The sequence below is a fragment of the Rosa rugosa genome, chromosome 5 (genome assembly GCF_958449725.1).
Source record: "Rosa rugosa chromosome 5, drRosRugo1.1, whole genome shotgun sequence".
In the NCBI taxonomy this organism is placed as follows: Eukaryota; Viridiplantae; Streptophyta; class Magnoliopsida; order Rosales; family Rosaceae; genus Rosa; species Rosa rugosa.
The window spans coordinates 28,344,899-28,488,061 of NC_084824.1; the positions used below are offsets into that span (position 1 = coordinate 28,344,899).

Below are 143,163 nucleotides of genomic sequence, written 5' to 3' on the forward strand. Positions count from 1 at the left end.
TAATCAAGAGCTGAGAAGAAGAAGAAAAGCTCTGAGAAGAAGAAGAGCTCTGAAAGGGGAAGGAGGGAGATTAGAGGGGTAGCTTGGGAATTTTGCATGTGGGAAGGTCCCACAAATCTGACACATCAGACGGCGTCCGGACACGTCAGCACCTAAACAGAGGAAATTGACGGAATTGTGAGGAAATGGATCGATTTGATGAAATTGGAGAGTGCAAGGACTTTTTTGATTAAATTAGAAGTGTAGGGACTAAACTGACGAACCCTTGAAAGTACATGGTAGTAAACAGAATTTAATCCTTAACTTAATCCTCTGCGGGAGACCCTTATTTCTCTATACTACGATTGACATATTTGCAGGAGAATACGGAAAATCAATAGCTTTTAATTTAGCTATCATCTGCCGACGTCGCACCCGTGGCAACGGATTCCTCTCAACGACACCGTCATTCCTGCGGCTTTGGTTTTCACAGACGAGCTCCGGTGACAAAGAATAGAAGCCCGAAAGATTCTAGGGTTCGCCGGCGGATTTTTTGATTCCGACCACGTTGTGGTGTCGGACCTATATCAGAAACTTCCTCTCGATGTCAGCAACGTTTCTATGGTGTTGGTTTACTGAGATGATGAGCCAAGAGAGAGAATCGAATGAAAGAAGGTTTTGGATTTTCTGGCGACCTTTGATTTCGATTCAGGTATAAAGGTTGGTCTATTTGATGAGCTCTACACGATTGGGTATTTGATTTCCAGTTTTAATTGGGTTTGCGAGAATTGGAATTCTGAGGTGCAGAGGCTGCTTTGCAGCGGTGGTTTTAGTTTTCTCCGGTCAATTTCCGACCTTAATACCACCCCTTGAATATTACTTGATCTTTGTTATACTCCAGTTCAGGTTTTGGTTAACATTGAACAAAATGGAATTTTGGGGTTTTCTGGCTGTCGCGTGTTCACTGTGCTTTCGTGAAGTACGATGGTTTTGAGGTTCTTTTGCCACTTTCCGATCAATTATCTCGGAATAGAGACTGCTGTTGTTCTTTGGTACAGTGAGTCTCGCTGAGGAAAACGAGATTGACATGATGCTTTTGGATAAGCATCCTCAACGCATGTCGAGTCTTTCTATTAACAATCCCCTGACAATTCCAGATCAAAATATTCATAGTGAAGACAAAACAAGGTGGTCGGAACACCCGCTGTAGCCGCTCGACGGCCCTGCAGAAAACCGGAAAACGCTAGGGCAAACCCTAAGCTCCGAGGTTTTCGCTTTAGTGTATAGGTTTGATTTAAACTTTGAAAGTTACTTAAAGACTTGATCGTATTGATTTGGGATAATATGGAAGAATTGGGAAGTAATGATTGATTAATTTCTGTTTTGGAATGTGGATTGGTGTTTGAAAGCTTTGAAATAGAATCAAATTGGTGGAAAGGCGTTTTGGGTGTCCTTAACAATTATGAAGATTAGAGTGATTTCTATTTCAGAATTGATCGAGTGGATTTGGAGTTCTTCAGTGATTGTTATTGAACAAGGAGACGAGGATTGAATCTGTGCGGGCAATCCCAGAGACAGAAGGATACGGATTTCAGAATGCAAGTCGCTGTGTTACTAGTTTGAGCAGCATTGGAGCCAAAGCTTGGATTTCCAGGTAGGGTCTCTCGGGAAACCTTTTGTTAAATTCATAAATAGAATTATTATTGAAATCAGTGATTGCTCGTCATTGATTGACATTGCTTGTTTTAAATCTTGAATGTTATTGCTTTGTACAAAAGCATGTGTAGTTGATGAGTTATTTGTTGAAATGTTATTGCTTTCTTTAAAAGAATGTGTTGGTGTTGATACCCAAAAAATCAATATTCATGCCCAATAGTTGATCGAGGCCCAAATACAAATATAAATGCCCAAAACTACAAATTATGGGCTTTAATAGCTTAAAGCCCATTATGCTAGAAAGAACTCTTGATCTTGCAAGTCACTTTCGATTCTGCCTTATTAAGTGTCATGCCACGCACGTGGACCCAAGCCACAATCATGCTCTTAGGGCTTACAAGATTGGGTGTGGTGTGGAAGGTAATGGAAATACATGAGGCCCGTTCTTGATTTTCGATTGTCGGTGGTTTTGAACTTGGGACCAAAATCTAGGCCCGACAATCTAAATCATTACATGGATATGCAAAGATGAGAAAATCCAAACCCATAAGCTTAAACACAATAATCTACCCAAAAGTCTTTCCAACAACCCAAGTTTCAATACTTTCTTTTATCCTGCAGTAGTTATCATATTCTACACCAGATTATGAGAATCATCAATCTGTCCATTCTTGCTTTGCTAAGGACCTTAACCCCATAGACCTTAAGTCTCTTCCCCAAACACACACTATATTTCCCTTCACATGGCTTTGAAACTAACATCACTGTGGTGGTCTTTATCACTGCAGTAAAGATCACATCATTGCAGTGGAAGTACACGATACAAACATAATTCCACGTTTTAAGCCTTGCTGCAAGGACATGACACGCAAACCTAGTCTCGTTCTTAGTGATATCACTACAAAAAAGAATTTATTTGGCTTAACCAGTTAGCAACGGCGTGAGAATGCCGTCGCCATTGATCTAAAATTTGCTACGGCAAATGTGGCGTCGCATAGAAAAAAATTATTTGCCACGGCATGACGTCGCCGTCGCATAAATATGCTCTCAATGGCTACGGCATATTCTTTCAGTCGCCAAATTTCTTTAATTTTAGCTACGGTAATACGTGCCGTCGTGTATTTTCATTTTATACATTGTCTTTTGTTTTATTTTTTGACATTTGGGTGGATATAGGTGCCAAAATTAAACATGTTTGCAAGTTTTTAGGTTTTTGGGTTCAGAAACTTTGTTCTTGTTCCCGCTCCCTCCATCTGCTATTTCCCGCTCGCTCCACCCAGTCCCGACAACGAAGTCGACTATAGCAATCTCTCAAACTCTCAGAATCCCATCCCTCTCTCTCCGACTCTCAGACTCACTCTCCCCCAATCTCCTCCGCGGATGATGGTCAACGGCATGGGCACAGTGGTCCGACGACACCTCAATCTTCTCTCAATCTATCCTCGAATCTGATTCCGGTCCGACCCTCTCTTCGAACCCAATCTGGCCGGTAGTGACTTGTCTGCTCTCTCTCTCTCTCTCTAAAAACTTAGATCTGTTTGAAAATCTGAAATCTGAAACCCAGTTCTTGGTTTCTCAATTTCCCCTGTTATGTGTTTATTTTACTTTAATCAAAATTGAAGTAGTGTAGGCTGTGTTCTATACTTCTGTGTAGAAATAGTGGTGTTTGTCATGTTCTTGGTTTGATGGGGTTTAGCGGAAATGCTTTAGTGTTGTTTATTATGTACTTGGAGAATCAATGTTCTTGGTTACTGATGTATTGTTCTAGTAAAACCTTTCAACTCCGATTCCTGAAAATTGGAAGTCAGATTAGCTTGATTCATAGCTTTATTATGAGGGAGTAGGCATAATTGGAATCTTGGACTTTGTAGTTGTGAAAATACGACTTTCAGTTTCCTGCCTTTAGAAAGCAATAGAGGTGGGAATAATTTGTGAGATTTGTGTACTCTTGCCAAAAACTTACTGTTTCCTTTGTACTGGAAATTTAGGCTGAACAAGAAACAAATGAGGTTTATGCGCATATGAGTACACTTAATTATTAGGACAAGTTCAAATGAGGTTTATGCGCATTTGAACACACTTGTCGCTGTCAACTTATTCATGTCTTTTATCTCAGAAAACTACCTGGGTTTCAACATTCTACATGTGCATAGTACTTGGATTTGCACTTGGTTTTGTTTGCGTTGGCTTGGTAAGTTTATATTCCTTCATAATTTATACATATGATTTGTTGGAACAACAGTTATATACTAATGCATTTGAGACTTAATTAATAGGACAAGTTCAAATGCTCAATCGGATTCATTGTGCCATGAACGCAAGCTGCTTAAATAGGATAAACTCGGCTTCTCCTTTAGCATGAAGCTTCGAATTTGAGGTACAACTAATGTTTTTTATTTTTTGTCAAATGCAAATGTATTTTCTAATCAAATTTTTTTCATGCTTATAGTAACCAAGAACTCTCTGTGAATCTAGAGTTTCTCTTTTTCTATTATTACTAGGGAGGCAAGGAGTATAGAAACATATGTAATGCCTATCTTCTGAACATGTTTAGAAGATGGAAAAAAAAACTAGTTTTTGCATTTACAGTTCATAGTTATATATGTCTGCATGATAATGTGGACAAGGAACACAATCAGAATTGAACTTTGCTTGAGTTGAACTTTAACGTTTATGAATTGCATCAAAAATTAGCTATGGTTTGAATACTTTCATTGACTGTGTTGTTCTTGATATAGGCTCAGTCTGCAACAAAAGTCCTTAGAGAAGTCATGCTATCGGAACAGACAGCAATCAGCACCTCTAGTTATACTGGGAACCCCAAATTAATTCCCCTCTGCAAGTGTAAGCTTGCCATGTCCACCAATCTCATCTGGACGGCTCACCGCTCATCGCCGGTCATCCAAGACTCATCTCATCCTCGAGCAGCTAGCGCGCCTCACCAAGAACCAGCGCTAGGCAGAAGTTCATTAACTCCTCAAATTCTCTTGTACAGTTCACCAGCAATTGCAGCGGTTACCTGCGCAAAGCATCCACAATCCAAATTTTATTTGGACACCCAACTGACCGCACATCCTCCCGCATCCGGTCACCTGTCACACCCAAGGTTCCGCTCCGCTGGCCAAAGACTCCAACACCTCTGGATCCTACACTGGGCAATAAGCTAAGCTTTCTATACTCTTGGCCTGTTTCTTCAGTGATCAAGAATCGTGTCAGAACTAAACGTGATATTCATCATATACACTCATGCCCCATATTTGATAGGACGACATGTCTAATTAATGCTATGTACGTATATGTTCAGCTGACCGCTCATGCATGCTAGCTGTGATATACATGATTACACCTAACGTTGGGTATCTATATTGGCTGCATGCACCGCTTTTATCAGCTATAGACACATACTCATCTAGTATTGAGCTAATTATCAAATGAAGGCACATGTCTAATTCCTTTGCCAATTATGCTTACGTATGAACTGTGCATATATGCCACCACTTGATAACTATTGTGTCATAAGTCCAAAATTGCATGTGATAATTAATATGCATGATTCAATTTGGTTAACAGAGCATGCTTACATGTGAACTAGCTATAAAGGTCAACTTTGCATATTTGGCCAAGTCCAAATGAACTGATGTGCATTATATATCATACCCATCTTCAATTAATGGGTCTATCTCAAAGCTCAGGTGTATGCATATACCGTGATGGAATTAGAATACCCTGTCTTGCATACTTCCGGAGTCCTATCTCTCACTGCAGGTCAGATTATACATTTTGCCATTCAAAATGGCAACGACTATTGATCCAAACCCAATTTAGTCATTCTAGACCAATGTTTATCCTATGCAAAATGATTAGATACACGTAACTCTATGTATATGCTCCTGCGTCTAGTAGATGCATAGTGGCTTATTGAACATGCCTCTTTAACATTTCATGGCCACTTTGAAATTCACATCAGAGACCCAATCAAATATGTCATTTGTTGTCAACTACAATTTTTTATATACATTTTGCTTAAAATTTTATCAAAATACATATGCAAAATACTAGTGTTGATTTTACATACTCGTGTACTAATCACCTATTTTTTTTTAAGGAGACATAATCACCGATCACTTCTCCAAATAGCGAAATCATCACCTTTCTACTAGGGAACTTCACCGGAGCAATGGAGCGTCATGCTTGGAACAACTCCAACATGATTTGGGTACTTACATTGATTTCAACTCAAACCCACTTCAATCGGCATGAGATAAGTAACTATATCTCAATACACGCTCGTGCAATTCGAGCTATTGCCATGCCTTTACATGCTTTTACTACTTCTAAGCATGCATACAATACATCACACTTGATATGCATTTACATGTCTTCATGATCCTTAGGCATGTTTACAAAATACAAAAATATTATTAGCAACTTCGCTACAAGTACATGCTACACATGCCACGCTTCTATTTAATTGTAAAATTAAATAAACATGTGACACTCAAACAAACTATGCCACATCTAGAAGCTTGTGACACTTATGACTTAATTAAACATGCTCGGATAACGACTTGCATGGATTACGACTCGCTTGGGTATCGAGCATGGCCACGACTTGCTTGGGCCACGCCCCGCATGCTCGCACAGCACCTACCCGCTCAACTACACCCAACTTACTCGAACACAACCTAACTTGCCCAAACACATCCAACATGCTTTAATTAAGTTCCAAGTTCACAATGCTTCATACTATTCACCGGGAGCTACTCCCAAAATTTAATATGGACACCCATGACACTTGCCACTATCTATTGTGCATGTTACATGGCCATAAGATATGCATAAAATTACTTGCTATGCTTATTTGTTCTTCATACAATTGAGCAAGATTTACATGTACACTATATGTAAACACATTGTCTAGCCTCCGGGCACCATACTTTGTCAAATCTCCCTACGGAAAAAATAAACCTAAACGGGTCTAGACTCCACGAGTCTGTGGTCCACTACCAACCGCCATGCGGTAAGGCAACGCCTCATAATGACAATGACCGCTACGCGGCATTGCAGTCAAGCTTTTCTCCTCCGGGAAAGAGTAAAGGGACCGGTTAACACATCCCACGGCAGCCATTGATCCGGCGGTTAACCCCCGACGCTTAGGTATCAAAGATTAGGTTCGCTACCTAACACTTACTGCTCATACGCAGCTCCCCTCATCAAACAATTTTCCGACCATACGGAGGTCTATAGCCAGGAGTTGGGGACTCCTCGGAGGGCCTAGCAGGAGGCCCACCCGAAAGGGCATAAGCGTTCGCTCCGACAAAATTCTAGATGGACGACGCACTTGCACTAATTATGCTCGTTATACGGCACAAAGCTACGCTTTGGTGTCAACCCCGCAAGAAAACCCTCATTCACTAGGGACTCGGGGACTTGTACATACAACCCAGCATAATTAGCGACGGTTACACTCATGCCTTCATGGCATCCCCGAGCTTCCCGCTCCCGAGCTCTCACACTCACGCCTCCGCGGCACCCTCGAGCTTCCCGCTCACGAGCTCTAACGCTCATGCCTCAGGTCATCACATCTGAGCTCCACCGCTCACGCCTTCCCGGCACCCTCGAGCTTCCCGCTCACGAGCTTTGACGCTCACGCCTTTACGACACCCCCGAGCTTCCCGCTCACGCCTTCTCGGCACCCCCGAGCTCCACCGCTCACTCCTTCCCGGCACCCTCGAGCTTCCCGCTCACGAGGTCTGACGCTCACGCCTTTACGGCACCCCCGAGCTTCCCGCTCACGCCTTCCCGGCACCCCCGAGCTTCCCGCTCACTCCTTCCCGGCACCTCCGAGCTTCACGCTCACAACTTCCTGGCTCCCCCGAGCTTCAAGCTCACGCCTTCCCGGCTCCCCCGAGCTTCACGCTCACGCCTTCCCGACATCCCCGAGCTTTCACGCTCACGCCTTCCCGGCATTTCCGAGCTTTCACGCTCACACCTTCACGGCACCCTCGAGCTTCCCTCTCACGCCTTCCCTGCAACCCTGAGTTTTATGCTCACGCCTTCCCAGCATTCTCGAGCTTTACACTCATATCCCCTCGAAATAGTACACGTTAATGGAACATTGAATTCTTCTACCATTTGTTGTTTGCAACAAATCGAATTCTTTTCGCGTTCCATTAATACGAGCAAAAACCAAACAAACATAAGCGTTCGCGTAGCCATCGTTCATGAGTTACAAACGCTTGCCTTCATGGCACTCATGCAACTTACACCGAGAGTAACCTCGTCAACTCGACCTCGTTCGTTCTCTTGCCAGCACCACGCGCATCATATGCAATTCATATGCTTATTCGTGATATGTTCACAAAACTAAACACGTTCTTGAGTTTATACGTCATAATCGATCGTACTCGACGCCATTCACATGTACAGTGTTCTAAAACTCGGCCGCCCAGGCCGCCTAGGCGCTGGGCGGCAGTAGACCGAGGCGAGTTATGGCAAATCGGAAGCTTTAGGCGGATAGGATTTGGGCGGCCGCTTAGGCAGCCTGATCGTCCGCCTGGACGCTCTGGGCGGTTTCCTCCTCCTTCTGCTTCTTCTTCTTTTCTTTTTTTTTTTTCCCTCTCGAAACCCAAACTCGACAGCAGCAAAACCCAAAACCCATTCGACCCCAAAACTGGAAAAATAGACCGCACCTTTATTCGCTCTCCCCACCAAGCCATCGTGCCTCTGCTCCACACGTCCACCGGAGCTCCCCCCAGCCCCTCCAGCCACCGCAGCTCCACGCCTCTATTCTTGGTAAATGATTAATGCATTCTGTTAATGAAAAAATGGATGAAGAGAGAAGGTGGATATGGTGGCTAACTGGCTACTGGTTTCGCAAAGGGGAGAGAGAGAGAGAAGGGAGTGAAGGTAGAGATGGTGGCTACTGGTTTCGCAGAGGAGAGAAAGAGAGAAGGGAGGGGGTGGTTAATTATGGAGAGAGAGTACAATTGTGGCAGAGAGAAGGAGGATAAGATGGGCACGTGCAGGCCATCAAGAAGTATAATTGATTAATTGAATACTGCTTCTTTTTTTGTTGGATAATTGATTGATTTAACTATTTAATTAAATAAATAGTTAATTAAATAAATATTTAGTTTTTTTTTTGTTGAGTAGGATAAATATTTAGTTTATTACTCTTTATAAATTTTAGTTTATTACTCTTGGAGTCTTTATAAATTTATATATTTTTAATTACATAAATAAAAGTTATAAAAATAAAATAAAAATTAAAAAAATATAAAACCGCCTAGGCGCCGCCTAGACGCCTGGGCGCTCCTCCCTAGCCCACCGCCCGACTAGCGCCTAGCGATTTTTCGAACCTTGCACATGTATACATCAACATGTATCATGCACCTCGTACATTCGTATATGCCAACGCATATCAATGCAACTCACATTTGTTGCCCAATACAACAAGCATTCTACATATGCATGCTTTTGTCTTTGTTGTGCAGGTTAACGAGTCCCTTCTTGCTTACAGAGTTCAGGGACTTGTAGGGGCTAGGCGCCTCTCGGACGTTACTTATGCTTGATGACATCATGTGTATAACTCCCCAACCAATAAGCTCCTCTTACTTGGGGACTTCAGGGACTTGTACATACCTCCACTATTATGGAGGATTTGCTTTGTCACCAAGCATGTGTAACACCCTCTTTGGGGGGGCCCAGAAGCCATGGTGGGACCCAACCGCGACATGCATCCCGTAGCCCGATGTCCAAGCTACGTCACGGTAGTCGGAAGCGGCCAATACCTAGCCGGAAAGCCACCTTCCCGACCTTGCTAAGTTGCCTCCATAATGAGCCTTTATGCACTAGAATAGTGGATTTTGCATCCCACATTGAAGACAATGTAAAGGAAGGAGCCTCCCTTCTCTATAAAAGGAGACTCCTTCCCACTTACTCTACATCCCATTACATCTCTTGTAATCCCTTTGGGCCGCAAGGCCCAAACACACTAGTTAAGCTTTCAAGTGGACGTAGTCTCCCGCTAAGGTGGGAGACGAACCACTATACTTCTTGTGTTTCAATTACTCTCTCTCTCTCTCTCCCTTTCTTTAACGTTATATAAACCCTTCAGTCACATACATTAACAGTAATAAAGGTACAAGCACGCCTCTTACACAATATGCAAGCACTCTTTTACACAACAGTCATATACGTGACTCTAAAATGTCAATCTTGCAACAATAGAAAGGCACATGCTCAGCAAACCAGACCTACCCTAGCATGCTAAGCTTTATCGTCTTAGAAGCTTAAAACGAAAATTTTAGCCAAGCACACAAATTCCAACACCATACTTTAACCCAACATTTCACATGTATATCCATACCCACCAAATCAAGCTGATACCTCTCATAAGCACATTGTGAGCTGCAGTGGACTTTTCTTAACTTACTGTAATACAAGTTTCCGTTCAAGCCTCCAAGTCAAAAAGAAAAATCCAAGCTTAAGGATAAAGAGCTAGCCAAGCCATTCGTGCTCTTTCCCAAAACTCACTACTTCAACCATGCTGATTTGAAACACTAAACACATTCCGAAGGAAATGACTAAAGCATGCAAACAATACTCAGTTAAACCAAGACCATTAGGATATGCCAAAAATATACTCAATCAAGCAACAAGCAATATTCAATCAAGCAGTAAGCAATACTCAATCAAGCCAAAATCATTACAGCAAGAAATCAATACTCAATCAAGCCAATTCCAAGCAAGAGGCAGTCTTCATCATCACTCCCAAAACAAAGCAACCAGTATCTCAAATGATATGCTATGACACTTGGGTCTGAGTTGAAGTTGTGGTCACTAACTCATTCATGAGACCAGCCTATATTGTAGTTCAAGCATATATCTTTCAAAATGCCGTCAACAAGCCATTATCTCCCTCAAGTTTTTAGCCAGAATTATGGGCATGCCATGGTCAAGTATTTTCCACCGTGGCCATGTGATCCTAATGTCAAGATGACATTTGCATTCCAAGTATTTCTTCAAGCCAAAGAGTCAATGCTAGTCTTAATACTATGATTTGTATTCTGGATTATTCTTTCTCCCCGCAGCTCCTAGTCATGTTTCACACTTTCACTACCACAATAGAAAGTTTCTTGCCGTAGCCAAAACTTCCACTGCAGTAACTATTCTACTCCAGAACCTAAACCCTGACATTCATCACAACACTCAACTCTATACCTAACCAGGCCTGATGTCAAACCAAGATCATTATTACAAGTCTTTCTCAAACTAAAATAATTAGTACCATATCCAAAGTTTTACTCCTGCAGCATGCAAAACCCTCTATACAGTAATCATAAATTCCTTTATTATACTAGAGTCTTATGCTTGTAGTCATGCAAATACACTTACCAACAGTCTAGTTCATGCATGGCATTCACAATTTTCAGTAACTTGTGTCTCTACCATGAAGAAATCACAACTTCAAGCAACAAAAAGTTGAGATCCACAAATTCAATCCTTTAGACACAGTACTTTTCAACAGCAAACCCTATCAACTCAAACCCAAAACTCACATTTAAACCTTTCCTTGAACCAAGGCTTTTTACCATGTTTACTGCGGTAGTGAACACTCGTATTTATCATCAAAACCAGCTTCAAAAACTTAACTTTTCCTAAATCCATATCCAAACTCCAGAATTTAAGAGTTTTAACTCTATCCTAGATCCTTTTTCTGCAGCTTTCCACAACTATTACCTTAGACCTATGTTTTGTGGTCAACTACCACCCACAGCAAAATTGCAGATATTGTCATTGCTCTTGGACCAAGTGTTCACGCAGTAAATTAGTCAGGCAAGAATCTATGCTCATATGCTAACCATCAAGCAAAAATCTTTTTCATACTCAAGGCATTCATTTATGCACTCGTAGAGTTACAAGTCTACAAGTCACTGTTGGAATTAACTACATTCTATTGCAAAAGCATGGTTCTTGCAATCAAGTCATGAGTAGAACGAAGTCAAGCAACTAGTCACAAACTAGCTCATAGAGAGATATTGAGACCACCTCATGAGTCATGCCATATGCGCAATTAACAAAAGCAGTCCCTGAACTTATTCAATACAATCGATAGATGCAAGTAAGCGTATTTACATAGGCTACCCAGGAGCTGTACTGATACGATGAATCTCAAACAAGGGATCGACTTGCAACACCAAAGCATAGTCTGATCTTGTATTCCAATTCCTCCTCAATTTTGTATCTGGGGGCTTTGCGATTAAGGTCCAATTCATGGCCAAGTGTTGCGGTGATCACCGCAGTCAATGAAGATTCATGCCTACATTGAAACTGCTTGCTCGCCAATTGAAATTTACATGCCTCAGTTATGCTCATAATTGAGTCGTGCTTTATGAATGTAAATTTATATACAATCCTAAAATAAAATCCAATGGAGGTTATAAATGTGAGCAATCTGTTTAAAATTCTATGATGCAACAAGCAATTACTCAAAATTCAAGCCCTCACTTACCATGAGTTCATAAACCAAGTCTAACCATCCTAGATATCAAGCTCTAATTGTAGTTTTCAAACATTTGAAGCCTACCCATTCAAAAGCCAGAGAAAAATTGCCACTGCAATACTCATCTTACCTCATGGAGCTCAGCCCACGAAGAAGAATTTCCCTTGATTTATCAGCCTTGGTACTGAATTAGAAAAGCATATATCCCTCAGAATATCTCTTAGTCTTGAACCTATGATTTGGTGAGAAAATGGGGGAAATTGGCCTTACCTCTTCATTTATCCTGCAGCAATGTTAGAAAAGACCATTTGTATCAAAAGACTCGAGCCAAGTTTTTTCTACCTGTTAGTCTTGTTGCTTTGATAAGCAAGGTAGCCCAAACAAAATGGGCCAAGCAGAATTCTTTCACAAGCCCATGGCCACAAAGTACTCTATTTTACTCGTTCAATATAGTGATATACTTAAGAGAACTCTTATCATCATTCATGCATATTACCAATGCATATGGTAAATCATAAATGCAATAAGCCAATGCATACTTCGGGCCCGCACCGAGCTAAACACAACGCCAAGCGGATTCACGACCAAAAGAGACACACCGAGCCTTATTCAAGCTCATGCCAAGCACATACAAATTAACAATGCCGAGCACCTCTTTGTCAAGGTCGTGCATCTATCGGAGCCCATGTGAGAGTCATGCCAAGCTTATTCTCTTAAGCATATACATTTCAAATTCCACGCACTCTTCCTTGGTCTGCTAAATAATTAAGGCAACCTTAAGCTAAAACTATCAATGCACACGCCTAACACATGCCTAGGCATAGTTACCACAAGCTCAATGCACACACCTAAAACAAACTCTCATTCTACACATGCCAAACACATAATCAAGCATGTATAAGCCAGACAAAGAAAATATATCTTTTACACATCATGCGAAGAAAACTATCAAGCATATCCATAAGCCAAATGCAAATGCCCATGCTATCTACTAAATACTTTACATGCTCTCTATTTTCATCTTCCACACCATTTACTATGACCAAGTATCATATTTCACTCATATACTTATATACTTTGTTTCAACTTTCTTTTCATTTGCCAATTGTTTTGCAAATAATCGCATCATTACGCACGTTGTCATCAACTTTAAAGTTAAAAAACGGTTCTACCCTTCTTTAGTTTATTATTCTTTCCACTTGCCAAATTACTCACTCATCTGCTAATACTCATGTTTTTCTTTTTTAAAAAGAAACTTACTTCGTAATTCCCATGATTATCTTCATTTGCTCATTTACTTATTTCCCACAAACTATGTCCAATCCTTCATGCATTTTTCATTATGTTAAAAATTTGTTCATTTTCTTTTGTTCGCGCGCAGCTATTCTACTAACTTTTACCATATTTTTCTCACACTTCGTTCAATCGCAGACATGCTTTACTTTCAAATTCACTCTTATTTTACTTGTTTCATTATCAATTTTACTTTTGTTTAGCTCATTTTCATTATCTTATGCTTACTTATTTTCTTCATTGTCCTCGTAAACACATGCACTCTTCCGTAAAGCAAATCATGCGAATACTTCAAGTTCTCATGCGACTAATTCTTTCAAATTTCATGCTTCTATACACTTGGTTTTCATGCTTACCTTGGGTTACTTTCTTATTGATTATATAGTCTATTTCATAGTCATTGCATAGCCTACATAATCAAGGGGGCTAATGTTGATATCCAAAAAATCAATATTCATGCCCAATAGTTGATCTAGGCCCAAATACAAATATAAATGCGCAAAACTACAAACTATGGGCTTTAATAGCTTAAAGCCCATTATGCTAGAAAGAACTCTTGATCTTGCAATTCACTTTCGATTCTGGCTTATTAAGTGTCATGCCACGCACGTGGACCCAAGCCACAATCATGCTCTTGGGGCTTACAAGATTGGGTGTGGTGTGGAAGGTAACGGAAGTACATGAGACCCGTTCTTGATTTTCGATTTTCGGTGGTTTTGGACTTGGGACCAAAATCCAGGCCCGACAATCTAAATCATTACATGGATATGCAAAGATGAGAAAATCCAAACCCATAAGCTTAAACACAATCATCTACCTAAAAGTCTTTCCAACAACCCAAGTTTCAATACTTTCTTTTATCCAGCAGTAGTTATCCTATTCTACACCAGATTATGAGAATCATCAATCTGTCCATTCTTGCTTTGCTAAGGACCTTAACCCCATAGACCTTAAGTCTCTTCCCCAAACACACACTATATTTCCCTTCACATGGCTTTGAAACTAACATCACTGTGGTGATCTTTATCACTGCAGTAAAGATCATATCGTTGCAGTGGAAGTACATGATACAAACATAATTCCACGTTTTAAGCCTTGCTGCGAGGACATGACACGCAAACCTAGTCTCGTTCTTAGTGATATAGTTTTCACCTTATCATTGTAAGTTTACTCAAGTTCCTGTAGTTTTCCACTTTCCTTTTGCCTATAAATTAAGGCTTCTTGTTCCTGCAATGGGGCACAACCTCTAAGCCATAGACATCAAACTTGAGATCGAAATGAAAAAGAAATGAATTCTTTTGTGTAGTTGAGTTTGGCGTCGTGAGGCGTTGATGATCTATGTTCAGCCCACAAGTGCACATTGAGGGAAAGTATGCCCTTTCAACAAAAGAGTGTTGATAAAACGATCTCATCGGGTTTCGGGTGATCATGAGCAAACAAGATGACTAACAAAAGGGATATGTGGATTGAGTTCTTATGGGTTGTTAGATCATATATTCGAAACATCTAGGGCCACCCCCGGTTGGTAAAATACACGGTATGGGACGTGTAGGCTCTCTTGTTTTTGATATATGGACTAATGGGTACTTAAGTGAAGTTCATTTGGCATACATGCATCATTTATTATTGTTTATAAAGCATTGGTTGATAACTTGTTTGTGTAACATAGTTAAGATTAACTTAAAGAGGTTCGGGCCTACTGAGCGAAAGCTCACCCCTATAGATTCTTGTTCAGGTACGTTACAAGGTACGACACGTTTATCGAGAGAACTAAGCGAGACGTTAGTACTGTTTACGGGACTCATAAAAGATTACAGAAGACGAGAGCGAGTTAGATTCGAAGAGTGAGATGTAATTTCTCTTTATTTGAGTCTTGTTAGTTCAAATGTTTTATTTTCGACGATTTCTGAAAATGTATTTGGTATTGTTTTTAATTTCATTTTACTTTTCTATCGATGACACCTCGGATTGGGCGTGGGATACCAAATCTTACCTTCACCTGGTTCGGGGTGTCACAAAGTGATATCAGAGCTAACCGGGGATTAGAAAACCTAGATCTGTGGAAGCAGTATAGAACTTTTAAGAACTAAGTTTGGATCGTTAAAAGGTATTAAGTGGTCGAGCGACTCTAGATTTCGTAAGAGGATTGTGCAACGACCATTTTGTTACAAATTGATTCTTATATTTTTAAAGAATGTTTTTGAGATATTTTCTTTGAATACAAAAGTGATAAAAGATCAATGTAGTTCTTAGCTGCACCTAAGAGCTCGTTTCTTGTATCTTAGGATAAGATCTTCACCTATGCAGTTGGGTGGGAATCTTTTATGAAGATGTCGCTTTTGTCTGTTTTAAATCTATTATGTTTCGTTGGTCAAAAGAATTTCAGTCTTTATTTTCAACCATTTTACCGAGTTTGAGAGACTTGCGTATCTTGAGGATCTTTAAAATCATTTTCCTCAGTTACATTTGTCACACCCCGAATTTTGAATAAAGAAAATTCAAATCCGAAACGCGATAACATAACAAGCACAAGGAAAACACGTAGAAAATTTTTCATTAAAATTAAGCAACAAACAAACTGAACTCACAATGTCAACACCGACTCGTTCTCTAGAGTCAAATATCACATCACCAAGTGTTTACAAATTAAACCGAATAATAATTCAATAAGTAAACGCACCCACCACAACTCACTACCCAGCGGAAGACTTAAAACTAAGAGCACCCTTCCACGTCCACGCCATCGAACGTACACCTCAGCTTTGATAATGATCACTCGATATTCACTACAAAAAAGAATTCAATTAGCTTCACCAATTTGCGTCGGCGTGCAATTGCCGTCGCCAAAGCCTACTTTTTTGCGACGGCAAAACTTGACCGTCGCAATTGTGTAAAAGTTATGCAACCGTATTAATTTCCGTCGCCACTTGTGGTCGCCAACCCCTACGATTTACTTCGGCAAGAATTTGCCGTCGCAAGGTATTAACAATTGGCGACTGCAAAAAACTTGCCGTCGCGTTATCCTAATTAACTCTGCTCCGCCCTCTTTCGTCTTTCAGTTCTTTGAGCCCGTAACTCCATCTCGATCTGATACCCCGATGATTACCCAGATCTCCTCCTCGTCTCCTCCTCTTTCCATCTCCTCCTTGAGCTATTTTCCTCTCTAGATCTACCAAATTCTGCAGAATACAATCGACGACTAAATGAACCGATTTAGGTCAACTCCATCGAGTTTATCAGGAGATCTACCAACCAGTCGTTCCTCTCAATGTCAAAAGCCTAATCTAATACATTTCACCTCACCCACCTGCAGCCCCAATCGGCTGCAACGATCCCGAGTTCACCTATCTCTTCAAGGTATCATCTTCATGCTTCTACCTCTAATATATGGCATTTTGTTTACAATTTGCGTTAACAAATTGCTCAAAATAGACATAGCTAGCTGCTCTTCATCCTGTCATAATAGAGGAAAAGAGGAGATAGAAGAGAAAAGAAAGACGAACAGAATAGACTAATAGAGGAAAAGAGGAGATCTCGGCGACAAGGTATTTCTGAGAATTGGATTTGTGGTTTTCATTTCAATGATAGCTATCGATTGTTCAGAAAGTGGGTTGTTTTGTGTGCGAATTTCAAATCCAAAGATTCGTTATTTCAAAACAGATCTGAGGTAACAATGTTTAGAAAGAATTTGCTTTTGTTTGTCAATTGATCTGTTTTTTTATTTGTATGTTTTTGCAGAGGAAGGTTGAAAAAGGGATTGAAATCGGTAAGCTTCCAAAGTTTGAAGCTTTCACTTTGGTTAGATTTTACAGGTTGTTTTTTTTTTTGGCTGGAATTGGGTTTTGGATTTGATTTGTTCTTTGGTTTTCTTTCATACAATTTGAAACTTTAATTTGATAATTTTGTGAGTTCTTTCTTTTTTCAATTTCTATCTCTGAATTTGTGATTAATTTATTTCTGAATTTGTGATTAATTTCTGTTTCTGTTTCTGTTTCTAATTGTATTAAAACAAAGAGTATGGTTGTTTCAAATGCTGTAGAAACTGATAGATTTGATAGATTTTATGTTTAGATGTTTCAAACTGTTTTGGGTTTAAGACTTTGGGATCAGTTTGTACAGATTTGATCTCTTTCTTGGTTTTTTTTTTCAAAATAAATACAACATCCAGCATGTTCTTGAAATGGAAATCATATGAAAAATATGGTGATGATTGAATGAGATTATCATCCCAGGTCCAAATAGAATAAAAATAAAGATTTTGATTCTAAGACTGACCCCTGCATCTTTAAACGAATGATGGTATGGGAAGACCAAGTCTGTCCTTCTAATTTGCTTTCTTTCTTGGATTTTCTTCTCTCATTATCCCAGTGAGCTCACGACTCGATCTTCAATCATCTTTTCATTTGTTGGACCTCCATGGATAGCTTCACTCTGTTGTTATTCTTTTGGCCCAGGTGAGTACTCTGAACAGTGGTCATACTGTCATAGTCAAAATAGCTTTTGCTTTTTAACTTGACTGAATTAGCTTTATTGTTGTTTGAATTAGCCATTGTATAAATCTGAGATCTTTTTAAAAAAGAAAACAGTTAGATATGATATGTTTGAAGAAAAAGGCCAGGGGCGTCCAAAAAGTTTGGTTTTTAAATGTGGTTCTGACTAACTTTCATTTTCATTTCGGGTATTTTTGTCAGTCAAATTGCAGTGTTATTGATAGAGCATTCACAATATGCATAAATAGTTGGAAGATTTAGCTATTTCTCATTTCTTTTGTGTGGAGGATTTGAATAGGGTATTTTTTTTTCTCTGTAAATTTTCAATTCAGTTATGATTTATCGGTTGTGATACAAGCTTTGAAGAATTCATGTCAGTGAATTAACTATTCACTTACTATATAACTGTCTCATTCTCCAGTTGCACTATCTTGGGCTTAACAGAGAGTGGCAGTAGTGTGGTTTTTTTGCTGTTGGTTTTCTTGGGTGAACAAACTATTCTGCATTTCAATATTAGAGAAAAGTTAGAAGCAGAAGAGAGAATATATAAAAGCCAACAGGATCATGTACATATACCCTTGACCATGTGCGGGTGGCAGCACTATCTTGGGTTTGTTTTTCCTTCTAGCAACCGGATCATTTAGTATATGCATAAGGGTATATGTATATGATTTAATTATTGGTTCTCTATTCTTACCTGTTTCGTATGCTTAACTTTTTTATGCTGATTCTCTCAATCTTATAAATACTTTCCTTTTTTCATATGTTTCTCTTAATGGTACATCCCACTATAAAAAAGCTTTCATTGACAGTCACCTATAGTAGAACAAGTGATCCACAATTTGACTTTCTTATATTGAGGAGTAATCACTTGGAAGATCCTTCAAACTGATCTTACAGCAACTCATACTTGCTAAGCTTGGCTGTCAAGAGCGAGGAAGATAGCTGCCTTAAGAGCTAAGACATTTAGGACAAAAGCAGTTAGATGATGAACCCAGGAATTGGATCTAGAGCATAATTATGAATTTAACAGTTGACTTGGAGAGGACTAAAGTGTAAAATTCCCTAATAATGCAACTTTGTTTGTGTGCCTGCAATTTAACTAAGTTAAATGTCATTTTGCATATCAATTTGGATAGGCAATCTTAGTATGAATTCTTATCTTTTGTAAGCAATCATTGCAGGCTGTTATGAATTCGAAACTTAGTATGAATTCTTATCTTTTAAATGCAGTGTTCGAATAGAAGAGGAGTGATAGATTTGAGTTTGGTTTGAAGAGTAAGGATTGCAGCAGTGAATATATTATTGATCTGATGGGTGCTTCTGGAACACTAATTCCTGCTAAGGTACCTACTAGTCACCTCCCAAATTCTTTTTTTGCCATAAGGAGCTTTCAAGATCCCACAGAAATGTCTACGGAGATGCCCAAAGATTTGTGTTTACTACAAGCTGAACGAAAACAAAAAGTCTAGAATTATGAGATTGATGAGCAGTTCATTTCATATCTAATTGCCTTTAGTGACAAACTCGTACTGCAACATATCTAATTATCTTCCTTGTTAGTTCAATTTTGTTAGTTTGGAATGAAGAAAGTGATGGAATTGGACTGGTTTGAAAGACTTGCTTGCTATATTCATCTGACTAGCTATGTGATTGTGTCATGCAGATGTGGTTCATGATGTGTCTCAGCATATGGAAGAGGTGAGCCATAATATTTTTATAGGAACTGAGTTACCAGAAACAACTTGCATGGGCCTCTTTGCCATTAACTTTTTTGTTTATTTCTGCTTGATGTGACGTTGTTAGTTTTGTTTATTTCTGCTTGATGTGACATTGTTCATTTAATGTAGATATTTATTGTTAGTATAGTTGGTTTATATTTTCATACTTAGCTATTTGTGTTACTGTTTTTCCAGCTGACATAGATATTGATAAGGGAAAAAATGGACATGATTATATCGTTATTATTTTTATCTTCGACAAATTTGTTTAGATACATGTTTGTGTGTATATATACATGATTATGTAAATATTGAATGTGTATAAAACGATCTGTGTAGATATTGAGATTGCTAGCTCAGATAGGTTGAAGACTTAGGCTGCAGTTTTGGTTGTTGATTTGAGTTTATGAACAAACTGTGTTAGCTTTAACTTTTTGATATGGCTGAGAGGATAAAAGTATGAGTCTAATATCATTTCAATTTCGCTTATTGCATGACAGTATATGAAACTCTTGCTGGAAGTTAATTTTTTTTCCCAGTTTTGAAGAAAGAAAGGGAAGCTGTGTTTGTGCGCTTCAATGATTTTGTATTATTTGTTATGTGTTTCGTTTCATAATTACAAATGCATGTTATGTGAGTATGGAGTAAGCCAAAATCATCATGTTCTGTAACAAATATAATGAGGATAACATTCATGTAGCAGTTCTTAAACATTCCCAGATTCTGAATTCAAACTACGTGTAGTGACAATATCTGATTTGTGCATGTTTCATTTTTCATGTGAATCCGGTTTGATATTTGTATACTTGTGCATTATGTGATAGGTTCAAGATGCAACCAGTGGCCATGAATTTAGAAGGGAGTCCATAGGAGAAGGAGTTCATCCACATTCAACTAGGGATCAAGAAATTGAGCATGCTCCAGTACTCACCAAGCCCCTCTAGTAAATGATAAATAGTATTGTGGTCAAGGATGCTTTTGAACAATATTACGTTTGGCAACTTTTCCTTTCAGTTATCTAGTATGGAAGGACATTATAATTATGAAAGACTGTAGTTTGGTTAATTTCAGTTTGTACTTGGTAGTGGAATATAACTTGGCACTTATCTTTTGATTATATAATTTCAGCTGTGAGATAGCTATGATTGAAAGAATTATTTTGGTGATTTATATTGTTTTACGATATCTTTTGATTAAGTGTGTAAAATGACAGAAAAAATTTTGGTTTGAAAAAATTGAGTGGTCAATTGGTTGCGACGGTTATTAGCTGTTGCTAAAGCTTCATATGAAAAATACTTGGGGTGGCGACGGCAATGACGCCGTCACAATTTTAGAGGGAAAATCAATTTCCCGCTTATTTCTAATCAAATTTGGAGGGAAAATTTATGGAAAAATAAAAAAATATGAAAAAAAAAGTTTATTGCACACAACGGCATCTGCCGTAGCAAATAGGTTACTTGCGACGGCGTTTTCAGTCGCTACATGCCGTCGCCTAATAAGCGACCAAATCATTGCTACTCGCATTGCCGTCGCTAAATCCGGTTGCGACGGCATTTTGCCGTAGCCACGAGCAATGGCGACGCCACCAACGACAACGGTGTAATTGCCGTCGCCTAGCCGTCGTCATTGGTCTTTTGCGACGGCAAACAGACTTTCTGCGACGGCACAAAGCCGTGGCAAAATGAATTCTTTTTTGTAGTGATTCAAACCTGCACAATAACCCCTACACCATAGAATAGTGCACCAGCAATGTAAACAACAAACCCGGTAAGCTTTTCAGCCCGTATGAGTAAACTCAATAAAAATGACTCACGTCACTCGTGCTTATAATTTCTCAATTCGTGAGATAATTAAAGCAACAACATTTAATTTCACAAAACAAAACCAAACATACAAAACCATCGTTCAATATCATGCTCACGTAAGTTAACTCATATCAAAATCAACATGCTCTGACTCTCGACTCAAGCATCCAATTTCACAATACTTCAACGAATCAATTAAACTCAATTATGTTTTAAACATTTAAAAACACAACGAACTACAAAATCAACCTTCATTTAACTCAACAAAAGTAGTTGTCACCTCAGTGACGTTTCAAATCATTTTCAGTCTTGACAACACAACCACGAAATCACACTTCTTTCCTCTCAACATAAAGCACTTATCACCACAATGACGTGATAAAACATTTCTTGACTCACCACGAGTCTCAACCACAACTGCACTCACATCATTAAAGTAAATAAAACCAGTAATCCCTGCTTAGAAAATTAGTTCAGGAGATCACTAAAAACACACAATTCAAAATCATTGTAATCCCTGCATATAGTTTAGTTCAGGAGATTACGATGAAAACAATTAATTCAGAAAATAGTAATCTCTGCATATAACTTAGTTCAGGAGATTACATTAAAACAAATAATAAAAATCATAGTAATCCCTGCATATAATTTAGTTCAGGGAATTACATTAAAACAATCAATTCAAAACGGTAATCCCTGCATAGAATTTAGTTCAAGAGATTACCAAGAAAACAAACAATACAATAATAGAAATAAATATAAACATTTACTAAAAACATCCATTAATAACGCCAACCACCACACAGCTCATCACACCCACACAGGTCATCACACAGAACACCACACAGGTCACCACACCCACACAGGTCATCACACAGAACACCACACAGGTCAACAACTCACACTAGAGTCGATGATCACCCATCAACACCAAACTAAAGTCGATAGTCGATGGGTGCATCGACTCAAACTAAAGTAGATGATCACCCATCAACTCCAAATACTCTTTTAATACAATTACATCAATCACTCACATGATGAATTGTATACCGCTACACTCATACAATTACATCAATTATCGCCACTTTGGTCACCACTTTGGTACTACTGTATAAACTATCGCCACTTTGGTCACCACTTTGGTACAACAATATAAACTATCGCCACTTTGGTCACCACTTTGGTATTACAATATAATTAATCACACTCTCAAACACAACTTCACCAATGTCACACCATCCAATATATATATTCCACGTAAATACATATATACGTAGTCATTCACGCAGGAATGACCACTAATACCAACTATAGTTTTATAAATTGTACTTCTCGAAAATCATTTTATATCAAAACATTGTTTTAACCTACCCATGAACCGTTGTCGATCAAGTTCATATATTTTAAAACAAATAATTTGTTTCGAAAATGATTTTTCATATACTAAAATAAAACATAACTACTTTATCAACCGAAATACCGTGAGATTTACTCACCTCCAAATCCAGCTGCGTCTTCTCTAACAGCCAAGATACGATTCACAATCGTCCGCCAACTCAAACCATTAATCACCTAACCAAATCAAGGCCTCACTCAATACAACACAAAACACACAATTCACAAAACACAATTATACGACGATCCAACATTCGGATCCTCATCCGAGACAATCCAACGTCTTCGGAACACTTCTACGATCAACAAATCAAAACTACAAGTCGATCGGACGGCCAAATCCTCACGGATCGAAAACTGAAACGAATCGAAAACCCTAAAACTTGGAAAATTCATAACATGCTCATACGATTTCCAAAAATTACAAACTATATATCGAAATGCTCGTATCGACGAGTAGATCGCACTGAGGAGCAGAAACTGCCCCAGAGGTGGCCGGAGGCCACCGGAAACCACCGCCACCAAACCAAAGTCAACATTTGACAAAACTTCCAACATCAAAGTTCTTCATCTCAACTCCAATTGAAACATTCATAACTAGCACAAAGTCCGAATCAAAGCCATTTGGCCGGTATTTACCTCGCAAGTTCATAAATTCGAAGAACCCTAGAATCACAATCTTCAAAATTCGACCTCCACACTTTGAATGGTTACAAGCCGCTTGGAGGGAAGCATCTACATCCTCTGGGCAAGAAAAGCCCTCAAAGAACTCGAGCTATAGTGGCCGGAGGTGGGAGAACCAAGGCCGGCGATTTGAGGCGATTTGCAGTTCCACCGTGCAACTTCTCAGCCTTGTAGCGTCGTCTACGGTGCTTCCCACGACGAATCACCACCATAGACGTGTAGAGGGGACTGAGGAGAGCAGGATTCCCTTTGGAATCGAAGCAAAAGGTGGCCGGAGGAGGAAGAAATCGACCGGCGAAAGTGGGAGGCCGATCGGGCTCGGGGAGATAGAAACTTTCCAAAAATGGAAAGTTGATATTTTTATGATATTTTCGGATTTTTTTCCTATTTAACCAAAATGGAAACTTTTTCCAACGGTCATAACTTCTTCATACGAACTCCGATTTTCGCGTTCCACATGTCCACGAACTTGTATCGACGCGCTCTACAACTTTCGTGAAGAAAGTTCTCACATAATCTAAACGTATAAAAAGTCAAACTTCGTAACCCCCTAAAACGTGCACTTCGAATAATTATTCGCCCGAAAATAATTCCACTCCACCCTCGAACCACGAAATCGAACAAACGAACACTTTATTAATCCCAGGAAACATTTAGGAATTAATAACAAGTTTCCGAGGTCTTACAACTTTGGTTAAGAGATCTTCACTGGTCAAAACAAGGACATGATACGTTTCAGATTCTTTTCATTGGACAATGATAGGAGCACAAAGTGTGTCGTTTTTAATATGTATTTTCCCTCATTTGGCTAAGTTATTCTCTTAAAATTACTAACTATAACATAGTTTCTGTTTTTAGGTCGGAAATGGAGAAAAGAGGTGAAAAAGAACAGAAATGAGCATAAATGAAGGATAAGTCATTTTAGAAACTTTCCTCTTTCATTTTAGGAAATATTTTCTATTTTGTTTTGGGGAACTTTCTTCATTTGAACTTTCCTATTTCTGATTTTCTTGTTTTAAAAAGAGTACATCTCATCGAAAACTCTTGAGTGATGAAATCAAGGAAACTTGAAGGATAAGATGAAGCACAAAAATAAGGAGGAATTCAAGGAGTTTTATTCACATAAATTCTTCTTATTTCGTGGAGATAAAAGGGGAGTGTTATATTCAATATTTATCCTAATTATCTTATTTCCCATTGATTATGACACTAATTAATTTCTGATTTTCTTGATTATAGGGGTTCATTATGTGCACAATTCTTGGAAGAAGAAATTAGTGCAATTCAAAGGAGAGGAATAAGGGATGTATCTGGTCACTATTCAAGGCATATACCATGAGTCATCAAGGGGAAAAGAGATCAGAAAATTCAAGACTCTGTCAAGAGAAAATCAAGGAAATTTAGAGGAGAAATCACCTCTAGATAAATGGTCATGATTGCATCACAAGTGTGATGCCCCGGAAATTTGTATTTATTTTCCGAGGATTTTCCGGAATTTAAATTGTGGGTATTGGACGTTTTCGTGGCTCGTGGATGGAGCGGAAGTGTTTCGGATGAATTTTTATTCGAAAAGTATGACTTTGGGGGGTTGCTAAGGTTGACTTTTGATACGTTGAGATTCTCCAAAAACTTCCTTCACGAAAGTTGTAGAGCGCGTCGATACGAGTTCGTGGACATGTGGAACGCTAGAATCGGAGTTCGTATGAAGAAGTTATGGGCCTCGGAAAAACTTTCCATTTTTGTATAAAACGACGAATTTTTGGGAAATTTGCAAAAGAGCCCAAATTTCCTAAAATGGAAACCAGAGCTCAGCCCTTCTCTCCCGAGCCCGGTTTCTCCTCTCCATTTCGCCGGCGTTGTTCTCTCTCTTCCGGCCACCATAGGACGCGATTCAAAGTGGGTTCTCTTCGCCTCAATCCCCTCTTGAGGTCTGTGGAAGGATTGAAGAGAGATTCGAGTTGTGGAGGGAGCTACATCGACTGGAAGAGACCGCTTCGGGGACGAAATCGCCTTGATCGGGGTCGGCGATTCCGGCCACCATAGCCGGTGGTTCTTGAGGGCTTTTGGAGCTTGGAGGACGTTGATGCTTCCCACAAGGTGGCTTGCATCGATTCAACTCATGGAGGTTGAATTTTGGAATTGAAATTCTAGGGTTTCCAATCGGTCCGGTTTGTTCTAAGGTAAAATTCGATCGATTGGCTTATAATTGGACTTTCTTGTAGTTATGAAAGTTGAAATTGGGGTTGAGATGAAGAACTTTGGTGTTGGGAGTTTTGTCAAATTCCGACTTTGGGTCGGCGGCAGCGCCGCCACTGTCGTGGTGTTTTCCGGCGGTTTCCGGCCACCTCAGGGATAGTTTCTGTTCCTGAGTTCGATCTACTCGTCGATACGAGCATTTTGATATATTGTTTGTAATTTTTGGAGATCGTATGAGCATGTTGTGATTTTTACAGTTTCGGACCGTTCGATGTTTCGATCTGTGAGGATTCGAGCTTCCGATCGACTTGTGCTTTTGGCATATCGATCGTAGAAGTATTCCGGAGACATTGGGTGGTCTCGGATGTGGTTTCACCTCGATTGGCGTCACTTTGGGGATTTTAGTTCAAAACAGGGGTTTCGGACTTAAATCGTTTGTGGATTGTTGCTAAGTTGAAACCGTATGTGATTAGGTACTTGGGAAGTATTCTTGGACGGTTGTTTTGTGGTTTGGCTGCTTTGTTCTGTATTGAAGACGCAGCGGGAGTTTCAAGGTGAGTAATCTCACAAGGTTCATTTATGAACGGATTAATTGGTTGATTAGCTTTCGAAATGAACTATAGTTGGTATTAGTGGCATTCCTGAGTGAATGACTACGTGTGTGTGTATATATATATATATATATATATATATATATATATTTACGTGAAGTATATATGTTTTGGTGGGCTGTGGATTGATGAAAACAATATGCATGATTTGATGTGTTTTATTGTTTTGGGGTTGTGGCTTTTCAGAAAACAAATGGTGGGAAATGGTATTTCTATTGTTTTGAAAAGTGTTTGAGAAATTGAGAGTCACAGGTTGTGATTTCTCCTTTTGGGTTGATTTAATGTTTTGATCCGACGACCGGTGGTCTGAGGATGTGAGAGTCACAGGTTGTGATTTCACCTTTTGATTTGATTTAACGTTTTGATCTGACGACCGGTGGTCTGAGGATGTGAGAGTCACAGGTTGTGATTTCTCCTTTTGATTTGATTTGACATTTGGGGTCCGGTGCGACTCGTTTAATGTTTTGATCTGAGGGTCAGGTTGGCCTAAGGATCCGGGGTTGCAGGTTGCATCCTCAGGCAATGTATATCGTAAGTTTGAACCTTGGCCGAGGTGACAGGTTATGATATATTCAGTTAGAGCTCTAGTCTGTCTGCCATGGTACCTCATGGATCTAAGTAGGTTACTTACGATTACTGGGTACGTATGTGTTTGTCCAGGTTGGACCGATTGATGTGTTTTGTCCAGGTTGGACTGATTTAACGTGTTTTGTCCAGGTTGGACTGATTTGATGTGTTTTGTCCAAGTTGGACTGATTTGACGTGTTTTGTCCAGGTTGGACCGATTTAATGTGTTTGTCCAGGTTGGACCGATTTGACGTGTTTTGTCCAGGTTGGACCGATTTAACGTGTTTTGTCCAGGTTGGACCGATTTAACGTGTTTTGTCCAGGTTGGACTGATTTGATGTGTTTTGTCCAGGTTGGACCGATTTAATGTGTTTGTCCAGGTTGGACTAAAAGAATCATATGCTATTTGTTAGGTTAACAATAGGTATGATTGATGTGCGTCTGTGTTTGTCCAGGTTGGACCATTTTGATGTGTTTTATCCAGGTTGGATCGATTTATCATATTTGAATTGTTAGGTTAATGATTTATATGATTTTGCCACTGTGTGACTTTTGTGTTTTCCTTTTGGGAAAAGAGTATTGTTTTGGGAAGCATGATATGTTTTCCTTATTCTCGAGTCGAAAGGTTTTCCTCGTGTTTGGCGTGAGTTGTGCGGGCTTTTATCCCGTGATTTGGTGTGAGTTGTTTTGAGTTACTCATACGGGCTTGCAAAAGCTTACCGGGTTTGTTGTGTGACAACCCGGTGCACTATTCAAACGGTGTAGGGGTTAATCCTGCAGGCCAGGGTAATCGTGGCTGAAGCTGAGGTAGCTTGTTGGCAGCAGAACTGGTAGGAAGCAAATTTGATTGGCTTTGCCATTGTTATGACTTCCGCTTTGTAGTAAACTCTGAGGAGCTTTTACGTTTTATCTTGTTGTTGACAATTTAATTCGTAAGCTTATGTAATATATGACTCTGTGGGCGGGTCAATATTGACATAGTGGGTTCAGGGCATCAATATGTATGTTGTATAAAGGGAAAAAGTTTTCCAGGTATTTGGTATTGATGGCTGAACGTTCACGCATGTATAATTATGGGGTTATATATCGATTTTTAAATTTTGTTAAAAATCAGGGGCGTGACAACAAGAGATGAGGATTCCTCTATAAATAGCAGCCATTCTCAACACCAAGAGTATCACTTCCTGGCCTATCACTTCCTGGCCAAAAGACTAATTTGAAACTCTGCCCAATTCACTTCTCAAACCTCCATCACCTACAAGACCGTGAGCACCATCCTTCCATCAACCTACGAAGTTCTTAGGCGCTAAGTCAAGGACGCTCCACCACCATAGCAGAGACGAGTTCATCACCTTGTTGCCAAGCCACTAAGGAAAGCTTCAAAGTGTAACTATGACTCTACTTACAATCTTTGTTTCGGTTTTGTGTGTTTGGATTTGCGAGTTGTGTAATTGGAGACATGAGATTTTCAGAATATTTTTATTAATATTTTTGAGATTTTCAGTTTATTATTAAGTTAATTTCGAGAATTCTTTTATGATGCATGTTACAATCTTGTGCCCTTTTACGTGTTTAGGTAATTTTCAGAGTTAGGTTAATAAGTTTGCATGCTAGAATCACGCTAAGTATTCTTGTGTGTTTGCTTAATTTTCCAAGAGTAATTATTATTTGTTAAGACGCTGAGTTAAACAAGTAGTAATTAGTTTTAAAGAGTGGTAAAAATCATGCTTTAATGATTAAACGATTCTGGAAATTACGTGTTAATTGCTATGTGTAATGGTTAATTTGCACGTGTGAGTTGATTCGAAGAACGGATCAGATAAATGGATTGAACCGTGACAGCTTTTCATTTGGGCTCTTAACTAGCATTTAAGATGGGCACGTTTTTGTAGCATGTTGAAATGGATTTTCTGTTTTTACACTTAGTAATTTTCGAGTGGTATTGGTCTAGGTTACGGAAGTCGATCATTGTAGATAGTTTATTTGTTTTGTTTTTATTTTAAGTAGATTAGGAACCAGATTTCAAAACCCCCATTTTATTCTTTTATTTGTTAATTGACCTTTTTGTGTAGGTGTACCCTACAATCCCCGGACTGAACGATCCCTGCTTATCCTATATTGACAACTACATTTTGCAGGGTTAAATTGTGAGGCTATTTCAACCGCATCAGACAATGAAAGAATGATATGGTAAGGGTCGAATGAGTTCAGTTTTGAAATGATTGGATGACAGAGTTCATGCTTTAATTGACATGAGTAAATATGTTTGGATCTGTCAATGGAATTATGTCATTTCATCGGAATCAGTATCGACATTCGAGAGACGAAGAAGTATGCACAATGATGTAGTCTACTGACAATTGAGATGAGATTATATTTGGATAAGGCACTTAATGTAAGAATTGATGAGTAATTTGATTCGATGGAAGATTGTATTTTGTCGAATATAGTCTTGTGGTCTAAGTTGATAACAAGAAATGTAATGGGATGTTGAGTAAGTGGGAATGAGTCCCATTTTATAGGGAAGGGAGACTCTTTCCATTTTTTTTCTTCAATGTGGAAGCAAAAGAGTTATTCTAGTCTTCAAAAGCTGATCATGGAGAGGCATCTTGGCAATGCTGGAAAGGTGGCTTCCTGGTGAGCTCTTGGCCTCCTTTGATCACCACGGTGTAGCTTGGATATGGGATTACGGGATGCATGTCGCGATCGGGTCCCACCACGGCTCGTGTGTCCGCTAAGAGGGTGTTACTTATACTTGGTAACATTGTAAATTAGTCATGCTAGTGGAGATATGTACAGCTTGGATTCCATTTCTATTGCATCCTATGTGAACAAGATTAATCTTAATTTTATGGCGGGCTGAGCAACTACAAAAAATAGTTCAAACTATTAAAACTGAAAGGCATCTAATTTTAGGCCAAAAATTATAATAAATTTAGAGAGTAAAGAGAGGCATCTATAATTTAAAACTTTCCTTTTAAGTTATTTTATGTAATTTATAAATACATTTAAACTATTTAATATTCATTTAAAAAATAATATAAATTCAAAAATAGCTAAAATAGAGAGCATTGATGCAGACGTAATTCTAAAGTGGCTAGCTAAAATGACTTTTTAGCTATTTTAGCTAAAATTTAACTCAAAAATGGCTAGCATTGCTAAAGATGCTCTCTAAGTGGCCTTAGGAAGAAAAAAGGGATATTACCCATAAAAAAAAGAAGAGATAGTTTAGAAAATTACAAAGTCACCAAAAGTGACATTTATTATATATGCTTCAATTAGTAAAGAAATTTAAGAAACTAATATAACTGTGTGGTGGTTGGTCCCGAGATCAATTCTCAGTCACATCACGGATGGATGAGGTGGGGATTGAAAAGAAAACGAAAGAAAGATTTTTCTAGTTGAGTCTTTTGCTCTGCAACCTTACATCCAAATGTTTTGCTTTGCATACCGGCCGTGGTGATTACTATTGGTCATGAAATTTGCTGGGTATATGCAAGTACAGTACATATAGATGGACAGCGAACTAGGGATAGATGGCTAGATTCTAAGGGTCCCCTGTCAGTTTATCACAATGGAAGCAAGAAAGGGTGGGTTTGAAGTGAAGTGCTTGTTTAGATGGAGAAAAGGACAGAGAAAGGAAGTTTAGTCCCCGGCGGAATTAGTCGAAGATAAGAAGAAAGAGAAGACGCCATGCATGACAGCTAGAGCATCTTCCGATGAGTGGGCCCCCCCCCGGTGGTGTTGTCATTGCCGGGGAACACGCCAAGACGAGCTAGCTAGGCTGCTAGGGCATCAGGCATCTCCATCCGTGACTAAAACAAGTACCCCATGCTGATACTGTTCCTTCCTTTTGAATGTGAATGCATGTGATCGATCTATCGAGCTGGTCGACATCTGTGTGTCTTTTTTCACAAAGCCACCCATGCATAATACTTATCTTGACATTTACGCACTTGCCTGACTAGCTATATGCCCTAGCTCATTCTTTTTCTATCTAGTTAATTGTTAGTTGCTACTTTGTTCAACCAATATAAAAAACACACATATTAGTTGCTACTTTGAATCAAATACTTGATTAATTTTTACTGGAGTAAAAAAAAACTTTTTGATTTTGCTTTACCCAATATATATAAATATATACATACATACAAAATTTCTCAGGTAAGGATATCCTTACCTAAGTTTATGGAACGGATTTCCAATTTTTGGCCACTTTTTGATAACATATTTACATCTTAACCGTTCAGTTTTTAGGTCTTAATGTATAGATCATCTCTGCAAAATTTCAGCCAAATTGATAATCGTTAAGGTATCCAAAACTGCAATTTACACGAACGAACCGAATCTGTCGAACAGGAACCGTTCGTGTACATTGTTGTAATTTGCAGTTTTGAATGCCTTAACGATCATCAATTTAGCTGAAATTTTGCAGAGATGATCTATACATTATGACCTAAAAATTGAATGGTTAAGATGTGAATATGTGATCAAAAAGTGGCAAAAAACTGAAAATCCGTACCTAAGTTTAGGTAAGGACGTCATTAACCAAGAAGAACTGTATATATATATATATATATATATATATATATATATATATATATATATATATATATATATATATATCTCATCGTTGGAATGGTGTTGAAGTTTTGAGCTTCATTACGATTGTATCTTCAACATGTTTTCGCCTTATCTCTTTCCCACATGAGATGTTATCAATTTAACAGAAATATACATGGACGTACGTGGTCTTAGAAACTTGATAGATATATTATATATATAGTAGAACATTGGCCTATTTCAAAAAAAGTGATGTGGGGTAATGTCTCAAAATATTTTGTGAGGCGGGTAAATGCACATTTTGATTGAAAGTTATTGACTATAGTACCACAAATGCAAGCACCAATATTTGACATTTACTCAAGAAATAATTAAGAGCGCGGCTATTGCCACCCTACCATTTTCTTAGTTCACCCTACAAATATTTGAATTATTGAAAGACTATATTACCCAAGTGCAAAATGACTAATATGTACACTAATTTTCTAAAATCCAAAAATGTGAGAAAAAATAAATACATAAGTAATTAATTAAATACAAAGATTACTTAATTTCTCATTGGATAACATTAATCTTTATCATCTCCACCCAAATTTGAATTTATTACTTTTTTTTTGTCTTTTTGTTGTCTCCTCATCGTTAATTCGCTATGCAATTCACAAAACCATTAGTGTTAACTTTATCAAAATCTTTGTAATACCATTTGTGAACACTGAAAATAAAAATTTAAAACACAAAAAAAATAAAATCAATCTTTTTTTTTATTTTTTATTTTTTGAAGAAACGTACTAATCTTTTTACATGGATTGAAATAGAGAAAAAAAAAACAAAATTAAAAAAATGAAGGTAAATTAGATTATGATTTAATTTTTTGAAATAGATTATGATTTTATTAGGAAATTTTAATATATTTTAGTTTTTTTATTGGTATAAATTAAATGAGAGATTTTCGTTAAAAACATTTTTTTTCAATTGGATATGTCATATAAGAATATTCTTATAAAGAGAAATAGGTTTAATAAGTAAATTTAATAATTGAAATTAAAATGTAGAGTGTAATGAGCAAGTAGGGTGAATAAAGAAAATGGTAGGGTAGCAATAGCCGCACCCAATAATTAATTATCAATAGAATGTTTCAAATTGATTTACGACACAAAAGAATAAATGAGAGCTATCGTTTGTGCTTGAATTTAGAATCACGTACTTTAACATTTGTTGATTAGTACACATTTCACAAAAAATAGCAATATATTCAAATGGACCTGCAGATTAATGAATAAGAACAGTTAGTCTGTGTCTTTTGCATAGATTGCTTCATCTATATTGGCCTGAATGGGCATAGAAAGGAGTACATGTTTTATCAAAGCCATCAATAATTGAAAAATATGCAGATACAAACACAAGGTTAAAGTCTAATGACTCTAATCACTTTGACTTATTATGCTTGAAATACGTGGAGAAAGCTAAGTGTATATATATATTGTTCAAACTCTTGCTATGTTTGAGGCAAAGTCAATTTGCATTTTCGGCCTTAAAATAAGGTGTGTTTGGAAATGAAAGGGAAGGAACAGAGCAAGAAGAAGCTGAAGCAAGCGACAAACAGAAATGCATGGATGTGCGTTTGGCATATGATATGTCAGGACTTATTAGTAGAGCCCAAGATTCACTTTCGACCAGCAAATTGCTATGTTGTCTTGACGCTAATTCGATAATGTGTTGGCATAGAGTTAATAAAAAGTTTATTCACTAGCTACTAAACGATGGTGCACCCAAAATTATTTTCATTAGTTTGCCCAAGTAGGCAAGTACTATTTTTATGCCAAGTACTACACCAAATGGTATAATGTATTTAGGGTTTTTGTCCATTTACTCCATTTTCAGGGATTTTTTTCCCACTTACCTCATTAAGTTTTTTTAATTCCTCCTTACCCAAAGCAATCTAAGGAACTCTTCCCTAATACCCCTTTTTTTGTTTTTGTTTTTTATTTTTTATTTTTTTAAGACTATTTTACTCTTCCCCTTTTGTTACTTAGAGAGAGAGACAGAGAGAGAGAGAGAAAATGGAAGAGAGATAAACCATAAGAGACTTCGCAAGAGTCCGGTCATCGGTCGCCTGATTCAGGTCACTGAACGCCGGATTCAGGTCAACTTTTGCCGGAATCCCGTCACCGGTCGCCTGATTCTGGCCAACTTTCATCGGAATCTGGTCACCGGCTGCCGCCCACCGGACTTTTCTGAAAACCTAGCCGAAGTTCTTCAAAGAGGTCGTCGGAGATATCATAGGTCGCCAGAAAGGTTTATTGCCCCCCATTGCCCACCAATAGACATTTATTGCCCCCCAATAGAACTTTCGGTAGACGGAATGAGAACTAATCTTCCTAAAATTAGACAAATAAAACTTTGATTAAAGAAAAAAACGAAGAGATTATATCAATTTAAAAACGTTTATTGCCCTCCAATAGACGTCTATTGGAGGCAATAAACGTCTATTGCCCCCCAATAGACATTCAAAACTTTTTTTTTTCCTTTCCTTTTGCCCCATTAATTAAAAAAAAAAAAAAAAAAAAACTGATTTGGGCACCCAGAAATTGTTTTGGGCACCCAAGTCAACAAATCGAAATTCTCTCTCCCTGCCTAGCACATCCGGTCAGTCCAGGACGCCAATCTTGGCTTCCGGCAAGGCGTCCTCGGAAGCTTCTCCAACCAAACCGGTCACCACTGTCCAATGCCACAGTAGAGAGAGAATTTTGATTCCTAGCCTACCAGAATCGGTGCTGCAGAAAATTCGTCTCTCTTTCTCTCTTGCTCTGGGTGGTTTCCGTTACAACATCGTCAATTCCTTCTATATGCTCTAACGATGACCGGCGGCAGATCGGAGAACTGGTCGACCTTGATAGTCAGCGAGAACGAGAGGTCAAGGGTGAGCTCCGGCGACGAGTGGACTCCGATGTGGTTGAGTTGGATCTGGGCGAGCTCTAGAGCCGGGTCAGAGGGGAAGAGGATGAACACGGCAGTGGATAGGAGGAGAGGGATGAGAGAGAGTCTGATCGGAGATGGATGAGAGGGAGGAGGAGAGAGAGAGAGTTTGATCGGAGATGGATGAGAGGGAAGAGGGAGAGATCAATGGCATGGATGTAGTTTTTTAATTAAGCTGAGGGCAAAATTGTCATTTTATTTGAAATTGTGTAAGTGGGAATAAAAATCTGTTGCTGGGGTAACCGGGATAATTTTGGCCAATTTTGGTGCTTTGTGTCAAGAACCCTTGTATTTATTTTTATAAGTGAAAGATTATGAGTTCGAGTCACGTACTAGTTGTAACGTTGTATATTCCTAAATAATATTGTCAATTATATATTCCTAATTATAATATTATCAATTATTGATCAATATTTATATTCAGAATAAAGGAAGAAGTAAATTATTGCTTCTATAATCATGAGAAACATTTGATTTCAGTGACAATTCTCATACGTATAAATATCCCCCATGGTGAAGGGTGCCTTAATTTGGTATTTTCTTTTTTATATCTTCTTTTTTTCTAAGCACATATTCTGTAAAGGGTGAAGATTTGGTATGTTAATATTTTTCATATATGTCTTATTTTATGTAAAACCACTTTGAGGACTATTTTTTTTTTTTGAATCGAAGGAGGTTAGCGAACCGTCACCAAAATCATCAAGTTCACCACTGACAGGCTCACCCAAGATATCCCCACCACATCCATCCTCGTCTTTGTACATCAGTTCGCAAAGCCAGAGGTCATAAAGCAGATCTGGTCGACATCCATCGATCCACTTCACCGATGCAAGCGGTGACCAAAACAATGCCGGAGACGGTCCTACTGTCAAGTTGACAGCGTATGCCAAGAGGAGGCAAGCAGCACAAGGCTAGGAATGACATCAGCCATCGAGTTTGGGTGAGTTGAAAGATTTTGTTGAAGAAAGGTTTTCAACGAGAAACCCTAGCATAGAGGCTAGGTCAGAGAAACTCACTTTGAGGACTCATGTGGTAACTAAAAAAAAGTCCCCATAAAGGTAAGTAAGGTCCTCATAAGAATAAAGTAGGTAACTAGAAAAAAGTCCTCATTGAGATAAATAAGGTACTCGTTAAAGTAAAATAGGTTCTCATTTGAGTAATTATTAAGTCCTAAGAGTGGTAATTGTAGTAGGTTTTCATTTGAGTAATTAAGTGATAAAAGTGGTAATTGTATGTTAACATATTATAGAATTTTCCTTTTGTAAGTTATATATGATTATAATATGAATTGAATAGCTAAATATGAATAACATTAGACCGGTACTATTTAGTATAGTGTCATTAGTACCCTTTTTTTTTTTTTTTTTTTTTGGCAAATGAAAGGCTTGAGTTCAAGTCATGTTCTAGGGGTTATATAATTTCAGTTATATTAATACCAATAATTCTACTAAAAAAAATGAATAACATTATGGGTCATACCAATGACTAAAATATCGAGGAAATATCGATGGTCCAGAAAATAGAAATTTCGACGGAAATATTGAGGATATATCAATATCGGTAAATAATCGAGAAAAATGATAGAAATCATGGAAACTTTAAATGAACCTTTTGGAGATGTTTGTTTTATCAATTATCTACTATATTTCACAAGAAAACCTTGAATAAACATTATTATATAGTGAGTTATAATAATTTAAGGTGAAATAGTAAATGTTAAATTACTGACAATTCTTTAAATTTACTTTAAATATCTCTTTTTATTTTCAATGGAAGTCGTAAAACATGAAAGGTGCAACAAGCCAACAAATGAGTAAATTTGGCTCAGATTATTGCGATATATCGAATATTTCTCGATATATATTTCCTGAAATTTCGGAAAATTTTGAAAATATTTAACAAAAATCACTTGGTATGCTTAGGAAATTTCGGTCCAAAAAAAAAAAACGAAATTATCGCCGAAATTTTGGCGAAAATTTCGATATTTTAGTCCTTGGATCATACCCTCTTTATCAGGGACTTCTCATACTACGTGCAGTTGAGTACACATCATGAACATGACATCGAACCAAAGATTGAAATATCTGCTATATTTCTGATATATCTCTCGATATCTCATTTTTTGGAGGGACCGATATATCATAGGGGGAAAATACCTTATCTTCCACCGTATCTGCAAAAATTTTCCTATATCGTCAAATATTCCCGATATATTAGTTATTTGGGATATATTCCCGTTAAGATGAAGAAATATCTGTAAAATCTGATGGAAAAAAAAAAGAAGGAAAAACTCAATAATTCTCTAAATGCAAATATGTGTGAGGAGAGATCTCCTCAAGGCAAATCTGGGTGAGGAGAAATCCTCTCAAGGCGAATTTGGATGAAGAGAAATACCCTCAAGGCAATTTTGGGTGAGAACTGAGAAGTAATTCTCTAAATGCAAATATGTGTGAGGAGAGATCTCCTCAAGGCGAATATGGGTGAGGAGAAATCTCCTCAAAGCGAATCTGGATGAAGAGTATTCCCTTCAAGGCAAATCCGAGTGAGGAGTGGAATCCAGATAAGGAAAAATTCCCTGACGAATTTAGGTGAGGAGAATTCATGATGAAGCAATTTTAGCAAAAAAAAATAAAAATAAAAATAATAAAATAAAAAATAAAAAATTTGATGGAGCCATGTTTCAAAAAGTAACTCATTCACTTCATCTTTCACAATTATATTGGATTGACCTTAATTATATTAAAGTTTTCAGACAAAGAGAACATACTATTGGGTTATGATCCACACAAGAATAAAAAAATGTTGTGCAATTATATAAATCATTTGGTACTATGTAGTCTGTGACTCTATGTAGTCTGTAGTTTAGGTACAGAGCGTAGTGAGACCTTAAATGAATCTCATGAAGGCAACAATCAATTTGGCTATGAAGAAATTCACATTCCATGTTTTATTTTTTAGTATTTTAAATTTTTTCTTTTTGTAAAAATTAGGTGTGTGAATTTCATTTAAAAGAAGAAATAAGAGTGAATTGTAAACTTAGGAGTGTGAATTTCATTTTCCATTTTAAAAAGGTTTCTATCTTTTTTTATTTGAAGCTACTCTACTTCAAATTAGTTTGGATGAGCTCCTCGTGTTAGTGCAATGTTTATTTTGATTGGCATTTCCTAAGCGCAACAACCAAGAGTCATCGTTTCTTGTAATAGCTTTCTACTCTTGGATCCTTGAAAGAATGGAATGCTTCAAGCTTCATGTACCACTCTCATCAATCAGGTATGTCTTGCATACATGTGCATGCTTGTCAAGAGGTTAGGACTGAACTTGTCTTTGAATCCTATTGTAGGATGCGAAAATCTTTTCAATCCTAATGCATTGATATGCGAATTTTCAGATGGTTTTATCCAAAGCATTCAAACTTTCTTAAATTGGTTTATGGGCTTTTCTAAATGATGATTCTATTTTAATCCATGCTTTATAAAAGACGTCATGAAGCCCATGTACATCAGAAACCCTAGCTCGTCCTCTCCTATATATATGTTTCTCTTAGGGTTGTTCATGTTGGTGGAATATATCAGAATATTTGGTCGTTGCCTTCTTGAGAGTTTTCTGCCTTTATCTTCAGAAAGCATTGAGCTAAAGTTTCATGTGAGAATCCTTCATAAGCTGTTCCTTGTTTAGCTTTTGAAGGGTTATCAAATCCCAAGCTTTTTCTGTCAAAAAAGTTTTCTGGTTTTATGCTTCATGTGTGTTGGTAGTTCATGCATGATTTGTGCCTTGAGGTGATTGACAACCGAGGTGAGAGTTGTGCCATCTTAAGATTGACAAAGGAGAACAAGGTCGCTGATTTGAAAGTAGCAAAGACGAGGAGACACCGCTGCCCACTAGATTGGTTCTAGTAGATGAGTTGTGTAAGATCTTTATGTACTTTCATATTCATATAGTGGATTGTTCACCGGCATAGTGCCCGCAGTTGTTTACCTCTTTGGAGGGTTTTACTGCGTCAACAGATCTTGTGTTATGTGTGATGATTTTACTTTGGATGGTTTGGCAAATTGAATAATTCATAACGTCATCAAAGATCTGCAGTTTCAATTAGGATTCAAGTTCTATTGCAATCCTATATTAGGATGCGAAGAGGTCTGCACTCCTAGACTGATTTCTAAAGTTGTTGACATATTGATCAGTTCCGTTAGTTGAGAAACACACATATCCATTCTGTAATTACAATTGGCATCAGAGCAGGTCACTAGACGGACTTAGTGAGATCCTCAAAGGAAACAGAATGGAAGGTATAAGTGATTGTGCAGCTGGGTCAACAAGTCACCCTCCGTTTCTTGATGACAAAACCAACTATGCATCATGGAAGGCTAAGATGAAAGCTTTTTTGTGGGCAAAAGATGTAGCTGTATGGGCTGTTATTGAAAGTGGTTGGGAGTATCCAACTAAGACTGAAAAAGTTGACACAAAAGAGATTGGAGAGGGCAGTTCTACTGTTGAAGCCAAAGTTAAGAAGCCGATGAGTGAATGGACTATAGATGAGAACACCAAGAGTACAAATAATCAGAAAGCATTAAACTCTATCTTCACAGCGGTATCCTCTGATAAATTTCAGCTTATTTCTCATTGTTACTCTGCAAAGCAAGCATGGGATATTCTCCAAGTTACTCATGAAGGCACTACAGCTGTTCGAGAATCCAAGCTTCAGCAACTTATCCAGCAATTTGAAAATATGAAGATGGGTGATGATGACAAGTTTGCTGATTTCTATGCTAGGCTCAGTGTTGTTGTGAATGGTTGTTTCAACTTAGGAGATCCCATACCTCAGCACAGAATAGTCAAGAAAATACTCAGGTCTCTTCCTATGAAATATCATTCCAAGAAGATAGCTATTCAAGAGTCGAAGGACCTGAATACCTATAATCTGCAAGAATTGATAGGAAACTTAACCACATATGAGATGGAACTCCCTGATGAAATGAAGAGCAAAAGCATAGCTCTTAAAGTGAAGAAAGACATTGAAGATGAGTCAACAGATGAAGAGGATGCTGATGAAGATGAAATTGATCTTGTCACAAGAAAATTCAGAAAATTTCTCAAGGATAGGAAATTCAAAAGAAGTGAATCAAGGTTTGACTCAAGCTCCAAGAATACAAGAATAAAAGAAAAGCCGGGTAATAAGGTTTTAAGGTTTGAAAGAGCACATGAAAAAAGAAACAACAATGCTCCAAAGTGTTTTGCATGTGAAGGTTTTGGTCACATTGCATCAGATTGTGCAAATACCTTGAAGAAGTCCAAGAATAAAAGAAATAAAGCAATGAATGTTACTTGGAGTGACAGTGAAGACGACTCTATGCTTGAAAGTAATTATGAAGTGGTGGCCTTGGTAGGATTAACGACTACTGGTGATGAGTCTGAAGTTGAAGAATTTGATCTTGAGGAAGTAATGCAACAATATATCATGTTGTCTGAGGCTTCAAAAGAATTGAAGAAAAGAAATTTAGAATTGAGCAATGAAGTTGAGAACTTGAAGACTAATATTAGTAGGACTGAAGCTGGATTTCAATCCCAATTGGAGGCAGGTGATGCAGTGAGAAAGTCTCTTGTGGAGGACTTTCAATCCCTTCAACAAAAGTACCAAGAGAGATGTGAAAAAGTTGAGGAACTTAAAACTGAAAAGGCTTGTCTGTTATATGAGCTCGAGAAAATGAAAGCTAAGGCTGGATGTGATTCTTCAAGTGGTGAAAAGTTGGAAAGTATTCTAATGATTGGTAAAAAATTTGGAGATAAACATGGCCTGGGATATGATGTTGAAAGTTCATCCAAAGGAGAGCATGTCACCAAGTTTGTAAAAAGCTCTGATCATTCCTCATCACAATCTACTTTCCCTGTGCTTGAAGAAGCTAGACCGATGTTGAAGAATTTTGTGCTTGTGTGTTATCATTGTGGAAAGCGAGGACATATAAGACCGAGGTGCAATCAACTAAGAAGAAATTCTTGGAATGACAAGAAGCCACTCATGAACAAAAAGAAAGAATATCTTCAAGAAAAGCTTGAATTTCTTTTGAAAGAAGTAAACAAGATAGCAAGATTTGTTTCAGTTCCATTCTCACCTATGCCCAAGATGAAGCAAGTGTGGATACGAAAAGAGCCTCATCTTTCTAAGCTTCCACATATAGGTAAGTGAACTCCTCCAATATGTGCTTGTGAAAAATATATTCTTGGTTGCCAATAGCATGATTTTTCCATCATAAGCACATATATAGGGGGAGTAGTGTCTTTCTGTTTACATTAGTTTTCTTATTGCTAATATTTTCTGGTTTGTTAGGACTGAATATGCTTTTCAATCCCTAAGATCTTAGTAGCTTGTGTTTATTTCTGCATTTTTCTATAAGGATGTTCTTTTCTCTTTTTGGGTTTTGTGTTTGTAGGGACTTTATTTAAAAAAAAAAAAAAAAAACTGAAGTGTATGTTTTGATTTTATATCATACCATACCATGCCTCACGGGTATTTCTGTTTGAGAGTGTTGAGTTGCAGGATTAATGGATGATTGTTTGGATGCTCAATTTCCAAAGAAAGCTAGGTTGCCGAAGTTTAGAACAAAAAAAAAATTGGTTTGGAACTTTGGCATCAACAACTCATTGTCTTGGAAAATTTCACAATGGTGTTACTGAATGTGTGAATCAGGTTAATCCAATCTATCTTGTGGTAAGTTGACAGGTAAGGTTAATAATATGAACATATCATGTGGTGTTTTAAATGGTGCTCAAAGAAGTTCTCTTGCACTTGAGTTCATGTTAAATGAATGCCAACTTTCAATGCCCTTGTATCAAGTATGTGTTGACAATTTCAAGAGATTCATTAGAATTTGTGGTCTAAGTTGGTTTCCTGTTTTAACTTATGATTGTAGCAGCTGTGTGTTTGCATGTAGTATAGATTTGATCATTGTTGTCCTCATTTAGGTTCGAGTTACTCGACTATCTGCATATTTGTTGCTATTTCTGCATTTAGGATTCCAGGTTTATTTCAATCCTAGTTTAGGATGCGTGTTCTGTTGCAATCCTAATATGTGCATTGTCATACATTATCACCTCAAGAGCAACTCATGAACCGAGATTTAGTTAAATCACTTGGCCTTCTCCTGTAGTAATATGTTCTTGCTGTTTGAGTGTTTAAAGGTCCAGAATTAAACCCTATTCTTTTCCCTCCCTTCTTGTGTTTATGGCAACTGAAGCCTTGCTTTGTCTCTTGCACTTGCACACCTAAGATGTTGAGTGGGGTATGCAGACCGAGTTATCACTCTTGTAATGGCACCAGTTGTTCTTTAAGGAGACATCCAGTCTACCACCAAATGTAGATGGGACACCTGCCTTGTAAAGCTAGAGTGTTTCAGGTCGAAACGGTGGTGGTCTAGGCAAGTCAGGCTATCTCCAAATGTAGATGGGACACCTGCCTTGTAAAGCTAGTGTGTTTCAGGTCGAAACGGGGATGGTTTGACTCATGATCTTTCTGTAAAAAAAAAAAAAAAAGGAAAGCGGGGGTCGCAAAAAAAAAAAAAAAAAAGGAAAGTATATCAGTTGCTCAACGCTCAATGCGCCCTCATAGATCATGTCTCCATTTATATATATATTGTGCCTCTTCGTGATACTCTCTCTAAAACCTCTGATGATCTGGGTTCACTTTTCAGCATAGCACTTTTAGTACCCTAACTCAATTTGGTTTTGAAATAAATAGTGTTTCATTACTGAGACCTGCTCTCTTTCAAATCTGCTGGTTGATGCTCTTGAGAAGTGTTCATGTTGATGTTATCTTGGAAAAGCTCTGCTTGATTGCTCTGTGTGTGGTAATGGTCTGTCTCATGCATCATCTTTGCTTGGTTCTTCTTAATTGTGTCTGCTACAAAGTGCAGGTTACCTTGGTTCAAACATATACACTATTCTTCTTGATCTTTTGAAATTTGTCATAACATCCTGATATTCAAGAGTGTTTGAAGGTTCAATTCTATTGCAGGATCAGTTTGACATTTTATTCCTAGCCCCCTGATTAATGTTTGTTTCCGCTACTACCAATACATGAGTATTGAATTTAGGGGGAGTGAAATCTTATGCACAATATGCTTTGGTCCCTTTGTCCTTTCCAGGCAAAAAGGGGGAGAGATTGAAAGCTTAATGTTTCATATGCTTATGCTTACACTACTTCAACCATACATGTTCTTCACGGGTGTTATGCATATGCTTATGCTTACACTACTTCAACCATACATGTTCTTCACGGGTGTTATGTTTTTTGTGTGCAGATTACAACTTGGAAGTTCATATTTCTTGGGTCATGGTAGTATAGGATCAACTATTGTGTATGATTAAATGTATATGTTGTTTTGCCTAGGAAATGCCAAAGGGGGAGATTGTTAGTGCAATGTTTATTTTGATTGGCATTTCCTAAGCGCAACAACCAAGAGTCATCGTTTCTTGTAATAGCTTTCTACTCTTGGATCCTTGAAAGAATGGAATGCTTCAAGCTTCATGTACCACTCTCATCAATCAGGTATGTCTTGCATACATGTGCATGCTTGTCAAGAGGTTAGGACTGAACTTGTCTTTGAATCCTATTGTAGGATGCGAAAATCTTTTCAATCCTAATGCATTGATATGCGAATTTTCAGATGGTTTTATCCAAAGCATTCAAACTTTCTTAAATTGGTTTATGGGCTTTTCTAAATGATGATTCTATTTTAATCCATGCTTTATAAAAGACGTCATGAAGCCCATGTACATCAGAAACCCTAGCTCGTCCTCTCCTATATATATGTTTCTCTTAGGGTTGTTCATGTTGGTGGAATATATCAGAATATTTGGTCGTTGCCTTCTTGAGAGTTTTCTGCCTTTATCTTCAGAAAGCATTGAGCTAAAGTTTCATGTGAGAATCCTTCATAAGCTGTTCCTTGTTTAGCTTTTGAAGGGTTATCAAATCCCAAGCTTTTTCTGTCAAAAAAGTTTTCTGGTTTTATGCTTCATGTGTGTTGGTAGTTCATGCATGATTTGTGCCTTGAGGTGATTGACAACCGAGGTGAGAGTTGTGCCATCTTAAGATTGACAAAGGAGAACAAGGTCGCTGATTTGAAAGTAGCAAAGACGAGGAGACACCGCTGCCCACTAGATTGGTTCTAGTAGATGAGTTGTGTAAGATCTTTATGTACTTTCATATTCATATAGTGGATTGTTCACCGGCATAGTGCCCGCAGTTGTTTACCTCTTTGGAGGGTTTTACTGCGTCAACAGATCTTGTGTTATGTGTGATGATTTTACTTTGGATGGTTTGGTAAATTGAATAATTCATAACGTCATCAAAGATCTGCAGTTTCAATTAGGATTCAATTTCTATTGCAATCCTATATTAGGATGCGAAGAGGTCTGCACTCCTAGACTGATTTCAAAAGTTGTTGACATATTGATCAGTTCCGTTAGTTGAGAAACACACATATCCATTCTGTAATTACACCTCGTCTCGATTAAACTCTTCTATTTCAGTACATATGGTTATAATTTTATAATTTGAAGCTGTTTTTTTTTTTTTTGCCTTTTCTAAATCCATCACTACTAAAAATCAATTGAAATTATCTAGTACTATTTGATCTAGTGGCATAAATCTCTCAATTATAATTGTCCAGTCGTGAGTTCGACTTGTTTTTTTTTTTTGAATAAAGGGCGGTGCGGCTGCCCTCAAGCCTTGATTAATGAAACTGTCGAATACAGGGGGGGGGACATTGAGCCAAAACCCCTTATTACAATAGGCAACTAGAGAACATCTTGAAATACTATCATTAGTCTCTACTAAACAACTGTATTCAATTAGGCACCAACTAGCAAAGAGCGCTCTACTGGCGACTCTATTTGTTTTGACACAGCGGTGACACAACGGAAAGATAACTCGATCTGCAACTCGATTACAGCATAGCATAATTTCCATACGCACAGCTTTCCCATCATGTTGCCACTGGAAAATAAATCCAGTGACACTCAGTTTCACCCTGCCACTAGGAGGCAGCGACCATTTGACCAAGCAAGGAACTCGCCGCCTACCTAGAGCAGACACGTTACTGCCACTAGGAGGTTGCGACCATTTGATAAAGTCAGGAACTCGCCACCTATCTAGAGCAGACAAGGCACACGTGACACAAGGCCCACTTCGCCCTACCCAAACATGGTAGAGACTTATTGTCAACAAAACAACTAAACTTCGCCCTACCCAAACATGGTAGAGACTTATTGTCAACAAAACAACTAAACAAACAGAACAACTAAACCGTAACCAACAAAAAACAAAGCACAACCAGCAAGCTAGGGCCCAAGACCAAAGGCCCGGCCCAAACACCACTCTCCCCAGTAAGGACAGCTAGCGCCACAGGCAGCCATCGCCGCCACCATACTCTCGCTCCACCTCGCCGCCGCAACGCAACACCACTCCACCGCCTTGCCACACCACACCGCCGCATAGCATCACTATACCACGGATCGAGTCCTTCTGACAATAGTGGCCGGATCCCAAGGCGGAACAGATCCCTGTCGGGATCGACTCTGTCCTGAGCTTGAAGTCGCTGCCATCGCCCAGATCTCTGGTGCTTTGATGACTCCAGAGTTTGCCGCCGGCCAACTGCGCCGTACCGCCGCTCCTCACCTGCGCTTGCCCACAACCCGCGAAGGGCAGATCGAGATCGCTCTGTCCAACTCGGGAGATAGCCACCATCCACCTGCCCTGGGCCACGTCTCAGCCAAAAACCCTCGCCGGAGTGCGCAGAATCATCACTGGCCCGTCCGACGACGACGCCCCAAGGACGCGCCTCCGGATGGAGCATCACTCTCGCTCAACCACACCAGGCGCGTGAGGCGCGTTCTCCAATCCCACTTGAGTTTTTTTTTTATATATTTTCTGAGTTCGACTTGTTTATTCGTCGATTCACAGCGATGGTTGTCATGAGGTTAGTTAGCGAGAGGAACACAAATTCCTTGCTCATTCAACGTTTTATTTTTATTTTTTATTTTTTTCACTCGGTAAACTCCATCTTTCCCTCTTAATTTGGCGCTTTGCAAACCCACCATCACACACCTCATTTAGCAATATTATCTCCCTCTTTTCTCTTTCTCTTTCTCTCTCGTGAGATCACAGCAACTTCATTTTCGTCTTTGTACCAGTACAACCTCCCAAATCCAACACTCTTTCATGGCAGGTTTTCCATGACACACAGTGTTCCAAAAGTAATGCTTCCCTGGCCAGACTCCCATTCCCCATAACTACACTACCATTTTCAGAAAAGAACTAGTCGTTCATCCACCTTGGCTCAAAATCATTACATTGTACTCAACAATGGCTTTTCTCAGATTCCTCATATACACGCTGGCAATAACGTCCATGGTTTCTCTGCAACTCTGCATGGGCAACGACCCCATCCCGGCACAGCTAAACTACGACGTTTTGGGTCTCCTCGTCTTCAAATCCGACCTCCACGACCCTTCTTCCTACCTCGCTTCCTGGAACGAAGACGACGACTCCCCATGTTCATGGAACTTCATCCAATGCAACCCTACCACCGGAAGAGTCTCTCACCTCTCCCTCGACGGCTTAGGCCTTGAGGGCAAAATCGGAAAAGGTCTTCAGAATCTTCAGCACCTCAAGGTACTCTCTTTATCCAACAACAAGTTCACTGGTGAGCTTAGTCCAGAAAAACTTGCTCTTCCTCCAAATCTCCAAACGCTCAACTTAAGCCGAAACAGTTTCTCGGGACTAGTTCCCACTACTCTTGTGAACTTCAGCTCCATCAGATTTCTTGATCTTTCTGAGAACTCACTCTCTGGTTCACTCCCTGATTCGCTCTTTGATGCTTGTTTTTCGCTTCGCTACCTTTCTTTATCTGGAAACTTGCTAGAAGGGAACTTGCCTAGTACTCTTTCCAGATGCTCTTCTTTGAATGGCCTCAACATCTCCAACAACCGTTTCTCCGGTAACCCGGATTTCGAATCCGGGATTTGGTCCTTGGAACGGCTTCGTTCTTTGGATCTTTCAAACAATGCTCTTTCCGGGTTTGTGCCAAAAGGGATATCAGCCATACATAATTTGAAAGAGCTTTTAATCCAGAGGAACCACTTTTCTGGGCCAATGCCTTTTGATATTGGACTGTGTCCGCACTTGGGTAGGATTGATTTCAGTGAAAATCTCTTCACTGGTGAGTTACCGCAGTCGCTTCAGAAGTTGAATTCCTTGACATTTATGAGTCTTTCAGATAACATGTTCAATGGTGATTTTCCTCAATGGATTGGGTACATGAGCAGCCTACAGTACTTGGACTTTTCCAACAATGGCTTCACTGGAAGCCTCCCACCATCAATGGGTGACCTTAGATCTCTCAGTTATCTAAGTCTGTCTAACAACAAACTTGTTGGGACACTTCCAACTTCTCTTGTCTACTGCAACAAGTTGTCTGTGATTCGGTTGAGGGGTAATGATTTCAGTGGGAGCATACCAGAAGGTTTGTTTGGTCTGGGCTTGGAAGAGATAGATTTTTCGGATATGGGACTTACAGGTTCAATTCCACCCGGTTCGAGTAAATTGTTTGAGTCTTTGAAGATGTTGGATCTGTCAAGGAACAATCTCAAAGGCAACATTCCAGCAGAGGTGGGACTTTTATCCAACTTGAGATACTTGAATCTTTCATGGAACAATCTTCAATCAAGAATTCCCCCAGAGCTTGGATTCTTTTCGAACCTAACCGTGCTAGATCTCCGAAATAGCGCATTGTATGGTTCAATCCCAGGAGATATATGTGATTCTGGGAGTTTGGATATTCTCCAATTGGATGGTAATTCATTGACTGGCCCAATTCCTGATGAGATTGGGAATTGCTCATCCCTCTATTTGATGTAAGTCTGATTGATTATCTCTTGTTATCTGAATTTTTGTACATTGAAGTTTGAATTATATATACCAATTACTAACTGATAGATTTTCCTTTTTGTTGCAACTGCAGGAGTTTGTCACATAACAATTTAAGTGGTGCTATTCCAAAGTCCATTTCGAAGTTGAGCAAGCTCGAGATTCTCAAGTTAGAGTTCAATCAGTTGGGTGGAGAGATACCGCAAGAGCTTGGAAAATTGGAAAATCTTCTTGCTGTGAACATTTCATACAACAGATTAACAGGGAGGCTTCCTGTAGGGAGTGTGTTTCAGAGTTTGGATCAAAGTGCTTTGCAAGGAAACTTGGGTATTTGTTCACCATTGTTGAAGGGACCATGTACAATGAATGTACCTAAGCCTCTTGTTCTTGATCCAAATGCCTACCCCAACCAAATGGGTGGTGGGGATCATAGATTCCAAGGCGACTCTTCAGGGTCCCGAAAAGGACATCACCATATGTTCCTTAGCATATCTGCTATTGTGGCAATTTCAGCTGCTACATTGATTGCTGTTGGAGTAATTGTCATTACCCTTCTAAATGCATCTGCAAGAAGGAGGCCTGCATTTGTGGAAACTGCCTTGGAAAGCATGTGTTCGAGCTCTTCGCGATCGGGTAGTTTGGCATCAGGGAAGCTCATTCTGTTTGACTCAAGGTCATCACCGGATTGGATCAGCAGTCCTGAATCACTACTAAACAAGGCCTCTGAGCTCGGGGAGGGAGTCTTTGGGACAGTCTACAAAGTTCCACTGGGAGCTCAGGGAAGAATGGTGGCAATCAAAAAGCTTGTGACAACAAACATACTCCAATGTCTTGAAGACTTTGACAGAGAAGTTCGAGTCCTTGGAAAGGCGAGGCACCCGAATCTAGTAGCCCTGAAAGGATATTACTGGACTCCACAGATGCAGCTACTTGTAAATGAGTATGCCCCCAATGGCAACCTACAATCCAAACTCCATGATAGGCTTCATTCAAGTTCACCTCTTTCATGGGATGATAGGTTCAAAATCCTGCTTGGAATAGCAAGAGGACTTTCCCATTTGCACCATTCTTTCCGCCCGCCCATCATTCACTACAACATAAAACCAAGTAACATATTGCTCGATGAAAACCTCAACCCGAAGATTTCTGATTTTGCACTTGCAAGGCTACTAACCAAGATCGACAGGCACGTAGTGAGTAACAGATTTCAGAGTGCATTGGGCTATGTGGCACCGGAACTAGCTTGCCAGAGCCTAAGGGTAAACGAGAAATGCGATGTGTATGGTTTCGGTGTCTTGATCCTTGAGCTTGTCACTGGTAGAAGGCCAGTGGAATATGGGGAAGACAATGTGGTGATATTGACTGATCATGTGAGGGTTTTGCTTGAACAAGGCAATGTGTTGGGATGCATTGATCATAGCATGGGGGAGTACCCAGAGGATGAAGTCCTACCAGTGTTCAAGTTGGCCTTGGTGTGCACTTCTCAGATACCATCTTGCAGGCCAACCATGGCAGAAGTGGTGCAAATTCTTCAGATTATCAAGACTCCACTTCCACAGAGAATTGAGCGTTTCTAATTTTCAAAGAGCACATTTAGCAATCTTGCATAACTTGATAGAGATTGCTCCTCCTCCTTCCTTGTTGGAGTTTGTTAATTACTATTTTCTTTTTATTCGGATTTGATAGATAGGGAAACTTCCACTTGTTAATTTGTTGTTCTTCTCACCTGTAAGCAGATTTTCCTGATTGCTATTTTTAGATATCTAATGCGAAATGGATGAATTGTGCCTTTGATTGCATTGTGCATTTTGGAACACTTATATATATAGTTTGAAACCGGTTCAGATAAAGTCTTGAGCGCAAGTCAAGGAAAATGTGGCACTAATTAAAAAGAGTTTCTGATTGAAGAAAAATATCACTAAACTAATGGCTATTTAATCACTTCATCACCATTTGCAAATCATATTAGTCTAGTTATTTTCTAAACTCTATTTAGCTAATCACAATATATATAATTTTATAAAGGGTTTTACTTTTTTTTTTTTTTCGAAAGCTTTGTGGGAATTGTTCTTTGAAAAGGTGGGGAAAACCTTTGTTAGTTTGGAAGTGTGTTCTTTTAGCATTGTGCACACAAATGTAACATCTCTCATTCTCTCTCTCGAATTTCCCTACAGTTAAAGGTAGGTCTATGTACGGTACATTGTTAAGCTATTCGATCTGATTTCAAGCTAGATTACAACTACAAGGAATTTGTCGACTATTGTAAAAAGTTGATTTACTATTAATGTACCGATGCATTACTATACCTTATAGTTGGAAAAAGTGGTGTTTCACGGGGTTGTACAGGAGTAGGTCAATCACAATCAAAGTATCAAACTGTGAATTTCCATAATGTAAAACAATATTATTAGATAGTAGCATACAAAGGAGAGGTGACTTTATCATGACTATATAGACGACAGATAACACTTCACGGGTTTCTTTATAATTCAGCTTCATATCATGTGTCATGTGTGGTATTATATAATACAACAAGATGAAAATCAAATTGTAAAGTATACAATAATATGAAAGAATCTCCATCAACATCCCTATACAATAGCAAGGGAACACAACAGGACCAACCAATATAAACGACAGATACAATTATGCCAATCCAATGTGATACATGTCGAAAGTTATCATTCTTTACAATCTAAACCATTAAAATATGACATTCTCTTCCCCCAGCAACTATGAGTTGGTTTTGAAAATTCTTGGAGTACAATATGATATGGTATCATTCCCATTGTCGCAACGCATGCAGCAATGAGTTTTTAACTCTTTGGGTAACCTAATTTGTTTAGTTGATCAAAGTATGAAACAAAATATTCAACATTGGTGCTCTAGAGTATGAGATCCCATTGTCAGTATAATTCCCACCTAGATATTCTACCTTTTATTTATTCATTTTAAAAAATAAAATTTAAAAAAAATTAAAATTAAAAAAAAAAAAACGTCAGAAACAAATCCTCTCCAGCTAGAAATTGTAATTGTTCTTTGCCGCAAAAAAAAAAAAAAAAAAAAAAAAAAAAAAGCTAGAAATTGTAATTGTTATATGGATTAGATGGGTGTTCGCTCAAAAATTGTCCCGGCCGCGTGTCACTGGGCCGAGGGCTTCTTTGGCTTACACGTGTCCTTTTAGAGTGGTGACGTGTGAGCGGGCGTGCCAACTCGCGGCCGGTAGGCCAAGCGAGGTTTTGTTATAGATTGTAGATCTTGCGCCAATCTAACTTTTGATAAGTTGATTGTGGGCCGAGTAAGGATCGATCTCGGTCGCAGGGTTCTCGCTGCCTTGAATGCAAGGACTTTAGCACGGATCGGCCTTAACTAGCCGCAGCCTTCGTGCTGTGTAACTCGGTGATTGAGGTGAAAGTGAAGTGATGATACTTCTTTTTGTGATTTTGTATAAAGTAAATGACGTAAAGTAAATAACAACAAATACATAGCATAAACAGAAGTGCAGGTAAACAAAGTGCAGGAATGTAAAGGTGCAGCAAATAAAGTGCAGGAAGATAAATACCGGTAAAGAAAGCGATAAGATAAACACGTAGAGATTGATAAGTGTTGCTGAATTGTAGAAATGTATTGAGATAAAATTTGTGTACTCGCGTAGAGCGTTTGGTCGAGGACCTCTAACAATGAATCCTATGGTCTTTTTTATAGTGAAATTAAACTACCTAATGAAGGAAAAGAAGCAATCTTAGTCTTTATAGCTAAGACCGCATTGATTACAAATAGAACAATATTCATGTTTGTGATATTTTTGACGTTATCAATGATTGATTCTTTCATGAGTAATCAATCAGGTCTTGTAACTGATGATTGGCAATAACACCTCCTGATGCTCATTCAATATGACTTATGGGTCCGCGGTCAATCATTACGCCTTGTGATTCATTTGATCTCTCCTGATTTAATAACGGCTTTCTGCACACATTATCTTCGGGCATAAATTTGACAATAAACATTTAACGTGCCGCGGCTAATTGGTCGCGGTCATTCATTAGGCCTTGTGAGTCATTTGATCTTAGTAACGGTTCTCCGAACACGTTATCTTCTACCATAAAGTTGATAATCAACTTTGTAAATCTTTAATGTGCCGCGGCTAATTAGTCGTGGTCATTCATTGCGCTTTGTAGGTCGGGCCCACCTATCTGCCACGTGAGCCTTGCCAAATATTGGTTCAAACAGAGCCCCCCATAGTCCCTTGAGCTTCGGACTAAAAGATTATTTCTAGATAATTCTCTTGGCAAGGCACAGGCTCTATTATAAGAGTTATTGACATTCGTTACGCAGCAGCCACTCACTGCGGCTTTTCGTTACGCCACGGCTATTCAACCATTCAAGTGCGGTCCTAAGCCAAATTTCTTGCAGATTGCCAATTTTAGGTTCAAACAATGGGATGAGGTCTACACCTTTCCAATGATTTTTGTGTTGGAACAAAAAGAATTTCATGGAGTTTCGGGTACTGCAACTGAGAGGAAAAAGTGAGAATCTGATCTTATGATGCTGAGGTTTTGCATGCCGTAAGATTAGATTGGGAAGGTCTGTTACTAGTTTGGTTGGAGTTGTTGATTTTCGTTTAGGTAATTTTTTTTTTTTTTTTGTGTCAGATGGTTTGTCATAGACTCACAGGCATAGAACTATTTGAGTTGGTGTTGGTATTCCTTTTGGTTTTGCTTATTGAGTGAATTCTTTGTAGCTAATTACATTTTTCATTTTGATTTCTTTATTACATTAGTTATAAAAATTGAGTGCCTGAACAATGAACTGATTTGTGTCTATTTGTTTGTGATTGGGGATTTAATTTTGTGTCAGTGAGAGCACCAAAACTGTCACATCATAACAGAAGTGTGCACATTGCTAGCATCACTCAATGGTCATAGGATTGTAAATAGTATACAATAGTGTCATTTTTTTTTAGGGCAACGGAAGACTAATCCATTGATGTAAAATCATAATGACCTCACTCGTCAAGCATGAAGGGTGCAAACCACCCCTCATATTACAATGCATGCTCATCAGAGAACTCAAAACCAAAGGAAATCCAGAAAACTAAAATCCAAAACAAAGAAAACTACCAGCAAAATCAATAAATTAAAAAAGCAAGAACCATACGCCTTCTAACGTATGACACCTCCTTGATCCTTTTGACGCCTAAGACCCTTGTGGTGTACGTCGCTAAGACCAAACAGGCCCTCTCACACATTAGAAGAAGGAGGGGAACATCTCCTACTCGGACCGGGAAGCACACAAAGCCACCGCCTCCTCATGCCTACCATGCGCACTGCTAGGACCATCCTCTGTTGAAACTAAAACCATGGACTCTGAGCCTCCACAGACAAACGCTGCCGCCTTGACCTTATTTCTCTATCCCCGGGGCCTACCCTTCTTCTTGTAGACCTTGGGAGGTGACGTCACCTTCACCTCCACCAAACCATCGGAGGAAAATTCCAGCCCTAGGTTTTGTGGTTGCAGAGTAGCCGGGACAATAGCTAAACCATGTTTAGCCTTTTTACCCTCCTCGGAGTCCTCCTCCTCCCTAGGACGACGTACCCCAATCACTGGAGCCGCAGCAGAAGTGCCTTCAGACCCAGGCGAAGACACCAGCTCCGGAAGAGATCGAATCTGCACTTGTCTCTTCTTCAGCAGGCTAGGGACCTTGAAAGTCTAAAGCAGGGAAGGAGAAGGCTGAGAATTAGCCCTAAACACGAGGGCTGGAAGAACCGGTCCCGGTGCCTACGGCGAGCCCTCCTCCACCACAGTGTCGGCCTCCAACTCATCCTCCCTAGGGCACCTCTGCCCTCCATGATTCAGCAGAGCGCACAACCTGCACCGCCCCAGAAGCCTCTCATACCTGCACCGCAATGTGAGAATGTCAACAGGAGAAACCCTAACCCTACGATCCAGGCATACCGGGTCATTGATGGACAGAGTAAGCCGGACCCTAGCTTCTCCACGACGGAGAGCCAAACGATCAACCTCCAAAACCTCCAATCGTCCCTCCCACCAGCCAGACCGTGGATTCCGTCAAGATGCTCAGGATGCCCTGAAGAAAAACCCATATCCAAACGAAATCAAGCTTCACCGCAGAAATCTTCGAGAAGCCATCATAATCATTCAACAAGATCATAGCACGTTGAAAGCCCCACGGGCCTCCCTTCTTCACTTGAGCTACATCACGTTAATGGGTGAAAGTAAATAGAAAACGATCACCGTCAGTCCCCGTCAGTCGCCACATTGATCTCACCGCACTCCAGAAAGAATCCAAAACCACCTCCCTACAAGTATTAAGTTTCCCCACCAAGTAAAAGTGACGAGCAAGAAACTCCTTCCCCGGAACCCTAAGGCCCCAAGTCCGGCCACCGGTTCTTCACCCTCTCTGAGCAACAATTTGGTCGCTAGCCTAGTAGTCATGGAGGCAATAGCAGCATCCATGAAATAGGACGCCACACAACTTAGAAAAAACTCAAAACCCTAACCCTAGCAGAGCGAGAGAGAGGGGGAGTAAAAGTCGCTGTATTTTTTCCCCATACAATAGTGTCATTTTTGTTAAACACATTTATTTTAAATCCAACGAGTTGCTATTGCAAATTCATAAACAAAAATAGGAATGCCACCCCGCAAACCCATTAGCTAAACATAATTCACAATGGCCATTAAAATTCCTCGTTTTGCTAGTGTCAACATGCCCAAAATCATCATTTTATCAACCTTGGAAGGGTTTCGATCACTCCTTTATCTGTGACTGTGGACTAACAGGATGAGAAGAATTTAGCTCAACTGCACAGAGTTCTTTTCTCTTAATCCCTCTGAATTTCTATATTTCTTGTATAAATCGAGATTCATTTCTGACCACACTACTAAAAACAATTGCATTCGCTTCGGAAATTTGCGACGGCATTGATTTCCGTAGCAATTGAGACTCTATTGCTACGGAAAATGTTCCGTCGCAATTAAGTCTAATCATTTGCGACGGAAAATCTTTGCCGTAGTAACTTTGTAATCAATTGCTATGCCTTTTCCTCTTGCCGTCGCATAACTTATTTCTATTTCCCCTTACATCTCGATCTGTAGCCCTAATTAGCCCAAGCTCTCTCTGTCTCTATCTCGCCCAAGCGCTCTCTTTCTCTCTCTTCTCGCCCAAGCTCACCCAATCTCTCTCTCTCTCTCTCTCTCTCTCTCTCTCTCTCTCTCTCTCTCTCTCTCTTCAGAACTTGGGTTTCTGTCTTCGTCCAAACTCAGGTTCCAAGGGCCTGAGGATCCACGACAACCCTGCTCTCGAGCACGCCTCCAAGGCCTCCAATTTCCTCTACCCGGTCTTCTTCATCGATCAACACTGCATGAATCCCGACCCGAACGCACCCTCGGCCGGATCCTCCAAGGCCAGCCTGAACCGAATCTGGCGCTCATTAGGTTTGCTCTAATTTATCCTTCTTCTTTTTTTCACTCTTGTCTTTCTCCATCTCTTTGTTGTCTCTCTTTCTCCTTTCGGCTAAAACCCAGACCCAAAAAGCACAAAATCAGAAACGCACCAAACCCAAATCTGAATCACACATCCCTTCCCCTCCGTTTTTTCCGTCAGTCTTCTCTCTCACGCTCTCATATCCCGCCTAAATGCAATCCAGACCCAAAAACCCTAATACCCAAAACACAAATCCTAACCCCTCAGCTCCAATACCCCACATCTCGATTTTGTACTTTTATGTTCTGTGTTTGTATGAATTGACAACTGTCTCAATTTTTATCAGGTTTGAGTTAATTTTCGATCCATGATAGATTCCCAAATGCCCAGGAAGAAATTTTGGTTTCCAAATCGGCAAGCTGAGCATGGCTCTTATTTTCAGTTCATCTTCACCACTCTACTTTGCCTCGTTTTGGAAAGGTATTTTATTATAACTATTCTGCATAGGATCCAAACGCATCTCATGAATTGTAGCTTTTGTTCTTCATGACATTTCAGTGGTGCTGCTAGGTGGGTAATTTTATTAACAATTGAAGAATGGCCGATAGCATGAAGCAATTCCAGAAAATCTTAATTGAGCATGAGACTCAAGCTGAGCACCTCTTTCTAGCTAAACACCAGGTAATTCATACTTGTTACTCTAATGATTTAATTATCTGCTAAATAGGGCATCTGATATTTACATTGGACAGTCGATATAGAATTGAGTTTAGCTATGGTCATCCTACTTGTTATGGGTTTCTAGGTTTGTTTTCTGTTTCAGGCTTGTAGTTTTTTATGGGATTGATTGTACCCAAGTTTAGTGGCATGAGTGACTCGGGAGGAGAAATCTTTGTTTACATTCTTATCCTGTTAGTCATATCTTCAAGCCATTATTTTTATAATTGAATGCTGGAGTTATTAACTTTTGTTTACTTGCATTATAAAGGGACTGAATTGTATTACTTGGTATATTGAATGCCCTACAAAATAGGATCATCTTTCCTTTGATCTTGTGTCAATCAGTCAGTGTAGTTGCTTTCTGTTGGCATTAAGTGGAGGGGCGCTTTTGTTTATTTATAATTTTTTGCGTTGTATCTTTCTTGCAAGAGTCATTTTTCAATTTTATGAAGAGTAATTATGAGTCTAGTGCTTTTAAGAGTCTTAGGGTGAGTACTCAAGGGTCTTGTCATTAATTGAGTCTTGCGGTGTTCTAGGAGTCTTTTTAAGCCTATAAATATAGCTACGGTTTGTAAACCCAGATGAGATTGGAATGAAATAAACTCAGTTTGTATTGAAAGTCTCCATAAAGCCTCTGTTTCTTGTAAAACCATTCTGGTCTCTTAATCTCTCAACCCTAATCACACTCTCACCGAGCCGACTGTTGCTCTGTTGTGCATCACTAACTTTTATAGAAAATACAAGCTCAAATAGGCAAAGAAATTGCTTACCAGGGGATGAAGAAAGCGGTGACCATCGTCACTGATTGATCTTGTGTCAATCAGTCAGTGTAGTTGCTTTCTGTTGGCATTAAGTGGAGGGGCGCTTTTGTTTATTTATAATTTTTTGCGTTGTATCTTTTGCAACCTATTTGAAACATCAGTTTTCTGCAATTTGGATTTTCATTAAATTGAAGGTTAATTTTGGTTAAATTTCAATATTTTATTGTGATTCTGTTAAGGAATTCAATGGGTTGCAGGTTCAGCGAATAATTACTAGTTGTAGAGGTTTTGGTTTCCTCCAATTTCATTTTTGGGGTCTCTTACACAGTTACACATGAATGAAGTTGTTACTAGGTTCCTTCTCTGCAATCTTGCATCCAAAATGCGATATTGTAGCACCATAGAAAAGAGACTGTTATGTGAGATCCAACAATGTACATAGCCTCTACCTAATTACATCCTTATACTTAAGCCATTCGTAATAACCTTCCTTCCATGGCCCCCTAAAGGATTGAAATAAAGTATATGCAGAAAAGGACGTATGGCTGGGTTGAAAGCATGGGTTTGAGGACTTGGTCCTCTTCATCTGGTTTGATTAGTAATATGCAAGTGAAGTGAACTCTAGTGTATCTTCATGGAGGTAAGACCATAGCACTTTTAAACTTTTACCACAATTGGGTTCTTTTTGAGCTCATTAATGTCATAGGTGACCAGAAAACGAGAGCAAACTCAGCCTCTTTCAAACATACATCTCTTTTCTTCTTTTCGGTTTAATGGGTGGGTGATCTTTGTTGTGTACTGTCTTAGTGTCTTACTTGCATATTCGCAGGCTGTCAATTGTAAGAATATTGCTAGTTTTCTTAATGAATACCTTCAAATTGTTTCAGTAAAAAGACTTGTACTTCTAAAGCTTGCGTCTTTTTATCCTCTATCCTTTGACATCGATCAAAGTCTGAGTGGCTGAGTTCTGAATCATACCTTAAGTATCTAATATGGGTGATACTTTCATATACTAGATGCCAGCACCCAAGTGAGAACTGGTTATGTTTGTGCTGTAAGGAAGTCCTCTGCAGCCGTTTTGTAAACAAGCATATGCTGCAGCATTATCAGCAGATAAATCATTGTGTTGCTCTTAGCTACAGGTACTATTTTTGATGCTTTTACAACAAAGTTTCTCATCTTTTCCTTACTTTTTATAGAGTGTTTATTACAAATGCATGTTGTGATTTTATTTACATTTCAGGCAGTGATCCTGTTGTGATTGTAAATTATTGATGAAGCAAGATGAGCTAGAAGTTGAAAGAAAGTTGAGAAAGCTTTGGCTGATCTTTGTTTTTTAACAACCTTTGGTTGGTCTTAGAATTGTGATTGTTGGTTGGTTATAGATGATGGGTTTCATAATATTTTTCAATTTATGATATTTGCTGCAGATGGTACTAGCTTTGGTGTGCAATTCACACCATTTTTTTTTTTATAAATGAAATATTCTTTTGCGACGGCAAAGTATCCGTCGCAACAAATTCACCCCAATTTTTTTTTAAAATGAAATATCTTTTTGCGACGGCAAAGTATCCGTCGCAAATAGTTTAGCCATTGCGACGGCAACAGTTTTCCGTCGCAAATACTTTTTGCGACGGCATTTTACCGTCGCAAATGGATTTTGTGACGCCACCTATTGCAACGCCAACATTTCCGTCGCAAAAGGCTGAATTTTCCGTCGCGAAAAGTTTTTTCCGTCGCAAAAGCCCAATTTGCCGTCGCAAAATAGGCGTCGCAAAAGCAATTCTTTTTAGTAGTGCCATTCATATCAATTTATGATCATTGATACTCATAATTTCTCACACCCATGTATGATATTCATGATAGTTATTGAATCGTAATTCAAGTTCAACTGTTCATGTTTTTCTAAACAAGAAATCATACGGTCATACTTTTTTATCAATTAATTAACTAAAGCAATAACATCAAATAGGTAGTTCAACCATTGTCAAGCAATTCACACATTTATTAAACGACTTGAGATCGATTTTCTGAAAATTCATATATTTATTAAAAATGACTTGACAACAAGGCAACGTACTCTGAACTTTCAGCTTAAGCGATGTGCTTCCAAAGGTAGTTTATCATGTACATTTTCCATGTTCTAGCTAGAATTATCAACTTCTAAAACTTGAGAATGATCATTTATGTGCATGTCAACAAGCACAGACAACCCAGATAATTCTATCCTTCAATACACGGTTTTGCACTTATATAGTGGTTGAGATTGTAGTGTTTGTTGTTTATAGGTCTGTTATAGAAGTTATGGTCATTGACTTGTAGGCGATGTTTTGTTAATATTCTATCTTTTGTACGTATTGATTTGTGTCAGTAGACGAAACAAAGAAGAAGATTACATCTGCATTTATGTTTCCTGGAGTAATTGATATGAGGCAAAGGTTATCTTAGCCTTTATATGACTTGTTAGCTGCACTGATTCACAAGGGAACTTCAATTAACAGTGGCCACTACGTAGCACATATTAAGCATGAGATGACAGAGCAATTGTGGGAATCTTATCACCATTAGAGACTCACCAGTTTGGGGAAGGGACTTCCAGTTCCAATAGCAAGCTTGTTAAACCTGAACCAATACGTTAATTGACCCACCTTGCTTAGAATACATGAATGGTGCTTCTATTGGTGATAAGATGGATATTGATCATCCACAACCTTCATAATGTATTACTAGTTTTGATGTGGAGACATTTTCATCAAGTGATGCATATATGCTCATGTATAATCTCAGGCATGACTGGAAAGATGAAGGGAAAACCCATGTTGAATGTAATGCCAACAATATAGGAAACTTGCATTTAATCTTTGTGAAGAGATTAAAATGCATTATATCTTGATTCTTGCCAAGAATACACATTTAATTCTGTCTGAAGCTCATATTTGATCACTTGAGGAACTTTCTTTTTTGGTTTCGATAGATTAGCTTCGTCATGGGCTGACAAACGGTGGAGTAATAAAGAACATTTTTGATGTCCTTGTTTTATAATTTAGAATTCTTTCTCTTTCTAAAAGATGTTTTTCTGTTGTACATGCAAGCCCACTCCTTTTCTTTTTTAGGGGAAAATAGGATTTGGGGACAATAATTACATTGTTGTCGGTCCAATGTGTTAAAAAGCACATCGTGAGGCGTCGAAGGCGCAAATCTACAAAAAAAAAAAAAAAGAGTGAGTTTTGATAGCTAGGCGTGAAGGCGCAGAAAACGAGATTTTAAAGGCGCAAAAATCAGGCTCAAGGCGTAAGCGCTGCCCTTTTTATTTATTTATTTATTTATTATTATTATTATTATTATTATTATTATTATGAGAAAAATTCAGTCACCGTCTCCAAACTATGCTACCAAGGCCAATTTGATACCCGAACTCTCAAAAGTATCAATGTGATACCTAAAGATATATTTTGACATCAACGTGATGCTTCCGTCCAAAATTTGTGACGGTTCCGTTAAAAATGATCACGTGTCATACATGTGACAGATTTTAGGGGCAAAATCGTACTTTTACACCAATTTTGTTATATATATTTATGGGGTGGTGCTATTCACACACCCATTTTCTCTATTCACACACCCCTTATAATTTTCTTTTACTTTAATTCAATTTGTTTCTACAAATTACCCTAACTACCCTCCCTTGTAATTATGTTTCTTTTTATTTTTTCTATTTAGCAAGTCAATCATGAATCAAATATTCATTATACAATAAGTCAATCATGAAATATCTGTATTTATTTTTTTAATCATATTTTACAGATATTTCTTCACTTTATTGGGAATATATCCTATTATTCTTCACTTTATAAACCTATTATATTTTATAGATATATCCTAAAATTTTTGGCTTTATTGGAGATATATCACAAATATCGTAGACCAGCGAGCGGCTTTTTAACCACCTAGAGTATTTTGTTTTTGTTTTTATAAACCTATTATAACTTGTGGTGTATAGATTGAAGACAAAATTTATAAAAATAAAAAATAAAATAAAAAAACGAAGAAATAGGAGAAAAAAAAAACGAAGAAACACCTAGAGTATTTTTTTGTTTTTATAAACCTATTATAACTTGTGGTGTATAGGTTGAAGACAAAATTAAAAAAAAAAAAAAAATAATAATAATAATAATAATAATAAGCGAAGAAACAGAAAAAAAAAAACGATGAAACAGAAAAAAAAAAAAAAAGGAAACAGAAATTTTTTTATTTTTTATATAATTTGGAGCTCAAAATTACCATTTTACCCCCTAAAAGGGGCCCACATAACAGATTTAATGTCCAATTTGGACGAAAGTCCAAAAATTGGACACGGCTGATGAATTTGGAGAGTACAAGGGCGTTACTGATTAAATTGAAACTAGAGCGACTAACATGATGACGATCCCTAATCTCAGGGGAGTAAACTGAAATTAGTCCATAAATAAAGTAAGACAATCAACGGAATGATTTGATATCCAAAATATGGTAGTTATTTAGGACTTTTAATTAGAAATAATTTAGAGAGAGAGAGAGAGAGGGAAGTCATATGAGACTTGGCCGGAAATTGATCATTGGTCGCCGGACTTCGATGAAGACCTCGCCGGAGGTCCCCAAAGAGGTCGTTGGCGATCTCATAGGTCGTCGGAGAGGTTTATTACCCCCCATAAATCTTTATTGCCCCAATAAACCTTTATTGGGGGGCAATAAAAATTTATGAAACCTCATCGAATGTCCCCAAAGAGGTCGTCGGATATCTCATAAGTTGCCGGAGAGATTTATTACCTCTCCCATAAACCTTTATTGCCTCCCAATAAACCTTTATTAGGGGGGCAATAATATTTATTATGGGGAGGGGAAACTAATCTTCTTACAATTAGACAAATAAAACTTTGATTAAGGAAGAAAATGAGAAGATTGCATCAATTCAAAACCTTTTATTGGGGGGAAATAAACCCTTTTGCCCCCCCCCCCCCCAAAAAAACCTTTATTACGAGATAATAAAACTTTTTTTTTTCTTTCTTTCTTTCCTTCTCGGCCTTCTGCCCACAGTTTAAGGAAAAAAAAATTGATTTGGGCACCCAAAAATTGCTCTGGCCACCTACGTCCGTTGGCGAGGGTGATAATCTCGAACGCATTTCCTCATATAATAGTCGGCTTAAGCAATACGAAGCGCCAGCGGTGACAGGGTCGAAAACCCAAGGCTTACCGGACTTGAGTGCTAATTGGGCGGCGAGCTTCATGGCCGGTAACCAGTCGACGGAGTGTGTGCCCACGTTGAGGGGAGAAAGAGGTTCTACACCACCAGAATCAGGCACACGACTTGGAGAGAAAGAGAAAGAGAAAGAGATGAGAGAGAGGTCTGACGCGCTCGTCCGAGGCCAACACCGGCGTCGTTGGCAACGACGGAGAAGCTGAACTGCGCACAGGAGAGGACATGATGGTAGTTCGACGACGCGTCAGTGATTGTTGAGAGAGAGAGAGAGACAAGAGAGAAAGGAGAGAGATCGAAGAGAGAGATGAGAAGAGAGAGTGGCATAAAATGTAATTTACTAATTAAGTTAAGGCCTTAATTGATATTTTACTTTAAATTGGGTTAATATGAATAAAATTTTGTTGATAGGGTAAGTGAGAATACATTTGCTCAATTTTGTGCTTTGAGTCAAGCACCCATAATGTTATTTTAACTATGAAACTAGCCTCTTAACACATGTGTGACACGCTCACGCATGTGTCAATTTAGTCTTTTTATTATATTTCATTTTTGTTATATTTTTGTGTGTGAAAAAATATTGATACAGTAATTTTTGTTCTTATCTTTCAATACCTGAAATTATAATTAAAAAATAGAAAAAAAAGAAGAAGGAAGAACTGCAAAAGCAGTTAGAGAGAAATTCTCCTCCCATGTTCAACATTTCCTTTCTTTTTTTTTTAAATTACGATTTTATCCTTGATATATGAAATTAATTATGGTCAGAGTCCTAATAAATCAAGAGCAATTGCAAGGTTTTTGAAAATTTAACCATAAGCAATATTTGCTTAATTAATATTGATAAGTAGTCAGAGATCCGCCCCTATATCTATACTATTATTTTTATTTTATTTTTTAATAAAGAGCTGGTGCGGCTGCCCTCAAGCCTTGATTAATGAAACTCTCGAATGCAATGGGGGGGGGGGGACATAGAGCCTAAACCCCTGATTACAATAAGCATCTAGAGTATGTCCCGAAATGATATTAGGAATCTCTACAGAGTACATGTATTCTAACAAGCACCAACTAGCAAAGAGTACATGTAGTCAGGGATCCGCCCCTATATCTATACTATTATTAAGAGAAGAGAGTTTGTCAGCCAAAACAGAAAAATTTTACTAAAATATCCTTTAAATATTAAAAAACATTTGAACTGAAATATTTGAGAAAGACAAAATTGTCAATTCACAAATAAAAGAAAAACAAAAGAAATTTAACAAAAAAATCAAAAACAAAATATGTACAACAATTTTCTCCACATTCTGTAGAATAACTCCTTACGTAATTTATCCACACCTATAGGGTGTGTTTAGAGTCTAGTATATATAGAGAGATTATTCAGAGCACCGCCGTGCACTTGCATAGAATAATTTCCAGTATATATATATAAAAAATCAGTAACCTCTTTATGCTTTCTTTCAGCACTCGCGACTTCTAGAGAGGCCTATTAATTGGTCTTTAAACGTGGTTTGATTTCCGAAAAGTCTTCCCCTGTAAGTATATATATATATATATATTTTTTGGAAATGGGGATCAATTAAGCTGCCCCAAAACTAGCCCATAAGGCTGAACTTAGTACCTACTAATAAATCTGATGGACATGCCCAAACAGACAATAAAGAAAGGAAACTTAATTTCCCACTGGGCTCAAGAAGAGCCAGTATAAGGAAATTAACCTTTGTAAAACAACTGAAACAAAGGCCCAAAGAATAAGCCCACTCCAATACAGAAAACCTAGCTACTGCAGACCACCTCGCGCCGCCGACCACGGAGAGCCGCCGATGTGACGCCGGCAGAACACCAAGTAGTTCTGTACTGTATATCCAATGCCAATCAAAGCCCAGAACACAAATCATGTGAAATCCAACAACCCAAAGGATAAGATCCCTCAAAACAACACCATACTCTCCACCATAGAGACCCATACCAAGAAAGCATTGTGGCTGCCGAAGGAGGACCGAGAACCAGAGTCGAGAACCAGAACCATGGAGAATGGGGGGTGATGAACCCATGCGTGAGCACCCATACTCACCTAGGTAAGTGCCTTGCACTTTCTTATCACAGCCACCATAACTTTCATGGAGTTTGGGAGTGAAAAAGGAAGAACTGTTTAGGGGTTGGGTATACATTGATCTGGAAAGATGTGGGATTGATTGACAGAGAGAAAAATAGAAAATAAAAGATGAGGAACAAGGTCCTCCGGATCTGAACAAAGCCAGAGAAGAACTGGACAAGGCCAGATATAACCACAAAGGGAGCGAAAACACCACAAAGGTGAGAGAAGAACAATAGTCTTTAGGATGCTGAAATAGAAGGAGTGACCTCCCCCAACTCTTAAGCCTTCAATCTAGATCCTGAAGGATCAAGATTTGGGCAAAAGAGAAGGGGGAGGGGGGAAGTTTCTTCTCAGATCTACTTTCTCTCTCTACTGTTTAGAGAGAGAGGGTCTCGGGTTTAGATGAAGTTAAACTTACTTAGACTGTAAGTATATGAATTCATGTCTTTGAGTGTATGGGTAAGTGTTCTTTCCTACTTCATATCTAAGCCTCATCAAAAAACCCGCGGATCAAGTGGGCCGATGGAGGCCCGCCGGCCCTGAGGGCTAAAAGCCCGGCCCGGCCCGTTAAAAAGTCCGCAAAAGCCCGCCTCGGGTGGGTAGTGGGCCGGCCCGGCCCGTAGGCCCGGCCCGTAAAAGCCCGCTAGGCCCGGCCTGTAAAAGCCCTTAAAATATTATATATATATATGTAGATATGTGTGTTTGTGTTTATAAATATATATATACACACATATAGATATATATTTGTGTGTGTTTATATATATATATATATATGTGTGTGTGTGTGTGTGTGTGTGTGTTATATATAGATATATCTATATATGTGTGTGTGTTTATAAATAAATAAATAAATAAATATATATATATATATATATATATATATATATATATATATATATATCAATATATCATGTATGTGTGTGTGTGTTTATATATATATATATATGTGTGTGTGTGTGTGTGGAAGTTCTTATACTTCTATATAAAATATGTGCATATATATATATATATATATATATATATATATATATATATATATATATATATTCTAAATATCGGTTGACCAATTCGATCGGATTCGAAAATATGGTGAAATTGGCTAAATTTTTTACCACACTAATTTATTGTAATAAACTCATCCAACTGTCGGTTTTTCCATTTTCTTTGAATTGATAGGGGTTGCTCTTAGGAGTGTATGATATATAAATATAGGTTTATAAGAGTAACTACGTTTGACCTAGTTGATCGAATTCGAAACGATAACCAAATTTGCTAGATTTTTTACAACCACCATAAAATATTACAATCTCTCAATCGAGCGGTTGGTTTCTCCAAATTCATCTTCCACTTCATGGTTGTTTTAGAATGGACCTCAACAATTTAAATGCAATGTATAAGTCATACAACTTTAGGAGACAAATTAGTATAGGCCAATGTATTTGTAATTAAAAATTGAAATTTTTATCTTATGTCCACACACATCCATCGATGAATTATTTACAAGTGTGATGTAAAAAAATAAACAAGTTTTGCGTTCATCACGCCATCGGTCAACCAAGAAAATATGCAAGTGACTACAGTTGACCAATCCGATCGAGTTCGAAACTATGGTGAAATTGACTAAATTTTTAACCACACTCATAATTTATTGTAATAATCACATCCAACGGTCGGTTTTCCCATTTTCTTTGAATTGATAGGGGTTGCTCTTTGGAGCGTGTGATATATAAATATAGGTTTAGAAGAGTAACTAGGTTTGACCTAGTTGATCGAATTCGAAACGAAAACCAAATTGGCTGTATTTTTTACAACCACCATAAAATATTACAATCTCTCAATCGAGCGGTTGGTTTCTCCAAATTCATCTTCCACTTCATGGTTGTTTTAGAATGGACCTCAACAATTTAAATGCAATGTATAAGTCATACAACTTTAGGAAGAAAATTGGTATAGGCCAATGTGTTTGTAATTAAAATTAATTTTTTTTATCTTATGTCCATGCACATCCATCGATGGAATATATACAAACGTGATGTGAAAAAATAAGAACGTTTCGCGGTTGTCACGCCATCGATCAACCAAGAAAACATATAAGTGACTACGGTTGACCAATCCGATCGAATTCGAAAATATGGTGAAATTGGCTAAATTTTTTATCACACTCATAATTTATTGTAATAAACTCATCCAACGGTCGGTTTTTTCATTTTCTTTGAATTAATAGGGGTTGCTCTTTGGAGTATATGATATATAAATATAGGTTTATAAGAGTAACTACGTTTGACCTAGTTGATCGAATTCGAAACGATAACCAAATTGGCTAGATTTTTTACAACCACCATAAAATATTACAATCTCTCAATCGAGCGGTTGGTTTCTCCAAATTCATCTTCCACTTCACGGTTGTTTTAGAATGGACCTCAACAATTTAAATGCAATGTATAAGTCATACAACTTTAGGAGACAAATTAGTATAGGCCAACGTATTTGTAATTAAAAATTGAAATTTTTATCTTATGTCCACACACATCCATCGATGAAATATTTACAAACGTGATGTAAAAAAATAAGGAACGCAAATCACGTCATCGGTCAACCAAGAAAACATGCAAGTGACTACAGTTGACCAATCCGATCGGGTTTGAAACTATGGTGAAATTGACTAAATTTTTAACCACACTCTTATTTTATTGTAATAATCACATCCAACGGTCAGTTTTCTCATTTTATTTGAATTGCTATATGTTGCTCTTTGGAGTGTATGATGTATAAATATAGATTTATAAAAAATTAGTGCCTTTAAAAATTTATTTATCAATAAATTAGTATCTATATATAAATAAAGATTTTTTTTTGGTACAATATAGAATTATAGATATGTTATCTTTGATTGTATTTGATCATTATCCAATGAATTTCCAAAGCTTGATTAAAAAAAAAAATATTTGTGTCTTTAAATATTTATTTATACATAAAGCCCGCAAGGCCCGGCCCAAAAAAGCCCGCAAGGCCAAGCCCGGCCCGGCCCGAAAAAGCCCGCAAAGCCCGCTTTATATGGACGGGCTTGGATCCGTCTATTTTTAATAAAGCCCGGCCCGCTATTATTTAAAAATATAGCAAGGCCCGGCCCGTTGACGACCCCTATTCATATCTATGTTGAGAATGCAAAGTATGTCAACAATAATTTTAAAGAGATTGAAGAGACATTTATTTGGGAGGGGAATGGTGATTGTTTAAGAAGTTATCATGTTCTTTTAGCTTTCTCTGATCGACTTTATTGATCAAAGTCAAGCTTGTAATTATTTTTATGCTATAATGTTAGAATTCTTGCTTATTCTGTTATCTTTGTGAATCTAGGTGGATGGGTTAGTATTCATTAACGTGATTGACTGGAAATCCTTGTGTGAGGAATGGTGTGGTACTGAGGAAAAAGGCGTATCTGCTGAAATCAAGTCAAGTAATACTCGAGGAAATAACTTTGCAGGATCCTGTAAAGATATGCCAATTAATGTGTGAGGAGGACCTGGGTACTCCAAATCTTCAAGAAAAATTGTGAGAATTGTATTAAGTGACGTGGCTATTTTACTAGCCATGATCTCTCATATGAAGTGTTAGTATATATACCTCCTATGCACAAATACCGGAAGTACAAGGCTCATCTAGCCACAAAGAACAAAACAAAGACATCTTCTGGCAGGGTCCCGATACCTTCGAAGGCCGTATCGGGAACCCAAACATCCCACATTGGAAGGAAGGGAGCCATGCCTCCCCAAATCCTCTATAAATAGGTCGCTTCCAACACCCTAAAAATGTAACTGTTTACTATCGTTTTCCACTATTTTTATCCTATAACGATACTGACTTAGGCATCGGAGCGTTGAAAGCCGGCACACCCGGTCTTCCCTCTGACCTTTGTTTGTTTTACAGATAGACGATAGCTCGAAGGCGATAGTAGCACGACATTCTCTGATTCTGTTGGACTAGATCATACCCACTAATTCCACAAAAACACTAAGAATGAGAATTATACTAACTTTATGTAAGTTTACACAAACTCATTTTAAAGAAGCCCGGATCCGTGAAGTTAATTCTAGATCAATTGTGATTAGAATTTGCTCAGAGGTATAATTTTTGTTATATTCTGATGCATAGTAGAGCAAGTACAACTTACATCATGATACTTTGCTTCTTTTGAGTCAGCTTCTTATTTATAATTTTAAGAAGCAGGTGAAAAGCTATTCTCCTCAATTTTTGTTGGATATATATTGGAGTAACACTAGGAGCTGATTTGTAGCAAAACCTGTAGTCTATGCACTAGTACATAGTTGAGACTCAGCTCGTCAAGGCCTTTTCATGATCCAACCCTACCTTATCTAAAAATCTGAATGGTCTCCTGCCAATCCAATGGCATTTGCGTAATATTTCACAACCAAAACTGCATAGCTGAAAAAAGAAAGGAACTTTTAAAGAATCAAATTCTGGTGAATTTTACTTTCCTTTTCTGTGTTTTCCCAGTTATCAATTAGATCTTTATACAAGCTTTTATTCACTTCTTACAAGATCATATTTGCAGCAAAGATTATAATCATGTCACTAAGTATCAAGTGGCATGAACAACTACATGGCTTTACTTCATTCCCATCCCCTGCTACTCCAATCTTCAATACCAGGTTTCTTTTCTTTTCCTCATTTTTTTGGTGCAATTGCTATTTAAATGACAAGTCTTATTATTGGCCAAGTGTTTAATTATGATTTGTTTTAGGAAGAAGGTTGAAGTGATAAGGGTATTAGCTAAAGCAGCTAACTTGGATTCTGAATCAAATGCAAAGAAAGCAAATTTGTGTGCTGCAAAGAAGGAAAGAATTAAGCTGCCAAGTTTTGATGGTAGCTTAGGGCGCAAGAATTTTCACATTAGAGAGTTTTTAAGCCACCCATCAGGAACTGAAGCCATGCTCAATACTAGAGCACTGGAAAATTTTGAACCCCTTAGCACTGATACTTACAGGTCAGTCCTTTTCCTTAAATATTGTTTCTTTTGCAAAATTGTGAACTTTTGATGTGGCATTCTATTCTCGAATAATATAAATTAGTTCCATGTTTGTGCAGATGCACTTTGCCAAAGCTTAAACTTTTGAATTTTGAAGCAGCCCCTGTGGTGGATTTAAGAGTGAACCCAACCAATGAGGATTGTATGGTTGAGATGCTCTCTTGCAAGGTGTGTAACTGTGTTTTACATCCCATGAGTATTCATTGACATATCAAACTGGACTCCTACTATTGAAATATGGATGTTTGGGTTGCTCACTTAGTCATATATGAGTGCATTTGGTGGCTTTTGAGTGTTGACATAAGCTCATTCAAAAAATTCAAGTTCATGTTAATTTATTTGCTTAAAACTTTACCAATATGGTTTGCAGTTTGAGGGTTCAGAATCTGTGGAACGCCAAAACAGCCGTTTTTCAGGTGAATAAAAATTTGGTGAGATTCTTGTAACTTTTAGAAGAGTGTAGTTGTCCTTGGAAATTGAAGTTTTTGTTTCCTTTCCTTGTCCTCATCAGATTCAACTCCCTAAATTAAAGCTTGTGAGTTTATCAAATGCTCATTGATTGTTGAGAGCCTGCTGTTGTTTCCTACCAAAATTCACAGTGACAAGTCAAGTTTTCACCATGGCTATATAACTCTGGGATTTCAGATATAATGCTTGCTGCAAGGCCCTTATGTATTACGGTTATGCCAAGTATTGAGTATGGTTTCTATTTACAGCATTGATGACAAATCACATGTCGTGGGGGACAGACGACTCTGAATCATTTTTGGAAGTTGATGTGAAGTTAAATCTCACCCTCGAGGTTGTCAATCTTCCCCTAAACGACCCTTTTTGTTCTCTTCTTCCTGCTCAAAAACCTTTAGTATCAGTATGCCACTTTTGTTAGCTTGATGCACATTGTTAGTCCATTCTCGAACAACTTAAGCTTTTGGAAATATGTTTCAACATCATATGTTATGTACAGATCTATACGCGCCCTTTTACCATGATGCCGGTATCAGCTGTTGAGCATCCGGGAAACTTGTAAGTGACTCACTCTCTAAATTGTAGTATTTACAATGGCCAGAGCCCCACTTAAACCGTGGAACTGTGATTATACAGAATGATGCAAGCATTACTGGATAGGCTGGTCCCACTGCTTCTGCAGCAACTCCTACAAGATTATGACAAATGGGTTCATAAGCAATCAGAAGATGATCTTCCATGAAATGGTCCATTTCTGCATTGTTAAGTAAGTACACTTCTAGCCGTCTTACTGGTGGTTTCTATGTCTAAAACCTTCTGAAATGACTTCTGATAGTACTGGCGGTTCTCTGCTTGGCGCGGTTTGTATTCTTTTTTCTGACTTTGTCAAGGGGAACCCAAAGGCTTCCTAGGCCCAAGATAAACCCCTTCGGCGCATGTGAAATGCTCCAACTGTGCATTGCAGCACAGTGCCTGGCCACTTTGACAGCTTCGGGGTTCGAACCTAGGTTGGGGAGCACACCCAACTAGGCAAGAACCACTAGGCCACTTGCAGTGTTTGGATTCTTTGTTTCGTTTAACAGGATGGCCATTGGTAAAACCAAAAAAGACACAGCGGTGGCATTACTCTAGCCAATTTATCTCTGATTTGCATTGCTTCATGTGTTGGTTTTCTTGTAAGTTCCCGCTTCGATTAGCCTTGAGCCTCATTCAACTGAACTCAACCCAAAGAGTTAAGGAACAGTAGACTACCCTAGAATCTTCCTAGGATTATGTGTTGAAGTTGAGAATTTGTATGTACCACCACATTCTGGGTTCCAACGTAAATTTTTCAATTTTCCTCTCGTTCTGTGCAATCTCCAACTAATTGACCCCTGTGACTTTCGAATGTTTTGACCAAAAAAAAACAAAGAAAGACTTTTAAATATTAAATCACTCCAAGAAATCCAGACACAAGAAAATTCTCCTCTAAAATCTCATAACAAGACAAACTAATACATAGATTGTGATTCATCAGTTACTCCTATCAAGGCAGTTCAAGAAATAGCAGTACCATGATACTATAGATACCATTGCATCCTGCTAATGAGGCAAAGAACACTCGATTTCAGATTCTTCATACAAAATAACAAGATAGATAACAGCATTCCAGGTCTAGATTAGATGGCCAATAAAAATATTAAAAGACCACCTAACACAATGTGATTATAAATGTATTACAAAATCTCATACAGACCCAAGAAAAACAGTAGGATTTAATATGCCAACGATACAATCATCCACAACTCCATCTCCGTCACCAGTGGCACAAAGTGAAGCTCTCAACAGTACACGATTTGATTCAGTTTAGAAAGCTTTGAGGCCATGTAACCTGCAATACATTCAGCGAATGAATGTTATACCGTGATAATAGAACATTTAGTTCAGAAATAGATGAGCAGCAAAGGATCAAACATTGATACGACTCATACGAGGAAAAGACTCAGGGCTGACATTCTCAGACACTACAAATGCAACCGATAATGACATGACCGCACACATTTCTATTTTCTACTAAATAAAATTTGTGTTGGATGTTTGAATGGGAACGTCATAATACTTGTAATAGTTTGCTGATGTGATGCACCTAGTGCTATGAAGTTTGCTTGTGATCCCTCAAAACAAAAAAAGATTATTCAGCTACAAAAAGGAGTGTTATTACTTCTTATCTCCAAGAACAATAGCAGTGGTTCCACCAATCTCCTCAGAAGCGGCAGCAGCTTCCAGAGTCCTCCGAGCCTCGGCGACCTTCTCACCAATCTCAGCCTCCGTCAATCCCTGATCGCTCAGATTCTCCTCCAGCACCACAAGCTTGAGCTCAATCTGGCGCTTGCGATCATGCTCAAGGATGTCTCTGTTGGCCTTCTTTGTGACGCCAGCCATGCCCTGGTCTCCCTCAAACCCTCTGGAGTTTTCAGCGACCTTGCCAGTCTTGGACCTGATGAAGAACTTGTTCGTCTGGATATTGCCATTGGTTCCAGACCCTCTCGGAGTCAGTAACCCTATTCCATTGTACATATCTTGCTACTCTTTGCTCAATCACCTAAAATAACGAAATCGCAATCTCAATACCACAACAAAGTAACGAATCCATAACAATTTGAACTATACTGAATCAGTAATTCACCACTTGTATTGCACAATCAGATAGATGTATTGAATAACCTGCAACTACCACTTTCAACAAAAGACAACAAAAGCATGGCAACTACAATACATCATCGTGCTACCAAATATCATACTCATAGTCTAAAAATGTTAAAATGTTAAATGTTTCCATTCAAATAAAATATATATACCTATACCATTGTAGTTTTGATATCCTTATCTTGTTCGATGCTATCTGTTTGAGCCCAAAAGTAATTTTGGCAATATCCTTGAGTGGATCTAGCACAGCGGGCCGATACCTGCGGCCCAAAAATAAGCCTACTATGGTTTGGGTTATAGCTTCGCCCATTCCGGAATCCATGAGGAAAACGAAACCTTATTGGAGGTAAGTAGCAGAGATCGATTAGGAAACTTCAATCAATAATCCTTCTACAACAAGGAGCAGTCAGAAACCCTAGGTATATATACCGGGTTTCAAGGACGAATTAGGGACCTCTCTCATATCAATCAATCCTAGCGATTACAAAGCCTCCCCGGAGCAAACCTTCAACCTTGTTGAAACCCGGTGACCGTGCGCCAGTCCTAGTCTCTCCAAGAGCCGACTGTCAGCATCACCAGACCAACCCGGCGACCGTACTTCCAGTCCCAGTCTCCCAGCGAGCCGACTGCGAGCGCAACCGCCACCGTTACTACCAGCGAAGCAAGGGTAACGCCCTCGCAACCCAGCGAAGCTAAAGTCACGCTTTAGCGCAACCCGTGCTTTCTCCAAACTTCCCAGTGATTGCTCTGCTTAGTCTACAATACTAAGTATCGATTCGGTGAACGCAAGAGACCACAACCAAAGTCCTTATCCGTAAGGCAAAAGTCCTTTTCCGAAAGGCTAGAGAAGAACCCTGTGACGAGGTTGGTGCTCTCCTCGTCCACAGCGCTTGAAGAAGAAGTCAGGTCAAGGGACTACCCCAACGACTGCACCCCGCGGTGCTGGCACGCCTGCGCAATCACTCGCTCAAAAGAGACAGTTTGCAAGCCAACTGGTTTTGGAGCCAAACATTTTGGCACGCCCAGTGGGACCAAATTAGTGTCTCTTCGTGAACGGTAGCCATTGGGAAGTCAAGCGAAAACCCTTACCAAAAGGTTTACGCTAACTGCCCAAAGCATAAGACCTCCAGTTACAAGCCGCATTCTCGCGCGGATTGTCGTGGTCTTTCTGAGCAACAAGTGACTCAAAGATTCGCTCTTCATCCCCATCCAACCGAGATGTCGACGGAAAAAGGAGAGAATCGTCCGACCACTGCTGAGGGTCAAACTGTCACTAACAACCAGGCCAGCGAGCCGGTTGACACTGTCGCTAGCTCCAACACAGCGACGAGTGTGCAAAGAGAGGCTTTCGTTCCGAAGCCTATCCCAGAAGGGGCCTCCTCCGAGGTCGCGTTCGCAATTATCCTGGAGAACATCGAAAACCACAGCAAGAAGATAGCTGCTGACCTTGCGAGGGATAATGCGAGAGCCGACCAGGTCATACGCGAGATAAACCAGCGTATTTCCCAACAAGCGGAGGAAACTAAGCAGCAAATCTCACAGACTGAGAATGCTTTGATGGCCCATGCTTCAGGTATCGCAGAAGAGCAGAACCAGCGCCAGAAAGGAATAATAGAGGCCATTGCGAACCATACGAAGCAAACAACGGCTGACATGGTTGGTCTCCGTAAAGATGGAGAGATCCTCGCAACCGAGGTTGCCATGCAGAGGGCCGAGCTGAACCAGGCTAAGGAGGTATTAAACCAGACCTTGGGTGATCCCAATGCTATCCTTGGTTCTCTTGGCCAGCCATCCGGTTCGGGCAAATACGTGCCACCGAACCAGCGCGAGAAGGTTAGCAGCCATACTGCTATACCTGCCGCAACTGTTGCTGCCACGCCGCTGAAAAACAAAGAACAAGTGCTAGTTATCGGCGGCAGCAAAGATAAAGGTACTGCCTCAAGTGGGCAGACTACCAGGCAGAAGCACCAGGCCTCAAAGGGCGCTGGAACCTCGTCCGATTCTACGTTCGTTCAATACGACAGCGACGGGGCAGAGAACGTATATCAAGAGCTGCCGGGAAGCTACTATGGGATTGACCAGGCTGGTAATCCGGTTAGGATAACAGCGCTGGCAAAGGAGATGCCCATACCGACAGTAACTCTACAGCAGCCAGGTACAACTCGCGTTGTACATGTAGGAGAAAGGGCAACTACAAATACCATTCAAGCCATACCATTACAGGCTGCTGCTCGCCAGAATGCGGCGATACCTCCTCCTCCAGGTCCTGAGTACGTGAGACGCGATGAGGTAGAGGAGATGATTAGACAGGCAAACCCTAGGGCCCAGATGGATGGGGTCTATGAGGGACCTTTCCCACCGCACATAATGCTCGCGCCTTTCCCCAGGGGCTATAAGAACATTATATTTGCTACTTTCTCAGGGGAAGACTCCGAGAATGCGGCAACCCATTTGGCCAGGTTCAGGGTACAATGCGGCCAGTACCAGAATGATGACATCCTCAAGTGCAGGATTTTTGGCACTTCTCTCTCAGGAGTTGCCTTCAGGTGGTTCTCCAAATTGCGGCCAGGAACTGTAGCAGATTGGCCTGCAATGGAAAAGCTTTTCCGGGAGACTTTCGGGGCCACAGAACCTGAGGTAGACTTGGCTTCTCTCACCCTGATGGCCCAACAGCCCACAGAGTCCGCTGTGGCCTATCTTCAGCGCTTCCAGATTCAGAAGGCCAAGCTGAATGTGATCCGGCCAGAGAAAGAATTGATCAAGTTGGCGATCAAGGGCTTAGAGCCTCGCCAGCGAAAGAAGCAGCATGGCAGCATGATCCAGTCAATGAGAGAGCTCATCACAGAGGTGGGAAGCTTCGAACACCTCCTCAGAGAAACTGACGCCAGGAAGAATGCGTCCAGAGGAACATACGTACCAGGGAAACATCGCACTGTAGCGGCCTTGAGCTACCAGCCGGCTACGTATGATCCTTACTACCACTATCACAGTGAGGACGTGGCTCCGGAGGACGAGGAGGAAGATGAAAGCGACATCGCCGCTTATGAGCTGACAGGGAGAAAGAACCCAGCCTTAAAGCAATTGAAAATCTCCAAGGAACCTGTCAAGCTCAAATCGATGGCCTTCACTAAACCTGAATTCGCGACGTATACATATGATGCCAACAAGGCACACGAGATTCTAGATGAGATGATCGCCGCGAAGATGGTGAAGACCGACTTTGGACCTTTTCCTCGACCAGATCAGCTGAAAGGAAAGAAGTACTGCAAATTCCATAACCTGTGGAACCATAATACAGCTGATTGTGTGAAGCTCAAGGACCAGATTCAGGTATGGCTCAACAACGGTAGTCTTCAGGTGGAAGCTCCAGTAACTGCAGCAGCGCTTGTTGACCTAAACCCTTTTCCTGATACTGGGATTAACATGGTCGATGTGAATTGGACCAAGCAGAACCAGAGGAAACCAACTCTGGATTTGTCCACGAAAGGACAAGAAACAGAGCCTAAAGAGGCTCCTGCCCAGAAGAAGGCTAAACCATTTGGTCAAGCCTCGCCAGTAGTGTTATGCTCGCGGTGCAAAGAAGAGTGTGGCATCCAAGTGCCGCACGAAGAGGTCGAGCAGACATTTCGTTTTGGCTCTTTCCCGCCCATTAAGTGGGCTTCGCCATCACGACACTACCAGCCTTCCAGCCCAAGAGAAAAGGAGAGAATGGGGTCGCCTACATCGCCAAAGGACTCCAATCTGTTCAAGAAGCTGAAGGCAGCTACGGCTGATCAGAAGATGGAGGAAAAGGTCGCGAACAAGCACAAAGACATTCTGACCAAGCCCTACATACCACCTGCTTCAACCGCTACCATCAAAGAAGGAAAGTGGTACACCAGGGAGAAGGGGAAGGCAGTGGAGATAAGTCCTTCCAAGAAGCGAAAACTGCAGCGCAGATTTGGTGAAGCCAAGCGCGCGCTAGAGGCTTTAGACCAGGGCCTGATCAAACCGTCACAGTTGGTCAAATCTCCTGAGCAGTATCAGAAGGAGATGGAAGCGCTCGCTGCCAAGCCATTAGTGGCTCCTCGCAGTCTGCGAAAGCCAGCGAGCTCAGAATCTAGGGCATCTAAGCCCAATGTTTTTTGCAGGATTACCAAGGAGAGAACACCTCCGCTGGCCAGAAAGGAGAGCTCGCCGTCCAGGCGACCACACGTCAGGCGCAGGTTGTCTCGCGAGGAACCAGAAGCCAAATCCTCGGCTTTCGAGAGACTGGGGGGCAAAGACAAGACTACCGACACGTTACAGTGGAAACCTAAGAAAGTCCAGAGTTTGGTGGTCGCTCCCCCGAAGGCGGATATTGCTAGGGAACTAAAGCCAGATTCCCTTGAACAAGCTTCAGTGGTTCAAGAGCTCGAACAATGTGAAGTAAAAGGCCTCACCGAGGAATCCTTAGTGGACAGGTTGGTCAAACAATTCAACACGGATATCCCTGTCCACGAACCCAAGCTTAACCTGGAGGACGACATAGATGAATTCGAAACGTCCTGCAATATGGTTTATGTGCTTCCAGCGCGGTATGCAATGCCGGTCGCTGCTCAGGAATGCGTAGAAGCTGAGGAATGTAATACACAGCCTCTGCAGATCACGTCAGCGGTCACGACACCTGTTGAAGAGGCTGTCTTTCTGGAAACAGAGGACGCCAACAGTAAAGAATTCTTCATGAGCTTCACTAGGCCAACACCTGCTATGGTCCAACACATGAGACCTCTATACATCACAGCAGAAGTTGGCGGTACCAAAGTAAGCAAGATCATGGTTGATACCGGAGCTGCTGTTAATGTCATTACTACCAGGACCATGCACCTGCTAGGGATCAAGAAGGAGAAGATCCAGTCGACGTCTCTTACTCTCAAGAACTTCGCGGGGACTGTAACAAAAACCTTGGGTTTACTTTTCTTGCGTATCAAGGTAGGTCCAGCAGAGGGAGTTTACGCTTTCTTTGTGACAGACTGCTATGCGGCCTACAACGATATCCTGGGCAGAGATTGGATTCACCGGAGCTACTGTGTTCCGTCAACCCTCCATCAGGAACTTATTATGTGGAATAGGGAGACAGACAAAGCTGAGGTGATCAAAGCGGACCCTCGTCCTTTCCCAGTATCCGCAAACTATGTAGATGCCAGGTACTACTTGGAGCCTATCGCTCCATTGCAAGTCAGTGGCATCGATAACAAAGGCCGCCCCACAGGGGTGACGGCCTCTGAACTGGCACAGTGGGGGCTTACGCTCGCAAAAGAAGGCTTAGAAAGGCCTGGCCACGCTGTGCCTAAACCCTTGAACGATTAATGGATTACGACCTTCCAGAGGAAGGGATAGAGGCCCTCCACTCGCTGCATGAAAGATTATCATCATATCTAGTGGAAAAAGAGGCCTATGAGCAAATCGCGACTTTGGAAATCGTTGAAGAGGGACTCTCTGATCAGGAACAAGAGGATGAGGTAGAAATCCAGCTCGCTCCGGCAGCGTTGGACGACACGCCTCCTAAGGTCAGAGATCCTACCGAGAAAGTCAATCTCGGAACAGCAAATGAGCCTATGGAAGTGGCTATCAGCGCTTACTTAGAGCCTAGCGAGAAACAGAGGCTTATTGACTTATTACTAGAATTCAAGGACTGCTTTGCGGAAAAGTATGAAGATATGCCTGGCCTGTCACCGGACTTGGTTTGCCATCAGCTACCAACACTCCCTGACAAGAGGCCTGTGAAACAAGAGCCGCGAAGAATGAATTCAGAGACTCAAATCCTCGTTAAAGAGGAGGTCGAAAAAATGCACAAATCAGGCATTATCAGGGTGGCCAAGTACAATCAGTGGCTATCTAACATAGTGCCTGTCCGAAAGAAGAATGGTAAGATGAGGGTCTGCGTAGATTACAGAGACCTTAATACTGCTACACCTAAAGATGTCTACCCCATGCCGGTCGCGGATATGTTGGTAGATGCCGTTGCGCGGCATGAATTACTGTCCTTCATGGACGGCACCGCGGGGTATCACCAGATTCCGGTTGCAGAAGAAGACAGACACAAAACCGCGTTCCGCTGCCCTGGGTTCGCGGGCGTTTTTGAATATGTGGTTATGCCTTTTGGACTGAAGAACGCTGGAGCGACTTACCAAAGAGCCATGAACCTAATCTTCCATGACATACTTGGAAAGATTTTGGAGGTTTACATTGATGACGTGGTTGTCAAGTCTCAGAAAAGAGGGGATCATATCACAGACCTCAGGAAAGTATTCGAGCGCATGCGACAGCACAAGCTTAAAATGAATCCTGCTAAGTGCGTTTTTGGAGTTCAAGCAGGAGACTTTCTGGGGTTCATTGTCCATCAGAGGGGAATTGAGGTCCCTGAAGACAAAGCGAGCGTAGTTATCAACGCATCTCCGCCACGCACGAAGAAAGAGCTACAGCGCTTGCTTGGTAAAATCAACTTCCTGAGACGCTTCATCTCTAACTCTGCAGGTAAGATCCAGCCTTTCTCTCCTCTGCTGAAGCTGCAGGGCCAAAGCGAGTTTGTCTGGGAACATAAGCACCAAGAGGCTTTTGACAGAATCAAGGCCTACCTGGCGAGCCCGCCAGTGCTCGTTCCTCCTAGGGCTGGATTTTCATTAAAGCTATATATATCAGCAGCTGAGGCTTCTATTGGCAGCCTACTCGCCCAAGACGATGAGGATGGTGTCGAACATGCCATATTCTACCTTAGTAGTGTAATACCCCGAAAAAAATCCAAATTAATTTCTGTGGATTTTTAGAAATGATTTCACAATAGTGGGAGCGAGTACGAGGCTCGGAGAAGTTGTGGAATTAGTTCGAACGATTAATTTTCGAAAACGTACGTTATTTAGGGGCACGCGAAAATCGACTTTTTATATGTATGGAATTTGGGAAAACTCCCTTCATGAAAGTTGTAGAGCTCGTCGATACGATCGCGTGCATATGTAGAACGCAAAAATCGGAGTTCGTATGAATTAGTTATGATTTTTTGAAAAAGTTTCCAATTTAGTATAAATCTTCCATTTTCGGAAATTTCCGAAAATAATTTCAGAAACTTCCAAAAATGGAAATTGAGCTGCAGCCCCTCCCCCGACCGGAAATCGCCTTCGATTTTCTTCCGGCTATTTCTTCCTCCTCCGGCCACCGATCCTCACCAAACTTCTTCCATTGGCTTCGTATGGTCCTTGCGCACCTGTCTGTGGCAGCCTTGCACGGTGGCGCGGCCTGTAGCGGCGGCGGCAAGCCCGGTCCGATTTGAGTTCGATTTTAGTCAACGCCGGTTTTCTCCTAGCTCCGGCCACCAAAACTTTCGATCCTTAGCTCTATGAACTCGCCTCAACCTGCTGATCATCATACTAGAAGGATCGCACCTGGAGTGACCGGTTTCACGTTCGTCGGAGCTCGGTAAGTTTTCAATCCGAAACGAAAATCTTTCGATCGGTATATCTCGAGCTGTAGTGCATCGTTTTGATTGATTCTTTTTCCAGTGGGTTCCCCTTGATGTTATTAACAACTCTCTAGAAGGCATCGAGGCCTGAAATTGAAGCTTTGACGTCGAAATCGAGCCTTGCCGGATTCTGCAAAATTCTGGAATTTTTCCGACCACCGAAGCTTTCGATCGGTATATCTCGAGCTACAGACCATATTTTTCTGTGATTCTTGAACCAGTGAGTTCTTCTTGAGTTTCTTAACAACTCTTCAGAAAGAATCGAAGCCTTAAATTGACGTTTTTACGTCGAACTGGAACTCGCCGTTTTCTGCAGTTTCTCGCCGGTTTCTGGAACATTCCGGCCACCTTCATACTGTTCAAGGTAATTTTCGACCCCTTCTGGTCATTTTCAGACTTCGTGTTAGTTATGAAAGTTGTTAAGCATGATGAGAGGAAGAAGAGCAGCCCGGCCCCGACACCATTGGTGGTGGTCGGCGGCGGCTCTGCCACTAACTCCGGCGGCCCTTTCCGGCCACCTCCGGGGATCAAAAATATGGTTTCTGTACATTTTCAGATTCTATATTTCAATACGATCATTTCGATATATTATACGCAATTTTTGGATATCGTATGATTAAGTTATGAATTTTTAAGTTTAGATCGATTTCGATCGTTAGATTTGTGATCTGTGAAGTTAGGACCGTCAGATGGACTTGTAGTTTTGATATGATGATCTTATGACTGTCCCAGTGGCTTTGTGTGGTCATGGGCGAAGATCCGACCGTTGGATCTTCGTATAAATGCAAAACAGTGATTAGGAAGGCGATCCGTGAGGATCCGACCGTTGGATCATCATTTAATTTCAATCCGACCGTTGGATTGTCGTTTGATTATGTTTTTGAGTTATTGGCTAAGTTAAGGTCATGTTTGATTAGGTGATCGACAGTTTGATTTGGCGGACGATTCGTGAAATTGTATTTTGAGCTGTTAAGAAGACGCAGCGGGAATTTAGAGGTGAGTAAACCTCACGTGGTTCATATTACGAACCGAATAAATTTAATTACCTTATTTTGTCGTAATTGCGTGAAAATATTTATGGAATAAATATTTGTTTTAAAATCATATGGACTTGATCAACTACGGTCCATGGGTAAGTAAAATGATTTTTACGATACAAATGAATTTCTCGGTTTTATTGCATGTGAACTATAGTTGGTATTAGTGATTATCCCTGAGCGGATAATTACGTATATATATATTTACGTGATTATATGTGAATGGTGTGACATTGAAGAGTGTGGAAATTGGGATGATTAAATTATTATGAATTGACATGTGACTTACCATATTTATATGTGATGAACATGATTGATGAGTTCTTGTTAATATTCATGATTTACATTGGAGGATGTATAGAGTTAGAGAATGTAAGGTTCTGAGGATGAGGTGTCCGAAGTTCGACGGTTAAGAATAACCGGAGTGTTTGTGTGCTGAGGACGGGGATGTCCAAGGTGCGACGGTTTATTATTAACCGAAGTTGTGTGCTGAGGACGGGGATGTCCAAAGCGCGACGGTTTATTATTAACCGAAGTATATGGTGCTGAGGATGGGGATGTCCAAAGCGCGACGGTTATAGTGTTAACCGAAGTATTTTTGCCGTTGCTTGACCCTAGGCCAAGGTGTCAGAGGTAACGAGGCAGTTAGAGCTCTAACGTGTTATTGGGATGGACCAGAGTGGTGTTATGTGGGTTGGGTGTTTGCAGGACCAGTGTGGTGTATTGTGATTTGAGGATTGTGAAAATGTATTCCTTGTGGTTTTCCATGAGTGGTTTGATGTCTCTTTGCAGACGTAATACTGTTGAATTTTACTTGAATTGTAATTTAATAAATCAACAGTTCTTTCTTGTTTACTCATACTGGCTGTAAAAAGCTTACCGGGTTTTGTGTTGTTGCAACTCCCGGTACACTATTCAAATTGTGTAGCGGGTAATCTTACAGGACAGGAGAACCAGGACGGTGATCGTGCGGTTAGAGCAATGATTATAGTTTTACAGCAATTGTAATAGTGAGGCGAGTTAAGCTCATTTGAGCCTTACAATTTGATTTGGTGGGAGTGTGCTGTAATAAATAACTTGAGGAATTGGGTTATTGTAAATTTGAGAGTTGTGAAGTGTGGTTGTTTGTGAGAAAAAAATTCAGGATGTTAGTTGTAATTTGTTATTATTCATGTTTCGGATTTGAATTGATTATTCAAAATTCGGGGCGTGACAGTTTGGTATCAGAGCGTAAGGTGCATATTTGGTGATAATCAGTACTCCCCGAGTGATGGCCCGTCTGCAGCGGATCCCCATCATATACTCTTCGGTACTGGTATAATCATTGGGTATGTCTTAGTATGGGGTCTAGACAGTGTGTAAGTCCGTAGGACGGTAGAATGGCCTGGTAGGTTCGTTTTAGAATAAGTTTTGCTTCCGTGAGTTGCAATCTTCGAGGAATGGAAACCTCCGGATTTAACTCTGATGAGTCGGTGAGGATTGTTTATGGAAATGAGTTTCTTTTGGATGTTGAAGTGTTTGGTTGAAGGCATGATGTGGACCTATGCACGTACCTAGTGTGGATACGAGTATTAATGGATAGAAAGTTTGTCTTCTTAAGTTGGACGTACATATGTTTTTGGATGAGATGTACATGTCAAATAATAGATATCTTGTTTTGTAACGAGATGTCTTAGTGGGGTTTTGGTAATTGGCATGGGTGATGTGTTTTAAGTGACTCTGAGGCAACTATGCTGACTTTGTGTGAGATTGAATTCTTAGTGTAGACTAAGAAGGTTGTGTGGTGATTCTATATACACTACGTGATGAGCTTTTAGAAGGAAACGTTATGAGTAAAAGTATGGGTTTTTCCTGATGTCTATAGAAGACTTGTGCATATGGCAGCCTTTGTGGCAGTGCTTGTAGTGCTTTAGTGGTAGTTTGTGTGATAAAGAATTTTTTGGGGGCTAGATAAAGCTAGACCTTATCTTGATTGTATTCTAAAGTGGTAGGACACCTGTAAGCAGGGATTAGACGATCCATTGATATCGTGATAGGGTTTTGTGTAGGGACAGGATCCTTATATGTAGACAGTTGATGATGAGGTGGAGGCTTCAGAGGTTGAGTTGCCTGTTCCACCTGTAGTTGATGTGATGGATGTTATTCTCGGTTTGAAGTCGTGAAAGAGATTGAGAATCTAGGAGTAGTTGGAAGGAGAATTGATTTCACGAACTCAAGATGATAGGAGTGTGAGAGATTATGAGACAAAATTCTCAAGACTATATTGGTTTAGGAGATAAATGGATGCAAAGAGTTGACCATAAAGTCTCAGCTGGGGCTGGATACTTCCCTTTAGCATGACGTAACCATTTAATAGAACTTGTTTTGGTTAGGGTGTTAGCCATTGAATAGGATTCTTGACTTATGTGGAGCTTGTGAGTAGTGTTGCGGTTAGGGAAGAGATTGTTGTGGTTTTCGAGCTTAGTGATGTAAATATGGAAATACTTATGTTACCTCTAAGGAGGGTAGTGGAGTTTGTTATCGAGGTGATACTAGGTTTGATACCCATATTAATGGCGCCTTATTGGATGACACCAACTAAACTTAAGGAGTTGAAGTTCAAGGTGAGAGTTTACTTGAGTGGAGATTCGTTAGAGCTAGTACTTCTCCATGGATCGAGATTAGGGATACCTACTAAGACATGACGTACGAACGCGGAGAAGAAGAAGAATATAGTTATATCTCATCTTTAAGGTGAAGCATGACCATGATGAGATTTGGTACTAAGGATATGTTAGTGTTCTAGTTCTAAAGATCACGAGTGTAAGAGGTGTTAAGTTTGGCGCTCTATAGATGTTTTTGAATAGGAAGTGTTTAGCTTTATTAATCCCTGACTCTAGCGACGAAATTGTTTTGTGTTTGGTTTGACTCAGATGATGCTAGCTAGACTTCTGTGTGACTTAATTGATTGTTAGGTTTTGATTGATTGTTTGTGATATATCATTGTGAAAGAGGCGTGCAGCAGAGTTGGCGAAGGTTTTGAAAGAGCAAGGAGTGACCAAGGTTCGACCCTTGGTGTCGTTGTTGGTTTGTTTTAAAGAAAAGACTACCACATTCATTCAGTCTTATTACAAACCAGAAGCAAAATAAAGTTATTGTCCAACGAAAGTAAAAATGCAGAAAAAGAAATACAATAATTAAATGATGAATTGTTTTTACTTCTTCCCCTTTGATTGGGAAAGCTCAGCAATCTCCTCCCTGAGTTTGGTGACTTGATCATCGACCTCTTCACTGCCCTGCGAGTCACTACTAGTTGAGTCACTACTGGTTGAGTCAAGAGCTTCCCAAGGAACATGAGGAGCGGTGCGCGGGCGAGTGGCAGCCCTCTTGCTGGTTTCAGCCTCAGGAGGAGGGTCCTTATGGAGTGACGCAGCAACGTCTTGCAAGGAAACCCAGGAGGATGACCTTGCATGTTATTGACCTCCTGAGCAAGCTTGTTCATGGCGGTCTGACAGCTGATCAAAGAAGAGTTCAGGTCAGAGATGTAATCGATCATGCATGTGACTCGCCAATCCGTCACCGTAATACCATCACGGAGAGAGGAACGCAGAGCATCAATTGAGTCAGACAAGCTTTCCAGGGTGGCCACAGGTCGAGAAGCCCGAGCAGCCGAGGAGGAAGGGGACTCGCTAGGATGCAGTCTGGGAGAGCGACGAGGCAGAGGAGGGGGACTGCGGCTACGCTCACGTATAGGACGATGGTCCCCAGGACGAGTGAGGCCAGCGCGAGTGGCCGCTTGACGACCTTCTTCTTCTAGAGAGAGAATGCGGCGTTGATTGACGCCCATGCGAGAGGTAACCTTGGTTCGAACCATGAGGAAAGAGAAGGAGAGAATTGAAGAACGGTGATGATGAGTGTTTAAGAGAGATTGCTGTTAGAAGGATCGAAGTTGATGAAATGGTGTTGGGGATTTGAGTTTATCAGATGGAAGAAGAGATTTGAGTTATCGGATGGAAGAAGAGAATTGAGAGAGAATGGCTAAAACTCTGGGGAAATTTTCTTTTCTTTTGTGTGAACAGTCTCTTCCCCAGAATACACCTATTTAAGGAACAAGGCGTACAAATCTCCACCGTTGGATGGACAATCTCAGAGATTCAAACTACGCGTTGGATTAAAGTCGCCCTAAAACACGGAAAAGTTGTTGACGCGTGGAGGGCGCGTGAGGGAACCGAACGAATCTCGAGGTGCTGTGCCAGGCAAGCTTTAGCCGAAAGTGAATCTGATTTCCGTAAAGCACGGAAAAGATAAGTCGTGGCAGGTGGACCGTGCAAGGCTTGTCTCGGATCAATGCCCTCACTGTAGTTGTGGGTGGAGGCCCGATGGGCTGGATTTCTGAAATAGTTTTGGAGTAATTTTGGGCCGGATTGTTGAAACAGTTTGGTTTAAATAAAAGGATTTGTATGGATAACAATGAGAGCAGCTTGTGCTCGAGTGGTTGAGAGCGAAGTTCTTGAACAAGAGGTCTGAGGTTCGAACCTTGCCTCCTACAAAAAATTTTCTTTTTTTGGATCGTGTATATGCTCGGAATACGGATGTATATACGGACAGTACAGTATACATGACAGTATGTAAAGCTTCATACTGTAGCCGAGTCGAGCCGAAGGTTGGTGGGCCGAGTTTTCAGCCCAAATTGGTTTGGGCCGATTCGAATAGCAGTTGGTTCAGTTTCTTTGGCCCAAACTGCTAGCCCTAGTGCTTAGCCCAAGGATTGAGCAAGCCCAAGTCATCATCACTGGGTGACATAATTTATTGGCGTGCTTTTGGGGATGATTTGTTTTGTGTGATGCATCTCTATGGTTGTGAAGAGTGGTGCATGCTTAAGTTTTACTATGGAGATTTACCGTGATGCTAATTGAGTAGCGAAACACTTTGTGGGAGTGTTTACTGTGCTTGTATGCCAGTACAGAGTGATGATCTATGTGAAGATCTATGTGAGGATCTATGAGATGATCCATGTGACGATTTTGTGTATTTGATGTGGAGTGTTGTTGAACAGTTGTTGTGTGAGTTTACGTTTGTGATGAAAGGATTTAGTGGCCATAGAAATGTATTTTTATACAAAGGGCTGAGGCTTTGTAGATTACTACAGATTTGGAAAAGATGGAGATTCTATGGTTAGGTCAACCTTAATCAAGAGGGATTGACTTACGCTCAAATTTCGGGACGAAATTTCTTTAAGGAGGGTAGATTGTAATACCCCGAAAAAAATCCAAATTAATTTCTGTGGATTTTTAGAAATGATTTCACAATAGTGGGAGCGAGTACGAGGCTCGGAGAAGTTGTGGAATTAGTTCGAACGATTAATTTTCGAAAACGTACGTTATTTAGGGGCACGCGAAAATCGACTTTTTATATGTATGGAATTTGGGAAAACTCCCTTCATGAAAGTTGTAGAGCTCGTCGATACGATCGCGTGCATATGTAGAACGCAAAAATCGGAGTTCGTATGAATTAGTTATGATTTTTTGAAAAAGTTTCCAATTTAGTATAAATCTTCCATTTTCGGAAATTTCCGAAAATAATTTCAGAAACTTCCAAAAATGGAAATTGAGCTGCAGCCCCTCCCCCGACCGGAAATCGCCTTCGATTTTCTTCCGGCTATTTCTTCCTCCTCCGGCCACCGATCCTCACCAAACTTCTTCCATTGGCTTCGTATGGTCCTTGCGCACCTGTCTGTGGCAGCCTTGCACGGTGGCGCGGCCTGTAGCGGCGGCGGCAAGCCCGGTCCGATTTGAGTTCGATTTTAGTCAACGCCGGTTTTCTCCTAGCTCCGGCCACCAAAACTTTCGATCCTTAGCTCTATGAACTCGCCTCAACCTGCTGATCATCATACTAGAAGGATCGCACCTGGAGTGACCGGTTTCACGTTCGTCGGAGCTCGGTAAGTTTTCAATCCGAAACGAAAATCTTTCGATCGGTATATCTCGAGCTGTAGTGCATCGTTTTGATTGATTCTTTTTCCAGTGGGTTCCCCTTGATGTTATTAACAACTCTCTAGAAGGCATCGAGGCCTGAAATTGAAGCTTTGACGTCGAAATCGAGCCTTGCCGGATTCTGCAAAATTCTGGAATTTTTCCGACCACCGAAGCTTTCGATCGGTATATCTCGAGCTACAGACCATATTTTTCTGTGATTCTTGAACCAGTGAGTTCTTCTTGAGTTTCTTAACAACTCTTCAGAAAGAATCGAAGCCTTAAATTGACGTTTTTACGTCGAACTGGAACTCGCCGTTTTCTGCAGTTTCTCGCCGGTTTCTGGAACATTCCGGCCACCTTCATACTGTTCAAGGTAATTTTCGACCCCTTCTGGTCATTTTCAGACTTCGTGTTAGTTATGAAAGTTGTTAAGCATGATGAGAGGAAGAAGAGCAGCCCGGCCCCGACACCATTGGTGGTGGTCGGCGGCGGCTCTGCCACTAACTCCGGCGGCCCTTTCCGGCCACCTCCGGGGATCAAAAATATGGTTTCTGTACATTTTCAGATTCTATATTTCAATACGATCATTTCGATATATTATACGCAATTTTTGGATATCGTATGATTAAGTTATGAATTTTTAAGTTTAGATCGATTTCGATCGTTAGATTTGTGATCTGTGAAGTTAGGACCGTCAGATGGACTTGTAGTTTTGATATGATGATCTTATGACTGTCCCAGTGGCTTTGTGTGGTCATGGGCGAAGATCCGACCGTTGGATCTTCGTATAAATGCAAAACAGTGATTAGGAAGGCGATCCGTGAGGATCCGACCGTTGGATCATCATTTAATTTCAATCCGACCGTTGGATTGTCGTTTGATTATGTTTTTGAGTTATTGGCTAAGTTAAGGTCATGTTTGATTAGGTGATCGACAGTTTGATTTGGCGGACGATTCGTGAAATTGTATTTTGAGCTGTTAAGAAGACGCAGCGGGAATTTAGAGGTGAGTAAACCTCACGTGGTTCATATTACGAACCGAATAAATTTAATTACCTTATTTTGTCGTAATTGCGTGAAAATATTTATGGAATAAATATTTGTTTTAAAATCATATGGACTTGATCAACTACGGTCCATGGGTAAGTAAAATGATTTTTACGATACAAATGAATTTCTCGGTTTTATTGCATGTGAACTATAGTTGGTATTAGTGATTATCCCTGAGCGGATAATTACGTATATATATATTTACGTGATTATATGTGAATGGTGTGACATTGAAGAGTGTGGAAATTGGGATGATTAAATTATTATGAATTGACATGTGACTTACCATATTTATATGTGATGAACATGATTGATGAGTTCTTGTTAATATTCATGATTTACATTGGAGGATGTATAGAGTTAGAGAATGTAAGGTTCTGAGGATGAGGTGTCCGAAGTTCGACGGTTAAGAATAACCGGAGTGTTTGTGTGCTGAGGACGGGGATGTCCAAGGTGCGACGGTTTATTATTAACCGAAGTTGTGTGCTGAGGACGGGGATGTCCAAAGCGCGACGGTTTATTATTAACCGAAGTATATGGTGCTGAGGATGGGGATGTCCAAAGCGCGACGGTTATAGTGTTAACCGAAGTATTTTTGCCGTTGCTTGACCCTAGGCCAAGGTGTCAGAGGTAACGAGGCAGTTAGAGCTCTAACGTGTTATTGGGATGGACCAGAGTGGTGTTATGTGGGTTGGGTGTTTGCAGGACCAGTGTGGTGTATTGTGATTTGAGGATTGTGAAAATGTATTCCTTGTGGTTTTCCATGAGTGGTTTGATGTCTCTTTGCAGACGTAATACTGTTGAATTTTACTTGAATTGTAATTTAATAAATCAACAGTTCTTTCTTGTTTACTCATACTGGCTGTAAAAAGCTTACCGGGTTTTGTGTTGTTGCAACTCCCGGTACACTATTCAAATTGTGTAGCGGGTAATCTTACAGGACAGGAGAACCAGGACGGTGATCGTGCGGTTAGAGCAATGATTATAGTTTTACAGCAATTGTAATAGTGAGGCGAGTTAAGCTCATTTGAGCCTTACAATTTGATTTGGTGGGAGTGTGCTGTAATAAATAACTTGAGGAATTGGGTTATTGTAAATTTGAGAGTTGTGAAGTGTGGTTGTTTGTGAGAAAAAAATTCAGGATGTTAGTTGTAATTTGTTATTATTCATGTTTCGGATTTGAATTGATTATTCAAAATTCGGGGCGTGACAGTTTGGTATCAGAGCGTAAGGTGCATATTTGGTGATAATCAGTACTCCCCGAGTGATGGCCCGTCTGCAGCGGATCCCCATCATATACTCTTCGGTACTGGTATAATCATTGGGTATGTCTTAGTATGGGGTCTAGACAGTGTGTAAGTCCGTAGGACGGTAGAATGGCCTGGTAGGTTCGTTTTAGAATAAGTTTTGCTTCCGTGAGTTGCAATCTTCGAGGAATGGAAACCTCCGGATTTAACTCTGATGAGTCGGTGAGGATTGTTTATGGAAATGAGTTTCTTTTGGATGTTGAAGTGTTTGGTTGAAGGCATGATGTGGACCTATGCACGTACCTAGTGTGGATACGAGTATTAATGGATAGAAAGTTTGTCTTCTTAAGTTGGACGTACATATGTTTTTGGATGAGATGTACATGTCAAATAATAGATATCTTGTTTTGTAACGAGATGTCTTAGTGGGGTTTTGGTAATTGGCATGGGTGATGTGTTTTAAGTGACTCTGAGGCAACTATGCTGACTTTGTGTGAGATTGAATTCTTAGTGTAGACTAAGAAGGTTGTGTGGTGATTCTATATACACTACGTGATGAGCTTTTAGAAGGAAACGTTATGAGTAAAAGTATGGGTTTTTCCTGATGTCTATAGAAGACTTGTGCATATGGCAGCCTTTGTGGCAGTGCTTGTAGTGCTTTAGTGGTAGTTTGTGTGATAAAGAATTTTTTGGGGGCTAGATAAAGCTAGACCTTATCTTGATTGTATTCTAAAGTGGTAGGACACCTGTAAGCAGGGATTAGACGATCCATTGATATCGTGATAGGGTTTTGTGTAGGGACAGGATCCTTATATGTAGACAGTTGATGATGAGGTGGAGGCTTCAGAGGTTGAGTTGCCTGTTCCACCTGTAGTTGATGTGATGGATGTTATTCTCGGTTTGAAGTCGTGAAAGAGATTGAGAATCTAGGAGTAGTTGGAAGGAGAATTGATTTCACGAACTCAAGATGATAGGAGTGTGAGAGATTATGAGACAAAATTCTCAAGACTATATTGGTTTAGGAGATAAATGGATGCAAAGAGTTGACCATAAAGTCTCAGCTGGGGCTGGATACTTCCCTTTAGCATGACGTAACCATTTAATAGAACTTGTTTTGGTTAGGGTGTTAGCCATTGAATAGGATTCTTGACTTATGTGGAGCTTGTGAGTAGTGTTGCGGTTAGGGAAGAGATTGTTGTGGTTTTCGAGCTTAGTGATGTAAATATGGAAATACTTATGTTACCTCTAAGGAGGGTAGTGGAGTTTGTTATCGAGGTGATACTAGGTTTGATACCCATATTAATGGCGCCTTATTGGATGACACCAACTAAACTTAAGGAGTTGAAGTTCAAGGTGAGAGTTTACTTGAGTGGAGATTCGTTAGAGCTAGTACTTCTCCATGGATCGAGATTAGGGATACCTACTAAGACATGACGTACGAACGCGGAGAAGAAGAAGAATATAGTTATATCTCATCTTTAAGGTGAAGCATGACCATGATGAGATTTGGTACTAAGGATATGTTAGTGTTCTAGTTCTAAAGATCACGAGTGTAAGAGGTGTTAAGTTTGGCGCTCTATAGATGTTTTTGAATAGGAAGTGTTTAGCTTTATTAATCCCTGACTCTAGCGACGAAATTGTTTTGTGTTTGGTTTGACTCAGATGATGCTAGCTAGACTTCTGTGTGACTTAATTGATTGTTAGGTTTTGATTGATTGTTTGTGATATATCATTGTGAAAGAGGCGTGCAGCAGAGTTGGCGAAGGTTTTGAAAGAGCAAGGAGTGACCAAGGTTCGACCCTTGGTGTCGTTGTTGGTTTGTTTTAAAGAAAAGACTACCACATTCATTCAGTCTTATTACAAACCAGAAGCAAAATAAAGTTATTGTCCAACGAAAGTAAAAATGCAGAAAAAGAAATACAATAATTAAATGATGAATTGTTTTTACTTCTTCCCCTTTGATTGGGAAAGCTCAGCAATCTCCTCCCTGAGTTTGGTGACTTGATCATCGACCTCTTCACTGCCCTGCGAGTCACTACTAGTTGAGTCACTACTGGTTGAGTCAAGAGCTTCCCAAGGAACATGAGGAGCGGTGCGCGGGCGAGTGGCAGCCCTCTTGCTGGTTTCAGCCTCAGGAGGAGGGTCCTTATGGAGTGACGCAGCAACGTCTTGCAAGGAAACCCAGGAGGATGACCTTGCATGTTATTGACCTCCTGAGCAAGCTTGTTCATGGCGGTCTGACAGCTGATCAAAGAAGAGTTCAGGTCAGAGATGTAATCGATCATGCATGTGACTCGCCAATCCGTCACCGTAATACCATCACGGAGAGAGGAACGCAGAGCATCAATTGAGTCAGACAAGCTTTCCAGGGTGGCCACAGGTCGAGAAGCCCGAGCAGCCGAGGAGGAAGGGGACTCGCTAGGATGCAGTCTGGGAGAGCGACGAGGCAGAGGAGGGGGACTGCGGCTACGCTCACGTATAGGACGATGGTCCCCAGGACGAGTGAGGCCAGCGCGAGTGGCCGCTTGACGACCTTCTTCTTCTAGAGAGAGAATGCGGCGTTGATTGACGCCCATGCGAGAGGTAACCTTGGTTCGAACCATGAGGAAAGAGAAGGAGAGAATTGAAGAACGGTGATGATGAGTGTTTAAGAGAGATTGCTGTTAGAAGGATCGAAGTTGATGAAATGGTGTTGGGGATTTGAGTTTATCAGATGGAAGAAGAGATTTGAGTTATCGGATGGAAGAAGAGAATTGAGAGAGAATGGCTAAAACTCTGGGGAAATTTTCTTTTCTTTTGTGTGAACAGTCTCTTCCCCAGAATACACCTATTTAAGGAACAAGGCGTACAAATCTCCACCGTTGGATGGACAATCTCAGAGATTCAAACTACGCGTTGGATTAAAGTCGCCCTAAAACACGGAAAAGTTGTTGACGCGTGGAGGGCGCGTGAGGGAACCGAACGAATCTCGAGGTGCTGTGCCAGGCAAGCTTTAGCCGAAAGTGAATCTGATTTCCGTAAAGCACGGAAAAGATAAGTCGTGGCAGGTGGACCGTGCAAGGCTTGTCTCGGATCAATGCCCTCACTGTAGTTGTGGGTGGAGGCCCGATGGGCTGGATTTCTGAAATAGTTTTGGAGTAATTTTGGGCCGGATTGTTGAAACAGTTTGGTTTAAATAAAAGGATTTGTATGGATAACAATGAGAGCAGCTTGTGCTCGAGTGGTTGAGAGCGAAGTTCTTGAACAAGAGGTCTGAGGTTCGAACCTTGCCTCCTACAAAAAATTTTCTTTTTTTGGATCGTGTATATGCTCGGAATACGGATGTATATACGGACAGTACAGTATACATGACAGTATGTAAAGCTTCATACTGTAGCCGAGTCGAGCCGAAGGTTGGTGGGCCGAGTTTTCAGCCCAAATTGGTTTGGGCCGATTCGAATAGCAGTTGGTTCAGTTTCTTTGGCCCAAACTGCTAGCCCTAGTGCTTAGCCCAAGGATTGAGCAAGCCCAAGTCATCATCACTGGGTGACATAATTTATTGGCGTGCTTTTGGGGATGATTTGTTTTGTGTGATGCATCTCTATGGTTGTGAAGAGTGGTGCATGCTTAAGTTTTACTATGGAGATTTACCGTGATGCTAATTGAGTAGCGAAACACTTTGTGGGAGTGTTTACTGTGCTTGTATGCCAGTACAGAGTGATGATCTATGTGAAGATCTATGTGAGGATCTATGAGATGATCCATGTGACGATTTTGTGTATTTGATGTGGAGTGTTGTTGAACAGTTGTTGTGTGAGTTTACGTTTGTGATGAAAGGATTTAGTGGCCATAGAAATGTATTTTTATACAAAGGGCTGAGGCTTTGTAGATTACTACAGATTTGGAAAAGATGGAGATTCTATGGTTAGGTCAACCTTAATCAAGAGGGATTGACTTACGCTCAAATTTCGGGACGAAATTTCTTTAAGGAGGGTAGATTGTAATACCCCGAAAAAAATCCAAATTAATTTCTGTGGATTTTTAGAAATGATTTCACAATAGTGGGAGCGAGTACGAGGCTCGGAGAAGTTGTGGAATTAGTTCGAACGATTAATTTTCGAAAACGTACGTTATTTAGGGGCACGCGAAAATCGACTTTTTATATGTATGGAATTTGGGAAAACTCCCTTCATGAAAGTTGTAGAGCTCGTCGATACGATCGCGTGCATATGTAGAACGCAAAAATCGGAGTTCGTATGAATTAGTTATGATTTTTTGAAAAAGTTTCCAATTTAGTATAAATCTTCCATTTTCGGAAATTTCCGAAAATAATTTCAGAAACTTCCAAAAATGGAAATTGAGCTGCAGCCCCTCCCCCGACCGGAAATCGCCTTCGATTTTCTTCCGGCTATTTCTTCCTCCTCCGGCCACCGATCCTCACCAAACTTCTTCCATTGGCTTCGTATGGTCCTTGCGCACCTGTCTGTGGCAGCCTTGCACGGTGGCGCGGCCTGTAGCGGCGGCGGCAAGCCCGGTCCGATTTGAGTTCGATTTTAGTCAACGCCGGTTTTCTCCTAGCTCCGGCCACCAAAACTTTCGATCCTTAGCTCTATGAACTCGCCTCAACCTGCTGATCATCATACTAGAAGGATCGCACCTGGAGTGACCGGTTTCACGTTCGTCGGAGCTCGGTAAGTTTTCAATCCGAAACGAAAATCTTTCGATCGGTATATCTCGAGCTGTAGTGCATCGTTTTGATTGATTCTTTTTCCAGTGGGTTCCCCTTGATGTTATTAACAACTCTCTAGAAGGCATCGAGGCCTGAAATTGAAGCTTTGACGTCGAAATCGAGCCTTGCCGGATTCTGCAAAATTCTGGAATTTTTCCGACCACCGAAGCTTTCGATCGGTATATCTCGAGCTACAGACCATATTTTTCTGTGATTCTTGAACCAGTGAGTTCTTCTTGAGTTTCTTAACAACTCTTCAGAAAGAATCGAAGCCTTAAATTGACGTTTTTACGTCGAACTGGAACTCGCCGTTTTCTGCAGTTTCTCGCCGGTTTCTGGAACATTCCGGCCACCTTCATACTGTTCAAGGTAATTTTCGACCCCTTCTGGTCATTTTCAGACTTCGTGTTAGTTATGAAAGTTGTTAAGCATGATGAGAGGAAGAAGAGCAGCCCGGCCCCGACACCATTGGTGGTGGTCGGCGGCGGCTCTGCCACTAACTCCGGCGGCCCTTTCCGGCCACCTCCGGGGATCAAAAATATGGTTTCTGTACATTTTCAGATTCTATATTTCAATACGATCATTTCGATATATTATACGCAATTTTTGGATATCGTATGATTAAGTTATGAATTTTTAAGTTTAGATCGATTTCGATCGTTAGATTTGTGATCTGTGAAGTTAGGACCGTCAGATGGACTTGTAGTTTTGATATGATGATCTTATGACTGTCCCAGTGGCTTTGTGTGGTCATGGGCGAAGATCCGACCGTTGGATCTTCGTATAAATGCAAAACAGTGATTAGGAAGGCGATCCGTGAGGATCCGACCGTTGGATCATCATTTAATTTCAATCCGACCGTTGGATTGTCGTTTGATTATGTTTTTGAGTTATTGGCTAAGTTAAGGTCATGTTTGATTAGGTGATCGACAGTTTGATTTGGCGGACGATTCGTGAAATTGTATTTTGAGCTGTTAAGAAGACGCAGCGGGAATTTAGAGGTGAGTAAACCTCACGTGGTTCATATTACGAACCGAATAAATTTAATTACCTTATTTTGTCGTAATTGCGTGAAAATATTTATGGAATAAATATTTGTTTTAAAATCATATGGACTTGATCAACTACGGTCCATGGGTAAGTAAAATGATTTTTACGATACAAATGAATTTCTCGGTTTTATTGCATGTGAACTATAGTTGGTATTAGTGATTATCCCTGAGCGGATAATTACGTATATATATATTTACGTGATTATATGTGAATGGTGTGACATTGAAGAGTGTGGAAATTGGGATGATTAAATTATTATGAATTGACATGTGACTTACCATATTTATATGTGATGAACATGATTGATGAGTTCTTGTTAATATTCATGATTTACATTGGAGGATGTATAGAGTTAGAGAATGTAAGGTTCTGAGGATGAGGTGTCCGAAGTTCGACGGTTAAGAATAACCGGAGTGTTTGTGTGCTGAGGACGGGGATGTCCAAGGTGCGACGGTTTATTATTAACCGAAGTTGTGTGCTGAGGACGGGGATGTCCAAAGCGCGACGGTTTATTATTAACCGAAGTATATGGTGCTGAGGATGGGGATGTCCAAAGCGCGACGGTTATAGTGTTAACCGAAGTATTTTTGCCGTTGCTTGACCCTAGGCCAAGGTGTCAGAGGTAACGAGGCAGTTAGAGCTCTAACGTGTTATTGGGATGGACCAGAGTGGTGTTATGTGGGTTGGGTGTTTGCAGGACCAGTGTGGTGTATTGTGATTTGAGGATTGTGAAAATGTATTCCTTGTGGTTTTCCATGAGTGGTTTGATGTCTCTTTGCAGACGTAATACTGTTGAATTTTACTTGAATTGTAATTTAATAAATCAACAGTTCTTTCTTGTTTACTCATACTGGCTGTAAAAAGCTTACCGGGTTTTGTGTTGTTGCAACTCCCGGTACACTATTCAAATTGTGTAGCGGGTAATCTTACAGGACAGGAGAACCAGGACGGTGATCATGCGGTTAGAGCAATGATTATAGTTTTACAGCAATTGTAATAGTGAGGCGAGTTAAGCTCATTTGAGCCTTACAATTTGATTTGGTGGGAGTGTGCTGTAATAAATAACTTGAGGAATTGGGTTATTGTAAATTTGAGAGTTGTGAAGTGTGGTTGTTTGTGAGAAAAAAATTCAGGATGTTAGTTGTAATTTGTTATTATTCATGTTTCGGATTTGAATTGATTATTCAAAATTCGGGGCGTGACAAGTAGGACACTCACAGACTGCGAGACAAGGTACACTCCAATGGAAAAGCTATGTCTCACATTGTACTTCTCAGCGTGCAAGCTGCGCCACTACATGTTATCCTTTACCACTTGCATCATCGCTCAGACTGACTTAGTCAAGTACATGCTATCGCGACCTATTCTGAGAGGCCGCATTGGCAAATGGGTGTTAGCTTTATCTGAATTCTCACTACAGTATGTGCCACAAAAGGCAGTAAAGGGACAGGCTATCGCAGATTTCCTCGCGCACCACCCTACCTTAGACATCCCTATAGTGAAGGAGTTAGAAATAGCAGCTGTGGCCATCACTCGGCCAGATTTGGCAAGCATCCCAGAGTACGCTATTTTGTACCAAGCCACAGTCTCCTTACAGCCCTGGATACTATACTTTGACGGTTCAAGAACGGAAACGTTAGCAGGGGCTGGGATTGTTCTGGAAAATCCAGCGAGCGATCGGTTCTCTTATTCTTTCCAGTTGGAGTTTAAGTGTACCAACAATCAAGCAGAGTATGAGGCCCTTATCATTGGCCTAGAGGTTCTGCTAGAGTTAGGGGTGAGGGACGTTCAGGTACACGGCGACTCTTTGCTCATAATCAACCAGCTCCAAGGAAAGTACAAGTGTGAAAGCTTTTTGCTCATACCCTACATGCATCGTGCCATTGAACTTCTAGATCAATTTGACGATGTAGACTTGGAGCACATACCTCGTGAGCGCAACTTTGCGGCCAATGAACTCGCTCAATTGGCTACAGGCATTACATTGAAATATGGCGTTCGCGAGCGCATTCTGAAAGTCGAGCGCCGCACACTGCCTTCGTGGCTCGCGCGGCCTGACCCACCAGACGATCCAGTCGTCGCGGTCCTCGAGCCTATCGACGTTGATTGGCGCATACCGTTGATTGACTACCTCAAGCAACCAGATCTTACAACAGACAGGAAGATTCGTTTTCTTGCCTTGAATTATTTCCTTAGAGGTGATGAGCTGCGACGACGTGGAGAAGATGGCGTAGACTTTAGATGTGTCTATGGCCGCGAAGCAAAACGATTAATGCGCGAAGCGCACACAGGAGTATGTGGAGCCCATCAAGCGGGCCCCAAGATGCGTTGGCTTATCAGAAGACATGGGTTTTATTGGCCTAGCATTTTGAAAGATTGTATCGCATTCGCGAAAGGCTGCCAAGACTGTCAGGCGCATGGTCCGGTGCAGCACATTCCCAATATTCCCATGCAACCCATTATTAAGCCTTGGCCTGCACGAGGCTGGGCTTTGGATTTGATTGGGATGATTCACCCTCACTCTTCGCTCCAGCATAAGTTCATCATTGTGGCCACTGATTTCTTCACAAAGTGGGTTGAAGCTGAACCATTGAAGGAGGCTTCCGGCGCTACCATTCGTCAGTTTATCTTTCAGAATATTATTTGCAGGTTTGGTATCCCGGAAGTGTTGGTCTCAGACAGGGGGGCAGCGTTTATGGGCGGTGATGTAGAGAAGCTTGTCAATGAGTTGGGTATTCAGTTTGTCCACAGCACACCATATTATGCCCAATCTAATGGTCAAGCAGAGGCCAGTAACAAGATTATTATCACCTTGCTCAAGAAGATGCTTGTTGAAAACCCCAGACAGTGGCACGATACGCTGTATGAAACCTTATGGGCGTATCGTACCTCCAAGAGGAATCCCACTGCTACAACCCCCTATGCGCTAATGTTCGGCCATGATGCAGTCTTACCTTTGGAACTCAACGTCCAATCTTTGCGCGTCCAAGATCAGCATCACTTGATCGGGGAAGATTATGTTCAGGCGATGTGGCAAGAACACGAAGATCTCAGCGAGCAACGCTTGGCAGCTTTGGACAACTTGGTCTTGGAAAAACAGAGGATTGCTCGCGCCTATGACAAGAGGACACGTGGCCATAGTTACAAAGAGGGTGATTTGGTTTGGAAGGCTGTTTTGCCTTTTGGCGAGAAGTTGACCGGTCGCGGTAAATGGGCTCCGCGATGGGAAGGACCCTTCGTTGTTCATCGCATTCTGGAGCGCGGGGCCTTTCACCTCAAAGATTTGAATGGCGGCCTCCACCGCAATCCCATTAACGGGCGTTTCCTGAAGAAATACTACCCTAGTGTTTGGGAGTTTGACGATCCACCGGATCAACCTTCTTCTCAGACAGGGGGGCAACCTTAGTCTACCCAGGTTCGCTTCATCCGTATTCAGGCCTTCCCTGTGGCCTTAGTATCCTGTACTTGCTTCACCTACGCATACTAGGGGGGCAACACTCTGTACATTCAGGCCTTATTTGTGGCTTTTCGTTTATTTGTGGCTTTTCGTTCAAAAATTTCAAATTTCAACCCTTTCGTTTCTTTGACATTATGGTGTTAAGAATGCATGTAATGGCCTATACCTGAGGCCTTATTTTATACTTTGATTTGCAAAAAGTGTTAAAAACTTTCATTCATAAAGTGGCTTTGCGGCCAAAAGCAGTACAAAGTGCAAATCAAAATAATCACATTTGCGGTTTACAAGGCCAGAAGTGGCTTAGAGTAAAAACCATAAAATTACAGATCTACTGAGAGTTTCTGGATCTTGTGGCAGCAAAGGGGCTGTGCTCGGGCATTGCTACTCTCCCTCTCTTCACCCACATGCCTCCTCTGCTTTGAGTTGCAGCCGCTACCGTCTGTACCGGACCAAAAAGGAAGGAAATAATCCATCACAACCCTTTTGGGAAGGATTATCCTCCGGGATGGAGATGGTCTTCACAGAGAAGCGCGACTCACAACCACATCTACCTCCAGGGGAAAAACATAAGTCACACAGTCAGACCCTGGAAGTAGGCTACGGAGCAAGAACAGGCGACCCATATTGGTCTTCCGCCCTTCTTCCTCCTGCTCCACGCGGGCAATCTGAGAGAGGAGACCCCTCAGAATCGGGTTCCGCCGCTACGGGAGCACCACATGTTCTTTGGTCTAAATGAAACCGGTGGGTTTCACCGCGACTTCCAGAGACCAAAGACATGAGGTTGGACCTGAGGTTAGGCCATAAGACCTACCCAGGTATTGAGGTTAAGCCATAAGGCCTAGGAATTTGAGGCTAAGGCTAATATCGTGAGGAGAAGATCGTAGAAACTGGAGGAAGAGAAGTAGAGATTTTGTTGCTATCTCTGGGAAACCCATTTTCGTTTGTGTATATCTTCTCCCCAGAGTACAGGTATTTATAGTGCCAGTCTCAGTGGCTTTGACCGTACGATGGTTAGTTGTGATATTCTCATCGCCATCAATGAGCGTATCAATCGGAGTTAAATGCTAAGATCTCGGAAATGAAGATAATTGAAAGCGCGTGGGAGACGGAGCAGTCTCCAAGGAGGTAACCGCTCCGTTTCGAGATTATCTTTTCAGTCTTTTCAAACGGTTTTAAAGCGATAAAGGCAACTTAAAGCGTTGAACCGTTTGAGAGAATAAGTTATTATTTGGGCCAAGCAAAGTGGGCTAAATAGTAAGTTAATAATAATAATAGTATTGTTCATACAAAATATGGGCCTAATTCTAGGGGCCCAAAAGTCTTTGGCCTGCATGGGTCAGGCGAAGGAAGAGTTCGTCCAAACGAAAACTGGCATCCGCAGCAGCTTGTGCGGCTTGTTGGGCTGCCACGCGTGCCTGAGCCAGTTCCTGGGATAGCGTCTCGAGAGCAGCGAGGGGTTGTTCCAACTGAGGCTCTGCATGAACGAGCATAGCAGTAACATCGGTTAACCAGGCTTGAAAGGCCTGAATTTGGGACCTCAAGTGGTTCCTCTCGAGCGTCAGTTCCCTGATGAGGTTAGCTTGGTCACCCAAGAAGTCGCGCGCGGTCTCCGTTTGCTGAGTAAGGTTCTGATAATGCATTTCGGTCTGCCTGGCTTGCGCATTCGCGACTGCCCGCTCGTTGAGCCCTTGAGGAAGATCCTGCAACAGTTGATCGATTTCCTGGAATTGTTCCTCAGTGATGGCTCCCTCGCGGAGGAGCACCCTCAAGTATTCTAAGACCCTCACAGGCGCACCAGGAATCAAGATATCAGGGCCCAGGAAGCGGCGAAGGCCTTCTCTGACTTCATCTACGACCCCAGGGGGGGTCACTTCAAGTACACGAGCTAACCTTTCCAAAGTAGAGGGAGTAGGAGGCTCAACGACAGGGGCCTCAGGAGGTTCAGCGATAGGTACTTCTGGCACTGGTTCAGGTACCTCCGGCGTTGGTTCAGGAAGGTTTTCCAATTCTTCAGCTTCAGCGACTTGGGGGGCAGGGGGAGGAAGTTCCTGATCAACCACGTTAGGAACAGGCTCAGCAGCTTCTGCTTCTACTGCTCCGATTACATCGTCCCCAGTTCCAACGACTTTTGGAACCTGGAAGAAGACATTATCAGAATACTTGAACCAGGAAATAATGATGAAATAGTTGGTTAGGGGGAATACCTCTTCGATTGGGGGCTCATACACAATGATCGCTAGCATTGTCTCTGGGCTAGCTTCGCTGGGAACAGGAATTGAGTCAGGCGCTGTCTGTTCCAGGACAGGAACGTCGCTTGGTTCTTCGCGAGGTGCATCCAATAGCAGTACTCTATTTTCAGCCTCCGGCGAGCTGTCATCTATGATCTGCACAGGTATCGAGGCCAATTGTGCATTATCTACAGCGCCTGCAGGAGGTGGAGAGTGGTTCACAACAGTTGGCGCTGGAGCTTGGGAAGCAGATGTGCCTTCACCAACAGTTGAAGATCCTTCTTCAGCATGTCTCGAGGACCTGTGGCGAACCTGCAAATGAGGATTGTTACAGAGTCACACAGAATGAAAAGAAATTTCTAACAAGTGCTTAGTGTGCTTGTGTCTTACCAGTCGGTCAGCGATTGGTTCATCTTCTGCCCACAGGTCAGTTCGAGGATCAGAACGACCGCGCTTCCGAGCCGAGAGAGCAGCGATCTGTTAGAGGCAGGGGATTAGGTATGACTCGTAAAGAAAGCATGATTTGTACAAACAGATGGCTCTTACCGTTTGCATGTCATCGTCATCAGAGGAGGATTCTTTGTCCTCAGGCTCTATCATGACTGCCTTCTGCTTCCCAGACTGGCCAGCGGCTTGGGAAGCGTTGGCTGCGCGACTGCCAGAAAGTGGCGCGTTCCCCTGGAAAAGCAAAGTTTGAATTTAAAAGGGGAGGGATAAAAGAACAAAAGGGACAAAACATGATTCAAGATTAGTTACCTCTTGAAGGGGTTCGCGGATTACGATACCAGCTTGGGCCTGACGTGGGGCTCGCGCGGATCGCGGAGCCGGTTCAGCAGCAGGAGGAGGAGCTTGTGCAGCGTCTTCAGGGATGCGAGCAAGTTGATCAACGTCGGCGGCGTAGGGATATCGCAGTTCCCCGAAGATGGCAGCGAATACCTCATCGTGCTGTTGCCGCCAGCAGTTAACAGAGACTTCTGCCCACCATGCATCATATCCTTCCTCAGTCGCGTCCACAGAGTCAATCTCTTTGGCCCAGTCAGGAAGATCAACCAGCGCGAGCGTGCTTTGTGCTAGCGGAGGCCCAGAAAGGGGCCCAATTCTACGTCAAGAAGGGTTGTAGTTCCAAGCATCATACAGAGGGAATGGCACTAAATCGACAAGACCAAGTTGACGAGCGAAATGGTTGGGAGCGTAGAGCTCATAACTGAGTTCGTCAGCGGCAATCCTGATGTCGGAACAGGAGATCGCGCGGTGAAAAGCCAAGCGCGCGCGATCACTGTAGCGAGAGGCGCCAGGGAGGAATCCATGTTCAAGCGGAGCTGGGAATCTTCTACTCAGCACTAAGTCGCAATACGGCATCTCGTGCAGAAAGTACAAGTATGTGAAGCACTCAAAATAAGGAGGGGATGTGTACCTTTCGCCGCGACTGAGCCATCGACCCAAGAGTTGGTCAGTAGGCGGAAGTAATGGGATGTCGTCGCGACGAAAGTATGGAAAGTAAATTTGAATCCAGAAGTCAAGGATCCAAAAGGGGCCAGAAATGCTAGTCTCAAAGGCATGCATTGTGGCTTGATACAAAGTACGGTAGAGGGCACCTAATACTGGTTGTCCTAGTCCCACACGGTGGCCGTTGTAGAGGGCCGTCGCCAGAGAAGTCCAGGCACCAGTGGGCTTACAGGAGGAAGTGCAGAAAATAAATTTACAGAGCCAGTACTCCTAGAATGCAATCCCGCCAGTCGCATTGTGCTCCTGGCGGTAATAGGCCAGCCACCGCGGATAGGAGCTGCTATGGGCGCCACGACCATGTTGGGCCATGGTGGAGGTGAAAGTATCAGAGTCGAATTGGCCATGCAGATAGGGTTCACCATCAATGGGTAGGCCAGTAATGGTGAGAATGTCCAATAAAGTGACACTCATTTGGCCAAATCGAAAATCAAAGGTGTTGGTAGCAGTGTTCCAGAAACAAAGAAAGGCAGCGAGTGGCGAACGATTGCCACCGCGCGGAAGACGAAAACAAAGATCGATAGTATGGGTGATACCTGCTGCGTTCCAGCGGGCTAGATCTCGAGCGCGTGCTTCCCGGTACCAAGACAGCTCTTCCGCACTGATGGAGGATGGCCAATGCCCTATTTTTGATCGGTGGTTAGGGGCACTCCAACTGGTAAAATCCCCAGGAGTCCTTCGAAGGACCGGGATGGGGCGGCGAACAGGTAAGCCATAAAAGGCGATAGCGTCGGCCGGGAAAGCATCTCGCGGCGTTGGGCCCAGTCCGGCATGGTGGTTCGAAAGTCGGAGGAGCAGAGGTCTTTGGATGGTGGTCTGGAGAATCAGGCTGGCACCAATCCCAGTTCCCCAAGAGCGTGCAGCCTGTTCATTCAGCTCTTCTTCTTGGTCGATAACCATCTTTTTCGGGGGAGCCATTTCTGGGTTTCTATGAGAAGGATGTGTGCAAAAGAGGGTTTCTGGGTTTAGGAGACTAAAAGAGTTTCTGATGTGACAGGTCTGAAGTGGTTGCGGATTTAAATAAGAGATTTTGTGAGGGAAACGATGCGACAAAAAGGCGTTTCGCGAGTGAAAAGACGCAACCCTTATTAATGACATCGTTTCGAGCATCGAACGTGTCGTTTTAGTCCCCTTCAATCAGTTATATTTTCATGGGCCTGATTTCGAGGCCTGGGGGGCAATGTTTGAGCCCAAAAGTAATTTTGGCAATATCCTTGAGTGGATCTAGCACAGCGGGCCGATACCTGCGGCCCAAAAATAAGCCTACTATGGTTTGGGTTATAGCTTCGCCCATTCCGGAATCCATGAGGAAAACGAAACCTTATTGGAGGTAAGTAGCAGAGATCGATTAGGAAACTTCAATCAATAATCCTTCTACAACAAGGAGCAGTCAGAAACCCTAGGTATATATACCGGGTTTCAAGGACGAATTAGGGACCTCTCTCATATCAATCAATCCTAGCGATTACAAAGCCTCCCCGGAGCAAACCTTCAACCTTGTTGAAACCAGGTGACCGTGCGCCAGTCCTAGTCTCTCCAAGAGCCGACTGTCAGCATCACCAGACCAACCCGGCGACCGTACTTCCAGTCCCAGTCTCCCAGCGAGCCGACTGCGAGCGCAACCGCCACCGTTACTACCAGCGAAGCAAGGGTAACGCCCTCGCAACCCAGCGAAGCTAAAGTCACGCTTTAGTGCAACCCGTGCTTTCTCCAAACTTCCCAGTGATTGCTCTGCTTAGTCTACAATACTAAGTATCGATTCGGTGAACGCAAGAGACCACAACCAAAGTCCTTATCCGTAAGGCAAAAGTCCTTTTCCGAAAGGCTAGAGAAGAACCCTGTGACGAGGTTGGTGCTCTCCTCGTCCACAGCGCTTGAAGAAGAAGTCAGGTCAAGGGACTACCCCAACGACTGCACCCCGCGGTGCTGGCACGCCTGCGCAATCACTCGCTCAAAAGAGACAGTTTGCAAGCCAACTGGTTTTGGAGCCAAACATTATCTAACAGGAAGGCTTCTGAGGAAAGAAGCCTATGTTGACAAAGTAATGGTTTTCAATCGTGGCAAATGCCTGCATGCAGCAAAGCAAATGCTTGTCAATTGAATGGGAGTTTTAAGTATTAGTGAATCAATTATGCAAGTAGCAATGTCATAAACTGGTGGACCAAAAAGACAAGTTTTCAGATTCAGTATAGTTAATGTTCCAAGCATATAGGCTATTGCATAAAATGAGGACAGCCAAAGAAGAAGAAACAAAATATGCAGACAAACGCAGGGTTCGGCCTGGACATGATAAACACCATAGAAATACAAACTACCGAGAGTGCGAGACAATCATCAGACTTCCAGTAGCAAGAGAAGTAGCAGCTGACGAGAATAAGAGACATGAAAAATTGGAAAGTGCAATGGAAACTCACCCCCATGAAGACTATATTGATGGGTTCTAATCTGGTGGTATTGGAGAGTGATCGCGACGAGAGGAAAACAAAACCCTAACGAGCTCGATTGTTTTAAGCGAAAAACGTGAGAGGGATTTGCTTACCTTCGTATGAGGCAAACTGGCGCACTCCGAAATGCGCTGCACAAAACTCCTGGCCTAAGCTCAGCTCATTAGGAGATATTTAGGGCCCATATATGCCCTAGCGAAATATGTGTATTCTTGTATTAATTTTTTACATTAGATTCCTTTGTATTCAATTGTTTCCTATATATGAAATAACGCATTATCTTCTTCAAAAAACAGCTAGCTGATGCGCAACATCATCTCAGAACGGCGTGACAGATGTCCTTTCTTATTCCTGAATATGACAGGACTAATTTAGATTGGTCATTGTCAGTGGCTAACTTCATTCAAAATCTCTCTTGGAAAAGATCAAAGATTTACTTAATTTTCTTTCTATTGATATTGTTCAAAAAATTACTGCTATCCTTATTCCTTTGAATGGTTTACAGGATGATTTAGTTTGGGGACCTTTAAGTTTTGGTATGTTTACCATTAAAGGTATCACCTAACTTCAGGCTCAAAAATTGTCTTCTCATTCTCAAGCTCCTCTTCTTAATAAAATATGGAAGTTAAAGATTCGCCCTAAATAAAAAAATTTCTATTGGATGTTATTTAGGAATAGAGTTAGAACTAGGGATAGAATTTCTTTATATAATCGGTCAATTTCTCCTTTTTGCCTTTTTTGTAGTTCTCAGATTGAATCTATTGATCACATTTTTATGCAGTATTCTTCTACAATTTTGGAATCTATCTCATCAATACCCTACTCCTTTATCCGAGAATCGTTACTTCATAGCCTGGTTAAATTATCTCTTTAATGATTCTAATGTATAGTATACTATATCTCAAATACTCTTAATTCCTTGGTCTATTTGGAACTGGAGAAACATATTGGTCTTTAAGCAGCTAGTTTTTTTCCCTACTCAAATCTTTTTTGGGGCTGCTTGTTTGGGAACTAGCTACTGCCAGGCCAATCCTAGCTACCCTAAACCTAAGTTTTCTAAATCTCATCATATTGAATGGAATCCTCCTGACAATGAGCAGTTGAAGTTTAATTTTGATGGTTCTGTTTGAAATGGTTTGGCTAATACTATTGGCTTTGTTATTAGAAATGCAGAAGGTAATCCTATTATGGCTGCTTCAAAGATGATTGGTCAAGCTCATGTTCTGGTTGCTGAAGCAACAGCTCCTAGAGATGGGTTAAGCTCGGCTGCTTTTTACAATCACTCTAAATAATGGGTTGAGGGAGACTCCAAACTTCTCATTGATTGTATTCTTGGAAAATCTGTTATTCCTTGGAGAATCAGACAATTGGTAGCAGATATTAAGCTTTTTGACTCAGAATTTTCAGTTCATCCGCTTTTGACATGTGTTTAGAGAAGCCAACTTTCTAGCTAGCTAACAAAAACTTGCTAATCTTGGGCATCATGGAATGATATTATCTCTGTGTCCCCAGCGTTTCATCTGGATCAGCTAGAAGGAGATTGTTCCCGTGGTTTTGTTTTGTCGTTTTATTTTTGTTCATCAAAATATAAATGTCTACAGTGTTGAATCACATTCCATACGAACACGTAAAAAACTCATTACTCATCAAAAACTTCAAACTCGGAAACAGTTCAATTACCTTGGCAGGACTACAAGAAGTCAACAACGCCAAAAATGTACTTCAAGAAAAGAACCAGGACTCGGAAAAATTAGTGTCCTTAATGGAAAAAAAATATGGGAATCCCTGAGAAACACAACATATTATGAATAACTAGATTCTGATAATTAACCCGCTTTTCAAAATCTGTCAAACTTCGATAGAATATTAACCAAATGACAATACCATTCACGACAAGTCATTCACTTTTTTCAAATCAAGTCACCATAATTCTCCATTTCCGACTTACTTTCCAAATGTTATTCCAAGTTCTCCAGGTCAGCAATGCAACCAATTGATTCGATAGTCGTCACCAAAATATAAATCCAAATTGCTACACAACTCGAATAGTGAACATAACAAATCCAATTCTGGGTTCCATTCGATTCCCCCTTGGGAGTTCCAACTACATTCCAAGTGATAATTTAAGCTTCCTAAGGTTTACGGCTTTGACAATTGAACCAACTGATATACATGTCCACCAAAACAAAACCAACAATATATAACTCCACAATAATCAACATCTTTTCCATAATTGGCCCAAGTTTGTGTGTAACCAAATCAGGAAGTTTGGCAATTAGAGCTGGGAATTCACTGAAAGCTACATCGTGATGCTTCTCACAGCTTTTTTTTTTTATCCAACCGGCAGTAATGACTATAGAATCCACTTCAAAAGGAATTCTTCACCTTTCAGCCAAACATGATGCACAAGTCATTTTATACCGGACTTCTACTTGTCAAATGAACAGGAGATTTCAAAACCAGAATATATAGAATATTTGAAGTGCAACTATAGGTCAAGAATGAGAATAGAACTGTTCTTTTGGCATGCGTACATCGTTAGAATTTTACATCCCAATTTGCCCTTGAAGTTGTATATGATATTTGCTCAAAATTTGACAGATTGGAAAAATTGAAATTAAGACAAAGCACATGGAAGGGGACAGGTATTTCTCCGCACTGCAAACACATGAAAGATCTCATGTTCCAGCATTACATCAGTTCTCTTGCAAAGCCTTCGTCAAATATAATCTGCTGAAGCTCTGTCCGGCAACCCTGTAATTTTTTTTTTTCAATACAATACATAAAAATGACATCAGTAAAATCAAAGATTTCATTGATTAAACACCATAAACCATGACCACCACTTCCAAGGAATAATTGTTCATACCACAGTTAAACAGAGACAGGGAAAGCAGACTTAAGATCTAACAGTATTCTAATGACATCATAAAGTTAAACAATGGTAAAATATTTCAAATATCTAAAGCTGCAAATTTTTTTTTTTCCTTGGCCAAAAAATCACAGAAGTTGTTCGAATAATTAAGGGTATGAAAAGAGCTCAAACTTGCTATCAACACACTTTCATGGCAACAAAAAGAAGACAGGCTCAAACATATCATTAGTTCTATAGTTGACCGTCTTCCAAAGAGGTTTCTAAACACTATTTTTGTCTGAAGAGTTGAAAAAGTCATACAGATCAGTAGAACTATTGTGCGATCACGAGCCCATGCAAATAATATATACAGGTGTCTCTTCCAAGATGTGCTTCCAAAGTAAAATATTCAGATAGATAAAAAATAATAATAATAATAATGCAAGATAGCATCTGCTGGCCTATCATTTGAAACATACCCATTAATTTGGTTGCAGTAGTTTGAGATTTGATTTGTTATCAGAAAGCTGTCCAACCGTGAAGGCTCAGGGAGTGGCTTGAAAATGGGGTTTGAAGGATCCTCTTCAGGAAGCGGTTCTTCTCCGGCAGCCTTCCGAGCCATGTTCTCAGTCCTACAAAACAACTTAAAAAGTAAATTCCTAGTACTAATACAATAGGAAAAGTGATAACCAGAGGTAAGTTGCTTAACAAACAAATCCTGCCTAATCTTGATCCAAATATTACAAGTTTCTGATGCAGACAATCTTCCTCTAAAAGAATTTTAGTATCTGTTAAGTAGGCCAGTCACCTCAAATGCATAAGCAACACCAGGTGACCTTAAGCTTCATGAGCATAAACTACTTAGCCAGAAACTAATGGCACAATAAAGGAAACTGAAAATGAAATAGACTGAACATTTCAACTTGTCACCATTTTATAATCACCCGCACTTGAGCACTTTAATTTAAACATCAAAATTCCTGAATGTATGAATCAATTTACATGGTAGCTAGTTTAAAAATAATCACTTCGTCAACTTTCTGATTAACAAGACGTCATATCTATTGGTTAAAATAAATTTTGCAGACAGAAACTATATGCAAAGTCTGGTCAAATCAAATTATAATGGTCATAGCTCCACAAATGAACCCCTCTTGAGTCAAAACTACTATAAATGCATGCACTGTTATCCAAATAAGATCATAAAATGATCAATATTCAGGCCACTTTTATATATGCATGCACAATGGCTCTAAACAAGTATCCACAAAAGAAATTGCAAATGCTAATTCACATGTAAGAACCCAAATGAGAGAATCCCAAAACCATAATACCGTGAATTTATTCCGAATGCAATATCTTACCTTCTCTTTTGAAGCCATGCTTGCTGTTGGGCTTGCTGGCGTGACACGTTTCTGTAATAGTATTGGAACTGAAAGAGGATATTCATCAAGATAGGAAAAACACCAATCTTAACGCAACCAACATTCAGGTCAAGAGAAAATATACCTTCTGCTGTTCCATTGACAAATCATCCATGCACTCAATAAGAAATTCCATATTCCTCTCTAGAAATGGACTAGTTGATAATTGCAGACGATCATAATCACACTGAAACAGCAACACTTGATAAAATAAGTACTCAAATAATCTGAAAATCATGTAGAATTTCCAATAAAAGGATCACATATAAACCTGGATAACAGGTGTATCAGCTTCCAACTCCGTCATAAATGCACTAATAAGTGCAGAGTTTGAAACTTTGATCTGTCAAGTTCAAGCAAAATAAACATTTACAAACCCTCAGACAAACATCAAGCAAAACCAAAAAAAAAAAGAGGCTCCAAAAAAGTCACCACGTGCTACCGGAAATGATGGGTAGTTAAGAATTTTCATTGAAGAACATATAACTATTTTTAGGAGGGATTGAAGAACATATAACTAACAGTCAATAAAATATCTTGACGACCCTTTAAAATTCTGTCATAGTATACATTTTCAGGGCCCCGGAACAGGTTTTTTTTTTTTTTTTTCAAAAGGATATCCTATCTTAAGTTACTTGACAGAATTACAGTTTGCAACATCTGAGACTCATTTTTGAACAGCTGAATAGTATCACTATTAACAAATTCATTATGATTTATTTTCTCTAGCATCTATGTATACAATAAATCATTGGTTAACTATGGGTGATAATAAAAAGGAATGATGTAGAGAGCAAAACATGAGAAAGAAAGAAAAAGGAGAAAAAATAATGATACAAGATGAAACGGCCATTACAAAATATCAAGTATAGACTGTATTATTCTAGTCCAAAGATATAGAACTTACAGGTATTTCCTCAAAGATATCCACCCATGAAAGGTTTTTCTCCCTCAACCTATTGCACCAAAACAAATAACAAATGAATTTGCATCCAATATTATAACTGCACACAATAACATCATAACAGAAAATTCTCATACTTCTCCCCTGTAAAATTGTTACTGCGGTAGAGCTCCATGAATGAATCAGAAAGCTTCAATGCCTTCAGTGCTAAGACTCCCTGATTGGATTTCAATGGATCATAAATGATGCACACACACCGTCTAATATTTTCCTGCAAAGAATATCAATAAAAGCATACATAAGAGGCACAGCAACCATGTCTGTAAGAGAAATAAAATAAAAACGCAGAAGTAAAAATGATAACTCATAAGATATGAATCTAATGCAGCACCACTTCAACTAAAATCATGGAGTAGAACTTTTAGCTAAGATCTGGAATCCAATGGCATCATCAGTAACAATTACAAACAAATAAAAATTAAAAATAAAATGAACACTTTTCAGACTAAAAACAAGTGTTCCTCATGATTTTTTCGGATATCAAAATTGTTCAACCTTGTAATTGACTTCCATACAAATGGACTAGTTACATCTGTGACTACAGTAATTTTAAGCATTTATTTGGATTTAGTCTTCGGTAACAAGTTCTTGATGTGATATGGCAACGGCAAACTCTCTATTTTTCTGAGAGAAGATGGATCATGATATATAACTGCAAAAGCAAATTGTAGGCAGACTGCTAAGCAACTCAGATTTTTGCAGCATCTTTTCTAAGAAAACTCAACTTATTCCTGTCTCTTTGTACTTGATAACAAAAACTATTTGGATGGACAAAATAGAGCTTCTTGAATTACAGAAAACAATACGAATAAAGTAGAGGTATACGATATGACCAAAAAGTTTCATGTTAATGTTCATAAAATAACATATAACGAGAACAGCAATTTGAAAATAATTACCTGGTAGTTCATGAATGTCTCAATCAACTCCACCGTTTGAAAAGAACCCAACAATGTGGATTGGTACCTGAAAAGGATTTCCAAGAGTTACAAAATTGGAATATTTTCAGCAGTATCTACCCTTTTAACGCTTGACTAACAGCACTCAAAGAGCTCCCTACGTCATATTGTATATCTGGGCAGTATATATACAGATGTGGATTCAGTCATGCGTATGTGTGGAGCAAAGAAAAAGTGATGATAACAGGATCAGCTCTAAATTTTCAAACAGGAACAAATACAATAGTGTTTAAAATTTTCATCTATCCAACCTGTGTTTAAAACAAACTGCGGATTGGTACAAAATTGGAATATTTTCAGCAGTATCTACCCTTTTAACGCTTGACTAACAGCACTCAAAGAGCTCCCTACATTATATTGTATATCTGGGCAGAATATATACAGATGTGGATTCAGTCATGCATATGTGTGGAGCAAAGAAAAAGTGATGATAACAGGGATCAGCTCTAAATTTTCAAACAGGAACAAGTACAATAGTGTTTAAAATTTTCGTCTATCCAACCTGTGTTTAAAACAAACTGCAGTTTGGTACCTGAAAAGTATTTCCAATAGTTAGAAAATGGAATATTTTCAGCAGTATCTACCCTTTTAACGCATGACTAACAGCACTCGAAGAGCTCCCTACATAATATTGTATATCCGGGCAGTATATATACAGATGCAGATTCAGTCATGCGCATTTGGGAAGCGACGGAAAAGTGATGCTAACAGGATCATCTCTAAATTTTCAAAAAGGAACTCATACAATACAAAAAACCTGTGTTTAAAATTTTCATCTACCCAATTTTCTCAGTTTTTAAAAAGTTCAGAAACAAACTTCATCAGTTTCCAGTACTAGACCAACTGTCCCTACATCTGTTTAATTCAATCTGTCTAATCCAAATCTTAGCTCTCTTTAACACGTAGCTAACCCCTTAACAATCATGCATCAGATTTCTATAACAGGTCAGGAGAACGTATAGTATTGCTTCTCACATATCCATTCCCCTCCCAATTTTCAAAATTTTGATCTCATTCCAAGATTTCACCAAATGCTTAATATAAATCATAATTTATGTTACCTTTAAGGTGTGAATCAATAAACAAATGGATGTAGTCACAAATAACATTCCTTCTGGCGCCTTCTGGGCATATGAACATGGTTTAGACTTAAAAGATAAGAACAATTATACAGAAATAGTGCAAGACACTCCACTAATTTCAAAAGTATGAATTGCTCGGCCGAATTCCTTACTGACATTTGTTTTTCTTGGAATCAAGGATGAGGAATGGTACAGCCTTCCATACCCAAGTTTCATAAGCATAGGTTAATCTGGCTATGACTTTCCCACGAGGGTTTTGGGTTTAGGTTAATCTGGCTAAACCCTAAAACCCCACGATGACGAAAACTGAACCCGAAGGAAAACTGTGAACTTTCTGAATCCATTCTTTGTCTTGGGGTATCCTAGTTCTTCCATTTCCAATGGGAACATTAAATCCCAATGATTTCAAAAAACTTTATTCCGCAGAGTGAGATTAGAATCCTAAATCCTGACTCCAATGTAGTCTAAACAGATGAGCTGATAAGTTATGGAGGTGAGGAGATAACTGATGACTATACTGAGCCTACTCGATCAACTCATAATATAGTAAATGACATTCCATGGGCTCAGAGTTGTGTATGAGGGAGGGAGAGTTTTCAAATTGATACATATCCAAGCAATAAGATGAAACAGATGGGCAAAAAAAAACAAGTGATTCATAACTTGACATGTTTTAGTATGCTTACAATTTGTCATAAAGAGAAGAAAAAAAATTAATCAACAAATCAAAACTTACCATCCAACAGTGTTATTGTCAACATTCACCTCTCTCAAACATCTCATCATCTCGAGCTGGTAATTGGCACCATCAGCTTCAATCTCTTCATCCTCCTCCCTAATCTGCAATGCACTATCAATTAATACCGACGAAGGACGGAAAAAAAGCATCCGGACAACCGCAAAACAGAATCGAAAGCTTTACCGGGAATGGGAAACAATTAGTGACTTCAAGAACACTGCCAACATCCAAGCCAAGAAGTTGGCCGGTGACCAGAGCCGGCGAAAACTCCTTGCAGTGCTTGATTATCTTCAAGATAACCTGTTTTGAGGGAACAAAGGTTCAAAAGCAACTAATCGGAATGAAATCTCAGGTCAATTAATCCGAAGCTTAGTTTCTCTTCCATCATGTAAGAGAAATCAAATCCTATATAGAAAGCAAATGGAATTACCAGTCCTTCGATCTGAACAACTCTGAGAGGAGGAGCAACCTCTTCTGTAGCAGCAACCTGAAGAAAGGATCTAACCATTGCTGTACAAAATACACAACAAATTTATATAAGCCTCGCAAACTAATAGAATTGAAATTTAGAGGTAGAAATAGAGAGAAGGGGTTCAGTACGCACAGTTCGCCGCCATGATTTGGAGTCTCGGAGAGAGAGAGAGAGAGAGAGAAGTAGGAGGGAGATGATGGAGTCGGAAGCTGGGTAGGTGAATATTGAGATACCTAAAACCCTAGTTCTCGACGGAATGAGACATTGGGCCTTTTTTGCACTCTTAGGGCCTATTAAATGTCAGGTCCAGTCCAAACCCCAAACTACCTCCAAGCCTCCAACAACAAAAAACTATAGTTGGAGTGAATTTCTGAAATTTTTTTTTTTATAAAGTCTATTTGGAGCTCTAAATTATGAGATGCACCTTACGATTGGGGGTGGGTAGGAATATCGGAAACTGAAGAACTCGAATCACACACTACGGTAATAAACACTTTAAGTTCAACTAAAAACAGTGCATATCCTACGAGAAAACTAGAACGCGCCTCATGCATCCATTTCTCAATTATGACCGGTGAGAGTTTTTCTGTCAGTTTTCATTTCTTTGTGAATTCAATGGGTTGCATGGGTCATTAAATGGACCCTGATCTTATTTTTAAACAAAGATCTAGCTTCTTCTCCTCCTGATCTACACTTCAAGCTGGGTTTCATGCCTATCTTTACCAAATTCAAATGTAGTCACATTGGAGTCTTCCGCTGTAACCATAGGGTTGGTTGTTCGACTGCTCTTTTGCTTAATCTTCTGCATAATCGAGTGCCCCAATTGACTAAATCTCTGTGCATCTTTGAATTAATTGTCAACATGCACATGATTAATTATCCATCTTCTCTCACCAGCCTTCTGTTTCTCCTTGTTAATAGTAATAGAGCACGGGAAGAGTTTTACTGGTTTTCATGGCCTATCAATCCTCTAGATATTTATATCAATAGATCACTATTGACATCTGGCTTTTTTTTAGATTTTCATGTACTCCTGCTAGTCTTTGGTAGGTTCATGATTTCTCATGTAGCATTGAGGATTGTGATCTTTAATATTCTGTTTGTACCCATGAAATATATTAGTGCGTTTAGGTGAGTCCAATATGTGGTTTCTCATAATTCTACGTATAGCTCTTTATAGCAAATCCTCATATTTATATGAGTACGTACCCTTTCTTCACAATTAAACATGTCAACCTTCATCTTCCCTCTCATCTTTCAGTTTCGAACTATGCATATCAATAATCCACCAATTTCTGCTAACTCTATCTCTATTGGACCACCAGATAACCCTCTTCTAGTGCCTTTTGGAGAAGGTTCTAGTTCTTCTCGACTAAGCTCTAGAACCTATTATGCTGCCCCCAATCTCCTTGTGGCACCACCTCCACAACTTACCATTCAAAGAGGGTCTCATTCAATCTCTTTTACTACATCCCCTCCTAACCTTTTCTACCTTCTAACTGCTGGACTGTGAAAAAGGTAACCAAACTAGCTAAAGGTGGATGAAGACTCTTTGGATCAAAACAAGTCTTTTTTTGAAAGAGCATTTGTCCAGCTAGACTTCACCAAAACTCAACCAAAGGCTTTTCGGATACACTCATATCGAAATTCAACTGAAGAGAAGCTTATCTATCTCAATTATGGTACCTTTTGAATGTGGTTTCTTCTCTGGTAGATTTGATCATCCCTAAGGAGGTTGTCCAGAAAAGGCTCATAAACGCAACTTTCTTATGTTCCCTATGAATTCAAATGAGCCACAAAGCCTTCCGACTTCTTCCTCTATTACTGGACACTCTGTATGTCGTATTCTGAGTATGACCCTATTGGTTTTTTCAAAAATTTGAGGACCTACATCTCCTGGTAATGGCACTGCTTCCCACAATGATTATGATATATAGTGCATCTTTTAATAACTCTGGTCATGGAAATGTTGCAAGAAGAGGAGGAAGCTTTATGTCTCAAGATGTTAATCCTAATTATGGAAGAAGAGCAGGAATGTACTATATTGATGCAGTTAGAGAAACTGAGCATGATGTACCAGTTCACATAATTTCTCCAACTACTCAAGGGCCTATTTTAGTTGCAGTTCATGGTCCGCGCGGTTCTAGAAGATGGTGGCAATAGCCTTGCTGCAAAAGATGAGGAGCTAAATGAGAATATCCTTAAACAGAACAATGAAGACCAAATGATTGTAAAATAAGAACACGTACTTCTCAGAGAATGAAAATGATGGAGTAAGCTCACATTCATCTCTCTCTTTTCTCACTAATTTTTCGGATGATACAAACTCCATTTCTTGATGAATTATCTTGAGCTAATTTCATTTTACCTCCCTAACATTTACATGTTAAATCAGTTGTGGCCCTGCACTTTTAATTTCATCACATGTACCCTGTCCTCTCTAATTTAATCAATCATGTCCAATAATTCATTTTTTGTCAAGTATTTTGTAAATTGAAAATATGGCTGTAATAGACTCCCTTGTATGATGATGATTCACTAATGTAGTATATAAAATTATATCATATGTGACTATAATTTCAAAATACATCACACAATAGTTAGCAAAAAAGCCAAGGGTTATACAAGATTGATTAAAATTGGTAATTAAGTACAGGGGTACGCGTGATGAAATTAAAAGTGCAGGGACACAAATGATTTAGGGTGTAAAGATCAAGGAGGTAAAATGAAATTTGCCCAATTATCTTCTATTGACTCTGTTATATCTACTTTAAGTTATTCATCCATAGACCCAGATTTAGACTATATATGATCCAGAACATGCCCTTATCCAAATTCCCTTCATCTTATTAAAAATAATCTTGCTGATAATAATCTATATCTGAATAGCCAGAAAAATGTCTTAGCTCCTGGTTCTACTTAGAAGTTAATTAACTCTAGATTTAAAAATGAAGAATTTGTACATGTTGTTTTTAATACTATGTTAAGCCAAGATCAAGATGATGCTAACATGAAGGATATTTTTTATCCTCTTTTCCGTAGTCCTAGGAAAAGAGGTAGAGATTCTATGGAAGAATCCAATGTAGGCTCTTCTTCCCCAAGTGCTTCTACATGAGTATTATCTGTTGGAATTGTTGTGGACATTCACGGCAAGGTTTTTTAGCTCAAGCCACCTTTTTAATCTCTCTTTTGTATTTAGATGTATTGTGTTTCTTAGACATTAGACTAGATGAAGAGGCTAAAAAAAAGTAGTAAATAAGCTTCCTTTTTGTAACTTCTATTGTATACCTGTAGAGGATCAGTGTGGTGGCTTGATGTAACTATGGAATGGAAGCATGTTTAATATTTCAGTGCTTAGGTCTCACAACTGTTTTATTTGTTGCTAATGTTTTGATTTTCAAAATGGCAATTCTTGGTTGTTAATTTTTCTTTGAGCTAAAATCATTTTACCACCCTGAACTTTACACCTAAAATCATTTATGCCTCTAAATTTCTAATATGATAGCTTGTGCCCTTGTACTTTCCAATGTGATTGATTATAACCAATCATTAACTAATCCATCAATTTCTTCATATAGTGTTGCATGCCCACTCAAACTAGATTTTGGCCTTCAATCATGCAAGAAACACACCATTTACATGTCCAAAGCGAAAAACTGACCCTAAGTGGACTCTCATCATCACCAATTTATGAAGAAATTGATGAATTAGTTTAATAATGGCATTGGTCGATCATATCGGAGAGTATAAGGGCATATGAGATCAAATTAGAAGTTTAGGGGTACAAATTATTTTAGGTGTAAAGTTCATGGTGGTAAAATGATTTTAGCTCTTTTTCTTTATATGTACCCCAAAACAAAAACAGGCTGAACTTTGGAACCATTTGCTAATTTGAATTTAGACTCAAATGTACCTTGGATAATCATTGGAGATTTTAACTATATTTTATCTTTAGATAATTTTTAAATAATTTTTTTTGTCTTTTATAGGTTCTTGTTTCACTTGGTGCAATAATTAATAAGAAGAGAATAGAATTTATGAGAGATTAGATCGTGTTGTAGCAAATCCTAAAGCCCTAGATATGTTTCCTTATTCCTTATTTATCACTTACTAATCTTCTAATCTCAGAATCAGATCATGGACTTGTATATCTTTCTTTTAATTCGAGTGTCACTACGAAAGCTAAAGCTTTTAAACTTCAGGCTATGTGGATCACACATCTAGATTTATCTAATATTATTAATATTTTATGGCTAACTACCAACATGATTTTATTACAAAAAACAATTTTCCATGCTCTTGCTATATCTTGGAATTTTAATGTTATTGGGAATATTTTTTATAGAATGAAAGAGTACATAGTTACAAAATTTACAATCTTCTTCTTTTTACCCTGCTGACCCTAATCTTCTTGTGCAAGAAGCTCAAATACTCTCTCATTTATATTAACTTTATCAAGATGAGGATGCTTTTTGGGCTCAGCACGCTAAGACTAAATGGTTACAATTAGGGGATAAAAATGCAAAGTATTTCCAAACTCAAGCTTGTATAAGAAAAAAGAAAAATCAAATTTTGAGAATCAAAGATGATAAAAGTCTATGGTTTGATACTCCTAAACTAGTCTCAAATATTCTCATTTCTTCTTTTAGGAAAAGATTTAGTGCTTCTACTAACCGTTCCAAAGATTCTATTATCCTTCTATTCCCTGTATTGAAACCTGCATCAGTGTAGAAGATGATAGGAGCATGAAATGCTATGTTTATAATGTTAACTCTCTACACTTTGCTTATTTATTTTCCTTATTATATAGTTTTAACTTTATTTTTGTTGTAGAGAAACTGAAATTGAGAGGAATTTGCTGTGTATTCTCATTGATAATAGGGGTCTCTTTATATAGAGGATTACAATGCATAGAATCTCAATCGTACAAGAAAAGTAATCGTACATTGAATAGGAATCTAGATCCTTCTAATTTAACCCTATTACCACTAGGTCAAGTAACCTAGAGTTTGGGCCACACACAAATAGAGATATCCTTAAACACTCCCCCTTGTGTTGTCCAAACGCGGTGCTTCTCTCGTTGCCTCGTTAAAAACCTTGCCGAGTAACAAAAACCCAGTGGGACAAAAAATAACCTCGGTCGAAGGGGAAAAAGAGCACAACACACCCTTCACGTTTCGAGACCATACATGTAGACATCTCCCCCTGATGACTACGGTCATGGGAGTTCGGATAACTTTCGTAAACGATGCTACCAACATGTTTCTCGAAAGTGGAATTTAGGCAATGACTTAGTGAGCAAGTCTGCCACACTGTCCTCAGATCGAACCTAGTTCATTTTGATCTTGAGGAGAGTCTGTTGTTGCTGATTATCCTTGGTGTTGTCGCTTTTGATGTAGCCTTGCTTCATTTGTTCAAAACAAGCAGCATTATCCTAAATGCTCGTAGGCTCATCTATGGTAGACTTCAAACCACAATTGTTCGAACATGCGTAATTATGGATCCAATCCATATAAATTCACGAGTCTCTTTGTGAAGAGCAATAGTCTCTGCATTGTTCGAAGATATAGCGACTAGGGTCTATTTCTGTAGACCTCCAAGATATCACGGTCTTTACCCATGGTGAACACTTAACCATTTTGGGAATGACCTTTGTGTGGGTCAGAGAGATACCCAACATCAGCTAAACCTTCCAAAACACATGTCGTTTTGGGATGGGGATAGTGGACGCAGGCCAGTGTTGGCGGCGTTACTGGTGTGTGATGGGTCTGAATCCATCATCTCTCTGTAGGGATAAAGCATGCCCATATCAATCGTACATCTCAAGTCCGAAAGATACCTTTTACACCAATCCAATGGCATCGCGTTGGCGCAGAGCTATATCTTAGCTAACAAGTTTATGGTAAATGAGATGTCCGATCTTGTGCATTGAGCTATGTACAATAATGCGCCTATTGTACTTAACTAGGGCATTTCTGCCCCTAGCGCATCTTCATCATCATCCTTCGAACGAAGAGGATCCTTTTCAGGATCAAGACTACGGACGATCATGGGGGTGCTTGAAGGTTTGACCTTGTCAAAATGCCTAAGCATCTATCAACACGATGCTCAAGTTCCAAACCGAGACATAATCGTGTTCTCCCATAATCCTTCATCTCAAAATCGGATTTCAAGTGTTCAGCGGTTTCCCTTAACTCTTTAAGGGCTTCTAATGAAGATCATGTCCAACATGAACCGCGATAGAATCCGAAACTTGTTATAGAAACGTGTGGGCATATCCCTTCCCAATCAAGTAGTCACTTTAGTGAGCGTTTCAACCTCTTTGTAAACGCGCTCCGTGGTCTAGAGCCACTTGACTTGGGTAAATGAAGTTCACCATGAACCTTCATGTATATTTCGTATCTAGATCCCCATAGAGATACGTAGTGACCACATTTGTAAGCTGCATGATCAGTTATTTGGAAACTACCAAACTGACAAGGTAGTGGAGTGCAATGACATCCATTACGAGAGAATATGTCTCATTGTAGTCGATTCCAGGGCGTTTTGTGAGAAGCCTTGCGCCATAAGGCAAGATTGCCATATCTTTTTCTCAGCACGCTTTCTAACGAAGACCCAGTAGTCAATAGGTTTTATGTTAGGAGGTGTTGGCATCACTAGCTAGAAAACCTTCCTCTTCGTTAGAGAATCCATCTTAACCTGGATCACATCTTTTCCATTTAGGCCAAATCTATCTACGTTGGCATTCATTTATCAACGGAGCGTGGTTCGATATCATCAGACTCAACAAACTCATGCGCAACAAAATGCGCGACTACATCATCAATTATGATGGAGTTTCTATCCCACATCTCATGTACACTAGTGTAAGTTTCATAGAGCTCTATATTCTCAGGAATAGGGTTCTAACGTTGAGGCGTCCCCCAACGATAACCATAACCCAGAAGATTCTCATGAGACGGATTTTGAGTGTCGATGATCAAAGGATTGGAATGTGCCAAAGTATCCTTCGAACTCACGGGCCTCCCACGCATCCTAGCTGGGGCCATGGCCTATAACGCCAGAGTACCACTCTCTTTGGCATTGGCGCCATGCCTACCTCTGTGTAGGGTGGGGCTACGTCCTCTTGTAGGGACGTCCATCCTTGCAGGCATGTTTGCAGCATATTTGTGTGATCTCGTCACTTTAGTAGGGATCGAGATGAGACATAGTGGGGACAGGCCACGACAATTCCTGTCGTTCCTGCTGAACATCTGTGTTCTTATCTCCCCCTAACGACGGGAAGACTGTCTCATCAAAGTGACATCCACAAATCTAGCGGTAAGGAGATCGCCATGCAAGGGCATTAAGTGGCGGACGATTGTTGGAGTCTCAAATCCAACTGAGTTGCTCATTCGTCTGTAAGGACCCATTATAGAGCGCTGTGGCGGCGCAATTGGCACATAAATGACACACTCAAATATGCGTAAGTACGATATTTGTACCCAGTCACTAGCTGTAACGCAGAGGTAGATTGAGTGGCGGTGGGTCGTAGACGAATTAGCATTGCTGCATGCGATGTTGCATCATCCCAAGCGGATAAGGAGATTGGGGCGCATTTCCAATGTCCTGACTACCATCGTAGTCGTTTCCGCGAGACCATTTGGGTGTGTACATGAGAATATGATGTCCAACATCAGTCCCATTGCAATATCCATCGAAAGTCTTCGATGTAAACTCACTAGCATAGTCAAATCCAATTGACTGAATAGGATGATTCGGGGAGTGAGCCCGTTGTCATATGATGTGTGCTAGGAGTGTTTCATAAGCAGCATTACAAGTGGACAATGGCACAACACGTGACCAGCGTGTTTGCATATCAACCAACATCATGAGATATTTAAACGTCCGCAAGTTGGTGGAATCAGTCCACAGAATCCCTACGGATTCTATGTAAGAACATAATGAGTATTTTCATATCCTTTGCATAGGACGGTCTCAGTCCTAATTTTCCTAAGGAAGTGGCTTCTTAAAATGAGCGAGAGGCCTTAGAAGCAACCAAGGAGAGTTTTGGTTGGGCCTGAGCGTTTGAGACGCATATTGAAGCAAAGTTTGTGACTACATCACCCATCATGGTGTCATGACCATGGGAAGTGGCATCCATGGCGTTATAACCATGGGGATTGACATCCATGGCGTCATGGTCATGGGTAGCGCCATATATGGCGTTGTCACAAGGGACTTGGGCGGCCATATGGCGCCCCAAGACAGCTGCAGCGCCAGATGCTGCAATTGTTGCGGTCTTGCTAAGTCCAGGAACCAATTTTTGATTCTTGCTTCATTTCGCTCGAGGGTGTCCATGTGAAGTCTTTAGTAGACGGATCATCATATCATGACCAGGGTGACTTATCCTGTCGAGACAAAGCCAATATGTGTCTAAATCCAAGAGATCTTCTCTCATAACTTTATTGGATTTAATAGCTCGAATAGTGACATAGAGTCCACTAGAGAGACACATAAACTTCTCTAAGATGCGCCTTCATTCGCAATCATTAGAGGCATTGCAAAGGAACTCATTTCTGTTCTCTACATGCGTTTTCGCATGGAATCCGTTGGCTATCCATAGGTGCGAGTTGCCCTAGGAGCGTAGAGAGTTTCTGTGACATTAATCAAGGTGCCATTTGGAAAAGAGAACTTGGGCTATTCCATGTCCTTGAATTAATACTGATGGCCCAGCCATCGTAGTCACAAAGTAACATGCTCATGAATCAAAATGGAGTCATAATGAAAAGAACTCAAAATTTTATTCATAAGCCAACGGAGTACATCATTGTCTCTTAACCATTAGGAGAATCTAATCCAAATGCTTAGCTAATGCAAAACAATGGTAGTCGTCTAACTTCTTTGGGTAATTCCAACGCAAATGTGACCAGGTGAGTAGGGAGATGTCGGTGGAGCAAAGCTCGCTTAATTACCACTTATCTCAAAACCTTCCTAGACATCACATTTACATTGAGTACGCCTACTTTGAAGAAAGACTAAACCATAGGCATCTACTAAAAAAATAATATGGCAATTGCCTACATCTCTTGGAAAATAAAGACTTAAACAGAATTGGCGATCTATTGATCCCAGCCAGATTCGTAGTCTTCAACCCTTCACTCTAGATCATCTTCTTGATCTTCTTGTTCTACATAGTGAGCTTCTCTTGCTTCACAATATGTTTTGTAGGCGGTGACAGTTTCTTCACGAGCTCTACAAATGTGTGCCCAATGATCAGACACTCCACATTGAGAACATACATCTCTTTGCTCAAACTCCATTGATTGAGGCGCTTTGAAAGCGTCATTAGGATGGCTCTTAGTGTTGGTGGAGCCACCAACATGGCCAGAGGCGTTGCCTCCCTCTCTCTTTCCACGTTGACCTCTTCGGTTCCGTGTTCGCCTATTTTGGCGATTACCTTCCCAAGTAGAGCGATTATATGGACCAGAAAGTCCAGAAGTATCCCTAATGTTAGGGTTTTGCTCTTGGCGCCTTCTCTTAGGGGCACGACTATAATTGGATTTCGGAATATGCTCTATTTCCACTGATCTCGAATTATAGTTCTTCACAAGGATGTTATCATACTTTTCAGTGACATTCATAGCTCCATTGAGCTCATGAAACCTTGTGATCCGTCCTGCAGTAACATCAATTTGATAGTTCTTAACAACCATCAATGCAGAAACGGGGAAGGTAGAGAGAGTCTTCTCAATCAACATCGCATTTGTGATCTCTTTACCACAGAATTCCATTAAGGATTTAATGCGAAGTGCTTCCGAGTTGTAGTCAAGAACTGACTTGAAATCATAGGAGCGGAGGCTATGCCATCTCACTTCTAGGTCAGGAAGCAAGGAAGGAGTCACAGACGTTGCCAAATCTTTCTTCGAGTGAGGCCCACAGCCTTCTGGGGTCTTCTTCATTCATACACTCGTACTGGAGCGAATCATCCATATGACGAGTCATTAGGATGATGGCTTTCGCCTTATTTGCCTCTAAGGCTGCTCTATTTGCTTCCAAAGCTTGAGCTTGCTCAACAGTTAGCACGTCCTGGCTAGGCTCGAGAATCGTATCCATGATTCCATCGACCTTGAGATGCTGGCGGACATCACGAACCCACCTGTGATATTCAGAGCCAGTTGTTCCCAATGGAGCAAAGTCCAATTTGTTCAGGTTACTCATCCTGAAAGAGAACAAGAAATTAGGGTTAGTTTCGGAGCGTGTAACGCTACCACGAAAACATATAAATTTTCTGAGCGGAGTCGCTTCCAAGAAATTAGGGATTTTCTGAGCGTAGTCGCTTCCAAGAAAATCCGATTCCAAGAGGGGTTTTTGGATTAGATTGAAACGACGATGTATGTGGTCGATCGTTTTCTTCTCAACAAACTCTAAGTTTGGAGGACTCTACAAGCTCCAAGCTTGGAGTGAGCACGAACCCCCACAGTTCGGCTATTGGTCTCCCCTATGAAGAAGAAAGGGGGGTAGAAGAAGGGATGTTGCAAGTCCCCGAGAAAAGAAGAGAAAAAGGAGAAAAACTCAAAAACGGGAACTTTAATCTCAAAGACTTACTTGTTGATTCAGGGCTTGAGAACACGCGCATGTTGGAAAACAGGCTGCGGGGATAGGCTGCTGGTGCTGCAGGGCCGCGGGGGCAGCAGATACAATGCGCGCAGGAGGGAGCAGCAAACGCAGGGGCTTGTAGGAGCTGCTGGGGCAGCGGGTGAGCGTAGGGCTGCGGGGGCAGCAAGCGAGCTTAAGGTTGCTGTGGTCGCGCGGTCGCGGGCGAGTCACGGGAATGCGGAGTCACGGGGGTCGTTGCAGATATGTTGTGGGGATGCCGCGAGGCCGCTGCGGAGATGTCGCGGGGCAGCGAGGATGTTGCGGGCTGTCGCGGGGCCGCGAGGAAACTACAGAGATGCAGCGGGGCTACGAGGACGCTGCGGAGATGCCGCGGGGTCGCTGGTGAGTAGCGGTCGCAAGGGCAGGCGAGTGCGCGCGAATGTGGAAGGCAAGCAGGGCTTGCGGGTGCTACAGGGGCAGCGAGGCTAACCTGGTAGGGTTAGCGTTGAGTTACGACGCGGGGGCTGCGGGGGCAGTAGTAGCGCAGGCAAGGCTAATCCGGTGGAGCTTGATCAATTTCTGGGGTTTTGGTTTCTAAAGCTAGGGTTAGGGCTCGTGCTGATAACGTGTTGTAGAGAAACTGAAATTGAGAGGAATTTGCTGTGTATTCTCATTGATAATAGGGGTCTCTTTATATAGAGGATTACAATGCATAGAATCTCAATCGTACAAGGAAAGTAATCGTACATTGAATAGGAATCTAGATCCTTCTAATTTAACTCTATTACCACTAGGTCAAGTAACCTAGAGTTTGGGCCAAACACAAATAGAGATATCCTTAAACAATTTTATTATTTTAGGTATATTTTCGAAGCAAAGGAGAAAATATAGGAGTAAAGACGCATGAAAGGCCAAATCAGGAAATCTGCCTGTGCAAGTCAGTCAATTTCGACAGATCACTGAGAGCAGCTCAGGACGAACTAGATGATGATCTTTATATTTTTGGAAAGCCTTGAATGTCTAGTTTCCAGAGCTTTTTACAGCTTATCAATATCATTTTTCTAGAAGAAGTTATGGTCGATTTAATATAGGAAGGTCAAGCTGTGTGTGAATATGACTTTTGACTGAAATTTCTGTTTTGAGGTCCAAATCACATCGGAAAGCCCATGGACGAATTTATTTCAAATAATATTATACATGTGCTGTCTGTAGAGGATTCTAGAAGAAGTTGGCATCATCTTTGGAGAGATTTAAGGGATTAAAACATCAAGGAAAGATTAAATCAAGTCCAGATACATTCTTTGTTGCTCACACTTCTTGTTGGCTGAAATTAGGAGATTTAATTCAGAAAATATACTTATAAAATCAGCAAAAATATCTCCCTTGAAGATTCATGGTTTATTCTACTTGCTTTTTGGAGGATTCTCATTGGTTGAATGATGCAGAAGAGATGACATGGATTTATTTGATTGGTTTAAGTTTTGTGGACTAATTAGATAAGTCCTTGAATTATTAGAAGAATCCAGAAGACTTGGAACTCAAGCCTAGATGTCCCCTATATATACATCCCATTCTCAACGTCTAGAGCATCAATTCTTTCATTCTTTTCATACACCAATAATCAGTTCCATTCTCTAGACTTCAGAATCTCTGCGTTTCATCCAAGGAGGATGAGAAGAAGAAGAAGAAGCCGTGAGCAACCCTAGCAGCCGTCCTTCAACCTTGTGTCGTAGCTCTTGAGGATACTTGCTTTCAAGATCTTCAAGCTTCAATGTCTACAAGTTCATCATTCATCTTTCGCGTGTAACCTGATCTTTTTCCTTGTAACCTTTTAGTTTTTCTTTGGTTTGATTCGTAGAGTCATAAATTCTAGTTAACATATAACGTTAAGGGCAAAGTTTAAAGTCCGTCTTTATGCTTGAATAAAAGTTGTGATTTCTATATGTTGATTTCTATGTTGCTTATGTAAGATTGCTTAATTGATTTTAGATTACAGAAAACTTTTATATGTTTATGTTCTTTGAGTGCACGCTTAGGATATATGCATGTAATTGGAGCTAGATTTAGGTAAACAATTCACCTAATAGTTTTGTGAATCTAAATCACAAGTAGTAAAAGCTTTGGACAAAAGTCGAAATCAATTAAGGAGGATTACAAATAGATGAACTTTTTCATACTAGGTTGTGCACTTTGGTTGACATCCTTTCTTTGTTCTTCATGCGTTGGATATGTTATTGAGTAGCTAGCTTTCTAGACTATGATTGCAGTTCAATAGGATTAATTTAGGTGCTTTCACTTAAATTAATTATTCAAGGAAAGTAAAATATGGGAAATCGTTTGCTTATTAATATTTCACATGGTCAACTTATTTCTCATGACATAGAAAATCAACTATAGTTGTGGTTTTTCTTGCATATGGTTGTGGTTTTGATCTATGTTCCTTGCGTTCCACCATTATCTATGTCCCCTTGCGTTCCACCATTGTATATATGTTTTTACATTTTCTTTATTTTATTTATTTTAATTTTCGACTTTAATCTTAAAAACCCCTAATTTCGATCTCATGTAATTTTGTACATTTTTTGTAAATAATATCTTATACTTATATTAATTCTTTATTTGTTTATGCAATTACAGGTGTACCCTCAATCCTCGGCTTGAACGATCCCTACTTATTATATATTAACAACTACATTTTGAAGGGTTAAATTGTGTGCTACTTTTAGCATATCAGAAGATAATATTTCTCTTTTAGCACCTGTCACTTTCACTACTAGAATTATGCTCATAGACATCACGTCATTTAAATCAGTTGAGATTGCACGTGATGTAAAAAAATATTCTAACATCGGTTTCTGAAAATCCGATTTCTATTTACATAATTAACCTCGGTTGTTACTGTTGACCGATGTCTATATTTTGATTCCAAAATTTTGAAAAACGCGGAAAGACTAAGTTAAAAAATTTCGTACACGCGGGGAACAAAATTTTCATTCCCCCCACACTTGGTCAGTTTTTCCACTTTTACCTTCACTCACTTTATCTTCCAATTTCACACTTTCCCTCTTTCTGCGAAGCCCTAGCCCCATCCTCCTTCCTCTCCCGCTATCTTTCCACGGCCACCACCGCCTCCCTCTATTGTCTCTTTCTCATTAATGGCCTCCTCCTTCTCGCCACACTCTCTCTCTCACTAACTCTCTCTAAAACCGTCTGTCTCTCTCTGGAATTGACGAAGATGAAGTCTATGTAGCCGCGCCACAATTTCTTACTGGAGACGATGAAGCCAAGCCTCCCCAGTCGCCAAACCCCAGCTCCGGCAAGCCTCCAAGCAGAATGCGCCTCTCACTGAGAAATCCTCTCGTCAGTCTCTGATCCCTAGCTTCCTCTACTCCTCCTCCTCCGCCAAAACTTTTGGGCTTAAGAAGATGCTTCACGCCAGCCCTAGCACCAGCTTCAAAACGAATGGAGAGGCAGTCTCGTAGACCAAGGGGTTGGTCATTCCGTCTCCGAGCGAGCTGTCCAAGAAGATCGAGATGTACTCGTCGACCTTTTATGTTGCTTGTACTGCAGGAGGAATCCACAGCTGTGTCTTACTCACATGGCTGTACTTATATTGACCTCGTCAAGTGCAATATGCAGGTCCATTTTTCTCCAGATCTCTCATTAATTTGTTTCAAGTTCTATCAGTAGATGTGTTTCAGATGTGTATGGATTTATCCCTATAGGTTGTATCGGTTCTTTACACATATGTAGGCCATAATTCTGAATATTATGATTGGATCTTGATCTGAACAGGGTCTAGCTTTCATTGGATTTATGCCTTTATCCGGATTTTTCTTTTGAGAAACTATCATTTTGCACTTTTAATTAATGATTTGTCCTCCTAGCCTTTCTTTGCTTGTGGCTTGATTTATTGTGTTCAATTCTATATTTACTGATGGACTTCAGCCTCTCATCTTGTATTTATTGGTTGATTTGAGTAGGTCACGCTTAGGTTTTACTTTTCATTAGTCGTTCATGACTACTATGTCTTTTATCTCTATATTTAGTGGGTGATTTAGATGTTTAATTAACTCTTGTTTTGTTGGGTTAACTCTTATGTTGCGGCATTGCAAATTAGATCTTTGTGATATTTGTTTTCATATATCATTCATCGTTTTCATACATCTATTAGGGACACTCGTGCTTCAGCTTTGGAGCAAAGTTTGAGGAAACTAGCTGTGGAAAGTAATTTTACACCATTATTATTACTTTGACTCAACGTGACCCCAAACAGTGAATTCACTAGAGATAGTAGGAACAAGGTAGATCCATCGTACAATAATTTCAATGCTTTTGCTCCCTGCAGTGAAATCACTTACTTTGTATCAACTTGGTTATTATTGGCATATATTGGATATAGTTTTGCTCTTCTCAAGGTTGTTAGTTGTGAATGATAATTTCATATACAGGGCGAGCATTACCTGTTTCTATTATCTATTATTTGAGGCATAAATTTCACCTTAAACTTTTGATCTTGCAGTAAACTTAGTAAGATAACGTATTTGTGTGAGGAACTTGATTGCACTTTTATACCATGGAGGGGTGCCAAAAAAATACTTCATTGAGTTACTTATGAAAGCTTTAGAAGAGACTCGTGATGTTTTTAGCAATACAAGCGCAGCATTCAGAGGTAAAGAAACTTTTTCTCATTCATTTTCTTTTGTTTGGGGTCAAATTGGTTGCCAATTTTTTCTGTTTATTTTCATTGGTTAAGTAGCGTTGTCTTATTTCTTATATGTTCCACTTGTATTTTGTCCGACATGGCTTGTTCTTTGATTGGTTCCATTACTGTCTGTATTTGCAGTTACCCTTAGAAATGGCGAGATCGATGACAATAGTATTGTTGCAAAAATGATCTCCTGTGGTATTCCTCTTGAAGAACCATATGTGAAATATCGTCTTTCAACCCTTATGAAAATGGAAAAGATCAATCTTAAAAAAGGGAAAACTTGACAGGGACAGCTGATCCAACAGGAAAACTTGAAAAAGATGAAGTTTGCATTATCCTGCATGTATGATTTCTGGCATGTTTCTCCTCTGTTATATAAAGTTTGTTCCTGAATTTGATAATATGTTTGATATATGTTACACTATAGGTAGATTTAATTGAGTTATTCCTTTGGTTCTACTTCTTAATGTTTTTTTTTGTTTTATAGCAACACATTGTCTTTACTTTTCAGGTCCATGCCCTGCCATTAGCTATGAAATACGGTCTCTGGAATTAATGTTAATGATGTATAGTTGTGCGATATACTTTTGTTAGTAAGCTTTGGACTATCATTTTCTTACTAATGCATTGTATTTCTTTTTCTTTATTTTTGATGGGATACTGCTAAAGCAAAAATTCTGATACATTTTAGGTTGTATTGCATCATGGACTAATTGTTCCAGTACGTTTACATTTCGGATTTTTCTAATTGTTCCAGTAGAGCTGTTCTAGAAATCTGTGTTTGCTAGCTTCCTTCAATTATATCATTATATCAATGGTTTTGTTGTACATTCTTGTTTTCTTGATAACCTATGCCAGAATTCTTCATGATATTTAGTGTGCAGGGTGCTTAGTGTTGGTCCATAAGTTTTTTGTGCGTCCTGGTTGATTAATTGAACTGTGTTATTGTTGTTTTGAATTTATGTTATTACCCTTTTGAATTGGAACCATATTATTGAGATTCAAAGGACTATTGTTTGGGTGTTAACAACTTGAAATTATGATTTTCCTTGTCAGAGGCAGTGGGCTGATGCTAAAAGAGAATTGTAAGAAGAGAAAATAATGCCCTCACTTGTACTTGACCGCGATCAGACCATAAAAAATGCCATCAAACAGGTTGAAGAAATGAGAAAAGATTTGTATAATGCACTTGCATCTGTTGAGAGTAGAACTGCTGTAGCTGAGGTCCTTTTTTTTTCCCCTCAATTCTCTTTGAAAGTTTCAAGATTATTTTGTCTATTGAATACATCCACACTTACCTGTAGTATTTTTCTTTTGTTAATTCTATTACGATATTGTATTATTTTTGCTTGGCCTTTATTTACTCTTTATTCACAAGATTTTCCGGTAGTGCATTTCATGATGATTATGACTCAAGATTGTTTTAATTAATGTGGACCTAAAGAAAGTTTGATTCAATTCCCCATGTCTTTGTCTACTGACACAGGTTGTTGAAATTGACAGTGGGAGTGGATCTGCTTCTTTGACAGGTAAGCATATGATACCTGTCTACTTTTAATCTTAGGCATATGTTCTATTAGTTTGACTTTTCTATAGTATATATATATATATATATATATATATATATATATATATATATATATATGAAGTTCATTTATTACTATTAGTTTGGCATATGTCACCATGTTTTAATCTCAAATTATTGATACTGGTTTTATTATCAACCACTGTGAAGGAGTTACCGTAGAGAAAGTTTTCAACATGGCATAGTTTATATATATTTGGCAAATATGTAGCTAACCAAAAGTTTTACACATCTGTTGAACTTGGAAATTTATTTGGCAGTTTATTTGGATTTAGAAATTTGTTTTTATTGAGAAGTAATCAGCTTAAATATGTAGCTAACCGAAAGGATCTAGGTACCAAACTTCTGTGGTTGGATGTATTTGAGTCTTATATTATACTCGCTGTATCAGTTCAAGTTGCAAGACATGAGCATTATTAATTTTTTTTTTTTTTTTTTGCGCAGATCTGTTGAAACATGACAAGGTTCTGAGCAAGAAGCCCCCTGCTCCTCACCGACTAGTTGTGCCTGATTATCTGTTGAATGCAACAACTAAAGAAGCCAGCAAGAGAGTTAAGCTTGCCAACTGTTTGGACCCAAAATGAATATTTTGGCCTGACAATGCATGTGTTGGAGAAATTGAGCCAATGTCAGTGGCTCAAGCTATATATTGTCGACAAGCTTGAAATATATATTTAGAGGCTAAATAAAGCCTACTATGGAAGCATGGAAACATGAAAAGTCAACTTTAGCGCATTTTCCTACTTCGGCTAGGAGAAACCGAGCTAAACAAGGAAGGAGGGGCGGCCGCCTGACCAAATGAACTTGAAATAAGCTGAAACTTTCCAGATCCATTCTAGACAGCCCAAGGATCATTTCTTATGAAGAGTGCAAGAGTTTTTTTTGAGTGGAAGGCCTTCAAACAATCAGCCCAATTTTCTACAGAAGCAAAACTGGAAAACTGGACCTGTAAGAGGTCCAGCAGCATTTTCGGCCCAACCACATGGAATAAAAATCTGAAATTTTACCAGGGTGATCTACACTCATAGTGGAACATTTTTTATGAAGAAGTCGAAAGCTCATTCTGAAGTCTTGTTGGAGAAATAATTGAAGGAATAAAGGGGCAGAAACTGACCTAAAACCAGCTCAATATTCACATGTTCATGTTTCCTACCCACATGAAGAAAGCTAGATGCTTTTCTTCTTTTCCTTGGATATATTTTTCAAGACAATCTCTTTAATAGATCATCATCACTTCCATGTTGTTGCACCTTCATGCCTTGCTTTCATTTCATCATTTCTCTATCTTTTCCATATTTTACAAATCACTTTCATATTCCACTTTCATTATTTTTCTTCCACTCATCATTTCACTCTTCTTTTTCTTCCCTATATAAACACCTTCTCTTCTCATTCTAAGACACACATTCACATACAACAACAACATCTCTAAGATGATCTAAGTTCTCTCTAGAGCAAACCTCTCTAAGAGCAACTCCTCTCCTTCTCTTTCTCTTAGCGGTGATCACACTCCTAGTCCTAGTCTTCTCAGAAGCCGACTTTCAGTGCCACCAAACCCTCTGTCAACGTACTTCGGTCCTAGTCTCCTCGGGAGCCGACGGTAGTGCCGCGACCACAACGGTTACAGAACCAGCCAAGCAAGGGTAACGCCCTAGCAACTCAGCCAAGCTAAAGTCACGCTTTAGCAAGATCTCAACATTTCCCGGTGATGTCGCTCTGCTCGATCTACAATATTGAGTATCGATTGTGTTATCAAGAAGAAACTTCAGCAAAGTCCTCACCACGAGGCAGAAAGAATCCCACGACGAGGTTGGTGCTCTCCTCGTCTACAATCGCTTGATAGAAGTCAGGTCAAGGGACACCCCCGACGACCGCACCCGAACGGTGCTGGCACGCCCGCGCAAGAAAAGAGACTGTTGACCAGCTGCAACAAAATTGGAGCCAAACACCAACCTTGGTCGCCGTGGATTCAAGAAAAAATTCAAGGAAGATAAGGACCCCCCTTAAGTCTTTCAGTGCTCAGGTTTACTTTAGCTTCCTTTTTGCACTTATTTCTTCATGATTATACTTCATTCAGTAGGCAGAGACCAGAAGTTGCTAATTGATTATACTTTACGTACTCTTCTGATATGTTGCAGCTTATTTCCTGGAGGCCTACACCCTAGTGAGGAAGGGTAATCTCTTGATTGTGAGAGGAGGAATGAGGAGTGTCAAGTTCAAGGTTATTGAGACTGATCCTTCTTGAGTATTGTGTTGTTGCTCCAAACACTGAAATATTTCCAATAGGGTTTACTAAAGTGGCTACATATAAGAATTCTAAAACTGGATCAAATGTCTAGGCTAGCCTTTGTAAGTTTTGAGGTTTTATTTTGTGAATTATGTTGAATCATGAATTTGAAAAGAAATTAATGGAAAGCCTCAATTTTTGGATGATGGGAATGCATTTCTTTTCCCAACAGCAGCTAGATGCAAACTTTGCACATTATGCTTGTCAAAATGAAGTGAAGTATATAAAAGTATAACACTATGCCAAAAACTGCATCACACTACACTTTTTAGACAACGAAAAAAAAATTTCCGTTGTGTGATCACTGAAACTGCTTCACACAACAGGTTTAATGAGATTGGCGTTGCATAAGGAGGTCGTACATCAATTTTTTTGGGTCCAAGATTATTGTACAACAGTTTTAAGGATTTGTCTGTTGTCTGAATGAAAAAAGAAATTCCCTCCCACCTTGCTCAAATTTGGTTCAAAATTTTGACTCAACTTGTACAACAGTATAGTTGTATCCGTTGTATGAGAGTAAATTGCAAACTATCATACAACACATTTTTTATTTGTGTTGTGCAAGTTTGGAAGAAAAATAGATGTCCCTTAAAATGAGAGTCATTACCCCTAAAACGGTCAATTTTTGGGTGAAATGCTTGTAAGCTCCTACAACAGAATGAACTATTTCTGTTGTGTGAATGTGAGATGGCAATCCTAGGCGGGAGAATTGAGTTTGTAATTCGCACTAGCTAGGCGGGAGACTTGCTTGTTGGGTCTCTAAATTTCAGGTGTAGACTATTAGACAACCAAAATTCATTTATGCGTTGTCTGAATTGATTATACAATGTAAAAAATTACATTTAATGCGCCTCTATCTATGCACATTGTCTCACACCTAGCCGTTTTCAAGACTTAGCTAGTCTTCCAAAAAAACTGCAAAACCCATCTTCTAGCTTCTGAAAGCACCATCTTCTTCTTCTCTTAAAGAATCGAATCCATCTTCTTCTGGAAGCCCATCTTCTCAAAACACCATCTTCTGAAAACACTCGACTAGGTTCGATCTACTCGGACAAAGAAAAAAAAAAATTCACACTTCCCCTCTCTCATTTCACTTCTCTCTCTGCGATTCTCTGAGTCGCAAACCCTAACCTCTCTTTTCTTCGATCTTCGATTTTCGGTTTTCAAGATGCGGGAGATTCTCCTGTCTCTACTCTCTCGACTTGAGATTGGGGTTCCATTCGTAAAGGAGGATTTCAGGTTCGATCTGTAAGAGGAGGGTTCTGTGTACTGAAAAAGGAGGTTATTTGCTCTACAGGTTCTCCGTAGTGGGAAGAATAAGCTCATCAACGGAAATGAAGGCTGGGTCTTCAAAACTCCAACAAATCTCGTGAGTTCGTGGCCGAGACATCTAAGACGATGAGATCAAAACAGCGGCGCTCAAGCAACAAGATTAGGGTTTGGGAAAAGGAAGAGCGAAACGACTGCGTAAGGTCCTCCACCCATTTCGTCCGCCTACTCTCTGCATTCAGATTCAATTTCGGTAACGAAATTTCCTTACATTAGCAATTTTGTAGAAATTGAAAGTTGGGTTTCTAGACTTGAAACAGATCTAGAATTGAAAGTTGGGTTTCTGTAGAAACTGGGATTAAAATATTGTGTTCTGGTTAGAGTTGGTTGGTGTATTGGGTATGTGTATCTGTTTCTTGATTGGTGTTGCCTGGTATTGGGTATGTGTTCTAGTTAGGATGATATTTTGAATGAAGATGAAGGCCTGAAACTAAAAAGGAGAAGAATTCCATCATCTCTCAACCAGTTCACAAAGACAATTGATAAGAACCTTGGTATGTATTCCATCCTGTTCTTTTTGTTTCGCATGTTTCGCACATAATTATTATCTTAGTATAATGGATTAGATTGCATTTTGCTGTTAATTTGTGATTGAGTATTCAATTCATGTGTGTTGTTATGTTGGAAGAGTGAGTTTTCGGTACTGTTGCTTTGCCAAATATCAAATTGTCAGAAGTCTGATCAGTGTTTTGATGCTGGAACCAACTATGCTTGAATTTGCTCTACTATACTTGCATTTTCTTCCCAATACTTGTGTAGGCATTTTTGTTTTGTTTTCTGTAGAGTGAATTGTTCAGTGCTGTTGCTAGATAATTCCACTGTTTCGTAATAAGTTTTCTCCCCTGGTAGTTTCTTTTCCAAAGTTCATTGCAATTGTATTTCTATGCCCTTGTTAAAATTCAGGGTTATGGTAAACATGTTCATGTGAGTTGATGCTAGTGTTTATAATATTCTATATATGTTCTATTTCATCTTGTTTTTGTGGGGAGCAAGATTGATGTTGGTTCCACTAGTCTGGACTACTCGATTTAATATATCCATTTGTTTTTGGCTTGCCTGTAGCAACAAGCCAGTTCAAGATGCTTCTGAAGTACAGGCCTGAAGACAAAGCAGAGAAGAAGGAGCGTCTTTTGAAAAGGGCTCAGGCAGAGACTGAAGGAAAGACTGTTGAAGCCAAGAAGCCTATTATTCTCTACCTTCTACTAATGTTGTATTTCCTTATTATTGATTCTGTTTGAGTGACATTTTATATAATGCATTTATTTGCAGAACAAGGCCCAGCTTGTGGTTATCGCTCATGATGTCGATCCAATTGAGTTGGTTGTATGGCTCCCTGCTTTATGCAGAAAGATGGAGATCCCCTATTGCATTGTGAAGGGCAAAGCACGTTTGGGAGCGGTAATTCTTCTTACATATACATTCTGTTTTTTTGTTCTATCATGCCGCGGCTACTTGAATAAACTTTCACTATCTTCTCATAGAATCCTTAACCTTTATATGTTATAATGTCACTTAATTTTATGTCATGCCTGGTCTACTTGAGCTGGCATCAAGTTAGTATAATTGATTCTCTAAAACTGCTGTCACTATTTCGATCTTTCCAGTTTCGAAAACCAAATACAAAAAAAGCTAAAATGGCATTTCTGAGGTCCGTGGCTAGTGCCATAGCTGCCTCTCTATTACCGGCCGCCCATGCCTCTTCTTCCTCTCAATCTTTCCAATTCCCTAAACTCCAAAGCTTTCCTTTCTCTCCTCCTCCTCCCCAAACCCAAATCTTCTGTTCCTCGCTACAAGCCTTACCCACTCTCCCTCAGCTCTCCACATGAACGCTCCCACATCGGAACGGAAGCCCTCCTTTCAGGTCTCACTGCAATTCTCACACCCTTCTTTGTTTTCTATTCATTCTTTGATGGGTTTAATCTGATTCGTCGATTTACTTAAATTTCATTGATGGTTTCTATTGTAAATCTTCAAGTACTTAACTTTTCTTTACTGATTCTGCAAATTTTATTCTTTTTCAACTGCAGAATGATGTTGTATTGCCAGAGCTACTGGTAACTTCCAACCTTCAAGAATTTACTTTCTTTTGGTTTAACTATAACAAATTGCATCTGTTTCTATTGAGAAATTTTGATTAGGATATGAGTTTCCTGGGCTGGAGTAGATTTGATGTTTATTTCAGAGGAAACAGTTATCTATGCTGGCGTTTTTTAGTTATGAAAATTAAGGGTTTGCTGATCTTGCTGAAAATCTGAACTGTTGGTTTTGGTTGGTAACAGACAGAGTACATGGTAGATATGAAATGTGAGGGTTGTGTTAAGGCTTTCAAGAAAATGCTACAAGTTGTTGATGGTGAGACTTTTGAGCTACTAAATTATACTATAATTTTTTGTTGTTTTGCCTCTCATCAGTAGCAATTATCTTATGCTTAATGGGCTTTTCCTTTAGGGGTTAAAAGTGTAGAGGCGGACCTCAACACCCAAGTCGTTAGGATTCTAGCTGCAACCTCTGAAGACCATGACTGAAACTCTTAAGCAGACGGGTCGAAAAGCGAGATTGATTGGGCAAGGGATCCCAGAAGGTTAGGTCTTTTTTCTTGCTTTTGGTTCAGTTCAAATTTGTTTTCATTATCTTCTTACTTTGTCATTGAATCAACCATTTAGGGTACATATTCATTGTCATTGGTACCTTTTGCATGGCTCTGGTTAAAGACTAAGATTCTTATTCGAGCGAGTTTTTCTTTTAAGTAATGTGAAAAATGAACAGCAAGACTACTTTTTAGGTAGTCTAGTGAGTTATAAAGTTAAAAAAAAAAACCGTCTTTTAAGTTATAAGTAGAATACAAATGATATATCTGAGTATGAAGAATGGTATGGTTAGGCACATAGAGCTTGTTTTGATTACCCATATTAGTCAATCACAAGATCCTGGTTTTCTTAATGGACTTTCTTTTCAGGTCTTCCCATTAAAAAAATTGTGCTCTTGCGTATCGGATCTCATAACTGAAAAGGCGTGTCACAACCCAACCTTGAGTCATGACTAAGGTGGTGGTTAAAAACTGAAATCAGAGTAAGGCATTTTTTTTTATGGTTAAATTCTAATCTTTTTGGGTGAATAAGTATTGAGACTCTTGTGATCACAAGAGTCTCAAGATCACAAGAGTCTCAAGTACTTATTCCTCAGAAAAGATTTGTTATGTTAAAGTTCTGTTTCATAATTTGCTGGAATTCTTTGAAGTATGAACATAAACTATAATATTCTTTGTGTCTTCTTCTTACAAAGCTTTACGGCAAATAAAGCTGCATCATGTCGTTGCCTATTAAAAGTTGGTGCTCAAGTGAAAAGCTGATTTGAAACTAGCATTTGAGCCATACTTACAGAAATTCTCTACTCTGTGCACACCAAATTATATCCTCAATTTTACTCTTTTCCTTAAATGCTTTCTCGTATCAAGTTTTCAATTTGGTACATATGACGTTGTGTTTTGGTATGAAAAGTCTGATTTGAAATACACTTGTGTCACGTTCGTTGAGTCAAACTTGGAACCAAAACTTTCATTATTGGGCCTATATTAAAACAAAGTTCTTTTCTTTCTCTTTTCTACACCCTTTTTGAATTTTATGACTGCTGATATACATGTTCAACATACTTGCTGACTTCTTTCCTGCCTTGCAAAAAAAAAAAAAAAAAAAAAAAGAAACTGATTTTTGATTTACCCTGCACTACGTTTTGAAACAAAGCTTCTCAATTGTGGAATTCACTTGAAGCAAAGCTTCGTTCTTTGACTACAGCTACATTGAAGTTATGAGTTTACGAACTCAAAAATAGATCACTCAATGAAGGTTTGCCTGTATTAATAACTAATAGATGCTCTTGGCTTTTAAGTACTTATGACGTTTTAGCCTTGGCCATTTACCAAAAGCCTGGGCAATGACTTTCTGATCTGAACAAAATCTTTTAGCTGTGCACAGTTGGTCATTTTCCCTTTTTTTTCCTACAAGAGTTTTCTTACAGTAAAGAGACTTTACATGTTAAGTTGATGCCAATTTCAGTTTTTGCTAATGAAAAAGCTGATCTCTCATACTTTCGAATCAAAGTATGGGTAAACTTTTCATTTGTTTTAAGTCTAATTCTTTTATCTGATTACCCTTTTACTCGGGTTTGTGAACTCGAATTTGTATGTTGTCGAAAGTCTAGCTATGCCTATGAAAACCAACCATTACTTCAATGTACAAGGTTTATATATATGTTTACTGATTTGGCTTTTCATTAAATTTTATATGGATTATTTACTTGAGATCAAATTTTACTCCCTGATCATGCCCCTTGTTATTCGCAAAATGATTAACTAATCCTTTTGATATAATAAACTGATTTCAGTGGGAGAGGAGAGGCAGCAACCAATGCACCCAAGCGGATATTGATCAAGTGCGAAATGAGTGGGGGAAGTTTGTTGTCAACACATATGTGCATGAGCCATGAAGTAGCGCGCTTGTTGCTGGTCCATTTTTGCTAAGGAAAGCATCTTTTTTTGTGCTCATTGTCATGCACCATGTGTTGCATGTTTTGGAACAATGGATATATATGTATATGCTTTTTGATGTCCCAAGTAGATGGGCATGCACTAGAATGCTTTTCTTGTTTAAAATGTTGGGTTCAATGATTAGTGGTTTGCAATGTTTATATTTGGTATGTAAATGGATCAAATGCACAATTTAATTCAGGAATGGGATATGTTCAAATAATCAGACAACAGAACAGATATAATGATAACTATCTGTTGTCTGAATGACCAAAAATGGGGACATATCACACTGCAATCATTCATATCATACATCGGTTTTTAACAAATCACTGTCTTCTAATCTACACTCACACAATAGAAGCAATTAAACTCTGTTGTCGCAAAGTTAATCAGACAACAGAAGAAATTGAATTATGTTGTCCCAAAGTTAATCAGACAACAGATATAGTCCAAGAACTGAAGTTTGAATATCAGTCAGACAACACACAAAATAAAAGTCTGTTGTCTGAGAAGCTCAACATACAACAGCTTCAAAACTAGCACTGATGTCTGAAGGCAGCGCCGCAACTGCTGCGCAGCTGCGCCTGGCATCTGCCGAGCCACCTGCCGAGCCATCTGCCGAGTATCACACAACACGTTTAACACATACATGTTGTCTGTATGTTTCTCAGACAACTGTGTTCCACCGTTGTCTGAATTTTCAACAGACAACGGCTCGGTCTACAACGGTGGCACTCCAAATCAGACAACAGTTTCTGTCTGTCGTCTGATACGTTTTTTTGGCATAGTGTAACAAAATAGTAATGCCAAGGAAAACGATGTCAGTTGAGAGATTAGAAAGCAGTACCAAAATGAAAATCGATGTCTTATGTTATCAATATATCGAATTGTGTCCACAGAACTGATGTACCCAAAACCAGTGCACATCGATTTCTAAATACCAAAACGTAATCTATTGTCAACGCACAAATCACCTACCATAAAGTAAACTGATGTATCATTAAACAAAGAACATTGGTTTTATAAAACAAAAGCGATGTATATAATGAAACAACACGTCGGTTTTCGAAACAACAAGCGATGTCTAGAAGGGCTCCAGGCATCATTTCTGAAATTGTAATCGATTTAAATGTTCACTTAGATATTGTTCGAGATATACTTTATTAAGCATAAAATGTGAAAATATGAAGAATTAAATATAGTTAACATACAAAATTATGATGATTGTAATGATTATACATCGATTTGTGTTTAAGAAGCGATGTTGGTCGTTATCGGGGACATCGGTCTATGACGCGCTTAAAGTGATGTCTGGATCTTTTACATCAGCCACAAAGAAATCGGTCAAAATTTAGTTTTACATCGGTTCTGGAATGATGTAAATGAACAGAATTCTAGTAGTGTTTACATGAAGTCTATGTAGCAGTTCATAGTATTGAAGCCTTAAAAGCCCCCAGGCCCTGACGACATTCATATAATTTTCTATCATTTATTCTGGAATCAGGTAAAATACCCTTTCTTTAATTTAGTTTCTAATTTTTTCACCAATAAAACAGACCTTACCCTCATTAACAGAACAAATATAGTTCTAATTCCTAAATCTGAAGCTCTAGAGACAGTAAATCATTATAGGCTTATAAGTCTCTGCAATTTAGCTTACAAAGGAATTTCTAAGATTATATGAACTCTAAATTAAGACTTTTGCTTAGCAAATGTATTTCTCAGAATCAAGGAGTCTTTGCTCCTGGTAGATCTATTCATGATAATATTTTGATAGCACATGGTTCGAAGATATAGCGACTAGGGTCTGTTCTGTAGACCTTCAAGATATCACGGTCTTTACCTATGGTGAACACTTAACCATTTTGGGAATGACCTTTGTGTGTGTCAGAGAGATACCCAGTATCAGCAAAACCTTCCAAAACACTAATGTCATTTTGGGATGGGGATAAAAGACGTAGGCCAGTGTTGGAGGCGTTCCTAGTATGTGATGGGCCCGGATCCATCATCTCTCTGTAGAGATAGAACAAGCCCATATCAATCGTACATCTCAAGTATCGAAAGCAGTGTTCTAAAACTCAGCCGCCCAAGTCGCCTAAGCGCTGGGCAGTGGGTCTCCGCCGCGAGTTGGCCAGTCGGTGGGGTGGGCGTTCTGAGTTTTGGGCAACCGCCTAGTCGGCCTAGGAGGGCGACTAGGCGTTTAGGCGGCTGGTTTTTGCTGGGCGTCGCTGTTGAAATGTCTCTCCCTTCCTCATCAGATCTTGATACCCGATCGTTGAGACATCGTGGGCTCCTTGACCACTCCGATTCATGATTCATAAACGTTATTTAGAGGGAACATGTGGGTGGCCATAATCATTTTCTTCAAGCTCAATGTTTTCACCGCCGTTATTGAGTTTTCATTTCAGAAATTGGTTGTGGGTGGATGGATGTTTGGGATGATGAGCAGAATAGGACTTATGTTTGGTTGGTCTGATCAAATTCTCTTCATGGAAAATTGATTTTGGTGATCTGGGAATTGGGTTTTGAAAGATTGAAGGTGCGAATTGGTTTTGGAAGAGTTTGGAAGATTAGTTTTGGAAGATTTTGGGTTATCTGTTGGGTTTGTGAGTTCGTGTTTGAATAGGCTGGGAATCATCCGGCCATGTGTTCAATTAAAAAAAATCAGGCCATGTGTTCGACATGCATAAATTACCTTATAGAAAATTCATATTATTGCTATTTATAAATTATAATAAGTATTTATATATATTTTTTAGGTCTATAATATGTTTATATGGTATAAAATAAATTAAAATTAAACAAAAATTAAAACCGCCTAGGCACGCGACTAGGCGTCTGGGCGCTAGTCCTCTAGCCGCCGCCCGACTAGCGCCTAGAGATTTTTCGAACCTTGATCGAAATATATCTTTTACACCAATCCAATAACGTTGCATTGACGCAAAACTATATCTAGCTAACAAGTTCACGACAAATGAGATGTCCGGTCTTGTGCATTGAGCTAAGTACAATAATGCGCCTATTGTACTTAAGTAAGACATTTCTGCCTTTAGCACATCTTCGTCATCATCCTTTGGAGGAAGAGGATCCTTTTTAGAATCAAGACTATGGATGATCATGGGGGTGCTTGAAGGCTTAACCGTGTCAAAATGCTTAAGCATCTATCAACACGATGCTAAAGTTTCAAACCGAGACATAATCGTGTTCTCCCGAAATCCTTCATCTCAAAATCGGATTTCAAGTGATCTCTTAATTCTTTAAGGGCTTCTAATGAAGATCATGTGCAACATGAACCATGATAGATTCCGAAACTTGTTATGGAAACGCGTGGGCATATCCCTTCCCAATCAAGTAGTCACTTTAGTGAGCGTTTCAACCTTATTGTAAACGCGCTCTGTGGTCTAGAGCGACTTGACTTGGGTAAATGAAGTTCATCATGAACTTTCATGTATATTCTGTATCTAGATCCCCATAGAGACACGTAGTGTCTACATTGGTAAGCTTCAGTTATTCGGAAACTACCAAACTGACAAGGTGGGAGAGTGTAATGACATCCACTATGAGAGAATATGTCTCATCGTAGTCGATTGCATGGCGTTTTGTGGGAAGCCTTGCGCCATAAGGCAAGATTACCATATCTTTTTCTCATCACACTTTCTAACGAAGGCCCATTAGTCAATATGTTTTCTATTAGGAGGTGTTGGCATCATTGACTCAAAAACCTTCCTCTTCATTAGAGAATCCAACTTAACCTGGATCAGATCTTTCCATTTATGCCAAATTTCTTTACGTTGGCATCCATTCATCAACGGAGTGTGGTTCGATATCATCGGATTCAACAAACTCATGCGCTATAAAATGCGCGCATACATCATCAATCATGATGGAGTTTCTATCCCACCTCTCATGTATACTAGTGTAATTTTCATAGAGCTCTATATTTTCAGGAATAGGTTTTGACGTTAAGGCGTCCCCCAACGATAACCATATTCTGAAAGATATTCATGAGACGGATTTTGTGTGTCGATGATCAAAGGATTGGGTTGTGCCAAAGTATTCTTCGAACCCACGGGCCTCCCACACATCCCAGCTGGGGCCTTGGCATGTAACGCTAGAGTGCCACTCTCTATGGCGTTGACGCCATGCCTACCTTCGTGTAGGGTGGCGCTGCGTTCTCTCATAGGGACGTCCATCCTTGCTGGCATGTTTGCAGCAGATATGTGTGATCTCGTCACTTTAACAGGGATCGAGATGAGACATAGTGGGGACAGACCACGACAATTCCTGTAGTTCCTATTGAACACCTGTGTTCGTATCTCCCCATAATGACAGGAATACTATCTTATCAAAGTGACACTCCGCAAGGCATGTGGTGAAGAGATCACTTAGTAAGGGCATTAAGTGGCGGACGATTATTGGAGTCTCATATCCAACGTATTTGCCTAGTCGTCTGTGAGGACCCATTGTAGTGCGCTGTGGCAGCGTAAGAGGCTCATTAATGGCTCACTCAAATATGCGTAAGTACGAGGTACTCGTACCCAGTCACTAGCTGTAACGCATAGATAGATTGAGTGGCGGTGGGTCGTAGACGAATTAGCATAGCTACATGCGATATTGCATCACCCCAAGCGGATATAAGGAGATTGGTGCACATTACCAATTTTTGAGCTACCATCGTAGTCATTTCTGCGAGACCTTTTGGGTGTGTTCATGGGAATATGATGTCTAACATCAGTCCCAATGCATTAACCATCGAAAGTCTTTGATGTAAACTCTCTAGCATTGTCAAGTCCAATTGACTGAATAGGATGATCCGGGGAGTGAGCTCGTTGTCCTATGATATGTGCTAGGAGTGTAGCATAAGCAGCATTTACAAGTGGACAATGACACAACACGTGACTAACGTGTTTGTGTGTCAACCAACATCATGAGATATTTAAACATCCGCAAGTTGGTTGAATCAGTCCATAGAATCCCCAAGGATTCTATGTAAGAACAGAATGACTATGTTCATATCCTTTGCATAGGACGGTCTCAGTCCTAATTTCCCTAAGGAACGGGCTTTGTAAAATGAGTGAGAGGTTTTAGAAGCAACTAATGAGGATTTTGGTTGGGCATGAGCGTCTGAAACACTATTTAAAGCAAAGTTGGTGATTTCAACATCACCTGGGGCGCCATCACCATGATGGACCCCATCCATGGCGTCATGGATAGGGACTGTGTCAGCCCTAGGCTGGTGGTGGATGGCGGCGGTGCCAGAGGCAGCAGCGGCGGTCACACTTAGTCCAGGAATCAACTTTAATTCATGCTTCGTTTTGCTCGAAGGAATGGATGTCCATGTGAAGTTTTTGGTAGACGGATCATCATTACTAGGATGACCTATCCTGTCATGACAAAGCCAATATGTGTCTAAATCTAAGAGATATTCTCTCATAACTTTATTGGATTTAATAGCTCGAATGGTGACATAGAGTCCACTAGAGAGATACATAAACTTCTTTAAGATGCACATTTTTTGCAATCATTAGAGGTATTGCAAAGGAACTCATTTCCGTTTTCTACATGCTCCCGCATGGAATTCGTTGTCTCAAATGGTTCAATAGGGTTTGATTCGCCCTGGTAGCGTAGAGCGTTTTTGTGACAGTAATCAAGGTGCCATTTGGCAAGTGGAATTTGGGCTATTCC

General features: G+C 40.0%; 5 protein-coding genes and 10 long non-coding RNA genes across 37 annotated transcripts; 13 read left to right on the plus strand and 2 right to left on the minus strand.

Annotated features, from left to right (window-relative positions):
- The first annotated feature begins 2,780 nt into the window (after positions 1-2,780).
- LOC133708495 (uncharacterized) lies at positions 2,781-20,812 on the plus strand. Of its 7 annotated transcripts, none has more exons than XR_009845855.1 (10): positions 2,781-3,124; positions 3,752-3,826; positions 3,912-4,012; positions 4,374-5,851; positions 17,174-17,247; positions 17,804-17,889; positions 18,347-18,535; positions 19,159-19,271; positions 19,592-19,626; positions 20,471-20,812. It is a non-coding gene; the product is annotated as an uncharacterized LOC133708495 (long non-coding RNA). The 7 variants fall into 7 exon arrangements; XR_009845856.1 differs by having other exon boundaries at positions 17,174-17,201; positions 18,347-18,582; XR_009845854.1 differs by having other exon boundaries at positions 2,782-3,124; positions 17,174-17,201.
- A 6,522-nt stretch (positions 20,813-27,334) lies between these two features.
- LOC133710615 (uncharacterized) lies at positions 27,335-29,756 on the plus strand. The gene is made up of 2 exons (XR_009846780.1): positions 27,335-28,290; positions 29,043-29,756. It is a non-coding gene; the product is annotated as an uncharacterized LOC133710615 (long non-coding RNA).
- A 7,823-nt stretch (positions 29,757-37,579) lies between these two features.
- On the plus strand, positions 37,580-38,446 carry LOC133711993 (uncharacterized). The gene is made up of 2 exons (XR_009847100.1): positions 37,580-37,713; positions 38,196-38,446. It is a non-coding gene; the product is annotated as an uncharacterized LOC133711993 (long non-coding RNA).
- Positions 38,447-38,722: 276 nt separating this feature from the next.
- Positions 38,723-40,624, plus strand: LOC133711490 (uncharacterized). Its single transcript, XM_062137601.1, has one exon. The coding sequence runs from the start codon at positions 38,723-38,725 to the stop codon at positions 40,622-40,624; it is 1,902 nt and encodes a 633-aa protein (XP_061993585.1).
- A 1,443-nt stretch (positions 40,625-42,067) lies between these two features.
- LOC133712469 (uncharacterized) lies at positions 42,068-43,715 on the plus strand. The gene is made up of 2 exons (XR_009847427.1): positions 42,068-42,281; positions 42,735-43,715. It is a non-coding gene; the product is annotated as an uncharacterized LOC133712469 (long non-coding RNA).
- A 1,815-nt stretch (positions 43,716-45,530) lies between these two features.
- LOC133708862 (probably inactive leucine-rich repeat receptor-like protein kinase At3g28040) lies at positions 45,531-49,154 on the plus strand. Its single transcript, XM_062134419.1, has 2 exons — positions 45,531-47,349; positions 47,457-49,154. Exons 1-2 carry the CDS (start codon positions 45,800-45,802, stop codon positions 48,937-48,939), a joined length of 3,033 nt encoding a protein of 1,010 aa, XP_061990403.1. The 5' UTR covers positions 45,531-45,799; the 3' UTR covers positions 48,940-49,154.
- Positions 49,155-54,574: 5,420 nt separating this feature from the next.
- LOC133712046 (uncharacterized) lies at positions 54,575-56,592 on the plus strand. 2 transcript variants are annotated; one of them, XR_009847126.1, is made up of 3 exons: positions 54,575-55,289; positions 55,368-55,490; positions 56,548-56,592. It is a non-coding gene; the product is annotated as an uncharacterized LOC133712046 (long non-coding RNA). The 2 variants fall into 2 exon arrangements; XR_009847125.1 differs by lacking the exon at positions 56,548-56,592 and having other exon boundaries at positions 54,575-54,820; positions 55,156-55,289; positions 55,368-55,827.
- A 16-nt stretch (positions 56,593-56,608) lies between these two features.
- On the plus strand, positions 56,609-57,719 carry LOC133712047 (uncharacterized). Of its 2 annotated transcripts, XR_009847128.1 has the most exons (3): positions 56,609-56,930; positions 57,307-57,432; positions 57,534-57,719. It is a non-coding gene; the product is annotated as an uncharacterized LOC133712047 (long non-coding RNA). The 2 variants fall into 2 exon arrangements; XR_009847127.1 differs by lacking the exon at positions 56,609-56,930 and having other exon boundaries at positions 57,290-57,432.
- Positions 57,720-67,908: 10,189 nt separating this feature from the next.
- LOC133713177 (uncharacterized) lies at positions 67,909-70,449 on the plus strand. 5 transcript variants are annotated; one of them, XM_062139291.1, is made up of 8 exons: positions 67,909-68,099; positions 68,192-68,288; positions 68,381-68,623; positions 68,725-68,833; positions 69,036-69,081; positions 69,382-69,467; positions 69,630-69,688; positions 69,767-70,449. In XM_062139291.1, exons 2-8 carry the CDS (start codon positions 68,206-68,208, stop codon positions 69,870-69,872), a joined length of 732 nt encoding a protein of 243 aa, XP_061995275.1. In that variant the 5' UTR covers positions 67,909-68,099; positions 68,192-68,205; the 3' UTR covers positions 69,873-70,449. The 5 variants fall into 5 exon arrangements, with proteins under 5 accessions (XP_061995275.1, XP_061995276.1, XP_061995277.1 ...); XM_062139292.1 differs by lacking the exon at positions 67,909-68,099 and having other exon boundaries at positions 68,106-68,288; positions 69,767-69,896; positions 69,966-70,449; XM_062139293.1 differs by lacking the exon at positions 67,909-68,099 and having other exon boundaries at positions 68,106-68,288; positions 69,767-69,896; positions 70,021-70,449.
- Positions 70,450-70,649: 200 nt separating this feature from the next.
- On the minus strand, positions 70,650-104,192 carry LOC133713178 (uncharacterized). Of its 4 annotated transcripts, none has more exons than XM_062139295.1 (3): positions 104,065-104,192; positions 71,331-71,711; positions 70,650-71,000 (listed from the first exon to the last, which is right to left on the minus strand). In XM_062139295.1, exons 2-3 carry the CDS (start codon positions 71,684-71,686, stop codon positions 70,976-70,978), a joined length of 381 nt encoding a protein of 126 aa, XP_061995279.1. In that variant the 5' UTR covers positions 71,687-71,711; positions 104,065-104,192; the 3' UTR covers positions 70,650-70,975. The 4 variants fall into 4 exon arrangements, with proteins under 4 accessions (XP_061995279.1, XP_061995278.1, XP_061995281.1 ...); XM_062139294.1 differs by having other exon boundaries at positions 103,940-104,143; XM_062139297.1 differs by lacking the exon at positions 104,065-104,192 and adding an exon at positions 71,968-71,995.
- Positions 78,563-81,532, plus strand: LOC133712593 (uncharacterized). The gene is made up of 3 exons (XR_009847492.1): positions 78,563-79,653; positions 80,207-80,285; positions 81,255-81,532. It is a non-coding gene; the product is annotated as an uncharacterized LOC133712593 (long non-coding RNA).
- LOC133712996 (uncharacterized) lies at positions 85,679-88,532 on the plus strand. The gene is made up of 3 exons (XR_009847693.1): positions 85,679-86,653; positions 87,207-87,285; positions 88,255-88,532. It is a non-coding gene; the product is annotated as an uncharacterized LOC133712996 (long non-coding RNA).
- A 2,244-nt stretch (positions 104,193-106,436) lies between the features above and the next one.
- LOC133710392 (eukaryotic translation initiation factor 3 subunit H) lies at positions 106,437-112,740 on the minus strand. 2 transcript variants are annotated; one of them, XM_062136457.1, is made up of 13 exons: positions 112,596-112,740; positions 112,422-112,501; positions 112,175-112,291; positions 111,989-112,092; positions 110,673-110,702; positions 110,111-110,177; positions 109,289-109,422; positions 109,155-109,203; positions 108,519-108,590; positions 108,333-108,434; positions 108,188-108,255; positions 107,303-107,455; positions 106,437-106,723 (listed from the first exon to the last, which is right to left on the minus strand). In XM_062136457.1, exons 1-13 carry the CDS (start codon positions 112,606-112,608, stop codon positions 106,666-106,668), a joined length of 1,047 nt encoding a protein of 348 aa, XP_061992441.1. In that variant the 5' UTR covers positions 112,609-112,740; the 3' UTR covers positions 106,437-106,665. The 2 variants fall into 2 exon arrangements, with proteins under 2 accessions (XP_061992441.1, XP_061992442.1); XM_062136458.1 differs by lacking the exon at positions 110,673-110,702 and having other exon boundaries at positions 112,596-112,738.
- Positions 112,741-124,651: 11,911 nt separating this feature from the next.
- Positions 124,652-128,942, plus strand: LOC133712661 (uncharacterized). 2 transcript variants are annotated; one of them, XR_009847537.1, is made up of 5 exons: positions 124,652-124,844; positions 125,679-127,345; positions 127,564-127,713; positions 127,888-128,095; positions 128,809-128,942. It is a non-coding gene; the product is annotated as an uncharacterized LOC133712661 (long non-coding RNA). The 2 variants fall into 2 exon arrangements; XR_009847536.1 differs by having other exon boundaries at positions 125,679-126,680.
- Positions 128,943-132,453: 3,511 nt separating this feature from the next.
- On the plus strand, positions 132,454-137,638 carry LOC133712387 (uncharacterized). 6 transcript variants are annotated; one of them, XR_009847353.1, is made up of 8 exons: positions 132,454-133,096; positions 133,347-133,447; positions 134,016-134,351; positions 134,981-135,007; positions 135,233-135,305; positions 135,402-135,534; positions 135,910-136,022; positions 137,334-137,638. It is a non-coding gene; the product is annotated as an uncharacterized LOC133712387 (long non-coding RNA). The 6 variants fall into 6 exon arrangements; XR_009847354.1 differs by having other exon boundaries at positions 133,351-133,447; XR_009847352.1 differs by having other exon boundaries at positions 132,454-133,091.
- The last annotated feature ends 5,525 nt before the right edge of the window (positions 137,639-143,163 follow it).

Bases quoted from the DNA above. Each gene is read 5' to 3' on its own strand.
- LOC133710392 (XM_062136457.1), bottom strand. The intron at 112,292-112,421 runs GTAATTCCATTT...CCCTCAAAACAG, and splicing joins TTGTTCAGATCGAAGGACTG to GTTATCTTGAAGATAATCAA. The intron at 110,703-111,988 runs GTAAGTTTTGAT...AATACTTTTCAG, and splicing joins GACAATAACACTGTTGGATG to GTACCAAACTGCAGTTTGTT.
- LOC133713177 (XM_062139291.1), top strand. From the start codon at position 68,206: ATGTCACTAAGTATCAAGTGGCATGAACAACTACATGGCTTTACTTCA. The intron at 68,289-68,380 runs GTTTCTTTTCTT...GATTTGTTTTAG, and splicing joins ACTCCAATCTTCAATACCAG to GAAGAAGGTTGAAGTGATAA. The intron at 68,834-69,035 runs GTGTGTAACTGT...TATGGTTTGCAG, and splicing joins TTGAGATGCTCTCTTGCAAG to TTTGAGGGTTCAGAATCTGT.
- LOC133713178 (XM_062139295.1), bottom strand. From the start codon at position 71,686: ATGTACAATGGAATAGGGTTACTGACTCCGAGAGGGTCTGGAACCAAT. The intron at 71,001-71,330 runs GTAATAACACTC...AATGTATTGCAG, and splicing joins ATTGTTCTTGGAGATAAGAA to GTTACATGGCCTCAAAGCTT.
- LOC133711490 (XM_062137601.1), top strand. From the start codon at position 38,723: ATGGAAGGTATAAGTGATTGTGCAGCTGGGTCAACAAGTCACCCTCCG.
- LOC133708862 (XM_062134419.1), top strand. From the start codon at position 45,800: ATGGCTTTTCTCAGATTCCTCATATACACGCTGGCAATAACGTCCATG. The intron at 47,350-47,456 runs GTAAGTCTGATT...TTGCAACTGCAG, and splicing joins TGCTCATCCCTCTATTTGAT to GAGTTTGTCACATAACAATT.